This window comes from Balaenoptera musculus, chromosome 7 (assembly GCF_009873245.2).
Source record: "Balaenoptera musculus isolate JJ_BM4_2016_0621 chromosome 7, mBalMus1.pri.v3, whole genome shotgun sequence".
NCBI lineage: Eukaryota > Metazoa > Chordata > Mammalia > Artiodactyla > Balaenopteridae > Balaenoptera > Balaenoptera musculus.
The window spans coordinates 83787532-83931710 of NC_045791.1; the positions used below are offsets into that span (position 1 = coordinate 83787532).

Consider the following 144179-nt stretch of genomic DNA (forward strand, 5'->3'; position numbering starts at 1 on the left):
CTTGGGGAAGCAGTTTAGTCAAACATTCTGTAGAGGTTATTCAGCAGTTTTGGAAGAAGGAAAAGTTGAGTACTAACAGATTTCCAGATGTGGCATTCCTATGGAGAGTGGATGTCTTGTTCTGACTGTCCAGCAACTACACACAAAACTGATATCGAGGTTGCACTGTTTTTAAGGGCTCACAGAAGTGCATTCATTAGTAATAGAGATGCTGCATAATTTAAGACTACTCCTACATCTCTGTTTCAAATGGCTATTTCAGTATTGATTTCGTGTGTGGGAGAGACAAGTAAAACTTCTGGGTGCTGTTGAGAACAAGGGTTACCACAGAGATTAAGAAACAGTATGAAGAACTCCACATCCCAGGGAACAGCCACCTTACTAACCATCCCAGATAAGAGTGACATAGGGATGGAATCTAATTCATTTGATTATTAATTCTTTTAGAAATACAGAGGTACGGTTACAGATTTTTTAAAGGCATCAAATATAATACAAGTCTTCAAAAGGATAATAGTTTGTTATGAATGCACATTTCCTCTTAAGTTCTAAGTATAATCTGAAAATGTATTTTTTAAAGTTCAAATTAAAAATAAATCTGTTGTAATCCTAACAGGCTTTTACTTTTTTTTCTAGTTACCATCTTTTTTTTTTTTAATTTATTTATTTTTGGCTGTGTTGGGTCTTCGTTGCTGCACGCGGGCTTTCTCTAGTTGCGGCGAGCAGGAGCTACTCTTCATTGCAGTGTGCAGGCTTTTCATTGCAGTGGCTTCTCTTGTTGCAGAGCACGGGCTCTAGGTGCACGGGCTTCAGTAGTTGTGGCTCACCGGCTCTAGAGCGCACGCTCAGTAGTTGTGGCACACGGGCTTAGTTGCTCCGCAGCATGTGGGATCTTCCTGGACCAGGGCTCGAACCCGTGTCCCCTGCATTGGCAGGCAGATTCTTAACCACTGTGTCACCAGGGAAGTCCTAGGCTTTTATTTTTAAAAAATGAGGTCATATCAACCAAATGTATTAGAACTTTACCATCAATGTCTTCAGGTGGCTGGAGACATGTCTTTCAAAAGGGCTGGAACCCAAAGCACAGGTATATTACTCCATGAGCAGTACCTGGAGAGCCAGAATATCTGGGTCCATGCTCCCAATTGATGCTCCTAAAACAATTATGATAAGTGGTCACTAATCCACTCCAGAATGTGCCATGAGAAAAATCAGTATGATCTCCAACGACAACCAATTTATCCCTTTTTTTTTGAAAAGTATTAGTATCACACTACTGGTTTCTTAAAAACAGAAACTTGGGACATTTTTAAAAATGAAAGTTGATTAGTAATGGGGCAAGAATGGGATCAAGTGGAGGGAGGAAAATGTATCACTTGTTTTTCTCTATATGAATTTTGTTGATATTCTGGGAGCAGATAAGACAATGTAGGAAGAGAGAAAGTCTATCTCACAGGAAATCTGTATCTGTTTGAGTGCTACAGACTCAAAGTTGAGAACATATTTAGAAGTTTTGTATTTCATTATATCTGCATCAAGACATAACATAATATCTGAGGTATTGGCAATAGAGGGAGGTTAGAATGTTTTCCTGAATGCTGCCATGTTGAGATTTGAGCATATCTCTGGCATTGATTAATTACATGGATCAAAAACTTTGCATCAAAAAAAAAAAGTTGTCTGAAGTTCCAGGCAAAATGATATAATTAAGTAGACAAATGTTTAAGTACATGAGAGTGAACTAGGGGATGTTGGAAAGTAATTTAAGCAAATGGGCAATTGATAGTCCTGAGCTCTCAGCCTGGCTGATTTTGGACAGCTGAGATGAAAGATCGAGGACAGTTTTGGTTTCACTTACTTCTGTTAACTGGAAATTTTTAATTACTGTTGCACCTCCTGTTTCAAGCTCAGATAGACTTAATCACATTAAGACTTTCTTTTCTTTATCGTAATATGTTTTGGGTTATAAATCAAAGCAAGTTATTACAATTTTACAATATTATAGGTAACTGACAAGGGGACATTTTTTACTAGTATGGCAGTAGTTTCTGTAAATCAAAATTTTGTAATTGGCACTACCTTTACCTTCTGAAACGGAGTAGCTCCACCCTGAGGAAGCAGGTGAGAAGAGGGTTCAATCTCCCTGTACAATCACAACTTGCTCTGGTTTAGACAGACTCCACACCAACCAGAAACTGGGTGACTGTTCCTTATCGTGCATCGGTACTGTTTTTTGAGGCAGCCGTTTTCTGTTCAGTATCTGATAGCTCTTTACACATGCATCTGAAGACTCTTAAGTTCCAAGAGAGAAAGAAGAGCCTTGACACATTATACCCTAAAATGTCTAGGTAGTTCCTTACATAAATTACAGGATAATTTTATATACATATTTACATACATGATGAACAATTTTAACAAATCAAGTTACTAAAATTGACTCAAGAAGAAATAGAGAAAAGAGAACCTTTGTGAACTGTTGGTGGGAACGTAAATTTGTACTGCTGTTATGGAAAACAATATGGAGATTGATCAAAAATTTAAAAATAGAACTATCATGTCATCCAGCAATCCTACTGCTGGCCATATAGCCAAAGGAAATAAAATCAGTATCTCAAAGATATATCTGCACTCCTATGTTCATTCCAACATTATTCACAGTAGTCAAGATATGGAAGCAACCTAAATGTCTGACAGTGGATGAATGGATAAAGAAAATGTGATGTATATATATAATGGAATATTACTCAGCCTTACAAAAGAAGGAAATCCTGCCATTTGTGACAATATGGATGAGCCTGGAGGATATTATGCTAATTTGAAATAAGCCAGACACAGAAAGACAAATAGCACATGATCTCACTTACACATGGAATTCAAAAAGAAAAGAAAAAAAAAGTCTACCTCAAAGCAACAGAGAGTAGAATGGTCGTTCCCCGTTACCAGAGGCAGAGGAGGGTGAAGGACATGCAGGGAAGGGGGTAGACATTGATCTAAGGGTACAAACTCATTCTTCAGGCTTCCCTGAGGTCTTCCAAGACCACCCTATCTGAAGTAGCTTCAACACATAACTCCATTTTATTCATAACTATTAGCACAACCTGTGGTCATCTTGGTTCTTTATTTGTTTACTGATCTATCATTGTTTTCTCTACTAGAAAGCAAGCTCCTCAGGGGCAGGAATAAGAGCTCTTTTGTCTTGTTTGTTCATGTGTGATACTGTGATTCGTAATAAGAAATATATATTTGGATTTTGTCCCTTTGTCCCCTTTCTGGCACTGAGCTCCTAAAACCCTTGGGATCTCCTAAGGGATGAAAGTGATAAATTGTCTTTTATTATGTTAATGAGGTGACTTTTGGAAGCACTTAAGGATGGGGGGCTGGTTACCAGAGGAACCAACCACCTGTTTAGCGTGTTAGAACTTTAAGTCTCACCCCTTTGACCTCTGGGGAGGGGAGAGGGACTGGAGGTTGAATCAATTGCCAATGGCCAATGATTTAGTCAGTCATTCCTACAATGAAGTTTCCATAAAACCCCAAAAGGATGGGGTTCAGAGAGCTTCCAGGTTGGTGAACACATGGAGATTTGGGAAGAGTGGCATGCTGGGGAGGGCATGGAAGTTTTGCAACATTTCCCCATATATTGCCCTGTGCTTCTCTTCCATCTGGCCCTTGAGTTATATCCTTTTTAAAACAAACTGTTAATTTGTTAAGTAAAATGCTTCCCTGAGTTCTGTCAGTTGCCCTAGGAAATTAATCTAACCCAGGGAGGGGATCTGATCTATAGCCATTGGTCAGAAGCACAGGTGACAACCTGGCCTTTTGATTGGTATCTGAAGTAGTGTGTGTGTGTGTGTGTGTGTGTGTGTGTGTGCGTATGTGTGCGTATGTGTACTGGGGGGCAGTCTTATAGGACTGAGCTCTTAGCCTGTGGGATCTGACCCTATCTCCAGGTAGGTTGTATTAGAATTGAATTGGATTGCAGGACATGCAGCTGATGTCAGAAAATTGTTTAGTGGTGGGAATGACCCCTACACTTCAGAAGTAGGAGCAGAACTATACTCTGTATCCTCAGTGTTTGCTTCCCATACTGTATGAGTCATTGTAAGTATCCAAGAAATGTGTTGAATAAAATCAATCAGGAGAGACTCGTTAGCATTGTGCATGGAGAGAGTGCCCTGCCTATGATCTATGTTGCATATTGCTTTCCTGTGGAGATGAAAGTTAATTATAGTCTGAGGCTCTCAGATTTCCAAATTATTTAAATACTTCTCCTTGTTCTGACTCCAAACCTTCTGATTATAATCTGTGCCTCCACGTAGCTTGCACAGGAAGTGAAGTCACTCTCAGGGCTGTGGACATCTGCTCTCCTTGGTAGGTTCTATTTTAAATCTAAGACATAAATTGGCATTCTTGTTCTATCATTAGTCTTGGTTGGTTTTGTGAGGATCATTAATAGTGCCCACACACTATACTTCTGATTGTGCAAGGATGAAGAATAGGCTTTGGTGGTGGATTCTACCAAGGTAATATCACTCTTGAGGAGATAAGCTACTCACTTCCTTGGAGACTTACTGGTTTTCCTTTTTTATAGATACTTCAAAAAATAATAATGAGTATTGTCAGAATTTAGAAGAGAGGGACAAAAACATACATTGATCGATCGCAATTATGTGTCAGGCATTATTCCAGGTGCTTAGAAAACATTAGAGAATAGATGACGATCCTGCCATTTTAGTATGGGAGACGGACAATATGATAATAACATATGAACAAACAATAATATTGATTATTGTAAGTGCTATGGAATAAACTGAAAAGTAGAGCAGGGTAAGGGGGTTTAGATATTGCTGAATATTACAGTCTTACATAGTGTGGCATGTGTAGACTCCATTAGGAAAGTGAAATTTGATCAAAGATGTGAAGGAAGTGAAGGTGTTCGCTAAGTACCATTTAGAGAAAGAGTGCTCCAGGTAGAGGCTCTGAGGTGGGAGTCTGCCTGGCAGATGTGAGTTGTAGCTAAGAGGCCAGTGTGGCCAGAGCAGAGTGGGATGAGCAGGGAGGACAGGAGTAGGAAAGATCAGAGGGATGTAAAGGTGGGGTGGGAACAGGCCAATGTAAGGACTTGACCTTTACCCCGTAGTCAACTGAGAGCCTCTACAGGCTTTTAAACATAGATGAGATACTATCTGATTTACAGGAGAATATTTTGAAGTTAGCGCCAACAGGACTTCCTAAGAGATTGGGTGTAGAATGTGAGGGAAAGAAAAGTAAAGGGCGACTCCAAGGGTTTTGGGCAGTTGGGAGGATGAAGTTCCCCTTCACTGAGATTTTGTGGGAGGAACAAGTTTGAGGTGTGAGATGTTGGAATAAAAGGGAAATTTGGGGCTTGTTAACTTATTTGCCTATTTGCAATTTAACTAGGAATCTCAAGTAGAATAGAGGAGTATCAAGTTTGGAAGAGATGACAGCCTGGAGATATAAATTTGGGAGTTACCTACACATAGACGGTATGTAAAGTTATGCAACTAGATGGAATTATTAACAGATGCGTGTAGATAGAGAAGATAACCAAGGATAGACCCTTGGGGCACTCCAAGCTTACGAGAGGACAAGAGGAGGAACCAGCAAAGGAAACAGAGAAAAAGTGGGACACCTCATGGGGATGAATTAGGAAGAAAACCGTGAAAGTTCTGTGCACTGGAAGGTAAGTGTAACCGAGAGAAGGAAATGATCCACCATGTCAAACACTGCTGATAGGTCAAGTCTGTATGAGAACTACGGACACATCCTGGGATTTTTCAGTCATCGCAGTAACTTCTGGGGGCTGTGGGTGTAAACTTGACTTGATGGCATTACTCGAGTGTGACTACTGCGTGCTGTTCTTGGGCAAGAGACACTCGGGCCTGGGGGCCACTTTCCCTGAGATTGAGATAGGTAGTGTACCTACACGGAAGGAGGAAACCGTGGCTCTGCAAAACCCTTGCTTACGGCCCCTTTGTATAGCAACCATGCTTCCTTGGACCAATCAAATGAGAAACTTGTGATTAGAGATCCCTGAGGGCTTATAATTTCTGCCCAGAAGAAATTAATCTAAGGCGCAGAGCAGCTGCTCAGGCTTGGGAGGGTTACGGGTTTTGCTTCCAGCGGCTCAGTTGTAAGCTTGGGTAACCTTTCTGTGTCCTCTGCAGAATGAGTAAGCATGCAGCTATGGGCCAGGACCATTTTAGACATAAAGATGCTCATGTTAAGGCCAAAAAAGGAACAAATGAAGGTTATATACGACATTATTTCCCACCTGGTAGGAGTAGAGGGAGGAAAAGGCTCTTTAACCTATTTCTGTCTGTTGGAATCCCATAATTTTCATCTCTCTGATATAAAAAGAAATGATTTGGCCTACAGAGGGAAGGTCACCCCACTGTGTCAGACCTAAAGTAGCTTCAGTGAGATAAGATTCTAGGTGGGGCAAATGGTCTATGCAAACGTGGTAGGGCAGCAAACCTAAGGCTCACAGGATTGTGGTGAACCAGTTTGGATGACATTAAGAAGTCCTAAAACAACATGCTGGTAAGTGTGGAGAGGAATCCTGCAGTCAGAAAGTGAAATTCAGACTAAAGTACCAATACTGTAGATGTGGATAAAGGGAATTGGGGAGGTAGCTGACTTAGGAGGTGACTGTCCATTGGCTGGAGCAGTGGTTGTGAAAGTGTGGTCCTCAGATCAGCAGTATCAGTGTCCCCGGGGAACTTGTGAAGAATGCAAGTTCTCAGGCCCCACATAAGACCTGCTGGATCAGAAACTCTGGAGATGGGGCACAGCAATCTGTTTTTAACAGGTGATTCCGATTCATGCTAATGCTGAAAACCACTTGTCCATTGAGCTAGGCTGATGACATTTACTCACTGGAATTGAGAATATTAAAAACATGATAGCGTATACACACCATAATACATAAAATAGATAACCAACAAGGACTTAGTGTATAGCACAGGGAACTATACTCAATATTTTGTAATAACCTCTAAGGGAAAAGAATCTGCAAGAGGATATATATATATGCATATATGTATAACTGAATCACTTTGCTGTACACCTGAAACGAACACAACATTGTAAATCAACTCTACTTCAATAAAAAAAATAAAATAAAAAAGAAATTGAAATATAAAAAAATATGAAAGTCAATACAGGTTTTGAACCTGACTGAGTGGGAGAATTGTCTAAATTATCTAAATATATTTCTTATTCATTCCCCTAGAACAAATGACAATAACAAAGTGAAAGATATTTCTCTATCAAGTTATGTAGCTTTTGGCTGTAAGTATATATAGCCATATGTATAAGTATGTATTTGTTGGATGTAAGTAACAGAAACCACAACTCACAGGGGCTTAAACCATAAAGTTATTTGTTGTTTATTCGACAGGAATTCTGAAGTTGGTCCAGGGTTGGCTCAGAGGCTCTTTGAAGTCATTGAGGCCTTGGGCTCAGGCACCAGGCTTTTTCTATCTTTCTACACTGCCACTCTCCTGGTGGGACCCTGCTGGTGATGTCTTGCCTCATGGCCACAAAATGGCTGCCCAAGCTGCAAGCATTAGGCCCTGGTAGAGCAGCATTTTAAGCAGGAAGGAAGTAGGTGGAAGTCAAAGTGCTTTCTCCTTGCATACCATTCATTCATTCATTCATTCATTCATTCCCTCTTTCTCTCTGCCTTCCACACCCTCTCTCTCTCACACATACACACAACCCCGCTGGAAGACGATTTCTCCTTATGTATCACTGTACAAAACTGGGTCACATGCCTGCCGCTAGACCAATCACTGGCAAATGGGACTAGCTAAGATCTATCAAGATTCATGGCCTAGAGTTGGGCCCATTGCCCATCCCAACAAAATCAGAGTTCTGTTAGTCAAGAGAATGGGAGCAGGGCTGTAGGGAGGGCAACTAAGAGTGCCTGCTACAGTTACAGGATATGTACACTTAACCTATATTTCAGTGACCAATAAAGTAATTGCTTTATTCATATAATGCCTTTCTCTGAGTCATATTTTAAAAGTTCTACTGAATTTTCTTCCCTTCTGCCTTTATCATGACAGTTTTAATAACATGGAGAAATTATTTTTTAATAATCTCACATTAAAGTTACTCCTAATGGGAAGACCAGACTTGAGATTTCCCAAGTTGGGTCATTACAAATAATAAGCTACTGTGAGAGCTAGTGCATCAGCTGAAAAATGAACAAACAAAAACAAAATAGTAATTCTCTGAAAGATATTATTTTTGAAATGGCGCCCTCATTATTTTTAAACAAATAGCAAGCACGTATAATTCCATATCTTGTATTAATTTTGGACAAATGTATGGTAGTAGGTATAGTGGTTAAAATCACTTTGTTCTCTTCTCCTATGGGAGTCTATCCTGGACCATCCTGGTCATCCCACAGTGGTTCAAACAAGCGGTTGTTCAGATTCATACTGGGAAGTACAGCCTGCTGGGGATGGGGCTGAATATTTCCTACAGTGTCCCTAGAGAGGAGAAACTCTGCCCATGTCTGTCTCTAACCCCTTCCTAGATGTCCAGCTATTGGAGAAGCAGCTGATTGTCTGATTGGTCAGGGCTTGACACCCACTGGGAAGAGTCTCACTAAACGCAGGGCTACTGGATTGAAAGGTGATTGTGTTCATGGTTGTATTCTCTGTTCTGACTTTTCCTCTTGGTTCTGGCTGATAACTGATGGGCATAGCTGACTCCAGGGGAATGGAACAGGAAGCTTTGCTCGAGTTTCTTAGTCTGAGTCACACGTTCCAATCGAGTTCAGTTTTACCGTGAAGAAGCCGTGTGCTGAGGGGCAGCTGCCACGTGCCCCGCCCTGTGTCGTACAGCACCAGGGGATTTCCCCTCCAGTTACTGTTCTTTGTGGTCTCACCCCTTTGGTTGAGAACCCCACAGGAAGGGGCAGAGGAAGTGGTAGGATTAGGGCACACAACCTCACCTGAAGTCCTTAAGTCCTTAAGTTTTCTTCATAATAAATGAAGTGCTGACTTCGGAAATAAGCCAAAGTTAGTCATGGTTTTAAAATCATCCATTTTATTATGATGGTATAGAAGCAGTGCAGAAGCATCTGAAAGCTCCCTGAATTTTCAGAAAGTAACTTGTACCTGAAGCACCATTTAAAACTACAGAGAGGGGCTCCCCGGGGCTCCCCTGGTGGCCCAGTGGTTGAGAATCCGCCTGCCAATGCAGGGGACAAGGGTTTGAGCCCTGGTCCGGGAAGATCTCACATGTTGCGTAGCGACTAGGCCCGTGAGCCACAACTACTGAGCCTGCGCGTCTGGAGCCTGTGCTCCGCGATACAAGAGAGGCCGCGATAGTGAGAGGCCCGTGCAGCGTGATGAACAGTGGCCCGCGCTTGCTGCAACTGGAGAAAGCCCTCACACAGAAACGAAGACCCAACACAGCCATAAATAAATAAATAAAATAAAGAATTATTAAAAAGAAAAACAAAAAAAAACACAAAAAACTACAGAGAAAGCACAGGTATCAGCAATTTTTAACCTCACTCCTGGTCTTTCAAAAGTTCCTAACTGGCCTTTGTAAATGGTCTTATTAGCTCGAAATATATGAGCAGATGGGTGTGACTCCTACTACTTTAATAAAATACTGTAATTTTCTTCTTAAACCATGCAATTATAAGGTAAAATGTTACGCTTTTCTTTTAAAATTCCATTTACTCAGGCTACATATGGTGTCAAGAAACAGAAATCTAATCAATATAGACTAAAATAAAAGCAAATGCAAGGAAAAACAATACACAGCCGGTTCTTATGAAGGCGGTAAACCTGACGGGCTCTGAAGACCTCACAGGCAGAACTTGGTGGCCTTCTCTTGTTCACTACCATTACCATCACTCAGACACCAACTTACTCATTTTTTCTCAGTTCAAATTTTTTGAGAGAGCAAGAGAAAACTCTGATTGGTTCTCCTTGAGTCAGGTGTATCCATTCTGGCCCTATCAGCTGAGGCCAAGGTGGTAAGGACATCTGAGCAAACATGGCCGCCTAGTCCCATGTCTTAGGTATGGCCTGCGGGAGAAACAGGTTCTCTCAGAAGGATGTGTGGGCAAGGATGCAACGACTGACAATTCTATTTTAGTGTAGTTTAAAAAACAGCAGTTGACACCAAACTATTTAGACAAAGTGCAATAATAAGCAAACATATAAATGGATACAAGTAACATAAAATGACTGAACTCTTTTTGTGTGTGTGCTGTCACTGTTATTTAATTGTCTCACATAATATTAGCCAAGACTGAAGTAAATCTTTCGAATTATTCTTCTCTAAATACAGACATTCATGGGTCTTTCCATATTTATTACACTACCAAATAATTTTATAGTTGATCTAATTTGATCTGCTACTCTTCCATAGTTTCGCCTTCAGAATCTGTAAAGGGAAGGAAATGAAACGATGTAACTATTTTAAAAATATGTTAGTAACATGTTTTTATTAGTTTTTCTTTGGCTGCCCTTTTCCTTCTGTTTACTGGATTCCTGTATTCAATCTGATTCAATAGCTGAGGGAGTGCATGTGTGAGAAGGATCCTATGAGGGGAATCAAACCACATGATCATCATTTGACAGTTTCATATCGAAACTAAATTCTGGCCACTTTCCTGACGTTAATCTATTTCTATGTGCCGTCTCTCTTGGCTCCTTTGCTTCTCATTTTGAATTTTTTTAGCAGCTCTATTGTCAGTTCCGTTTCCTCTTTTGGCCCTGCTTTTCCTCTATGCACCAATTCTAATTCCCCATAGCTAGCCCCACGCCAAAGCTCATCACACTGCACATTTTCCGATTGGAAGGTGCAATGGATCTATTAATCTTATTGGATATTTAAATGCAAGTGTGGAGCCATGGGTGAATATCCTGACTGGTCAACCACAAAGAAACCTACATCTGCCTTGTTTGCATAAAATATCATGACAACTCAGTTACAATCTTTGAAAATCTGGACCTGCGGATATATTTGTGTCCATTTCCTCACTTACTCATTCTGAGGGAAGGATTCGGTTGTCACTGTCATAGCCCTGGTTATAAAAGTAGGAAGCTAGGCTCTAGAGAATCAGCAAACATGGCTGAACTTCTGGGGATGTGGGAACGCAGAGGGTTTGAGAAGAACCATATCACAGGGACACTTGACCTCTTCTACCCATTTCCATTTATAAAAGGAAAGACCACCTTTTAACATTAATGTTTGTCTACCACCTACCATGTGTGTTCTTGACTGTGTGGCTTTTCAGAGCTGGTTTGAGGAATCAGATCTAAAAAATCTACTGCAGTATATAGAGAATTAAAAGAACGGAGTTTTTTAGTATTTAAAGGACATTGAGTTTTGCAGTTATTCTCATTTTCTCCTTTTTCCTTCTACTCCAAGTTTCTCTGAATGCCTTGCCCTCTTTGAAAGTTGCAAGATGCCAGATCACTTCTATATGGCATCATGGATAAGCCACTGTCGGGGCAAACGGGTGTCTAGCCAAACAGCTCAGTGTAGCATCTTTCTACCAACTTCTCTGTGAAACCTTGGTCCCCACAAAATAAATCACTGGCAATGTTTCAGTGTTTGCCAGCTCCCTCCTGTACACAGAGTTTTAAGTAAAGAAGTAGTAAAGATGGAAACAGACTAGATTATTATTATCTTCTGGATATACAACGCATATAGGCAGATTTAGAAAATATATAAGCCTCTATACAAATATATACAAGATACATATATGTATGCATGTATAAAAATTCCCAGGTTATCCCTGTTAAAGAGAATTCTAACTTGGACTTGTCAGGGTCTTCCTTTCACCCACATTCTGAGGAGGATCCTGACTTGCCATGTCAGCTGTTTTGAGCTTTGTAATGAAGAATTGAGAAGAAAAGGTGAGAAGGATGAGACACAGAGGCTGGAGCTGAAGTCAGAGTATTTGGGGAGAGTTTGAGGTGAGTATGACATGGAAGCAATTTCAGCATTAAAAAAAAATTTGCTTCCATCTTTTATCCCTCCTTCAAAGTGTTTATGAATCAAAGAAACAGAGTTATTTCAAAATTACTTCGGTTGCTGGACTGTGTTCTCTGACCACAGGATCATTCTCTAAGGCTGGACAACGTGTGTCATGACCATTAGCACCACGCAGATTGCTTATCACTTGACAGACTTACCATCTGACAAAATCAGATCTTTTTCATCATCTGGCATTAGATCAGAAAACAAATCTTTATATTCTGAAACCAATATTAGATAAAACATGGTGGTTTAGAATATAACTAACAGCCCGTGAGATGTTCTTTGTGAGTGCTTTTCAAACTTTGTTGACCAAAACCCAGTGTAAAAAAAAAATACATTTTACATTCCAGTCCAGTACCTTCACTTGTGTGCATATAATGAAACAAAAAGTTACATGAAAAAAATACTCACCCTTTTCTAATCTATTCTTATCCTTCTCTTATCTTTTCTAATACTTATCTTTTTCTTTCTATCCTATTCTAATTCATTGGCAAAAAATTCTGCTCTCCTTACTTACCCTTTTAGCATCAATTTTATTCTAGTTCAAGGAAAAACGCCAGTTATTAAATCCATTTCATGACCCACTAAATTTTTTTCACAACTCACCTAACCCACAATATGGAAAGCACTGTATCTCGTTATATTTGATTCCAATGCTCATTGAATAAACAGCCCTCCCAACAACCTGAAATCAACCCCATTTTCTTCACTTAATTACCACTAAAGTTCTTTAAGATTATGAATTAGTTAAGCCTAAGAGCCTTAAAATTTGAATGACCAACTTAAATCGTTCTGATGCAAAGACTTGGGAATACATACTCGACCATTTGGCTTTTCTTCCTCCATCCTGGGAAGCTGCCGGTCATCCCCTTCATGAGAGACCGTATAGCTTTTTCTCAGTTCTCTCACGGGGGCCATAGTGCCCTCCCTCCTTTCCATGAGTGTTGCTTATCACCAGCTGGGCCGACTAGAATAATAGTGCTGCCACCCAGGTACCCAGACACACTGTCTGACTGGGCTTCTTAAAGATATGTATTCTGGCTGGAACTGAATTCACCACGCTCCTCTGGATAGTGATTTGGGCTGCTTGAGCATCTTGCAGAGGGTCAGTGATGAAGCTAGATTCGTTCTCTAAGCATGCCCCCATCGATTTCATGTTTTGTCCAGCCGCCAGCTATGTTGCTGAGCCCTCCACCAACTATTCAGCCAAACAACAGATGGCCTCTACCTACCTTTTCCAGCTTTCTTCATCCTTTTTGGATCCCCTACTCTAGCCCAGCTGCCCGACTTATCATCTTCTGAATATAATTTGATGCTGCCTCTGGTTCACACTTCTGGCCATGCCTTGATCCCCTGAAATGCCTGCTTTGCCCCTGTTTTTCCTTCTGGTGGGACACCTTTCACAACCTCTTCCCTACCCGCCCCTCTACTTGCACACCTCCTCTTCACCAAATTACATGAGTAATTTCTACTCCTCCTAGACTCAGCTTCCATTTCATCTCTTCCCGAAAGCCTTTCCTAACACTCTCTATGTCAGGAGACCCCCTATGTGGTCCCACTATACCCTCTATCATAACACTTACCTCTCCATAAGGTAGTTTTCGCTTTGCTTTGCAGTCACCCACGCTAGATGGTGAGCACTTTGAGGGCAAAGGCAACGTTCAATGTATGTTTATGTCCCTAGTACCTCTCACAGTTTCTTCTTTCAATGGTGGTAAAAACATATAACATGAAATCTACCTTCTTCACAAAATTTTACATCTACAGTACAGAACTGTTAACCATATGCACATCATTGTACAGCAGATCTCTAGAATTTTTTCATCTTGTGTGACTGAACCAGGACAGCTTCTGAATAAATAAATACATGCTATTGGATTATTTTTTTTAATTGGATTATTTTTAGCCATTTTAAGTCTCAAGTAGATTTCAAGATATTACTAAATTTTTCCCTTCATACATTACAAGGATCTTTTCTTTCCTTGTGAGTTTCTAGATTATATACTTTCTTTCCTTGTGTACTACCTTGCCCTGTTTTATCAAGCTTTTTAATTCATTGTGTGTCTTCGCATTTACTTTCTCATATTCTCATGGCTCCTTTCCCCCAGATGTAATTGTGTGGCCACAACTCCCTTATTGTGGGCCCCGGTGTCTCTCACAGTGACCAGCATCTAGAAGGTGCTCAGTGAATGTCTGGTACCTTCCTTCAAAGATTTCAATAGATTTTTAACAATGATTTTTCTTTTTTGATTATAGGATGAAGGTGATAAAAGACTTAACTCTCATTTTTTATGGCTAATAAATGATCAAACTCCTTTCTTTGAAATTTAGTGTTAAGCCTTGGATAAAAAGGGTACTTTTTTTTCAAGTGATATACCTACCATCTGAGACTTTCCAATGTTCCTGGTTGTCATTTGTGGTGGGTAAGGTGGTCTTTTCATCTTCTTTGGCTAAGTCGGTTTCTTAAAGTCAGGAAATTAAGTATTAAATTAATTGAAAAGATTAAACAAACCTCATACATGAATCATCTCATTGATATGATAATAAGCAGAGATCTCCAAACTCTACAAAGTTCTGAATATTTTCAATGCTCTGAGCTTGGAATCTCTGGAACAGTGTTTTGGGTGAGGTCCAATGGTCCAAAGGTGACAGAGTTAAGATCAACTGAATGAACATATATATATATATATATATATATATATATGCCTTGACTTTTGTTAATAAAAACACAGCATAAAATCAGGTCATTTTCTTTCACAAAACCATCTACAGTGCAAGTGTTATGGGAAATTTAGGACTACCTACCAGTCAATGGAGTCAAATTTAGAGTGACTGCCTTATAGCTCATTATTGTAAGAGGAATTTGCAACTCTAGTCTGCCAGGCAGGAGGAGAGAGCCTTAAATTCTGAGAATAAAAGAGTCTGAGGTAAAACCAACTGGTCATTGGACTTCTGTGCCCACCCCCTCCACCTCCATGCTGCCTTGGGGCTTTGTTTGGTTTGGCCCACTCCTGGTGACTTGACCACCAGCCGTAACCAGCTCTCAATTCCCAAACCCCACGCTCTGCCCATAACCTCTTTTCCTCGTGGTCTCTCTGCCTTTCCTCCCACTGCTGGTACTGTGACCTCACTAAAGCCTCTTGGGTCTGACCAAGGGCAGTCCTCTGTCCCCTGCCAGCTTCTTTTTAGTTAATCCATTCTGAGAGGCAGCAACTGCTTTAATTGGTTGTAATCTGCGCCATACTGATTGTTAAATATTTTCAATATCACCCCTGCCTGGAGCTTTTAAATTTTATTTCTATTTATTACGTCTTTCTTTGTCCAGTGGAGACCCCTGTAGTCCATCACTTCATCGACTTTCTTTCAATTATCCTCATCTTCATTGCCTCACCTGCTTCCTTCCCAAATGCTAAGTAAAAAAAACTGCACTCATTTTCCATTCCCATATTCAAAGCCAATGAGCAAATCACCCGAGCACTCACTTAGGGCACCAGTAAAACAAGGACACAAAAAAAATGAGAAAAATAAAAACTTTGGGAAAATAATTTGATATTCCAAATGAAGTCGTCATGGAAATGCTCAGAATTTTGTTGGAATACTGTACAGTGTTAGTTTTATTCTAATTGCAGGGGTGGCAGTACTCTCTAATATTTCAGGGCTTACTACAAATCATACATCTCGGTTTCCTCTCCTGCATCCAGGCAGCCGAGCACCTTTGCAGGGAATCACGGAACTGTACATTGGAGTTACTACAAATTTCACGGTCTCTAAATTCCACTGAGCCCTCAGCTCTGAAAAAAAAATCTGACTTTTTCCATTGTTCTTCTTTCCTTTCCTCTTAACAAATTATTTCAAATCTTCACCTCTTTCCTTATAACCCTAGCCCTTCCCCTAGTTTTTAATCTTTGGGACCTGGCCTTGCTGCCCATTTTGTTCTGAATCCCCCCATCCTACATAGTTCCCTGCATCCCATCCATCACCTCGTCCCTTCTCTTAGGTCTCAGCAGCAGAGATGCTTCCTGTGGGAACCTGACCCTGTGCTCTGAAGCTTGCTTTCTATTGCTGTCTTGATGATCTTTCTCCTCCCGCCCCTCCATCTTCACCCTCTCACCCTCCAATGGTAGTTAAATGTTAACACCCATCCATCCAGATATCTATCTCTCCACTTATTTATATTTTTGAATGTGTCAAACATGCACCTGGAACGAAATTCAAAAGCTATGAGAGACCATGCAGTGAAGAAGTCTTCCTTCCCCAGCCACTCAGGCCCTTCCCCACAGGACCACCATGGTTATCAGCTTCTTCTAAAAACTACCACCTAGTTGCTGATGACTCCGTAGCCTCATCTCCAGCCCAAATCTCTCTGCTGGCTTCCAGAGATATGTGTCCCTCACCCACTGGACATAGATGCCTCTTAAAAATCTGCTCCTTCTATATTCCTTACCTTGCCCACAGCTTCCCAATCATTTTCATGACTTAGCACACACAGCAAATGTCAAGGACAATAGAGGGAACCAGCCTGGGGACTCCAGCTGCCCCATACTCAGTCTGTGGAGCTAAGGGGACCATTAGCTCCACACCCCCAACCCATTTGTGGCTGATGGTTTGGGAACTGCTGTCTAAGGGAATGACACCACCACATGTCGAGATGCCAAAAACACTGGGACATTCTTGACCCCCCGGAGCTCTCTCTTAGCCTCTATCTCAGATTGGTCAAGTTCTGTCAACTTTATATCTTCAAATCTAGCCCCTTCTCTACATCTTCATGGCCACTTCTTGGTTAGGGCCCTCATCATTTCTCTACCTGCAAAAAGACTGGTCTTACTACTTTTGGTGTCTCCCATCCAATTCATTCTTCTCATTAAGAACAGAATGATCATTTCCAAATTTGAACTTGCTCCCGTCCCTCCCCTGCCTAAAATCCTTCATTGGTTTTAACAAGATAAGTAACCTCTCCACCTCCTGACATTTCTCACTTCAAATTTTATTTTCCAGATAAAATGAATTGGCGGTTCACAGAAAGTTCTGCCTTATGTCTTTACCTTTGTACACCTTGTTGCTCCCTCTGAATGAACCAACCCTCCCATTTATCCCCACCTTAGCTAATGCCTTCTTTCCTCTCATGACTTGGTTTAGATGTCACCTCCTTCAGAAAGCCCTTCTATTGTGTGAAAATCCTGATGGGGGCCCTTCCCACTGTTCTCAGCACCCAGCATGTTCCTCAGGCCCGCAGCATTAAGCACCCCAGCTCCACAGGGAGCTGGGGTCCTCCCCTCCCACTCTGGTCTCACTTCTGCCTCCCTCATTCCACAAAATTGCTCTAATCAAAGTCACAAATGACCTCTGTGTCCTACATCCATTGGGTACTTTTCAGGCCTCATTTTATTTGACCCCCTAGCAGCATCTGACAGTGTAGACCAGCCCTCATTCCTGAAACACTCCGCCTTTAGGTCTCCCATGGTGTCAGATTTCAGGGGCTGTCCTGACTGATCACCCCTTTTTCACAATCCTCTGTCAGCTGTTCCTGTTATACTTAACCATTAAAGGCTAAGTTCCTCCAGGCACCCCCGCTCTCTCCAATCTCCATCATGCTCATGGCCTCATTCCTATTTATGGGCAACAACTCCCAATTTGATAACTGCAGTCCAGATCTTGCTGAGCTCCAGAAAGTATGCAGTTCTCTATGTAATGTATCCATTTGAGATACCCCGTAGGTATTTCAGAATCAAAATGTAAGAAACTAAACTCATCCTTCCTCTACTCTGGCACTGCACCCATCCTCTGCCACCCAACAGACACACGCATAGGCAAACACATGCACTTTCTCTCTCTCTCTGTCTTTCTCAGATAATTTCCTCTACCACTTTTTCCCATATTGGTAAACCCACCCCATTGCTCAAGCAAACGAAGTCTGAGTCCTCTGACATTCCCCAGAGCCAGTCCGTCATCAAGTCTTTGATAATTCCACCTCCTAAATATCTCTCAAAATTCTACAGCCTCCAGCCTCAGCTGTAACCACCGCTTCCTTGTGTCACTCTGCTACTCTCCTGATACTGGTCTCCCTGCAAACAGTCTAGCCTTGTTCCAATTTGTTTTCCAAACTAATCACAACCCGATTGGGTCATTCTCCATCCAGAAGCCTCTGCAACTCTCATCTACCCTTCATGGCTCTCTCAGCTTCATCTCATTAGGCTTTGGCCACACAAGCTATTTTTGGTGGTTTTTCAAACAAGGTGACATGATTTCCTGCCTCAAGTTCTTTGCTCACATCCCCAGGTATAAGCTCTCATAGCACAGCACCCTATACTTCTCACGCCTAAGACTCACCACAGCTGCAGACATTTGTGTAAATTACGATCCCCTGATGGACTGTAGGTTTCAAAAGGCAAGAACAGGTCTATCTTCTCCATCCCCATATTTCTAGCTCTTAGCACTGGCTTACAGTTGACACTCCATAAACACTGGTACATGGAAGGGATGCTGGGCTCTCAAAAGGCACTTGAGTGCCTTTCTGTAAGTGAATTAATTCATTTATGTTTGTATTTTCATATTTCAGATGAGATTTTCTTTAAGGTGAAAGAAAGAAAGATGAGACCACTTCCTTGTAAGTTTACAATTAGAGAAAATACCAATAGGAAAAATAAGCTTATTGAAATTTATTTTTTTAAAGTTACCTAAAAGTAACTGTAGTGTTGTGGGTTGTATTGTGTCCCCAAAAAGATACGTTGAAGTCCTGCTCCCTGGTACCAGTAAATGTGACCTTACTTGAAATTAGTTTTAGCAGATATAATCAAGTTAGGATGGGGTCAGACTGGATTAAGGTGGGCCCCCAATGCAATCACTGGTGTCCTTATAAAGAGAGAGAGATTTGGCAACAGAGACACACACAGAGGGAAGACAGACTTGCGAAGACCATGGCTGAGATTGGAATGAAGCAGCTACAAGCCAAGAATGCCAATCACTGCCACCAGAAGCTAGAAGAGGCAGGGAAGGATTCTTCCCTAGAGCCTTCAGAGGGAGCATGGCCTTGGTGACACCTTGATTTAGGTCTTCTGGTCTCCAGGACTATGAGACAATAAATTTCTGTTGTTTTAAGCCACCCAATTTGTGGTAATTTGTTATGGCAGCCCTAGGAAACTAATACATATGGTATACATAAACTTTATAAGGCAATAGTGCCTTTAAGATGTGATTTCTTTAGCATTCTTTTAAGAAACTTTATTTCAAAGGACACACTAAACCTGGTAGTTTATTTTGTCAATAATTTACCTTAAAAGTGATGAAATATGAATTATACTTATTTATATTAAATAGTGATTCCGTTTTAACACATATTTTAATACTCTTTTAATAGCAGCCCAGTAAAACATCATATCTAAAAGATTACCTGATTGATATGGCTGAAAATGTATCAACTCGCCAAGTGCAACAAGTTTCTCCTATGGAAAAATTTTGTAATCAGAGAGTTAAATGACCACAACTACTAACAATCATTCTTTAATAGAAGAACACTTTGATTCTTGATGTTTAAGTAACCAACAACTGTTTTTAACATACTAGAAATTACATAACCAAATGAGTAGTGTTCTTCTGCTGATTTCTTCAAACCTTTATTGCCTCCTTATTGTTCTTAGGAATAAGATGCAAATCGAACCCACAGAAAACCAGTGTATGCCTTGATCTAGGGGAATCGGTTTCAGGCTATTACTGAAGTCAGTTCCCTTAGGGCTATTCTGACATTACCTGAATTAGATCATTTGTCATTCTGGTCATTATTTGTTCACTTATTTCAATATCTTCGAGATCTGTAAGAACCACCCAAGTTCCATTCTCAAATTTCACAGGCATAGAAAAGACAATCCCTTCAGGAATACCAAACTGGCCTGCAGGGAGCAAACACAAAGCAAAGCAAAACAAAAGCACTCAGATAAATAAACCTTCCTGGTAACACTGTAGAAAAGGACAGACATAGTACATGCTTTTTAATGATAATGGTGGATCTAATGGTGGATTTAATGATAATGGAGGAATTTCTGTGAATTCCTCCCCAGGGAAGATCAAAACACTTACTCCGAGAAGTATTTATTGAGCACCTCTGCAAGTTCTGACAACTCACCCTTCTGTGTTTCTCTCAGAAGGAAGAACCATTGTTCCCTCTTTATCCCTTTTGTCCCTGCTGGGTTCAGATGCCCTGCCTCTGCCTTGGGAACTAATGCAGTCCTTCTCTTCCACCTTTTCTGGATTCCTTTTGTCTGCTTCCTTGGCTTTTCCTTGCCCCCCTAGGTAGCCCCTGAGCCCGAGCACTCGTCCAATCTTGCCTTTGCTCTTCCAGCTTACTACTGCAGTCACAGAGCCAAGGGGCAAGCACTGGGAAGGGAAAGTCGGTGATCTCCTCACAGTTCCTAGTTCCCAGTTTAAATGTGCTCCAAATAAAAAAAATTGATAATGCTTATTACTAACTGAGCAACCTTCAGATAAAATGCCTCCCGTTTTTTGTGTCTCAATCAAATAAGAAAATTATTCTTGCCATTCTAGTCATCAAAAATGTTGTCAGTATGGAGGTTCCTTAAAAAACAAAAAATAGTTACCATATGATCCTGCAATCCCACTCCTGGGCATACATCTGAAGAAAATTCTAATTTGAAAAGATACACGCACCCCAATATTCACTGTAGCACTATTTACAATAGCCAAGACGTGGAAGCAACCTAAATGTCCATTGACAGATGAACGGATAAAGAACATGTGTTACTTTTATACAATGGAATATTACTCAGCCATAAAAAAGAATGAAATAATGCCACTTGCAGCAACATGGATGGACCTAGAGATTATCATACTAAGTGAAATAAGGCAAAGACAAATACCATATGATATCACTTATATGTGGAATCTGAAAAAAAAAAGATACAGATGAACTTATTTATGAAACAGAAATAGATGCACAGACATAGAAAACAAACTCATGGTTACCAAAGGGAAAGGGGGGGTGGTAAATTAGGAGGATGGGATTAACATATATACTCTAAAGTATGTAAAATAGATAACCAACAAGGACCTACTGTATAACACAGGGAACTATACTTAATATTTTGTAATAACCTATAAGGGAAAAGAATCTGAAAAAGAATATATATATATAACTGAGTCACTGAACTGTACACCTGAAACTAACATGACAATGTAAATCAACTATACTTCAATTAAAAAAAAAATGTTGTCACTAGGGCAAAATATTGAGGAGAGTCAGGAAACCAGGATCTAAAAGACTCTTCCGTAGAGGATGCCCCAGGCCCTCTGTTCACTCTCTATTTGAGAGCCAGCCTTATGAGCTAACAACAGATGAGGGTTTACACATGTGGTACCATTTCAGGGACACAATGATCACTTGCTCTTCACCTCACTTGCCCCCAACACTGAACTGCTTATTGATGAATTCCTAGAGATTAATTCAACTTTTTTTTAGGCTGTGCCGCGTGGCTTGCAGGATCTTAGTTCCCTGACCAGGGATCGAACAGTAGAAGTGGGGAACACTAACCACTGGACTGCCAGGGAATTCCCTAATTAAACTTTTACAGATAAAGATGAGGTTTTAAATGTCTATTTCACTAAAAAGGTATCACAGTGATTTGAATTCACACGATGCGTATGTTCCTGCACATTAACCTTAATTGAACAAGACGCATTGAGAGTCTACCCATGAAGGAGCAACAAGAAAACCCAGCCAAAGCCCTGCCCTCAGGGTGGGTGAACTCTAATGCAGAGGGCATATGCAACTAACCACCCCATCCATAAAGGCAGGCTGTGATATGCTCTCTGATAGAGGAACAAATGCTATGTGAGTACAGAGGAGAGACAGAGATTAATTCTGACCTGGGGGATTTGGGGAGATTTCCGTGAGCTGCACCATAGTCACTGAAACAATGGGAAGGATCGTGGTTCCATTAATAACATAAAGGATACAAGAGGTGGCTCAGACTGGGGAGGACGACAACAGGTTCAGTTTGGTGTGTGTGGGTTTGAAGTGACAGCATGACATCCAGGTGGCAATGTCTGACAAGGTAGGGCTCAGCAGCAAGGCCCAGGCCTGGAGCTTTGGGAATGGATGGGCTTGTTCAGGGAGAATGTAAAGCACAAAGGGAAGACATGCTCTAGGTAGAACCTACAGTGCACAGACCATCAGCTATTCTCTCTTTCCTATTTTTCAAAAAACAGTAGAAGTGCTCTGAATAGTTTTTAGCAGATTAAAATAGTAAGGATATAAAAATATATCCACAGTATTTGTGGACGGAGAGCAAGCTTTCCACATTCCGGCTGTTGCCTGGTACTCTGAGATCTGGGTCTTGCTGTGCCTTTTGTATCGTGTGTCTGTGTCTTTGCTCCTGCATCTCCTGTGCCCAGATGTTCTACCCATACTTGTCTGTCAGGTAAACAACTACTCAAACTTGCAGGTGACACTTCCTGAAGTGTCACCTCCTTTATGGTGTCGGTCCTGATTCTTCCTGCTGCCTGCTGAAAATCGACCTTGTTTCCCCTTCCTCAGTAGGGATACAGTGAGAAAAACTTAACAGAATTATCTCATTTATGTATGTGGCTCTCCTTTACTCTGCTGTGAGCTTCCTGAAAGGCAAAAGCCAGGCCTACTCCCTATGTGTGTTCCCAGTGCATGCACACAAAATACTGTTGCACTGCTGAATGGATAACTGAAGGAATGCATGCATGAATGAATGATTATGGAATTGTGAAAATCCAGAGAGCTTACAGAGTCTTTAAAGAGGTAGGAGCCTGTCTAGGTAAGGACACAAAAGTAGGAGCACAGGGGGCATACGTGGAGGTTTTAAAATATCATAAGACAAGAAAAACCCAGATTTACCTTCACTCAGTACCCCTAAAGACACAATCTCCCCAGGGGGTGAGCCATGGTACCAGTATTTCAACGTAGTGGCTATACTGTGTGCAGCTAAGATGCCTCCAAATTGTCTTCCTGTGGCGGTGAACTTTTTAAGACTTACCACAAATTCTCTGTTTACCCACTCACTGTAAGGAGAGAAAGAAACAATTTTACAATGGAGGAAGGAATACGAATGAATAAGAATGTTCCCTGGGTCAATGGATCTAAGTACAAGAAATCACCTCCACAAAATAGAAATATGACTTCCTGCGCCCCTTCTTCAAGCTCCTTTAAGCCCATAAAGAGTCAACTGAAAAGTAATGAAACAGAGCAGAAAGGAGTCCTAAAGTTTCAAACTAAAAACTTGATACCATAAATATGGAACACAGAAAAGTGGCCAAAGGCTGCAAGAACAATTAATTTCATCACAAAGAATTTATTCTATATAGAGGCTATCTTGGAACCAGTGGTAGCCTTCATTTTAAATAAAATAGTATCATGAAATGTTGAATTATTCACATTGAGAACTAAGGAAATAATTAAGTTTTCTAATGTGAAGTTTAAACTCGGGGAACAGTCCAGTCGGACTAGAACAGGCATGAAACGGCTGCCCTTGCTAAGCCGGCACGATACAGCCCCAGGAGATGCTGCCCGCGCCCACGCAGCAATGCAGGGGAACCGCGCTCCAAGACAACGAGTCCAGGGACACAATTTCTAGGCGTGGGTAAAGGAAGGGAAGGGAAGAAAGGGTTGATGGAAAGGACATGCTACTACTGGGAAAGTGCTGCAAAGTTTAGAAACTTGTTCCAAAGGCGTTCCTCCCCCTTCCTCCTTCCACGCCCTTTTCGTCATGGTGGTGTTGACTGTGACAGGCACAGTTTCTAAGTGCTTTGCCTGTCTTAACCCATTTCATCTTCCCAGTGACCCTATAAGACCCGTACTCTGTTACCATTTCCACTTGGCAGATGGGAAAACCGAGGCACAGAGACGTTAAGCAACTTCTCTAAAGTCACACAGCTAATGAGTGGCTGAATGAGAATTCCAACCCAGGCGGCTTGGCTCCAGAGGTGGTGCTCCTTACCACGTCTCAATTCTGCCTTTCCTGGGACCCAACACCCAGCATGGCCTGGGCCTGCTCACCATCGTAATTCCTTATTCTCGAAGCTTTTTCAATTAATTTCAACTTGGACAGAGGTCTTTACATTAAATAAGACTCACTTTACATATGTTTGCTTTAGTGATAACATTAATGGAATCTGTGAGCCACTTTAAGGATAATCTGAAATATAAAAATTCAAAATTCCAAAATCAAATAAATTGGGGGTGGGGACTGACTAGTTGAAATTCTGTGGAATTCTCTACATTTCTTCAATAGAAAGCATAAATGAGGATGAGTGTGAACAAAGTTACTTCTGCCCACAGATTTCTAAGATGATTTTTAAATGATTATAATAACATTACACGTTTATTCAATATTGTTAGACTACTTCACTTAAAAAGATACTGTACCTATCAAAAATCAGGCTTAAAACAGGGCGTGAATAGTGAGGAGGTCCCCAAACAGCACTCTCATATCTGTAAACCTTGGCTTTTCTCAGATCGACGTAGTTATTTCCACTAATATTACCCCAAATTATCACATCTTTGATGCCTGTGAAGAAAAGAAATTTAAAAAAATATTGTAATATAAAAAATTGCCTGTAGTCTACTTTCTATTCGTGTGTTTGTTTTACTATTGGTCCTTTTGCTATAAAACAGACTTAAGTTTATGCTCCCTAAAAATGTGCAAACAATGTGGATCATCTCCTTAATCATCGGAGTCTGGCCATTCCTAATAATGCACGTGGATGGTGTGAGCATAGGACTGAATTCAGGGAACATTGAAATGCTCCCTGAAAGAAATTGCTACTGAAAGTTATACCCCCGCTCTGGTCCTAACTTCACCACTCTGCTTGCCATGAAGAGGATTTTTTATCTGCTTTGATTCTGACAGAGAGTCCCTGATTTTAGACTGGAATAGAAATTTGGGCAAGTCACTTGACTCCCTGGGTGGCTTTCGTTTCCTGCAGAATGGAGATGCTGGAATAAGAGGATCCCGAGGAACATCTTAATCAACAAAGAGATATTGAATTAGCTTGTATGTGTGAGGCACTTTTAGGTGGGAGGCTCAGAAGAAAACAAATCAGCCCAAATCCTTGCAATATTCTGGGGGTAGAGGGGAGTGGGTGAGAAAACAACTACTATACAACGTGATACATACTACCAAGAAAAAGAAGAGGATGGAGGTAGAGAGAAATAGGAATTGGTATTTCATATGATTCTAGTATATGAAATTCTCTCTAATAATTCTCTCTAATAATTGTGGATTTTCTGGGAATGTATCTGAAGTGAAAATAGGGGATTTTATTGATTTATTTATAAACTTATTTGTTTAAAAACTTAATTCTCTTAAAAGGTCACACCACTTTCTATTACGGAGATTAAATTCTTTCCTGTTCTGTATGAGATAAGATTGCTGTTGGCTTCAAGTAACAGAATATCCTTCTGACTTTGCTGAACTAGAAGGAGTTTACTTTTCTCAGATAACAAGTCGAGGTAGGCAGTGACACTGGTGCTTGTTAAGTAGCTCAAAGATGTTACTCTCTTGGCTTTCCCCTCATGGTCCTAAAATGACCGCAGCAGCTCCAAGTATCACACTCTTACAGAGTTGTGTTCAAAGGCAGGCAGGAGGGAAAAGAATTTTTCTTAAAGCTTTAAGGCCCTTTATAGCTCTAAATGCCTTAAATCAAGCTAGAGAAAATTATAGCAGACATCTGCTTTTTTTTTTTGTCCTAACATCTCTTCCTACTTTTTTTCTTTAACAGCATACTGGTTTTTCTTTCAATAGGTACCCTTCCCCAATTTCAGTCCATTTGGTTTGGGTGAAGCTGTCCTCACCTCTCAGGTCTATCAATAGGCATCAGAGCTAGATTCCAGATTTCTGGCCACAATGATTGATTTGGAGAAGGGCATGTGGTCCAAGCCCCGTCAATGAGATATTATTCTGCTACTTTTATACAAAGAATCGAAAGAGAACGCTCTTTTTCTGCTGGGGTAGTTAAGCTATGATGCCCATAGCCATTTTGCCACTTTTTAGGGAAAGCCTATCCGAGAATCAGATCAAAGCTGAGGAAAGCAGAGCTGAGTGACAAGCCACGTGAGAGCACGAACCAGGCTTGACATCATCATTTGAACCCCGGCATCCGGCTATGCCCCAAATAAGAACTACTCCTGCACTCTTCAGTTATGTGGAAAAATAGCTCTGATTTTGGTCGCTTTGAGTGGACTTTCTGTCACTTGTACAGAAAGAGTTCCAACTAAGCCAATGTACATAGTCTGAGAAACAGGTTTATGTGTGAACTGAACTCAAGGGATATCCTGAAAAGGTTTGCTCCCCTCTGGGCATCTGGAATTCTCCTGGAATAATTCTCCCTGATGCTTTTTCTAGTTCATGTTACTTTGTTTAACTCTTTGTCGTTGCCAACTTCCTCCTTACTACTCCACTGACAATTCCACTTTAACAGCCGTCCCTCTAACATTTCCCTTTTTTGTCCCAACTTGTCTCCACTTTTCTTTTCTCTGCTGCTCCTGTGCTTATTGGCTTTGAATACAGCAGGGTTTAGAATTTATGGTACCACCAGGCCCACAAGAGAGCAGCTTTCTGGTTGAAAGTGCCTGCTCTGTTTTAAATTTTGTAACACTGCCTCTTCTTGACACTTTCATCAGTGTATCACAGATCTTTTGTGAGAAATCAGTATCTACACATATACATATAAGGTTGATAACAGAGATAAAATGATTAGGAAATGTTTTCCTATTGAATAATTTTAGTATCCATTTGGCTGAGGTATGCACTGACCCTGGGGGTAAGACACTAATGATTTGTATGCAAGAATACCAGAAGTTATGGTTCTAGGGCTTTGTTGTTAAGAAAAGGACAATACGGCTCTTGCCCTAATGTGTGAGGGGCTCACCAAAGTCCTTTATAGCTCTGACTGAGAGCATTCTAGGCTCACATTTTACTGTCTTCCCAATTTTGCTTGATGTCCTGCCTTGCACTTCCTGGCATTCTCAATAGACTTCGTTGCACCTGCTCCATCTAAGGACACAAATAGCTAAAGTCTGTCAAATATGACAAATATTTTTAGATACAGCACTCCCCCTTTAGATACAAAAATCCATTTTCTGATTCTGTCTCATCCTCCTATGATTTTGACCTCTATAAGTACAAAGATTACTAGGAGCAGAAACTGATCAAATAGCATAATCACCTTAACAACTTTACTATCCTTGCAAATGTTTACCATGTGTCAGGCACTCCTCCAAGCACTTTAGGAATATTATCTCTTTAAATCCTTGCGTCAATTCTAGGATGTAGGTGCTATTTACATCCTCATATTACAGGTGAGGAAGTGAGGCACAGCAAGGTTAAGTGATTTGCCTCAAGTCACACAGGTGGGAAGTGGGGTGGGGTCACTTTAACAGAGCCCTGAGTATTTTTTTAAAAAACACCCATTACGTTGGTTGACTACTATCACGGAAAAAAAAAAGAAAAAAAAAAGGAATATTAAGTTTCAAATTACTACTTGAAAAATAGAAATCTTATTTAAGTATTTGTTTCTTAATTTTTATAATGATGGGAAAAGATCAGCTAGTCATAAAAGCTAGTAGAAAGAAAATGCACAGTAGTGAAATCACACAATCAGAAGTTCTCTGCCTCTGCTTCATACTTTGTAGTCCAGATATCCCGACTGATTTTAGAGGGGACAGTGTTCTTCCTAGCTGCTGTGAAATCACGCTGTTTAAAACCAGACACGGAAACGGGAGCTCACTCACATGAGGGAGTCGTTTTCAGTTTTCTGGCCAGCTCCGCCTTCGCTTTGCCTTCTACGCCCAAGGCCACAGCGACAATATTGTGGGCGAAGTTTGGAGCGTATCTCATAAGCAAAGACGTTTTGAGATTCACAAAGGTTTTTCCTCCCACAATAATTCTGACGGAATCATGAGCATTTTTCTCAATCAGGGATCCGTAGAGGTGGCACAGAGTAGCCCTGCTTCGGATGCAGTCTTCCAAACTGTGCACCTCCTTGTCCACGTGGTCGTCGAGGAAGATGATCACGTGGGCCTGGCGGAAGGCCTCCTCCGCTCGGGTGCAGACGGACACACTCTGCAGGAAGGGCGACGCCAGGTCCTGAGCCTCTTTCACAAGGCTTGTGAGTTTTTCTTCTGCCTGCTTGTTGTCAAATAGGTTTATGCTAATTTCCATATGCGGTCCAAACACTTCACCACTTGTCAAGATGGGAATTAGGTTGTAGCAGGCAGGCGCCGATGCACTAATAAAAATGCAAAGCCGATTACGAATGGTTAAATCTTTTGCTCCTTTTCAGGCTTTATTCTTTTTTTTTTTTAAAGTACCAACCATGTATAGAAGTCTTTCTTTTTTTTAATAAATTTATTTATTTATTTATTTTCGGCTGTGTTGGGTCTTCATTGCCGTGCGCGGGCTTTCTCTAGTTGCGGCAAGTGGGGGCTACTCTTTGTTGTGGTGCGCGGGCTTCTTATTGCGGTGGCTTCTTTTGTTGCGGAGTACGGGCTCGAGGCGAACGGGCTTCAGTAGTTGTGGCACGCGGGCTCAGTAGTTGTGGCTCACGGGCTCTAGAGCGCAGGCTCAGTAGTTGTGCCTCATGGGCTTAGTTGCCCCGCGGCATGTGGGATCTTCCCGGACCAGGGCTTGAACCCGTGTCCCCTGCACTGGCAGGCGGATTCTTAACCACTGTGCCACCAGGGAAGTCCCCAGGCTTTATTCTTAATAGATATAATTCTGCATGTGCATTAATAGGGTGATTTAATATCTTAAATTGGCATACACAGCTGCACAGACATTTTTAAGGCTAGAAAGCAAAAGTAGAACAAAATAATTCTCACTGCTAACTTCTTGCTTTGGCCATCTGAAAACAATACCAAAGTAAGAAATGTACCTGTTTATAAGGCTTTTCAAATTAAATAGAATAGGCAGAAAGCAAAATTTAAAAGAACTGTGTCATATTACTGTAATTACGTGTTTACATTCTTTTTAAAAAAAGATAAGGAAATCAGTTTCATTTAACCATAACTCTTTTCTATGTTGTACCCTTATCTGCAAAGTAATGACATCTTTTAGAAAGGCCTATTTTTCCAAATCCTTATAAAGAAGCCTAGGATCAACACAGGCGAGGTATCATGTATCTGCACCCACAATTCAGCCAGTATTTGAGTACTCTATAGCTTGGCTGATAACTGAGAGCCCTAATGACCACTGAGGGGGAGTTTGGAAATGCATCTGGGCAATTTTTCACAGTGGGTTTGGAGAGAGGCGCAGTGGTGTTTTCAAGAGCATCTGTACCATTTTAATCCTTTAAAAATATCTAGGGACTTCCCTGGTGGTCCAGTGGTTAGGATTCTGTGCTCCCCATGCAGGGGGGCCCGGGTTCGATCCCTGGTCGGGGAGCTGGGTCCCGCAGGCCACAAGGAGGAGCCCGCATGCCGCAGATAAGAGCCCGGATGCTGCAAATAAAGATCCCGCGTGCTGCAGCTAAGACCCAGCGCAGCCAAATAAATAAATAAATATTAAAAAAATCCTAAAGCTGATGTAATATTATTAAATCTGGGTGTAAAGTTCATGGACGGTTATTACATCATTCTCAGTTCTTTTCTGCATTTGAAATCTTTCATAATAACAAAGAATTTTTCAGATGAGCCTGTATATTAGGATACACACATAGGTAGTAAGAAGGGCAGTGTGAGAGACAGATTGAGAGGTGGGGAAAGGAAAGGGGGAGGGAGAGATAGAGCAAGATGGACAGCAGAAGGACAAAGAGGGAGGCAGAGCACAGAGATAGAGAGAAAAAGCAATGACAAACATCGAATGTGTCCACCCACCACTGAGACTGAGAGTGATGAGGGGCAAAAGCAAGTGGGCAAGAGGAAGGGGGCAACAGTCAGGAAGATGGGGGAGGGAAGGGAGGAAACAAGGGAGAGGGAAGGAAGGACAGGGAGGCGAAGAGCAAGATGGTAAGAGCAGCAGACAGCGTGAGACGCACAGAATGAGGGCAGGAGAGCTGGAGACAGTTATGCAAAGTAAGTATCTTTGCTATAAAGTTGCTCTTAGATTTAGTATGTAGGTGTATTATATGCATATTACATACACATTAAACCTATATATAGTCTAACACTCATACATGGGGCTACACTAGGGGATATATATGCATATACATATATTACATATCTATAATATTTGTATACATACATCCAAATCTCACACTTGACACTCAGATATTCTTCCATCATGTAATGAATCCTACATCATTGTCCTTCTAAACATAAAAAGCCAACCTCACGAATCCTGGGATTTGACGGTCCCACCTGGTGATCCAGACCTGCAAGGGGTTGATGAGACCTTTCAGGGCTTCTTTCTCCAGCTCTTTTTCTATGTGTGTCCCCAGGTTCTCTTGAGCAACTGTCTTCATCAGCTCAGTCGTCATGCTAGAGGTGACACCATAGTAAAGCTAAATATTGGGAAAGAAAAAATCAACACCAGAATAGCTGATAATGGCGATAATGGAGAGTTCTTGTTTAAAGCCCAAATAGAGTAAAAAGAGAGCTGAGAGAATACCTTAGAAAGCAAGACATTTGAAAAATATAATAATAGGAGAGAACGATAGTGTTTTAGACAGATAAATCAACTTAATTTGTATACCTGGGCATGTTCTAGGAACTCATTATATCCTCCCAAAAGCAAACCCTTTCCTCCACGATCCAACAGCTCTCTCCAGATGATGGGGGAATTTTTGTGACTCCACGTATTCTTTTTACACAACTCTTTCAGCCACTCCTATTGAAAGATATAGTCCACGAGAAGTCACACATTGAATCTGCCTTGGAATTCAATTCAATACTTTAGAGTTCAAACATTAAAATACTAGTTTTTTTTTTACTACCTCTGTGTATACATAATAAAATTTAGATATCTTTAAACTGTAAAATATAAATATAGAAATAGTGATGAGCTGAGTAACAAATTAATCAAGTAAGAAAGAATATTCTTCGAATTCATCAACCAAATAAAGGTACTGAATGTTGCTCTCTTTCCTGAGTAGACCTGAAGTGCAAGGGTTTGGCTTAAAAAAGAAGCCAAGTTTTCCAACTCAAATGGTTTTCTGTATGAGATGTCTCTGGTTTTAGGGCCATATAAATTTGATATTGCTTTCCAAATATGTGAGTATAGTTTATATTTCTTAGATTGAATTAATGAGCTAAAAATTATCTGGGGATTTCTGATAATATTTAGTAGAAAAAGTTTAAATCATCATTATCTGGTTTGTGTACACCAGGCCTTCCAATGACAATATCTGCATAGAGACAGAATGCAACATTTCTATGGGCAAAGTACATGGCAACATTCTTGTTTTTGGAGGAATGTATAATGAAGCTACCTTACAAATAAAATCTTACAAATGAATTTCCCTTGTTGATGTTTCCACCATGATGATTCCCCCATGGCCCCTCTAGTCACAACGTAGCCTGACCAGTGAAATACTGGGAGTCTAGAAGAAAGAGACTCTACCTCAAAGGACCTTCAGCAGCAAGCAGGGCATGGTGATGTCCTGGCAGGAGCTGGAAGAACATGTACAGGACTGGACCCTGAGGGTGCTGAATCAAGAGTGGAACATAAAGCTGAACAAGAGAGAATTTATCAAAATGAATCACACTTCTGCGATTCAAGAGTGTACACCCCGACAAAGACCTCAGAAGAGAGTGCTAACATGTTGCTAGGATGGCTCTTCAAAGCTTGGAGGAAGGGATGAAATAAAATGGAAATGCCAGAACTGTCATGGAAGACCACGGAAGAAGGGATGAAAAAGCTTAGAAAAAATGGGCTCGCTAGAGTGCATATGCTATGACGGAAGGCTGGAAAACTATTGGTCACCTATGTTCTCTGGAAGGGCCTGGAGGACACTACATTCACCAAAGTGACAAGGAATGCACTGATGAGAGGGGTCTCAGCATCACTGAGAAGCCTGGGCCATGGCTGTTAAATGACATGCTGTTATAGAGCTGGGCCCCATGGCAATTGGGATGATAGAATTCTGAAATTAAAGAGGACAGGGGGCAGTGCCCACCAGAGAACATCTATTATGACAGAAGCACTAAGCAACCCAGCAGTAAGATAACTTAGACAGCTGAAGGCACAATGGGGACATGAAAAAGTTAGAGCTTATGCAGTGGTCTGAGAAAACAAGCTATCACTCATCAAAGCTGATCTAGCCATTGCTGCTGCCATTAACAGAGATCAACGCTGACCTCCTGTTAATGGCACTATCCCTCAAAGACAACAACCAGCCTCTTGGTGGCAATCTGATTACATTGGACCCCTTCTACCCTGGAAAGAGCAGTGATTCACCTTGATTTTAATCAACATATATTCTGGATAAAGAATTGCCTTTATTGTTTGTAGGACTTTGGCCAGCACCCTGTTCAAGACTTTTCAAAATATTTAATCTACCAACATGGGAATCCTGCATAACATCACTTTGAACCAAGAAACCCATTTTAAAGTAAAGGATGTATGACATTGGGCATGAAACCAGGGACCCACTGGCCCTACCATATATGGCAACATCTAGCAGCATGATAGAGGGATGGAACAACACACTGAAGATACAGGCACCAGCTTAGAGACTGATACCTTGCAAGGATGGGGGTACCATCTTTCAGGATGCAATATATACCACAAATCAATAGAGTTTTGCCCCAATAGGTCAAATACATGAATCCAGGAACCAAGAATGGAATTAAGAGTGACCCTGCTTACCATCACTCCCAGTGACCCGCCCAGGGTGAGGGGTGCTTCTATCAGGAAGAGTCCCGTTAAACTTTAATCTATGGCTGCCACATGGTCACTTAGAGCTCCTGTGCCAAGAGATCAGCCAGTAAGGAAAGGAGTTACCATCATGGAAGGAGTAATTGCCCCTGTTGATCAGGAGCATACAGGGCAGCTATTACCCAATGTGGGCAGGAAAGAATGGTTGGCATCTAGGTAATCCATTGGGGCATCCTTGGTAGTGCCTTGCTCAATTTTGACAGCAAATGGACAGGTGCAACAGTCATATCCTGAAAAGGGAATAGAGACGAGGGCTCAGACCCCTAAGGATACAGGTGTAAGTCACCACCACACCTAATAAGTCACCTGAATCTGCAGAGGGTGAGGGGAATCTACAATGGAGAGAAGAGAAGAAAGGTGATGAGTCATTTATGGTGCTGAATGATGTGTAGTGCTGAAATGATGTGCAGCGGAGACTATTGTTCATTTAACTAAACTTCCTCTTATAAAGTTTCCCCGGGGAGAGATGCCAACCAGAATTCTGGAAGAGCTGTTCCCAGATGGTGTGAACATATTACATGCAGCATGGGGATCCAAAAGGCACAACTGGTGAACTAGCAGATCCTGTCACGCGTAGTCCCTATTCCTCCTTCGTGACCAAGGCACTCATTCCCCCTGCCACGAGGTGTATTGGCTGTTGATGACTCAGTGCTGAGTCTCTCTCTGGAAATTGACCTCAACCAAAGGATGTTCCCTTGCCGAAGGTTAAGTCTCTTCCCCAGGGCAGCCCACATCCTATGACTGCTAGCTGTAGGAGAACAAAAGCCTGGCCTCCTTGCCTGTTTGGGGGGGTATCTCCGAAGGGCCATCCCAGCTTCAGAGTTCCCTGTAGGGCTGGCTGAGCCCTTTGTTAGAGCTGGATGGCAGTTCAACTTCTCCCATTGCCCAGTCCTGCTGCCCTCATTCTTTCTAAGGATGTTATTCCCAAGAGCACTCCCCAGTAAAGGAAACTCCTTCACCCAAATTTCCATCTCAGTCCCAAAGAAGGGTGTGTCAAATAAACAAGTCCCTCATGTCATTAGAAATCAATATGAAGGAGAATTGAAAGTTAAAAAGTGCAATATAAGCTATGTGGATTCTTGGGGGGAAAATACCAGCCAAATTTATTCTACTTACAGGTTAGGGCCTCATTTGTTCTATTAGGTACTAGGAAAAAAATATAAGTCATGTTTTGAGGCTGATAAGTCAGGGCTTATTTTACTACTAATAAAATATCAATAGTACACGAACATTCATTACTGGAAAGCTATCTGATACACTAGCTAATATTTAATTAAATCAGAACACATTTTTCTGTGTGTGTGAATTTAACAAACTGTAAAGGCCTCTTACCTCCCAAACATCAGGATGTTGTGTAATTTTATGTATCCGAAAATCAGGAAGATTCTTTTGTAAATAATCTGCCAGAAGTTCTGCTTTAGCATAATATGGGCAATCTGCTCTACCTAAAAAATTCAAATTAGCAATATTTTCTTTCATCACATGGAAATTATCATGTAGTTACAAGTATTTATCATATAATTACAGAATCAATCACACAGTTACAATATAATTTATATAGAGTTATAGCATAAACTGCCATAACATAAACTTTTGATTTTTATTATATTGGCAAAATAAAATGAATTTCATAGGAGATAAGAATCATTAGTAATAAAATGTGGAAAGGAAAAAAGACTATTGAATATTTATTCTCCTCTAGTGCTATATTAGACCTCACTTCCTCTAAGAGGCTGCCAGGCTACTAATTAAGCATGAACTACTCATAATGAACTACTCATTAGTAGCTACTAAAAGGCAAAGTGTGAAGTGAGGAGTGGTGGTAAAATCACATGTGGACTTGATATGTGTGCAGAGAGTATTGGGGGAAGGGGAAGGAGAATTGGCGGGAGAGAGAAGAGTCTGGCTTAACTTCTTTTTTCTGGCGTGGGTAGGTGATCCTGACCTTACTAGAGAGAAATCATGGGTGAGAAGTTTAAATTATAAAGTGCAGCTGGAAGTATCTGTAGTATATCTAAGTGGATATGACCAGCAGGCAGCTGCACCTGCAAATCTGAAGAGCAGGCCTTATGTAATAGCTTAGGATACAGATATTGCAGGCATAAACACAGAGAAAGTGACAGCCACTAAAGTTGGTGGGACTGGATGTCCGGTAGAGTAGGAGGGGCAGGGGCCAAGGGCAGAACCCTCTCTATAGCATTCTTCCCCGATTACTCCCAATCACCAGTTCTTCAACCTCCTGGTGACTTCTAAGTCATCAACCCCTCTCAAACTCCCCCTGGCTATTAGCCTCCCTGTTTAGTTCAAATCCATGGCTCATGAATTCAGACCACTCTTCTGGTTCATGTCTTCAATTCTCTTGCCCCACTGGGCTTCTGGCAAGTAAGCCTGGTAAAAGCCTCTCACCCTGAATGAACCCAGTAAATTGCCTTTTCTGTGCCTGGGTTGCATGTACTTGGCACCCCGGGATAAACATGGTAGAACCAAGCAGAGTGGCATAAATTCATGGTCACCAGTCTCAACTGGCCCTCAACTCTTCCTGGAGATCCCTCTGTTTCCCTTGGCAGCACTCTCTTCTGGTCTCTCTAATTACCATTCCAAACTGTCTACTTCCTTCAAGCCTCTTCCTTCTCGCCAATATTTTTCTGTACTATCAGAAGACAACAGAAAACTCTGCTTTTTACTTTACGCAAACTAAACCAAATCATACAAAAAGGCACCAGTTGGGAAATCCCCCAACCTCCTGCCATCAAACCTACTAGCCTATCTGCATTTGGCCTCATCCTTTCCTTCTTTCTTCTATTCAGTGGGAGAGGGATCCTACCTCGTATCCAGATCCAATCTCACCACTTATGCTCTGAACACCACCCTCTTCCACCTCCATTGGTTATCCCCTTTTTCTAACATCTTAGCTCTGTTTCTAATGGCCTGTTTCTACCATAATTAAAATATACTCATTATATTTAAGTTTCTCCTGTCCTGAGAAACAAACAGCCCATGACCCCCTTCAGTCGTTGCCTTCTACCTGCCCTTTTCTATTAAAACTTGAAATAGTTCTTAAAATAGTTCTCTACACTTGCCATCCCCAGTTCCTCACTTCCATTGATTTCTCATGCCACTGCAATCTGGCTTTTCCCATAATTCTCTAGAAGGTCACCATGGACCTCCATGTCACTAAATCCAATGGATACTTTTTGATCCTTTTCTTGTTGACCCTTGGTAGCATTTGTCTCCCTTCAACTCTTGAAATACCCACTATAGTGGGGGCATTCTTTAGGTTTTCTTCCTACTTCTCTGGCCACTCCTCATTACACTTTTAGGTTCCTATTCCTTTATTAATGCATTAAAAGGTTAGCATTTTACAAGGCATCTTATCTTCATACTCTATGATCCTTCCTGGATAATCTCCTCCACTCCTTTGGTTTCAAGTAGAAATCTGTATTTCCAGTTCAGAACTATCTCCTTATCTAGATGTCTACACCCTCCTGTATTTTTTCAACTCCTTCTAAATGTCTCATAGGCACTCAGCATGTCTATGACAGATTTTGCCACCACTCCCCTACTAAATTTGCTCCTTCTCTTATGTTCTTTATGTTCATCTACCCAGTTATTTAAGAGTATTAACAGTACCCAGAGTATAAAGCCTACTCTTCTGCTGTTTTTCAATGACTTCCCATCTACCCAGTTATGCAAACTACTGCTTGGGAATAATTTTAACTCTTTCTTCTCCCTTCCTTTCTTCCTCCACCTAGGTAAATGTCTAGTTCTATAGATCCTGCTCCCTAACATCTCTCCAATCCATTCACTTCTTTCCATTTCCATTGCCCACCTTCCTAGACCAGGCCACCAGTATTTCCTTCCTGGACTACAGTACCTAACTGGGCTCTGGGCATCCAGTCTTTTTCTTCTCACATTGTAGCAATAACACTCAGATAAAATGCAAATTTGATTATGTATCTCCTTCCAAAAACCTTCCATGTACTTTAGATAAAGTTTAAAATGTTGAGGGCTTCCCTGGTGGCGCAGTGGTTAAGAATCCACCTGCCAGTGCAGGGGACACGGATTCGAGCCCCAGTCCGGGAAGATCCCACATGCCGCGGAGCAACTAAGCCCGTGCACCACAACTACTGAGCCTGCGTGCTGCAACTACTGAAGCCCGCGCGCCTAGAGCCCGTGCTCTGCAACAAGAGAAGACAGCACAATGAGAGGCCCATGCACTGCAATGAAGAGTAGCCCCCACTCGCTGCAACTAGAGAAAGCCCGCGCACAGCAACGAAGACCCAACGCAGCCAAAAATGAATATAAATAAAAATAAATACATCTAAAAAAAATATTGAATGTGGCTCACAAGAATATACGTTATCTAACTCTGGCCTTAACATAGGATAGTCTCTTCCTTGTACTCTATGCTCCAACCCTACTAAATCTTTTTCAATTTTCTGCTTATTGCATACTCTCAAAAATCACCAAACTAGCTCTCCTCATTGCAGCCCCACTCCCTGCTACCCGTGCCTAATTTACTTTCCTCCTCCCTACTTATTTCCTCTCCGATAGGTAACACTCATCTTTCAGGACCCTGATTAAAAAATCACTTCTTCTGGGAAGTCTTTGCCTAAGAAAGGTCCCCTGCCACTGCCACTGCTCCTATAGAACCCAGCCCTGCCACTGCCACAAATGCAACATTCTCAAAAATACTCTTCTGAATGAATAAAGGAGCAAAGGAAATAGGTTTTCAGGCAGATGGGAGATGACAATTGTGTTAAGGCATCAAAGAGGTCAAATAAGACAAGGACCGGACAGCTTCTGTAAAGGCATTGGTGACTTCGGTGAGGGCCATTTCTGAAAGGAGGCAGAAGTAGAAACCAGATTGAGTGGAAGGAGGACCTGGAGATAGAAGAGCAGTCTACCCTTTTGAGAAACTTGCTGAGAGGAAAGGAGGCAGGTACAATAGCCTGCTGCAGTAAAAGCCTCTGTGGTGGTTTTCTGGATGCCAGTGGACATTTCCAGTCCATCCCCTCCATTGCTGACAAGGAGGGTTTCCTAAAATGCAAGCTCATTAAGATACCCTCCTGCTTAAACATTTTAAATGACCCCTCATTGCTTTCAGCATACAGTTCAAACACCTTCGCTTGGTGTTCTTGAAGTGCAAGGATCTGGCTTCTGCTCCCATTCTTGCCCCAGGTCCAGTCACTTCCTCCATATCCAGAGGCCATGACACTTCTAGCCTCTGTGCCTTTTTCTGGAATGTCCTCCCTATTCCAAACCTTCACAAATCAGCTCTTGTAACACCCCCCAGAGCCCTGTGCACATACCCCTCATTGCATTAATCACACTGTATCAAAAGTACTTGTTTACATGCTTCTGTATCCCAGGAGACTGAAAGCTCCTCGAAGGCAGGGATGTGTCTTTCCCCTCACTGTATCCCCTGTGTCCAGCAGTGCTTTGTACACAGTCACTGCCCAACATACATTTTTGAATGAAAGCATAATAAAGCCTGGGTGGTCCATATAGAGGCTGGAGTTGCTAGAACATAAGCCAGTTAAGAAGATCACTGGCAAGCGGTCATAGGAGGAGAGTAGCTGTCGGTGTTTTGCGCGATCTGCGGGCGGACGCGGGGATCACTCACCAGCGAGTACGAATTTGGCCATAGTGAAGCCAGGACCCGGGGCCTTGAACCGCTGCTCCACCGTTTCCAGGCAACCACGCCGCTCAGGACCCGGCGCAGGCGCACTCTGAAGCTGAGCGCGGACTCTGGCGCCCAGCTGGAGAGGTTGCGTGTTAGGGTACACAGTTATACACTGTCATTAAAAGCTCTGTGGTCTCCCCCATTCCTATTCCCTGCAGCTAAGAAAAACTAGTCAGTTTTTCGGTAGGCTTTCTTCACGCCAAGTAAACTATTTCCAACCTCCCGCGAACATAACACTTTTTGACCTATGAAGGATCCGTAAAATCTCGCGATACGCTCAGCCCGCGGGGAAGCTGTTATGGCCGCGCTTCTGTATAACCATGGAGCTCTGAACTAAGGTAAGTGGAGGGCGAGCATAGGTGGAACAGGTGGTCGTACTACGCCTTAGACTTCTTGCCTTTCAGAGAAAGGTCTCAGGAGTTGCCCGGGAAGTAAGTTTAGGGAGGTGGGTTAATACTAAGAGGTCCAGCTCCGGAAGGACGGACCCCTGACACCGGTTCTGAGACCCGGTGAGACTGTCTGGTTGTGTCTCCAGACAAGCGCAGGCCTCGTGCAAGCATCATTTTAGTTTGCTGCTGCTTCTTCTGAGCCGTTCTACTTGTCCAAGTCCTTGTTCTTAACAGTTCGTGTTTAGCTGTAGTTAAATCCTTGTGTTAAAAAGTATCCATCAAGGTTAAACCCTTATTTTTCATTGACGACATCTTCAAGGCAGTGGTAACATAAAATGCCTTACTGCAAAGAAAACTTTGTAGGAAAACTTTGCCGTCAGAAATCCACTTCCTTTTTTATTTTTTTAAAACCTTATTTGTACAACGACTACTTCCAAAGTAACCTTGCACCTTTAAGACTGTGTATATACACATTGCGGTAGAAATGGAGAAAGCCCATATTGCTAACATACCTTTTTAACGGAAATCTTAATGTCTCCCTAGGGTCTCACTTTAGTCTCTGTTAAATGCATTTGATATTTTTAAGTAGAAGTTTTACTCTAATTTTTATCTCTCTTATAACCCCTTCCCCTACAGGAAAGCTACGGCATGTGTTTTCTTTCATATTTAGAAGCGACGTGTGTGTGTGATCTTGACAACTTTAAAGCCATTTGAAAGTGTTTCAGTGGCTAGGAAAATGAAAAACAGAGCAGGTTCCTTTTTATGGAACCTCAGACAATTCAGTACTTTAGTTCCAACAGGCAGAACTGTGAGGCTGTATCCTTCAGGGTTTTGCAGACCAAAAATTGTTTATTCAAACTGGAACCTTTTCCAAAGTTACTTAAGTAACTTTGATAATAGAATGCAGTCATCTATTAGATATCTCTTTCAGGATGCCTTAATTTTTAAATCAGGAGGTGATGGCTTTCAAACAAAGGGCATAAGCACTGTAACAGTCCTTACAGTTGACAGACTACTTTGTTCTAGAAGACTGTCCTTTAACTCAGAACACTTTGTCTCTGATAATGGATTGAAGAAAAACTTTCATCATGAGCCTTCCAATGAAGATGTTCTCACCAAGAGAACAAAACCAACCCCGATCAACTGTAGAAAACTGTCTCAGGAGTGTAATTCCCTGAGTGATGTGTTAGATATATTTTCAAAAGCACCTACATTTCCTAGTAGTAACTATTTCTCAGCCATGTGGACAATTGCCAAACGGATGTCTGACGACCAGAAGCGCTTTGAAAAACAATTGATGTTTAACCACCCTGCGTTTAGCCAGCTGTGTGAACAAATTATGAGAGAAGCCAAGATCATGCACTACGACAACCTGCTGTTTAGTCTTCATGCTATGGTGAAGCTCGGGATTCCTCAGAATACGCTACTCGTACAGACTTTGCTGAGGGTGGTCCAGGTAAAATCAAAAGGAGCCTTAAATATACTTTTACTTGGTTTAGCATATCTTGAAAGAATGATGGGATGTAAACATGTAGTCTCCTTGAAAGAAACTTATCCTTGGAATGGTAGTTTATATTTGTTTCTGCATAGATATTATATGATTTAGAGACCTTAAGTTAGCCAGATCTTTTTTGCTGTAGAAATTTATGAAAGCTTGCCCCATTTTTCTTCTCTGGAGTTGAGTAATAGTGAATAAGCTAAAATGGGAAGAGGTACAAAATATACAAGGAAAGGTTGGGTAGTTGAAAGAAGAAGAGAAGGGAAGGGAACTAGTATTTATTGACTACCTGTACCTTTTTCTTGTGTTGTCTTATTTCATCTTCACAATAGCCCTGTAAGGTTGATGTTACCTCAGTTTAGCAGATGAGGAAAGAGATTTAGTGATGTTAAGCAACTTGGCTAAAGTCACACAGCTACTGGATTGATTTATTCATACAGTAAACATTTATTGGGTGTCAACTATGTATCAGTTACTAGACTTGTCACTGGGGATGTAAAGATATAGAAGACATGATCCCTGCCCTTATAACCTAGAGGGGACAACAGATATTTTGTAGGTAATTACAAAAATAACCAATGTTCATCTGATGAGTCATACATTTACTATGTTGTAGGCATGGTGCTGAGCATAGGGAATACAGTTACAAAATAACGGCCACATAGAGCTTTCAGTGCAATGAAAGAAAATTATAGAGAATGTATTACAAGGGCTTCAAACCTAGTCAGGAGTATGCCTTCATGATGGGAAGAGGTGATGGGGGAGGAGGATACAGGATTACTGTTTGAAGCAGTGATAGGTACAAAGTTTGAAAAGAGGATTGTCTCATGTAATTCTCAGTGTAGTTTTTAAAAGTAGGTATTGTTACTTTCATCTTACCGATTAGGAAATTTAGGCTTAGAGAGGTTAAATAACTTGCCCAAGGTCACATACCTGTTAGTGTCACTATCTGTAGGTACTTGATAAATATTTGCTGCGTGAATGAACAAACACCTAGACATAGTAGAGCTAAAATGCAAGCCCAGTTGGAGATAATGTCTAAGCTGAGTCCAAGAAATGGCCAGCACTTAGAAGATGGATAGCGAAGGGGATGGTGGTTCAAGCAGAGAAGACTATATGTTCAAATCCTGGAGAATAGTTTGCAGAGCTGAAAGTAGTTCATTGTGGCTGGAAGTACAGAATACTGGGGTTGTGAGTTTGAGGGAATGGGGAGGAAATTGTGTCTGTGGTTGTCAAGGAGGAGGGGTTGGGTGTCGTGGCAAGGCATGAGGTTGGGGAAAAAGGGGATGAATCGTGAAGAGCCTTTCTGCCTGGCTAAGGAGTTCAGATTTATCCTGTAGGCAATGGGGATCCAGTGAAATATTTTAAGCAAAGGTCATCAACATGCTCCAATTTGTATTTAGATTACTGTGGGAGTGGGAAATGGAATGGAGGAAGGAGCCACTTTTAGTTTCAAACAAAGGAGTCAGTGTCCTGTTTGATGTCACTGAAATGACACCAGATTGGCTGAGGAAAAGATGAGTTCATTAAAGTAATCATTTACCTTTTAAGAGTGGACTCTTCAGACTTCTGAACTCAATGATCATAATTAAATAATTTTTTTTGAAGACAGGAGTTTCCTGAGGATGATCTGATATATATCCTATTCTACTATAGAATTCAAGAATTGGGTTCATAGGTATATGAGAGTTTTTAACTTTAACTTTTTACATTACTGTGATTTCCATGTTCTTGCCCAGGAACTAATTTGTGTGTTGTGTGTGTGTGTTTAAACCGCAGAATATACGTGTTTTTTGGTGGACTGCGTTTCCTATATAGTTATTTAAAAGTGATTACAGTAAGTCACTCTACCTGGTCAGTGATGCTCTAAATGAATTTTGGACAGGTATTCACATCAGCATAGTATCTGCATTGGTGAGGAATGAACAGTGGATATTTGGGGTCAGATTATCTGTACGTATAATTGTATCTCACTAACATGTTGGAATGTTGCAAAGACATTTTAGCTAGAGATGAAATATGTCATCAGTGAAGTTTGCCCTTCAAACACATAGCCAAGTGGTCTTTTCTTTCACAGTAGATATTGATGGAATGCTATAAATTGTTAATGGAAACCCTCTTATGGGAATGAGACCTTTTTTCCTTCCAGCAGTATCCATTTCTTATCATTATCTGGTTCTGACTTGAGACTTTGTGACTAGTTAGTCATGTATTGTAATTTTAGCAAAAGAGCATACATCTTTCAGATGTGATCACAAGTACTCTTGTGAGGTGTATAAGCTAGTTGTGATTAAATTGTAGAGCACTAGGTAAGCTGTGTTGTTACTATTTGCTTTCTAAATTAGGCCATTTCTAGAACCTAAATTAGTACCCTAATTCAGAGGATTTGAAAGAAGGATCCATGGAGCCTGGGCTCCTCTTGAGATCCAGGTAGTGCTGGTAAAATGTGACAGCAGATGTGAATTAGAAGGTTCACAATTGAGGTTGCAGTTCGATACCCAGGAAAGGATATAGGGAAATTGTAAGCGCAGCTGTGTAAGATTCTTTAGGGGTAGGAAAATTGTCCTGTAGCTCTAGTATTACTGCACTTGTCATCATGATGGCTTTGGGTCTCAAGAAGAGGTAAAAATAATGTTTGATAAAAGTTATTTCAGAAGGGGAGGAAGGTAATCAATATCAAATCATTTTCAGTGATAACGGAGAATGTAAAAAAAAGGTTGATACAAAAAAGAATGTGTATCAATTATTTGGAAAATTCGCTTACATATGACATCTTGTTTTCCAAAGATGCTGTTTATTGTGGACTGACTCTGTGAGTTATTGGTTTGATACTTAATCCTTTAGTTGAAAGCATCAGTTCAGTGGTTTTGCTTGGGTGAGATAGTCTACTATGAGCTCATCACCTGTGGTATTTTTGTAATTATATTTCAATAGGAACGTATCAATGAGTGTGATGAGACATGTCTTTCAGTTTTGTCAACTATCTTAGAGGCAATGGAGCCATGCAAGAATGTGGATGTTCTTCGAGCAGGATTGCGGTGAGAACTCTCTTACGCTTTCTTCAAGTGCCTTTCTCTGTTTCTCTTAAATCAAAAACGAAGATGAAAGTTGAGCTCCCTTTTTTGGAGTGGGGGCATGGAAGACTTTGTTAGTAGTTATGGTCTTTAATACCTTATTAAACTTAAAATAGTGACTCTGGATCAGGTGAAGCTGGAAATAATGCTTCTTTCAGGGTCCACCATAAAATAAAAGGTGTGGGTAACATTAAAATCTAAAATTATCTTAAAACATAGTACTGATGTGGGCTGGGTGATAACTGATATGTACTCAGTTCATAATGGTTAATTGGGTACTATGTGGAGGTCACATGACACTGGCCCAGCTTGAAAAGGAGGTTAAGTTTTACAACTTATAAAACTGATGCACCTAATCTAATGTCATAGGTTGATGAGAATAATTTTTAATTCCCTTTTTCATTGACTATGCATTGAGATGTCTTAATATAGTCTCCTGATATTTGTTCATGCATAAAGACAGCAAAATAATGTGAGAGAAAACAATACTAGGCTGGTCCTGGAGCTTTCACTATTTGCACTCTCTTGGACAGGTAGATCATTTCTTTGGGCTTCATATTCCTTGCCTAGAAGTAGAAGCTGGACCAAATGACTTTTAAGATTTCTCTCCTGGTTTTAAGATCCTAGGACTGTGGTATTTATTGTGTTTGATGACAGGATGCTAGTTGATCAGCAAGCTTGGAAAATAGAACGTGTCTTCACATTACAAACTGTAATGAAGTGTATTGGAAAAGATGCACCGATTGGTCTTAAAAGGAAATTGGAGGTAAATACCTTCTGAATTTTCTCTGTTGTGTAAAATTTGAAAAAAATATTTCTTGTGATTTGCTATCACCTCCTAAAGTCGGTTTATTAGGAGGACATCGTGCTTTTGGATGTAACTTTGCTAAAGTGAAATAATAGAAATAGATTTATTTTTATCTGTATGTATATTTACATATATTTATCTATATATCTGTTTGTCCGAGTCATTTTGCTCAAACTTTATCCTTTTTTATTTAAATATAGGAGTTTAATTTATCTTGCCACAAATGAAAAATTAAATCTAAGTTTACTTTTCTTTAGATGAAAGCCTTGAAAGAATTAGACCAATTTTCTGTTTTGAATAGTCAGCACATGTTTGCAGTACTGGCCGCCATGAATCACCGCTCCATTGTCCTTTTGAATGAGTGCAGTAAGATAGTCACAAGTAAGGGGAATTTTTCTTATATGATTTGTAGCATCCGATCTGTTCTGGACTATATTTGTTTTGTTTGTTTTAACAACTTTGCTGTTATATGAAAAATATCTGATGATATGGTTAGATCTAAATTTTATTTTTGCCTATAGGGGTTTTTTTTTTTTTTTAACAAAATATAGTGCTATTTTTTCTAAAGAAACAAAAGTACTGTGTATATAGTATCTTGGATCTTACAGTCAAAACCATCTGGTAATTCTTGTTTCTTTAACTCATTCTTAAAGGTAATATCCATGGGTGTCCTTTTAAAATATTGATCAGCATATTGCAGTCTTGCAGAGACCTCCAATACGTTAATATAGATCTTTTTAAGGGAATAGCAGATTATGTGGCTACAACTTTTGACATGTGGAAGTTGAGAAAAGTAAGTATGTTAACAGTTTAGAAGAAGCCTCAGAAACTTTCAAGAAACGTATTAATTTATTTAGCATTCGAAATAATTTTTCTATCATTTTAAAGTGGTTTAGATTCCAAAATATTCCAATGCTAAATCGGCTTGAAAAACTAGCTCCTTATAATTTTTGTCTGGGGGTTACCTATTAATATATTATTCAATGTCTGGACCATCTTTCTATCCAAAACAAAAATTATATTGTCCAAAGTTTGTTTTTCTATTTGTTTTTCAAAAGGTTGTATGGTACTTTGGTTGGATACTAAGGATTATTTCTGTCTTTCTACTTTTCCTTTATTAGATTTAGAATAATGGGGATAGGTGATGTGAGAGGCTTAACGCTTTTTGAAGAATAAACTGTCATTACTTAATGGTCATGTCTGTTTTCTATTTATGGAAAGTTTGCTTGTTTCTTCTAGAGTAACAGCCTTTAAATTCAGGGCATGTGTTAATAATTAAACATCTAAATGAAGCAGCTGGTAAAAACTTCTTTTTGTAGTAAAGTAGTGGTAACCATGTTAGGTCACTGGTTTAGTTCACTTGGAGGGTGAGGTTGAGTTTAGTATGGAAATTGATTTTGGAAAGAGAAGTACTTATTGTGAGAAAGACTTAAGAGGGAAATGAGAGGTGAACTGGAACATTTAATCATCGTATTTCAGCTCTATTCTCAGTTATAGAAATTAGTATTGAACATAGAAATTTTTGAGTTATCTCTTATCTGTTAGAATCTAGGAAATGTCTAGGTTTGGAAGGGAGAGCAGTTCAAAATTGGCTTGGTCGTTTTGAAAAACTTCAGAAGAGGTGTATTTAAAGGTAATTTTCAGAGCTGTTGTATGAAAAGCGTATAGGAAAAGATTTATTTTAAATGAGATGGAAATATGGAAACCGTTGTGTGCTCTGGTTCTCAGCTTATAAAAAGAGGTTGCTTGTTAACTCGATACTCTGATTCAAGAATAACTGGAACAGATTTTGTAAGGAAAAGATAATTGTTCCTTTTAAGGGAATATTTGATCAGTCAGGACAGTTCTATTGCGGTTTAAATTTTTGGAGATCTAAAAGATTGCTAATAGCATACTGTAATTCTTAAGAAGTTTTCCCTCAATTCTTTCTTTTTTTAGGTTCTTTTTCTCCTCATCTTATTTGAAAACTTTGGCTTTCGACCTGTTAGTTTGATGGACTTGTTTATGAAGAAAGCAGCAGATGAACCTGGCTTCCTAAACGTGAAAAGCCTTGTCTCTATTCTTCATGTGTATTCTTCTCTCAATCACTTCCACAAATGCTGGACTCACGAGTATGTACTTGTTCTTTTTTTACTTTTTTATTGCCACATATCATATCTATAGAAAAGATTACGAAGCTCAATGAATTCTTACATGCGAACCCATCCATGGCCTTCATCCATGTCCAGAAATTAAACATAATATTCCTTATTTATGAAGTTAAACAGAATTTTATTTTATCTTTGCTAAAGATATGTGCTTTGCTTTTGCCAGTTTCTTTGTTCTTTGCAATATATTTGGTAATTCAGCATAGGAGTTTTCATTTCAAACTCTCCCCCAGCTTATTCCCTCAGCTCCTGAGTTTATAGTTTAGTTTTGACCATAACTCTTCATTTGGTCCCAAACTACTGCTTTCTATTCTTTTCATTTTAACCACAACCGTGCATTTCTACTATTAAACACAGCAATTTCTCAAACATGCTGTGCTCTTTCATCTTCTTTCTACCCAGGACATCTTTCCTTCCTCTCTAGGTCAGTTCTAAGTTTCATTAAGAACCAGAAACGCATATAACATGTCATTTGTCATTTGTTAGAAGAGTGATTAAAAGTGCAGACCCTGGAGACACCTTGCTCAGGTTTGAATCCTAGCTCTGTGATTCATTAGCTACTTAACTTTGGCAAGTTACTTATCTGTGCCTCAGTTTCTTCATCTGTTAAAATGAGGATGAGAAATAAAGACTTATTTCTAATCGTATTGGGTTGTTATGAGGATTAAATGAGTTAACCTGTGTCAGGTTCTTAAGGCAATGCCAGACACACAGTAATTGTTAGATTTAAAAAAAAAACTAGAGTGTCTGTCATAGAGGCCTTGGAGGAATAAACTAGGGCAGTTCTGAGGGTCTCAGTGGCAAGGTTCACTGGCCATCTCTTTGCCATCGAGTAGCTTGACTCCAACAGCTTTTTGTCCCTGTGGTTTTCCCTCAAGATTCAGATTTCCAAAAGAGAAAATCTGATTGAACGAGTTTGGGTCACACGCCCATTTCTTTGGGGCAGGTAATCGAAGAAGTGCTGGGCCAAGAAAAGCAGCTGCCCACTGTGCTCTCCATTGTTGTGAAAGACTCAGTTCATACTGCATGTCATGTGCCTTCCCTTAATTGTCTCCATCAGAGCCCCTGTGCTTGTCATGTCTTATATAACTCTTTGGTGGAGCCTTGACACATAGCTGCAATTATTTGTCAATAAGCCTGTCTCTGCTCCATAATTGAAAAGCGCTCTAGAGCTTTTTAAACCACTTTATCGAGGTATGAATAACAACATGTAAAATGCTGTGCATATTCAATGTATACAACTTGGTGAGTTTTTAGCTCATTATTGTTGATTCTTCCTTTTCCACTAACATTCTCCTCCTCCTCATCTAAGTTTATTTGTTCATTTAGTCGGAAAACTTGTACCAAGCACTCAGGTACTTAAGACAAAAATGAATAAGACATAATCCTTTTTGCAGTTAAATATAGCATGAACATTGGAGTGATAGAGTTTTATACAGTGTATATAGGAATAGAGGAGGGATGTACCAGGATGCTAGCCTGGCGAAGTGGAGGGTCAGAGTGGATGCCAAGCATCCTGCCTGGAGGAGTTGGTACCTGAGCAGATCTTGAAAGATGGATAGATAGGAGTTAACAATGGAGAGACCATTCTGAGTAGAAGGGACTCCATATTCGAGTCAGGAAGGGAAGAAACAGCAGAGTACATGCAGGGAACGACACAGATTTTGGTGTCGCTGAAGATGAGGTAACAGCATAAGAAGTGGGATGCGAGGAGACTGGAGCGGTGATTACCGCTGGGCTCCAGATCAGTCCTCTGCAGCCCCGCTGTTTCTTGCTGCAAACTCCAAACTCCATCAGTTCTCCCTTTCATAAGTGTTGCCCCACTGTTGTCTCTAGGACCTGTTAGCAGTCCCGCTTAGCCTGTCACAGCCTTCCTCACGTGTCCATCTGCTGCTCACGGGACCTCCCAGTTGATCTCAGACATTTCCCTTTACGGCTCACTGGTACTACGGGCTTACTTCCGGGCCTGCTCGCCTTGCTGTGAGCCTCGCTGCCTGTGCCCCAGCCACGCTGGTTACTACAGCGTGCATAGCATGTACTTTCAGGCGTTAGTTTCAAGTGGTCTTCCCTTTTGCCGTCTTTTCCACTTAACTGAAATTCTCCTTATCCCCAAAGCTACCCTATCTACCTTCTTTCCTGTACACTGTCACAGTACTTTGCAAGTATCAATACTTGCTTTTTTCTTATATAATGATATACAGCTTATGCCCTAAGAGTCAAATTGACCTGGGTTTAAAGCGTATCTGTGCCGTTTATTAGCAGTGCCACTCTGCACACGTGACCTTACCTAATTTTGATCTTTCCTCTCTTCCTCTGTGCTTAGCTGCTTTGTTATACTGCGTTAACGTTAGCTCGGGTGGTAGGATTAGGCTAGCAGTTCTTTTAACTCAGAGTATTAATAGCTAGAGAATTTTAATTGATTATAAAACTGCAGTGGAGTTCCAGGTCTTAAAGACTTACTCATGGTAAAAAATCTAGCACAATGGTTAAAAGCCTCTGGACCCTGACAACTTGGATTCCAGTGCTGTCTCTGCTACTTCCTGGCTGTGTGTTCTTGGACAAGTTAGTTGACCCTGCTTAGCCTGTTTACTCATCTTTATTATGAAGAAAATAATGATACCTATCCCATAGAGTTTGAATAGGAATTAAATGAGTTAAAGCTTATAAACATTTGCCCTGTGTAAGACATATAGGAGTAGCTAACATTTATTGAGTGTATGTATTTATTATGAGATAGTCACCGACCTGAAAGATGTGTGAAGACTTATTGCAAGCCTGATTGTTTTATCCCCTTAAGGCTGTCAGTTCTCTGACACCTCACTAGCTCTGCCATGACCTTGTCTACTCTTCATATTTGAAAGCTGACTTTCCTTTCTGCCCCTGTAGGTTCCTAGAAGTTATGGCTAGTGCTGTCACTGGTAGTCTTCACCACATCTCTTCTGAAAACCTGTTGAATGCTGTGTGTTCGTTTTGCTTGATGAACCATTTTCCCCTGGCCCCTATTAATCAGCTTCTTCAAAAGGACATCATCCATGATCTGCTGACGTCAGGTAGGATGTCCGTGCACAGTGGTGACTAAAATAAAGCAGTACTGCCAGGCTATCAGGTGATTCTGATTGGGGTCTCAGTTGCAGCAGTGTTAGTTAAAACGTGTGGAGCGGGTGCTCCTGATGAAAGGACCAATGATGGTGAAGTCAAAGGGCCGTGCTTCAAACCAGCAAACCGGTGGAGGCTCCTTTAATGACAGATCCTGCCCATAGACAGCATGAATAAGAAACACAGCGTCATTGTTCTTTTTATTTATACTTCATGCACCTGTGCAAAGGCTAAATGTTCAGGTTGTTCTTTATGCCTTGATCAGAGGTGTTTGTACTTCTAATCCTTATGTGTCACGTTTGAAGCCAAGTTAAGTCAACTTTTACAGCTATAAACACTTCGTCACTCGTGGCCTGTAATGAGGGCACAGCTGTTAGATCAAGAAACCAAATAGTTACCAAAGTAGTGAATTTATTTACTCTTGGAACCAAATTAATTGTTGTCTTTCAGTCTTTACTGTTAAATAAGGAAAAGCAGTATCAGGCTAGATGTGTAAAATTTGATGATGTATCTGGGAATAGAGTATTTTAAATCCTTTTAAAAACAACAGTGTGAAATTCCAAAGTTGAAGTGTGGAGAAGGAACACCACGTGCTGATTTTTCAAGCAGTCTAATGTGGAGGAAACAGCCGTGAACCCAGGAGACCTGGAATCTAGTCCCAACTTTGCCTTTAGTTAATCAGGAGGCATTTTAACATTCCTGAGCATTTTCCCATCTGTTCAGTGAAGAGTTGAGGCTAAAGCACCTTGAAAGATATTTTAAAGTTTAAAGCATTATCAGGGCACTGACCTACACACTGTGGGACCTCGGGAGACACAGAGAGATTCCTCCTGATACGAAGCAAGTGATCAGAATTGTAGGTGCATTAATACAATTTCTTAAATGTAGCATTCATATTTTTCTTAACTATATATTTTCGTTCTCTTTTTTTATTAGGTGACGTGGAGAGGAATGTTCACAAGCTTCATGTTTTGGCTGCCTGTCTGAAACTTGAAGCTCCTTGTCACAAGGACACACACTTAGTGCTGCCACAGCTGCCCCCCACGCCATTACATCCACATGCAAAGGTTGCCGAGGTGCTGAGTAGCCTTCTGGGAGAAGGATGCTTCTCAAAAAGTGTATGGTTGCCACATAATTATTATATTGGTATGGGACTTTATATAATTTTCCTCTATTTTACTTTTTTTCTGACAAAAGATAAGGAGTTTACTGCAGCAGTCTAGTGTGGTGCAGCATTGGCTCTGGAGCTGGCCTGCTGGGTGTGGATTTTCACTCTACTACTTACTAGTGCTATGCGTTAGGCACTCAGCAGCCTCTTTCCTTATCTGTAAAATGGCAATAATAATAGTACCCATCTCACAGGGTTCCTGTGACCAACAAATGAGATTATACGTATACAATCCAGACTAGTATTTGGCACATGGTAAATAAGCTCAGTATAGCTTACCTGCTGCCATTATAATTATTGGTAGTAGTAGTATACCTTTTCAAACAAAAAATCACTTTGAGCAATGTTTGAAAAATTAGTATCAATTTTTTTCTTTCAGATTTTGAAATCAGAATGGATGCTAACAGGAGCCAAGTGCTTCCATTTTCTGACGTGGATGCGGTAACTTCTGCTACAAATATTCAAAGGTTGTTTACACATACGCATTTGCTGAACTTTCTAAATTTAAATCTTAATTCTCAAAGACTTCATATTAAATAGCAGTAACAATACAAAGACCTTATATTTGTATAGAGCTTGTAATGCACCGAGGGATGTCTCATCCATTAATCTACCCCTTAGGTGTAAATGTGGGACACTGTGGTTGAAGACAGTGGATTGGAGTTGTCCATTTAATGAAACAGGCAATTTTTTAAAATCAGGTTTTAAAGCTAAACAGTTCAATAAAACAATGCTAATATAATTGAAACCATCAGTGCAGTGTAAATTTTTGACAAGATAATGCAGTAGTGATCATAACGAATGACGGCTTCTACTAAAATCAAATACCCAAAAAATATTTTTCTCTACCACCAAACCTTTCTAAAGGTAGAGAAACTTCAGCTTTTTAATTAAGCTGTATTGTATATGGATCAAACCATACTGAAGTTAATTAGAAGTAGTTTCCTTGACTCACACAGTACAGAGGGTATTTCTGGGAGAAATTGATGCTACTCCCTGAGAGAATATTCTGCCTTGTAAGCATCTGGATCAGGTCATATTGCGCACACCCTGTGTTCAGTCATTCTTTGCAGAAAGGCTCTACTAGGGCCTGTGGGGCACGCAAAGATGAGTCAGACGTGGATCCTGACCCCAAGCGACCTACATCCCCTACTGCTTTGTAGCACATGCACATAAGTATGGTAGAGAGAGGTACAGAAAAAGTCTGTAGGGATTCAAACTCTTATCTCCTCATCCCTCTCCACTCATACACAGCTCTGTAACTTTTGCGCCTGTCTAAATCCATCTAGCTTGTTTCTTGGCCATCTTTTTCAGCCACTATCTTCCTTCTACATATTACCCATCTTCCCTCAAAAAGAGGATTTCTCTCTGACCAAGTTGAAAGATCATTTTTCTTTTTCAGGTATTCATCTGTTCTGGCATAATAATATAATGTAGTAGTTCTCAGCCTAAAGTACCGAGAAAAAGTGAGGAATCAGTGTTCCTTTAAAGATATGAAATTTCTCTTACTTTATCTCAGATAACAGCCGGAGTATAACAGAAGACAGTAAGGATACAAATGTATTTTTCTCCCCCAATGAACTTAATCTTTCCAAAAGTCCATGAACAATGAAAAACAAATTACACCTTCCACATTTCTGTTACACGTATACATTTTGTCTTTTCAACAGTCTTGCCTATCTCTTAGTGTTTTCTTTTTTGTATTTGGTCTCCCCATTCTGGTTTTTAAATGTGTCTGTCTCTGGGAGACAATATATACAAGCAGAGCATTTTCCATTTGGTATTATCTACATCAGTGCTTCTAGTAGCATAAATAATTATGTTTAGATCAGAGATTAGCTCTGCACAGGAAAGCCCTAAAATGGGTGCTTTCATATCTGAAAATTTTCCTCATCGAAGAATGTAGCCATTCTTAAAGATGGTTAAGGGATACTGTTTGTATAAAGCATTTTTATAAGCTTGTGGTTCCTAAGATAGTCTTCATATACTGGAATATCTACATAGTGTAGGTAATGAGGAAGTGAAGGACTAACACCGGAGGGAATGGTGAGGAATGTGGTAAGTGGAGAGCTCAGCTTTGAAATCTCCAAAGAACGAGGATGCAGCAAGATTGTACATGGTCATCTCGTTAGTAACTGGTCTCACGTTTTGTGTTTTTGTTTTCAGAGTAGCTGTACTCTGTGTTCCTAGATCTACGTACTGTTTGGATTCAACCCACCCCAGAGGATTCCTTGCTATGAAAATGCGGCATTTGAAAGTAATGGGTTTTCATGTGATCTTGGTAAGAAAAAAATGCAAATGAAATAGTCTTCAATTACTGCTGTTCATTCTGCTGGGAATGTTGTGGTTGAAGTTGGTTACTAGGACTAGATGAATTGTCAGCAGTATTGGAAAAAGTGTTTTAGTTATTGTTTTCTTTGAAAACATTTCTGGTACATGATTTGGCTCCTACTCAGCTGATTACTGTTATTTACTTGGGGTTTTATAAGTGCTACATTTAGTCAACTTTAATCATTTTTGTTAAGTGAAAAATGTAAATAATATGTGTACTTCTTTAATTTAAGACACATGAAACCATATTCAGGTTCTAGGTTATCTTGAACAGGAGAAGAAAAGATGTTAATTAAAGCTTTGTTTTCATGGGCCATTGTGAGGCTGTTAAGGATGTTTGTCACTAGAAAATGCTGGATGATTGTAAGAGGATGCTTCTTCCTCTTCCCTCCTTAGGCTTTGTTTGATTCTGAGCACAACTTTTCTTGAACAGCCTCTCTAGATGTTTCTGTATGGAGCAAGAACCATACGAATAAATGTATATTTATGTTAATGTTGGGATCTATCTAAATGCCACTCATTTGGTCCTGCATATAATGTGAAATGTAAATATTTGAATCTTCATTATGGTACTTTAGTATCCAAAACTGGATCATGCCCGGATTACCAAGGTTAAGATGGCCCATTTCTCTTAATGGGCTAATCTGTAACACTTTTTTTTTTTCATATTGGCTATTGTTTATATTCTAAGGAAGATTATCCCAAGAAAGGAATTTTTGCACCCTTTAGAGGACCTTTAAAGTTTTTTTATAATTTTCACTGTGAGAGCTTTCTTCAACCGTAGCACATAGTCTTACTAAACTTCTAAAATGTGCGTAACTATAAGTGGTTGGCTGATGTTATTTTAATATCCTTGGATCTCAAAACTAGCTTTTATTTTATACGTCGTCATCTTCTTGCAAACTGATTATTTTCCTCTTTCTTTGGTAAGGTCAATAATTGGGAGGTGGAAAAACTAGAGATGAAGGATGCAGTCACATTTTTGAAGACTAAAATCTATTCACCGGAAGCACTTTCTACTGCTGATATAGATTTACAAAGCACATGTTAAAGTAAAAAGCAACCTTTTAATGTTATTAGACATAAATTTATAAAAATAACTTTAATAAAGACTACAGTTCAGTTGTCGATGGAACTTACCTGACTGCTCACCATAATAAAAAGTGTTATTTCAGTTCACTGCTAAAATTAAAGTTGAGAATGAAAGAAATATTGTTACTGGCACTTTAGAATATGCTGAGAAAATTCCAGAAGGGTCATTTTTGCAGTCATACCTGTTCCTTCCAGTGCCCAGATACTTCATAAACTCATGAGCTGTAGGTTTTACTGTTTCTCATTAGCTTTGATGCATTCAAAACTGGTTTCTTAGTTGTGATGGGTTGCAGGTAAGTTGATGTGGGCAGTCCTCAGGTTTGGAATCTAAGCTGTTTTAGGACTCAGGTATGGACCACATTCAAGCACTGGCCACAAAGCAATTGGGCTAGGGTCTCAAATTGTAGAATGTATAAGAATTAATGAGGTAGCGTGTTAAAAATGGGTGAGGATCAGGCATCTGCAGTTGTAACAAGCATTCTAGGTGGAAGTGGTTTGTGGCCCTTACTAAGAGAAACACAGATGAGATAGTACAGAGGTGGCAAGGAGTCCTAATTTCTTAAGATTGATAGGTTGTGGGTTGCTAACACCACAGTTCTTGCCATTGGTGAGGTCATTCCTCTCTCCCTCTTCCCCTTTCCCCTCCCACCATTTCACAAAGTCTTTTAAAGTAAATATATAGCTGAACTGTTTTGTGAGCCAGACCTGAGGGCTATTTTTCAGTTACGTTTGTTCATCCTTTTGTGGAAGTACTTGTTCAAGTTTGTCATACGCCTGTCTACCTAATATTTGACTCGTTGGGGATACAGCAGGTTTCACTTGTGAAACGTGAGTGCCACGTAAGTTGGTATTATTTTAGCCCCGTGTAAAAGACCGAGTGTTTGTGCCGCCACCTCCACCCCATCCCAAGTCCTGAGTTGAAACCTAACCCCTAGTGTGATGGTATTTGGAGGCGGAGCTTTGGGAGATGATTAGGTCATGAGGGTGGAGGCCTCATGCATTGGATTAGCGCTCTTATAAAAGAGGCCTCAGAGAGCTCCCTTGTCACTTCTCCATGTGAGGACAGTGAGAAGATGACCATCTCTGAACCAGGAAGGGGGCCCTCACCAGACACAGAATCTGCCAGAGACTTGATCTTGGACTTCTGAGCCTCTCCCACAGTTATTTGTGAGAAGTAAATTTCTGTTGTTTATAAGCTACCCAATCTATGGTATTCTGTTAACATCAGCCTGGATGGACTAAGGTACCCCAAATACGCAGACGTGCAATTACTGGACATCTTACTCTATGCCAGGCACTGCTAAGTATTGGGATGTATTCTCTCTTTTCATTATCTTAACTCTTTGAGGTGTAGCTGCTATTAATCTCTTGGGACCCTTGTTTCCTTTTATCTAATAAGAGGATAAACTATCAAAGCTACATAAATAGGATAGGGCTAGAGTTTGAACCTGAGCTGACATGGACTTACAAAAAAAGTAGTCGAGAAACCCCAGGTTGGCAATAAAAGGTCTCTAGCAATATGACTGCATGTGTCACAGGTTTTATCAACTTATCTCGCCTACATTTAGAGAAGGTTAGAGCTGAAAGGAAGTGTATCGGTCATTTAATCCACCTCCCTCATTTTATGGATGAGGAAGTAAAAGTTCAAAGAATTGGATTTTTCTGGACCCTCAGCCACATCATTGATTTCCACGTTATCTCCACATTATCTTCCACGTTATTTCCACGTTTCATCTCCTGCTGCTCTTCAGCTTGTACCTCAGGAAATCTGGACTTTTGTTCCAGATTGGACATCATCTAGTTTTGCGTACTTGACCAAATGATTTAACCTTATAAGGCTTCAGAACAAGAGTTGAAAATAGTCTATTAAGGAAACTAAAATTTTCATTCTTTAAATGGTAAGTGCATATCTGTCTCTTGTGGTGGCTAATTATGACTCATTTTCAAAGGATTGAACACATTTATGAATACTTGTAACCTCCTTTTGGAGGAACTAGTTTTCTTGAATTTGTACCAATTGGCATGACAGGTAAAGAAGCATTCCTCTTTTACCAGTATTACTAGTATTAGCATTCTTCATTGCTGTGTTGTCTAAAAAAATCTTGTGAGACTCAGGTATAGAGTGAAGGGAAACAGTTTAAAAATATGTCTTCTCAGGATTGTTAATATAAAGATTTACTCCCCTCTCCAGGAGAATATGTAAATACTCTCCTTTTCTGGTATTTACTCAGTTGATTCAAAACAAACAAAAACCACTCAACCCCAGGTTGATTTCATGGACCCATTTCTAACACAATTAGGATCAATAAATAAAAAGTGGAAGTTTATAAATCCAAATTCTGACTATTCCTGATTAAATCACAAAATATGTTATACCTCAGTACCAAACTCTTCATTTTAAAGAGGATAAAACTAACCCACTTTACTGTATTAACCAACTAAAAGAGTGAATATGACAGGTATAAGGTTGATATGTTTATGTATATGGCTTGCTTCTGATGTAGTTTTATGCTAATAAGTCAGCCACCTTGTGGAAGAAATAGGTGTTGTAAAAGATTTTTGATTTTTTTTATGTTTAATTCTATGTCCTGACAGCTTTTTTTGTTTGTGTTTTGAGCAGTGTTAAGATTGGCTTTTGTTTTTGTTTTTTTGATTCTTGAACTTATTTAAAATGTCTTTATGTTATAATTACATCACATACACAAATGTAAACATCTAGCCAAGAGAAAAAAAATAGGTGATGTATTTATGACACATATCTAAATAAAGAGCTCCTATGAGTTGATTAAACACACATTACAAAAGAAAAACGAGTGAAGAGCTGATCAACATGAAAAAATTTCAGTCTACTAGTAGTCAAAGACACACACATTCAAACAAGTGAGAGATTTTGCCTTTCTAAATTAGCATCATGGGTTTTTTTTCTTTAAGAATTATAGTGCTGACAAAGGAAATGAGGCAGGCACTTGCATATGCTGCTGGTGGGATGTAAATTAATACAACCTTTCTGGAACACATTTTGTGGCTTTTTTCCCCATATTTTAAAAAATAGGTTTATTGAGGTATAATTGACAACAAACTCTATATATTTAAAGTGTGCAATTTGATAAGCTTTAACAGATTATATATATAATATATATATAAATATATATATATATAAAATATCCATGAAAACATCACCACAATCAAGGTAATGAACATCCACCACCCCTGAAAGTTTCCTCCCTTTTTGCCTTTCCCTTTGTTCCCTAGAAACCACTGATGGGCTTTCTGTCACTGGAATGCCCTTCAGCTGTATGCATGCAGAGTCTTGAAAATATTGATATCTATTGACATTGACCAGGAGTTAGAATTTTAATTATCTTTGCGCCTGTATGCACCCTTAGTATACACTTGATAAATATTTGTATTATTCCCACAATATGTGTAAGGATTCTTATCACTCCATTGATTTGATATTTCACCGTGTATGAGCCAGACACTGGAAACTATTTAAGCATTCATCATTAATGGAATATATATCTTCTAAGCACTTGCTACTCAGAATGTGGTCCACAGACTAGCAGTATCAGCATCATCTGGGAGGTTGTTAGGAATGCAGACTCTTGGAACCCATCTCAGACCCACTGAACCAGAATCTGTATTTTAACAATATCCCAGGTGATTTGTATGCTCATGAAAATTTGAGAAGTGCTGTTCTAAGACATCATTTTAATATTTGTAAAATATTATCTGGACGTGCCATAAGTTACTTAATGATGTGGGGAAAACTTTACGATTCTATTAAATGGAGAAACAAACACTCTATATACGAGGATTCAAATTTTGTTTTAAATAATGGCAAGAGGTGCATAAAAGGAAGAAAAGGGATAAAAATGTAGAAAGTGGTATTTCTGAATAGTATTGATAGAATTGTAATTTTCATTTTCTTTATACTTTATTTTTCATACTTCAAGAATGAATGTGTATTATACTTAAAATCAGAAAGCAAATCATTAGCTGATCTCAATCCATTTCTATTGTTTGATTTCCCAAACAGCATTTTAGAAATTAATGATAACCACTAAGAGCTTAATATATGCCCAGAACTATGGGGGAGATAAATTAACACAGAGATCCTGTCAAGTTGTTTATAAGACACCATTATTGTATGTTGAAAGATAATCTGATGTATGACAAAGCAGAAGATAAGAGGAAGTCAGAGGGGAAAGGGGTCACTGGGTTGGGTTTTCAGAGCTGTACAGAGCTGAACAGAGGAGGGTGAACAAGATTTGGCAACATACAAAGGGAGACCATATATGATGTGAAAATTGTTTCTCCCAGGTTTTTTGAGATGGAATGAATGATATAGATGGAGGTACATGTGATAAATTTTGATATCTGAATTTTAAAAGGGAAAACAGCCAGGAGAATTATCCTTTGCTGAGAATGTTAATGTTGCAAGTAAATAACTTTCTTACATCTACTGTGAAATCTTGTGTATGTGACACTGTGGCATATATTGCAGATTGGCTCGTTCTACTCCATTCCAAGCCTTATCTTTTTTATGTCATGGTGCACAAAGAAAATGACAGCTTTCATAGCACTAAGTGGGAGTGTATTTTGGTGTTTATTTGGAGCTTAGTAGAAAAAAATATATTTTCTTTATATGATGTAGTAAGAACTAAAATCCGTAAACTTCTAAGTATTAAGGAAGATTTTAAATATTGACTTTGTGTTAAATTCCCAAACACATTAATATTTCAAAATTCCTTAATGAGAAGCGTGATCTTGCTTTCTAGACATAACCATTAAATATCAAGTTGTATGCTTGAAATGGCTATATGCAATTCTTGATCAAAGTATTTTATCAAATTCTTTGTTGTCATTGGCAGGAAGCTTTACATAAGTAACTGATGGAACAATTTAAAACTATTTTTAAAACCATTCAAAAATTAAAAATTATGTTTAGATCCCAACAGCTTTCTTGTTCTGTCATTGACAAATGTGATGTTGATATTTTTTGTGATAATACAAGTGGATCTGAAATGCAATTGAATTTTTTCATATCAAGTATTTACAAATAACAGGGAAGTCCTAATTTATAGAGTGTGTGTGTGTGCGCGTGTGTCTGTTGATAGAGCAGTCACCCTGCAACTAGCAAATAGACATAAGTAAGCAAATAGACATAAGTAAACATAAGACAGAGATTTGGGGCATCTACCTGGAGCTGTACTCATGAGGAGCTGGCCTTTCCCAAGCCCTGACTGCACCTTACCATGAAATGACCCAGCAGCTAGCGTGTTTCTTGTCCAGGATGGTCAGTGGCTTGCTCAGCAGCAGGCTTCTTAGAAGCTGTCTGGGTGACTGGATGCATTCTCGGCTTCACGCAGCATCACAGCAGAGCAGCGAGGGCCTGATACCTCCCATATTATTTATCCGTAGGAGCTGAGGAGTGAACCATCAGACCCCACGCTGTTCAGGCTACCTTCTAGGGAGCATTAGGTGAGGAGGTTACTGGCCAAGAGGCCTTTGGCTGTCCAGCCCTCTGTGGCTACCCAGGAGGCTGAGGAAATAGATACCTCTTGTTACAAGACACACTTGTAACCCATTTGTGGCACATGTGTGTGCTAGGCTCACTGGTGGGCCCAGAAAACTAAAATCTATACATTTCCCAAATCCCCTTACAGCTTGAATTCCAGATGTGACCTAACTTCCTCCAAACAGATGTGCCTGCTTGAGATTAAGAAAGCCAGATGAGATGGAGGTCGTATTTCTGCTAACAGTCAGGGACGTTGGATTTTTCTGGAATAGCAATAGCAGAGATCCCAGGGTTTGGTGCAGCAGGATATGGGGCTTCTATTTTGCCGGGGGCAGTGTCGCTAAGGTATCTAGATCTAGAGCTAGCAACGAGGCAGCATGGTCCTGATTGCCTAACTTCTGGGCTTCGAGCAGAGATAGCAGCTCTTCTGGACAGCCAGTTCTGTGGTGGTGTTCTCAGAGGGATTCCTGGAAGTCACATTAAAGGCTGCTGCTTCAGCCCTTCCAGTCGTCTTGTACGCAGAAGGGGGCTTCTGTGAATGCCCAGAAGTTGTCAACTAAGTACACTGTGTTTGAACTAGAGAGGTTTCTGTTATCAGCAATAAACACTGATAAAGATACCATAATATATTACAGTATATACATATATACATTCTATATATACATACCCATATATACTACAGTATACAACAGTATATATGTGTGTGTGTGTATAGAATGTGTATGTATGTATTATAGTATATGTACACACACGTAATAGGATACCTTTCTTTAAAACTACCTGAATAAAGAATTTCACTCAAGGTAAGACCCATATATCACGTGACTAAGACCCACTAGGAATATTCACATATACTGTCAGTTGGTTTTTTTTTAATATAAATTTATTTATTTATTTATTTTTGGCTGTGTTGGGTCTTCGTTTCTGTGCGAGGGCTTTCTCTAGTTGCGGCAAACGGGGGCCACTCTTCATCGCGGTGCGCGGGCCTCTCACTATCGCGGCCTCTCTTGTTGCGGAGCACAGGCTCCAGACGCGCAGGCTCAGTAGTTGTGGCTCACGGGCCTAGCTGCTCTGCGGCATGTGGGATCTTCCCAGACCAGGGCTCGAACCCGTGTCCCGTGCATTGGCAGGCGGACTCTCAACCACTGCACCACCAGGGAAGCCCTGTCAGTTGGTTTTATGTGTACCTCACCCTCAGGAGGTTTCTCTAGGCAGCAATAAAATTTCACTGGCAGGTGAACGGCAAAATCAGCCCACCTGCCTTTATTTTCTACTTTTTCTCCTTGTACCCAATTTTCCCCATACTTCCTGATTTTGCAACTCTGCAAATCTGCTAGTTTCATCTTGGGCAATTTCTTTACATTAGGACCCACAATCCTGAAAAAGGGAAAGGAGAATAGCATGAAACTTGTGCCCAATTGTCTCAGGAAATTCCTTCCTATTTTTACTAAAAAAAATGCAGTAGAAGTAGAGGAGAAGACATGGAATTTACTAAATATAAAGACTTTTGTCATAACTTTTAAATTAGACAAAAAAGCCAATACTATCATATTTTAGGACCTTTGAAGTGCTTCAGTGTCACAATCATCAAAACATATTCCATCTACCTTATTAAATGCTAGTCTGGAAGAAAATCAATTAAAGATAATTGAAATGGAAGGGCAATGCCCTCTTCGCCAGCTTGAGGTTCACATAAAGTTGCATCCACTGCTGTCGCTCCCGCTGCTGCTGCAGGCGGTAGTTAAAACGGGGTCCTGCCCGGTCCAGTCCACAGGCTGTGCCCCTGCTGTACCTGCTCTGTACTCTGCTGCCCCCGTGCAGAACTCCACACAGGCCACCGTGTTTTAAGAGCTCACGATCCGCTTCCCAAGTTTTCCTTAGGGTGCGCTATGATCCACAGCCATTTTTCTCAAAGCACTCTCCCAGGCTGGGGCAGTAAAATCAGAACAAGTTTTCCAGTCTTAGCCTCCTATTTTGCCCAATAATATATCTTGGGTGATCTTGGGTAAACATGTAGCTTTAAGGAAAAACAGAGGCAACCAAAGAAGTGCTGGTCACACTTTTGAGAATTTACTTGCCCATTTAAAAAAAGGTTGTACTATATGCTTTTCTAAGCCACAGTATCTCACATGGCAGTCTTTGTCTTAGAAATACAAACCAAGCAAGACATTTCTCAGACTCATGTTAACTGTGACTTTAATATCAATCTGGGTATTTTAATTTTTTAAAAAATTGTGGTAAAATACACATAAAATTTACCATCTGTCAACCATTTTTAAGTGTACAGCTCAATGGCATTGTCTATTCATATTATTCTGCAGTCATCACCACCATTCATCTCTAGAACTCCATTCACCTTGTAAAACTGAAACTGTACCTATTAAACAGTAACTCACATTGCCCCCTTCTCTAGCCACTGGCAATCACCATTTACTTTGTCTCTATGCATTTGATTACTCTAGGTACCTCCTGTAAGTGGAATCATACAATATTTGTCCTTTTGTGTGATGGCTTATTTCATTTAGCATAATGTCCACCGTGTTCATTCATGTTGTAGCATGTATCAGAATCTCCTTCCTCTTTAAGGCTAAATAATATCTTATTGTATGTATATACCACATTTTGTTTATTCATCCATCCATGAACACTTAGGTTGCTTCTACTTTTTGTATCAATGTGTTGTGTTTTTTTCCCCCCAAGAAACTTGTTATTCTCTTGAGTGTTAAACTGTTTTAAATGTTGGTTTCTTATTTCTAGAGCATTTTCTTATCCTAAAGATTACACATCTCTGTATCTATCTATCTATTATCTACCATCTCTCCTAAGAATCTTTTGTTGTTTATTTTTAAATTAAGTACATGTTACTGTGTTATAGTTTGTGCATCTTCATATTCTTTTACCGGGGACTTAATTTTTGGAAATAGTACAAAGCCACAGAGGACAAATTTGATGAATTGAGGGTGGGTGATTAGGTAACAATAGTAATGACTACTATATGCCAGGCACTGTACTAGCATTTCACACCCATAGTCTCATTCAGTCCTTATCACCACCCTGTTTGATGGCTATTAATAAATATTAATATCCATTTTATAGATGAGGAAACTGATGCTCAGGGGCTTTAGCTTTTAAATGCCTTTCCCAGGAGTGCACAATGAGAAAAAAGACAGAGCTGGATCTGCAACCCAAGTCCTTCTGAACCCAAAGCTCATACGTGTATCATTACACTATTATTTTCTAAAACTTTCCTGATGATTACAATCACTGGCATACTTGATGAAAATACAAATTCCTGGACCCTAGCCCAGATATACCTAATCAAAATCTGCAGAGGAGGGGCCTGAAAAAAATCACACCGCTTGACCATGGTATCTCCACCGTATTTTTGTTAAACATGTGATAAACATTTAAGGCAAAGAGATTCTGTCATGCAGCTCACAGCTCTGAGGCACTTCCCACAACAGGTACTCAAAATGTTATGACCGTTAGTTATTGGAATGATAGTACAGGCTTCAAAGTGACTTCTTTGGAAAGCATATTTGAATGTTCTGCTTTATTGTCACTAGAATGAACAGCGTCACTGCTGTGTAGGCACAACTCACGGTATTTTATAGTGGAAAGAGTAAGACAGCCCTGATCTGGGATTCTGGGTCTTTTACTTCTCAGAGCCTTGGTTTCTTCATCTGTAAAATGGGGATGCTAATACCCAGTTTGAAGGACTATTGTATATATTAGAAATAAATATATATATATACCCTGTCATGTAGCAGATGCTTAATTTGTGGTTCTTATAATAATAAATAATATTTATTTAATTATATTATAATATAAAATATTAACTATATTTTATAATATGAATCGATAATATTTGTATATAAAATATGTAACAGTTACATATTTTATATATAATAAATATATTACATAATATAAAATATATTCTGTTATATATAATAATATAACATAATATATTATTATATTAATATAATATAGCATTATATTAATAACAGTATTTTAATATAGCAACTTTTCTATAGTGATTGTAAATGTGAACTGCAGCCCTTGGCAGTGATCCTTATGTAATGAGCTAGTCAACCAGGGTTTCCAGTTGAATTAAGTCTGGAGCTGAAATCTTGAAAAATATGTGCAGAGAAGCTTCTATACCTATCTCATGTATATATGGGGGGGGGGCAGGGTGCTGCGATATTTTAGAAGAAATGTTATAGTGGAAATAGTAAGAAATGAATAAAAATGTCCCCTAGGTGGTGCTGCATCATCGTGAAAATGCAAGTGGGAAACGATATTTTTAGAGGTGACTTTCTTCTGGTCTGAATTTCAAATAAGAGCAGGACAGCTCCCTGAGATGTCTGGGAAAAAATGACCAGAAAGAAAGAGTCTTTTTTAGTAGGATTGAGTATACAATACTCTTGCTGGTGAGGCCCCATCAGGTGTTGGGTTTGCTGTAGTTGGAAACAGGAAGCGGGGTCAGGCCAACTTTTATTCATTCGGTGTTGGAGCCGTGGCTGATTTTGACAGATCGAGAACCATTTATAACTCTGCTTTGGGGGATAGTTTAGCCTGGGATGTAGTGCTTGCCCCTCTGGGGACTAAGTTTGGATTTGAGGGATGTGAGGACCCCTGGACTATTCAGATAGAATATGCTAATGAATGTTAACAAGAATAGCCCTTACTGTTTTGTATCACTGTGCATTTCCTCAGCTACACTCGTCCTTTTCCAACCTCAATTTCTGGGCAACCTATTTTTCTTTCGGCATCAGAAGCGATAGCATCTGGGATGTGAATCTGATGAATTCTGTCTGGCAACCAACATCTTTCAGACTGCCAGATCCTGGGGGAGGAAACTGAGGTGCTCAGGGGTTGGTTCAGGGCCAGATATACCTGTCCTTGAGGTCCCAGTGATGGGGGAAGGAGACTGGCCAAATGTGATGCAGAACTTCTGAAACTCCACTTCCTGAGATCATTTCCATTTTGGCAAAATGCGACTTTGTTTTCCAAGGGAAAGAGTTCACATGTATTAAAATGTCTCAGTTGCTGAAGTTGCTTTGTGTCCCCCACTAAAGCCTTCTGCCATCAATCCCCATCTCCCAACACATTTTCAAATGTGGTGTCTTTGGAAGGTAACCATAGCAACTAAACTTATTCAGAAATGACTGAACCTAGGCAATAAAGGGAGAGGTAAGCCCGTGGTATCTTTTACTGGAAACTCACAGGACACGTTGATATCTAATAATTTGTATAGGCTGAGTACTCCCTATACAATGGCGCTGTATGACTGTAAGACACTTGATTCTTGCAAACCACCCTATGTAGTAGTCATCATTACGTTCCTTTTAACAAGTTGAGAGGACTGGATCACAGAGATTTTGATGACTGTCCATGGTTTGTACAGCTAGTTAGATCTGCTGGACCATGAAATCAAAGGACCCTCCTATATGATGTAAATGCACTGCACTTCTAAGGAAAGATAGAGAGGTCTTTTATTGTCCATTTGCAGATGGTAAGAAATGAGTCACAGAGCAATGGAAATTGTTCAAGGCAGCACAGAGCTGCAGGACCTCAGTCCCCATCCCACCAACACCTTCTGTTGTATACAGCTTTAGAGCTCCCCAGGATTCTATCCTCTGATGCCCCCAGTTGGTCTTGTGATTGTTTTAATCTACTTACAGATGAGGGAATGAGACGTTAAAGAGGTTAATTTTAAATGACATTTCCCAAGGTCACAATTATTATATTGAAGAAAAGAAACCAAATCCATCTCTCATTTCATGCTACTTTCCTAGATTTGGTGCTTTAAAAATATTTCATCCATCCACCTATTCATCCATTTCTTAAGAATTTATGAATGTATTAGGCACCATATATTATGTGTGGTTGACAAGGTTTTCAGGATTAAGTTTAATTCATCAGTGATGAATCTTACTATACTATATATAATGGGACCATCTTTGACTTGCGTGTTGTGGAAATACTATTTATGAGTATGAACTTTTATATGCAGGAATTATATATTCTAATTAATCTAAAAAATGCATGCTATATATGCTATAGATATGATATCATAAGTTTAGCTCTATAAATTGCTTAAAATGACCACAGGGAAGGATGTTATGCTTAAAATTTTTAGTTAAGTCAAAGGCTGATATAGTCTCAAAAGCAACATGATCTGTAATCCTAGGTAGAGCTACCTGCCATGCGGGGAGCCCAGAGTGTGGAGAGGAAGCGGGGTCGGGGGGGATGGTCCCTGTCCTGGAGGGCATGTCTGCTGGCTTGGACCCATTGTTTACCCAGTGAGGTAGAGCCATGACTCAGAGAGTGACACTCAGAAACCTTGACTCAGAATTCTTTTGAGAGCTTGATGTGAGTTCTTTGGACATTGTGGGGCTTGGAGATAGGATCCTGACTCTTGCTTGGAACAGCCCAAAGGCAGGAGGTTGCCTGGAGTTGCTTGATGGCAGAGCGAAAGCAGAGGGCAGCAGGAGAGGGCTTTAGGCTTCCAGGTTTCAGTGGGGAGGGGGAAGGCATGGATGCATAACCTTTTCCATGGATTAAACAGATGCCAAGGAAGATGGCAGGACTGAGTCACCCTGAAAAGCATCGCCCTAGAGGACTTCCTGCCAAGGCACAGCAAACCCAGCAAAAACAGGCCGTGTGAGGTCTTCACGGTCAGCTTGAGAGCGCATTGTGAGGGTCAGGGCAGGGACACTGTGGTGTCAGGGGGCTGCAGACAATGGAAAGGGGGGTGTTGGTGGTCGGGTGTCTCTTAAGGACCCCCCAAAGTGGAGGAACCAGCGATTGCACACCTAACACACAAAAAAGGCATCTTCACAGAACACAGGGTCACGGGTTAATATTAAGACTTGCCCCTGTGCCTCTTGTCTCTCCTCTCCGTCCTGACCCTGCAGGAGCCAGAAGCAGCACAGTGAGGGGGGCAGGAGTGAAGGAAAGAACAAATGGACAGACAGCAAAGGAAGAGATGCTGCTCCTTACTGAGCAGGGGGGCGGGAACCTTAAATTGGGTGAGAGATTAGTATTTTGAGAATCAATCAGTAGATGGACTTTTTAATACCTGAAAATGAGACTATTCTAATATTCAAGTGTGGCCCCAAATGCCCCAGTATATGCTTGAGATCTCCGTACTGGGGGAGGAAAGAAACCTGGTAGAGCCGGCATGATGGGCAGGGGATGGGAGAAAATTGAGCTGTATCCAGTCTAAGTACTGATCCAACCCATAGGCTGGTTCACTTCATAAAAGCCTTCCAAGTGCATGAGATATTTTCAAAGGCACCACCGGCTTTCCTTCCCTTGCTCCTTCACCCCCAGCAGCTAGGATCTTTCTAGAATTCACATCTTATGTGTTTTTTTTCTCTTAACTTCTGGTTAAAGAAGCATCCCTCGCCCTCTTCTGCTTGGTTTCACATTTTTAACTTTAGGGTTATTACCAAGGAGAGAAAATACTTTTTCCATAAATTGCAGGCAAGAGCTGCTAACTCCCTCTAGGTGACTTTGTTGGGCCTTCAGGGTGAGGGACTCTGAAGGGAATAAACACTACAATTAGAAAAAATTATTTCTTGCAATAAAATATCCTCTACTATTGCTTATAATAGCATATAACTTTATGCGGTACAAGGCCCAAACAAGAGGAATTCATCTGCAATTATTTATGCTCGCTAGGGAAAGGCTTTTTTTGTTTATTGTTTTATTCATGATTAACCTGCACTGTAATGATAAGGTTATAATGATAACAACATGACAAATGAAAATGTTTGAGGTGTAAATTTCAGGCAAGATGCTAATGCTAGAACCTGAAGGTTTCAGAGGCAGGGAGCTATGTGTGTGTGTGTGTGTGTGTGTGTGTGTGTGTGTGTGTGTGTGTGTGTGTGTTTCTTGGGGGAAAGAGGAGGAAGAAGGGGATAAGATTACCCTGAATACGTGACTATGGATGGGGCAGGAGTGACCCAGGTGCTCCTCTTCTGTCTTCCAAAGGCTGCTTGGCATTCAAGGTCAGGAGTGCCTAGGGCTCCCACAAGCCTTTTCCTTCCTTCAATCCCTCACACAGAATGAGAATTAATTATTACCAGAGCTACAATGATCTTTCCTGCTTGTGAAAATCCACATGTAATTGTTTCAGAGAGACCGTATTTCTCTCTGAGAAGTTCCAGAAAATTCTAGCTTCTCCAGGGCTGACCTTGAGTCATCAACACCCCTGTTCCCACATTCTCGACTCTGGAACAGTGTTTGGTTCCACGACCTATGACTTTCCCAAGGTTTCTGGGCCTGGTCCAGCAAACAGAAAATGTATGACCTCCACTTGAGGAAGCAAATTCCTTTGAATATCTTCAGTCATGGCAAATCTTCAAATCTTAATCCTTTGCATTTGGCTGTGGTTTTCATAAATGGTTAAAAGTGCCTCACAGCTAACATTGGTGAATGAGGTTGGTAAAACTGAGTTAAACTCTTTTTGGTCAAATGTAGGCATAAAGAGATAATATTCTCCTAAGATATAAACTCTAGCTCTGGAAGCAATTCTGAAAGGAAAATGCACCAGATAGTTTGAATGATGTCAGTATCATGGGAATGAGTATAGGGTGAGTCTCCCAGGGAAACTATTTTAAGCCCAGACCCACATATATATCAAGTATAACAATAGCCAATGTCTCTTCACATTTTTCTCAAAGGTTAATTAAATTAAAGCCTCCAGCTTTGAGGTATATATTGTTATGCCCATTTCACAGATGAAGAACCCTAGATTTGATTCCAGAGCCATATATGGCACATTACATAACTTTGTACCAATCAAACAAAAGGCAAGTCATTTTCAAACAAATGTCTCTCATTTTATACTAGGATTTGGAGGTACCAATTCATTATCATGGGGAATTTTTTTTCACTTTTGAATGAATTTCATCACAGTTTGAAAAGACCCTCTCCCCGCCCTTTTTTCCTTTTCTTGTATTTTGAACTGTAGGGAGGCAGGGTGGGAGTGGGAGGAAAGGCCACTGGACTGAGGATCAAGAGGCCTGGGTTCCAGCCTCCAGCTCCATCGTCAGACTTCTCTGGGGCTTGGTTTCCTTGTCTGTATGACAAGGAGGTCAGATAGGACATCTCTAAGACGTGCAGCTCTCTCTTCTTTACAAATCATTAGCATAAGCCCAGATTTCCAGTTCCAGCTTTTGGTCCAAGGTCCTCCCCATTGCCTCCAGCCACGATTTAAGCTCCTAGAAGAACTCGCTGTCATCCAGGACTAAGAATACGCAATGCTTCGTATATCAAATTCAACTTTCAACTGCACTGCAAACAGAAAGTTGTACACAGTTGAAATGTTGGCGAATGGGACTTAATGAGCTCCATGTGCCTGACCTCTGGGAACAAATGGTTTGGGGAACTGTAGCTGGAACTGGAAGAGTCTAAGGGCATCAGCATCTGGTGTGAGTTACTCAGCATGAAGGGAATCGACCACATTTTTGTATGATTGCCAACCTCGGGAAGGTAGAAATACTGTGTAGTCTGTGTGCTCACCTGCTGAGATCACGCTGACAGGTTTCCAAACTTGTCCTCACTTCTCAGGACTTCCTTCCTGCAGCTCTCCCGGGCTTCTCGTGCCCCTGAGGCCCTGGGGGTTTAGGTCTGCCCAGGCTCTCTTGTTGGATAGGTCAGTGACTTTGACTGACCACTTGTACTTGTTTTGGTCGACTCTGCAACTCCTAAAGGGGCTTGCCTAAAACCCAGGTCTGACAGGGTCATTTCTCTCCCTTATTCAAAAAATTCAGGACTCATAGCTTAATGCACGCACTGCGTGCTCTCGAGTTGGGCCTGCACCTACTTTTTGAGATTCCTGGGTCATTATTCTCCATCCTTGGCATCCTGTGCTCTAGCCACATTCCAATCTCATCTCCCTGAGCCTTTCCACCTGCTTTCTCCTCTGCAGCATCCCTCCCACCCCGTCTCTACCTGGAAAGCTCCTGATCCATGCAGTTTGAACAACACATGCCCTGGGATGTCTCTGCTCACTCGTTGCCTCCCCGTTTGTGATTAATCTTTGCCATTTCTGTGTTCCCCTAACCCTTAGATGCAGTTGGGGCGAGAAAGGAGGGGTGTATAATTGCCCCCCATACATTGGAGAGCTCTTCATGAGTGAAAATATATCTGATTAGTCCCTTTATTTTCCAGAGTAGAGTATAATTGGCTCTCAGTAAGTGTTTATTGAGCAAACGAATGAAAGAATGAACAGAAAGTGTTCGGAAACCAAGTGGAGTCTCAGTCTTTTGAAGCTTCTCCACCATATTTCTCTTGATTATCTTGTTTATGATATATTAGGCTTTCATGCCATACTAACATCCTTTTGGAAGGCTACTGTTCCAGGATAGGAAAACAACTAATGCTCCTCTGACCTTGGGAAGTTTCTGTGGAACAGCACAGAAAGGAACAATACCAGTAGACACGCTTGTCTGCACAGAATGCCATTGCTCCCTGAGCTCGTGAAGCATGTGGATGGACACTGGTCTAGAGATGTGCTTTGAATGCAGTCATTTCCTGGGGACAGTCTTGCAAACCAGTGGGTGTTCCAAATTAGAAACTGGCCAGGCAGTCATTTAGGTCTTCCTTTATAAAATAGGATTTAATTCTGATCTTTTTGTTCTTACCTTTGTTTCAATTTTTCTCCTAAATCCCAAGACACCCAAACCATGAATCAGCACCTATCTTCTTAACATCAGATTCTGAAGATAAAGAATATTCATATTTTGGAGATTCCTAACATTGGTCATCTGAAATTAAAATTCAGAAGAATTGATAGTAGTATTTTAATAGGATGTGGTAGCTTTTGAATACTTTTTTTTATATGATCCTTTTTTTTATATGATCGTTGCAACAGTCTTGTGAAACGGACCAGGCAAAAATGAAAATGCGTGTTTTATAGATGTGGAAGCTGAAGCTCAGAAAGCGTGAGTGACTTGTCCAAAGTCACACAGCTGGGAGATTGCCGTGCTAATAGCTGAACCCGCTATGATTATGGGGTAATACTACCTCTCATTACAAGGATTTATAAATGAGAAGGCACACACACTGTAGCACAATATTTTTGGCGACCTTTGTAAGTCTTTAGCCTCCCAAGGCAAATGATCCATGTTGGGTAATGGTTACTCAAGGAGCTTCTCTGAGGCATTTTCATGGTCTAATGAGAGAAGCATCTATGAGAGAAAATGGGGTTGAGAAAGGAAAATAATGAACATTGACCATTCGTTTGGTTAAAGGTTTGACACAATGTAATTGAAATTACCTGGAGGGAAAGACAGATTGTGAGAGTGTGAGTTTTTGTTTTGTATTGTTTTGTTTTTTAAACTAGGAGTATCCCCTTTCTCCATTCTCAGAGAGGTTTAGACAACACTAATGACGATCGGGATTCCATTTATTTGACTAACTCTTAAAGAAAAGATGAGGGTGGTAAAGGTGTTAAGCACTCAGTTAAAAACGACGGACAATTTAAAATTCAGTAAATCAGGTGTTCCCTGTTTAGCCTGCACTTGTTAGAATAATGGAATTTGAGGATTTAAAACATAGCTTGTTTCGAAATGATGCATGAGTTCCCAAAAACCTTGTTTAACATATTGCTGGAAGAGTGCATATGAGATGGTTAAAAATGGAAGTAGAAAAAAAATCCCCAACACCCTTGGAGGAATTTGCAATTCATAAAGTTACTGCCAATTTTGCATTATAGTTGCCATGGTAACCATGCTAGGCTTCTGCTCAAATGTTTCTCAGAAGGGGAAGGAATAGTATATAATAAGCTCTTCAATTGTAATTTTTTTTTATTGTAGTTGAATTAGTGTGTAATTCTTATGTGAGTATTTTAGTCATCCATGAACATGCACTCTAGTTACGGTTCTGATTTCCTATCTCCGTATGTTTAAGCAATGTGTGAAAAGTTGCTGGCTACTAGCGACACTTGGTAATTTATTATTAAAATATTAATGAAAAGCATTATCCACGGTAATTAATTATAAACGTGAAAACAAGAAAGAATTTCAAATCCGACTACAGTAAATTTCCCAGGCCAAAGCATCAGCTTGCTTATTGATTCAAAGTGCCCTCAGCCGCGCTCTTAGGCTACATTCACAAGTCACCCCTTGCCTCCTCTACCCTTTTCCTCAGAGGAGTCCTACATAGTGAATAAATGAGGACCAACTAGACCAAAATAATACTTTCATTTGGCCATTTGGATAGGGAGCTATTTTTAAATGGTAGTTGACTTTCTGTGTGTGTGCTTTGTTCCGCTTCCATGGAGCTCGTCTGACAGCTGAGGCGGAGCAGTGCATGTCTGGACATGGAGCTGAGGTCGTTTAGGGTTTGATTTCACATGGGTTAGTTTCGCATAGAGAAGAACTATGGGCTTTGGAGTCAAACACACCTGGACTGCACTCCAGCTCTGCATTTTACTAGCTGAGGCCTTAGGCAAGTCACTTAACATGTGGAACCTCAGTTTCTTCATTTGTATGAATGGGGTGATCCTGCCTTTTAGAGCGTTTGGAAGAATTAGAGATAATCGGACGTGATACCGTTTGCACAGTGTATTCGTTGCCTTTTGCTGTTGTAACAAACTACCACAAACTTAGTGGCTTAAACCAACATGTATTTATTATCTTATAGTGCTGAAGTTTGTGACAAAAGTCCAAACTAGGTCTTACTAGGATAAAATTAATGTGCCAGCAGGGCTGCCTTCCTTTCTGGGGTCTGTGGAAGAGAATCTGGGTTTTTTTGGTTTGTTTTTTGGTTTTGCTTTTTTCAGCTTCTAGAGGCTGCCTGCATTCCTTGGCTCCTGGCCTCTTCCTCCGTCTTCAAAGCCAGCAATGGTTGGGTGATGCTGCCACTTTTCTACCCTCTTCTTCTACCTCAGGATCTTTGTGATTGCATTGTGCCCACTCAGATAATCTAGGATAATATCCTTATTTTAACATCAGTTGATTAGCAACCTGAATTCCTTCTACAACTTTAATTTTCCCTTGCTGTGTAACATAACATATTTATGATTTCTGAGGATTAGGACATTTTTGGAGGTGGGGTTGGGGATCATTATGCTGCTCACCATACACAATAAGCACAAATAAATGCTAACTATATAATTTTCTATCACTATTATTTGTAGTATTAGTAATAGTAGTACTTACCCCATCTAAAAGAGGGCTCAAACAGGAGTTGATAGAACTGAGAGAGCTATCAAAATCCAGAGCTTCCTGAATCAAATGTTGGGTTGCCTGGAGTTCTTTGTTGCCTCTCTCTTTTCCAACGATCACACTCTAAGGGATTTGGGTGGGTCCTAATAGTTGGAATATCCTGAGAGCCACCACTGGGACTGCGTTTCATTTCCCAAGTGTCTTGCTTTTTTTTTCCCCCATTCTTTTTGTTATTTATTTATTTCATTTATTTATTTTTGGCTTCATTGGGTCTTCATTGCTGCGCGCGGGCTTTCTCTAGTTGCGGCGAGCGGGGGCTACTCTTCGTTGCGGTGCACGGGCTTCTCATTGAGGTGGCTTCTCTTGTTGCGGAGCATGGCCTCTAGGTGCGCAAGCTTCAGTAGTTGTGGCACACAGGCTCAGTAGTTGTGGCTTGCGGGCTCTAGAGCGCAGGCTCAGTAGTTGTGGCGCACGGGCTTAGTTGCTCCACGGCATGTGGGATCTTCCCGGACCAGGGCTCGAATCCGTGTCCCCTGCATTGGCAGGCGGATTCTTAACTACTGTGTCACCAGAGAAGTCCCCAAGTGTCTTGCTTTTAAGTGTTTTTAATTATGAGAAGCTTTATTTCATTAGCATGATTTAAAAAAACTGTCTTCTCAAAATGCACTAATTCCTAAAGCCCAAGAGTTCCTTCTCAGGAGGAAAGGCTTCAAGGATCTGGGTGAATGTGCCCAGAGATGACAATGGGAGTTCTTGGTAGTGGTCTTCCTGAAGATGGTATCTCCACACTATAAAGTAATGCAAGTGCCCATTAACCCTATAAGAAAACAAAGAGGTGAGGGGCTTGTCTGCCCTCTGTCTCCACTGCAAACAGAATAAAAGAGAATAATCTTATGCATAGGGTGTTGATCAGTAAGAAGGAAAGCATTCTGACAAATGTTCCGCCCTGGAACACTGTGACCAAGGAGATGGTGCAGATACATCTCTGGAGGTCTCATCTGCTTGGGATGGTTTAGGTGTGGCTCTGGGTAATGACAGGCAGATGGCTGAGCGTCCACCCAATTCCTTTCTTCCTTTATGAGTCAGTGAGCTTCCTCTCTGGCTCTGGCTCTGTCTCTCTCTGTTTCCTAGATGGGGTTTGCATTATTGCTCCCATAGTTTTCTCCAGAGCAATCAAGCGACTTGAAAACATGTTTTCACTGTCTAAAATTGATTTATCCCCCATGAACCAGAGGTGCTCTGGCTTCGTATTGTAGTTTGGGAAAGCAATTTCTTAATGTCACCAACACTCTTTCTAATTATTCTATAAGGAAAGCCTTATTTCAACTTCTTTCCTTTCACATCTATATGTGTTCATTCTTATTGCTTTTTTCCCCACCCCCTCACTCTTTTTCGGTCTCTGTTCTTATAATTTGGACTGACTTCTACAACTGTCATTTTTCTGGACTGCTTATTTCTTCCTCCTTTGATTTAGTCAATATATTTTCTCAAAATAATTTAATGGCAATTCTTTTATGAGTAAACAACCACTCCTCCAGGTTAATTTTTTTCCAATTTGATTTGCATAAGGAGGAAGTGCTTGAATTCTGCATAAGGCATGTAGCAAAGGACAATCAATGTGATCTAAAAAACCCAGGTGGTTGTCTCTTTTCTCAAGAAATCTACTCATGAGTAAAATAAAAGAACTGTTCTTATTTACATTTTCCTACAATTTTCTTCCTTAGTTCCTCTGCATTTCTGTGCTGCTAATTCCTACTATTGGTGGTGGGGAGGGGAGGGTTGAAAGAAGAAATTTATGATGTTGTTGATTTACACGTTAGCCAAGTTGACCCTCTTTGGAAATACAAACTATCCGTCCTGTTGCTCAATAGGAGATAAGTGTTGTTGGTTTACTGGTAACAAGATAAACAAGAAAGGGGAAGGATATTCCAACTGTAAAGTTGTCCTCTCTTCTCCTTGAGAGCAGGGACAGAACCTTGGTCTCTTCAATGTGCATATTCAATAAGCAGTGGCAGTTCAATAAATACATTGATATTTAAATGTATAAAAAGAATATTTAAATTTCTGTCCAAAGGAGTCATTCCATGGACTTTGCTTTCAAAAGCCTCTATTCCCTCCTCCTTTTCCAGCCATTTGGGCAGTTTGCTTTTTTCCATTCTTCTTGAAATACAGCTAGAATTTACTCAAGTTCTACTTTCTAGTCTTATTACACTTGAGCATCTTCACGCTCCCAGTTTCCGAACTTAAGGTGTCAGAGACTAGAGGAATGGACTTGTGTCCATAATCATTATGGTTGAACTTGTAAGACAGTGAGGATATTAGCGTGAAATTGCTGCCTCTGGTGTCGGACTAACCTACCTTCTAGTCTTAGCTCTGCCATTTATTAGCGATGTGGGCAAGTTTCTTAACAGGGTGACCATAACAATCATCCAAACCAGGGCACTTTTAAGAGTGAAGGAGAGCGTCATCAATAATTATGCCAGGACAACAAGTGTAAATCAAGACAGTCTTGGCCAAACCTGGATGCATAGTCATCCTACTGGTAGCAGTTTAAGCTCTTTCCTCTGTAAAATGTGTAGGAAAAATATAAGAATTTGAAAAATACCCATCTTATAGGATGTTGTAAGGATTCAATGAGACAATGAATGAAGAGTGCTTACACAGAATCTGGAACATACTAAAAGTCAATGAATGTTAGTTATTGAACTAACTATACATATACAAATGTTCATGTTCCTCAGGCAATCTGGAAAGTTAAATACTATCAATGATTAATATTTATCACTTGTTTACCATATGGAACTCACTAAAAGATCTTGGGTTTATTTCTTGGAACAAGGGTGCTCTTTTCCTCTTTCCTTTAAGTACAATATAGAAGTCCCACCATCCTAACCCCTTGACTTGGGTGAATTAATTTTTTATTAAATCCATTTCACTAAAATGCTACTTACTGTTCTTGGATTAGATAAAAGGGATATAGAGGAAGGTATAGCAGTTATGAGTTGCAGTTCAGAATTTTCTACTGCAATATAATCACCAATGGAAAACTTTCTCCTCCATTAAAGTTTCCTGAGTAGAGATCTGCCTAGAAACTCCAGAAAATTTTGCATGGCCTTGTCAGTAGTTAGCTATGGTTCAGGAGTCTTGCAATAAAAGAGCTTATATTTAAGCTCAAAGCTACTTCTCTGATGCTTTAGCTTTGTTTAGCAAGAAAATAAGAATTGATGATATTAGAATGTTTTTAATACAACTATGATAAAAACTCAGATTAGTTGTATGGAAAGCTTTGTGATAACTAAGGAAGGGTAGATGCCTTGGAAAGTACTTCTGGTTCATTAGGGAAAGATTCTGAGAACCCCTCCCCAGAGTTGCTTGATGGACCCAATAAGTGTGTGCTTGTTTCTATTTTTGTAAGATATTATATTGGATCTTGTAGAAATCTCTGGACAAATGTTTTCTTGCTGGCATCATCAAGTTAATAGTTGAATTATTGATGACTAGTCTCTGTTAAGAGCTCCATAAACTAGCTTCATTAATTCATCCATTGATCTGTGCATCTGTACAACAAATATTTATTGAACCTACTATTATGTGCTAGGGTCAAAAGATTTAAGCAAGCAATATTCAGTCTTTACTTTTATGGTAGATTTGCAAAAATGGATCCAATTCTCCACCCTTCCTTCTCAGCTACATAACTTTATAGTTCCTTTTCACATGACTCTGATCCCAGCCATGAAATTTGCTTTGGCCAATGAGTTGTTAGTAAGCATAACATAAGCAAGGACTTGAAAGCACTTGTGCAATCAGGCTTGTCCTCATTCTTACCCTCTTCATCACTGTAATAATGTCTGTGCTAGCCTGTTAGAGACACTTGAGACAGAGATGACTTAGCCCAGTCATTCCAGCCAAGAACATCCTATATTGGCTGAAAGCGAGCTGACCCCCATACAACAGTACATCTCCCTATATCTGTGAGATTGTCCAGCTGACACCAGAAGAGCCACCCAGCCAAGCTCAGCCAAGATTAGTAGAGCTGCCAAATCAACCTTCTCAGAGGCATGAGTAAGAATCGCTTATTGTTGTATGCCATTGAAGTGTGGTGGTTGGTTGTTAGTCAGCATTACTTTGGAAAAGTGAATGACATGGCTTCAAAGACTTTTGTCCTCATATCTTTTCTCCTTGACAACCACACTTCCATTTTCCCTAAGACATGTTGCATATCTGCCCACTTGATGTTCTCACACATTCTACAATAATTTCTTTGCAAGAATGCAATAGCTGTTTTGAGGTATTTGCTTCCGGTGGGTTCATGCTTCTGAAAGACTTGGATTGAAACTGCAAAGATCTTATGAATGTCTGTAAAACAGAGGAGGAGATTCAGTCACTTATTTGTCATTTATCAGATGTTTGGGTGCTGGCCCTATATCAGACATGGTGATGGGCACTGGGGAATGGAAGGGAGAAATGTAAATAAGCCTATTTGTGCAGACCTCTTGCTCTAATGGAAGACACTCTAGATACTAAAATACTATTAGGTTATTCATTCATTCAATAAACACATGTTGAATACCCAGTATAGACAAAACAGTAGGCCAGATGGTGGGAGGTTATAAAAAAGCAAGTTCTTAAAGGGTTTATAATCTAGAACAGGACACCAGTACACAAAATTAATACAAATCAGAAGGAATTAAGGGCTCAAACTGAAGTTCAAAGCATAATTTAAGTGAAGAACAAGGAATAATTAATTCTCATTAGGAAAATCATGGAGTGCCTTAAGGATACCATGGAATTTGAGCTGGACTTCGAAAAACTCTGATTTATATATACCCAATAAAAATACTTCTATAAAATAAAGAATATTGAGGTGTGACAGAGAGCTTAGATCACTGACTGAAAGATTTGGGAAAGAGAAAGCTGAGGGACGCTACAGAAGAAGACAACCTAGAAAAAATTAGAGTCTAGAGGCCTGAGTACTCTCCTGGGCAGTTCAATTCATTGGTTATTGCGTGTCATGTTTAAACTGATACAATTTGAATATTTAATACATTTCAGTTATTCATACATGAATACACTTCAGTCTTAATGTAGCAAACAACATGGTGGAAATTCTATCCTTGGAGTGACAGAATCATTAGTCAAAGTGAAGGCGGGGCAGGGGGAGCTTGTGGAGAGGTTACGTCAGACCAACCTGGGTTCAAAAGCTGGTGCTGTAGCCAGCAATGTAACTCTGCACAAGTCACTTATCTTCTCTCTATCTCAGTGTTCTCATCTACAAAGTGGGAATAATAATTCTGCTTCATAATGTAAGGAGCAAAGAAGGTAATACATTCATCATTGTGGATAATATAGGAGTGAATAAGTGAGATTTCTGGGGGAGGGTATCCCTCCCTATACACAAGAGATGTGTTCCTGAAAGATTGTACATGATTCGAAATTTTTTAGACCTCCTTCATATTTGAAGTGTGCTGTTTTTAAAAGTCCCTGCTGTGGCTCTTTTTGCTAAACAATTGTTTCTTAGATTACATGAAATTTGAATGTATAAAACAGGATAATTATTTTCTTCAGGACTGGATTCCAAAACTAGACTGAATGTGGAATAAACTGCTAGTTGCCTACCCACTGTTCACGTTTTCCTTCTTTCTTAATAAGATGCTATCTGAGACGTCAGTGTGCTACACTGAGAGACGTCATTTCATAATACTTCTTGCATACAGGGGTGGCCAATGTGATATAAGCTGAAGGCAATAGGTAAGGCATCAGGAAGAGTCTGTCTTTACCCTTCACTTTTCCCTTTTTCTTGTTTGGGATGAAGGTTGGGTGTCTAGAGACCCAGAGACATTTTGTGGCTTTGAGAATGGAAGCCATTATGCTAAAGATAGTGGAGCAGCCAGAAGTAGGAGCCGCAGTGCCTGATGACTTTGTGGCACTGCTGCAATCCACCTTGCATTGATTGTCCAGCTTTAAGCCTTCCTTTCTGTGAGAGCACAGTAACCTCCTATTTTGTTTAAGCCCCTGTTTGTTCTGTTCTCTGACATGAGCAGTTGTTTATTGTAGATTCTGAGACACCTAGTAATATCGGTAATGTTGTCAAGTTCAAAGGGCTGAGGGTGGTGATGTCAGAATCAGAAGTGAGTAATAATCATACCTGAGCACCTCCCCACCCCCCCCCCCCGCAAGCTAATCATCTGTGCAAGATCTTAAAAGACTAACCAGTTGATGCAGACAGTGCTATTGCTTGTCAGTAAAACTCAACACTCACTCACTGAGATGCTGGAGAAGCATATAGGAAGGGTACCTAGTCTAGTCTTAAAGGACCAGGAACGTCTTCATTAGGAAGATGATGTGGGTGCTGAAAATGCAAGGAAAGCAGCAGTTAAGTCCTGAGGTTGAGGTGGAAGGGAGTGGGGAGAGGAAAAAGGAACAGTGTTTGCAAAGGCACAGAAGCAGAAGGGAACTTGGTCTATTTGAGGGAACTGCAAGTAGTTAGTATATAAATGAAACATAGTGTCAGAGGTAAGGGACAGGGAGTGGAGGGAGGTAGCAGATGAGGCAGGAAGCTAGGCAGGGGAGCAGATCAGGTGGACATTTAAAACCACATTTAGGCATTTTGCTCTACCCTAAATGGAATGAGCTTCCATTTTTGAAAGACTGTTGTGACACAAAGGAGGGGGGAGGATGGGGCAGGTGTGAGTCTGTTGTTTCAGTGAACCAGGTACGAGATGATAGTTACAGTAAGGGGTGGTATTAAAAATACAGAGAGTAGACAGATTCAGAAAATCACATGGGTTAGAACCAATAGGACCTGATGAATGATTGGCTTGGTGCCAAGGAAGATGCCCAGGTTTCTGGTTCGGGATCTGTGTTAGTGCAGATTTGAAACTCTCATGGATGGCATATTTGCTGCCTCTTATAAGAACCCTAAATGTCTGCTTCCTATTTAAAAATGAGCTTGGTTGCAATTGGCTTAGTGAAAAGTAAATTTTCTTGATAAGAAGGGTAAGCCATCTGGCTGTTCTCGGACTGGTTGATATCTCTGTCCCTGGGTGTAATAAAGATGTAACCTCTTGCCACAGGAAGCTATTACCTGATATTATTTATTTCCTGATAAAAAGGAGCAAATCATGCCTGGACATCTGTGGAAAATGGGTTTCTAATAAAGCTAAGGTCGTTAATGTCTAGATGGGAGTTTCTCCTGTGATGATAAATGTCTACTCGGTTGAAATAGTTTCCATAAAACTCAGTAGGTAAAAAGGTAGAGATATGTGTAATTGTCAATGAGGCAATAAAAGGATGCTTGTTTATGGAGTTTATAACCAAAAATGAACCCTAATTCTTATGAAAATGAAAATGTTTTGGTGTACCAATTCAGCAATGGAAGCTTCTGTTTCAGAAAAAAATTATATTTTAATATGTATTTAGTATAACATTCAATGGATAATAGAAAAAAAAATGTGGAGGACACCACTGGCAAAAATAGCAAACTGTGACCATGTGTGGGAATGCAGTGCTAATAGCTCTCAGAACAAATAATAGCATATTGCTGACCATTCAGTGTACACAAAGGGCTGTTTTTTCTAATTGTTCTGTGAAATTTTTGGTTGTAAAATCCTTCATTGCAAGATTGCTTTCTGTATTGGCGGGCTGCTGGAATGTGGCAGCAATGGGTGAAGTACACTTTTACCTTGTCTACCTGGTTCTTTTTTTGCCTTAAACACCTCAATGAAAAATAATTAACTGATTCTCTGGTATTGGATATAACAGAAACTTACAAGACCAGTATGCTATAGATGGGTATGTCCCACTCAGTGGTTGTTCTTGTCTCAGGTGCTTTCTCTAGACTCAGGTTAGGTCTTGGTGATCCTCTAGAGGTCTTGGTGGTCCCTGGGCTCCAATGGAATATGTGGTTCTCTTCCACTGGCTGTGAGTATGCACCAGCAGGGGTTCCTCTTTTTAGAGATAGTTATCTAGAACCAGGCTGTATTAGTCAGGGTCAGAATAAGCTGCTGTAATAAAAAGACACCAATATACAATGACTCATGTAAGCTAGAAGTTTACTTCTCTTTCACATAACAGTCCAGAGGTGAGGATGAGAAGTCTGGGGTAGGTAGATGATTCTGCTCCACGAGTTATGTAGGGTCTAATTTTTCTTCTAACTTGTTGCTTTGCCTTCCCTTGGACTAATGTCTTCTGCTGCATGGTCAAAGCCAGGCTGTAAGCATCACATCCTCTTTCCAGCCCAAGGGAAGAGGGAAAAAGGGAATTGAGGGCAACCAGCTTCCTTTTAAAAGATATAACCCAGAAGTTGCTCATCCCATTGGTCAGAATATCATCACATGACCACACCTACCTTCAAGGGAATCTGGAAAATAAAGTCTCTAGTTGGGTGGCCAAGTGCTCAGCTAAAACTCAGATTTTTCTAGTACTAAAAGAAAGATGGGGAAAATAGTGATGTTGGAGAGGGCATATGGTAGTCTCGGCCACACAGTCTTTTGGATCTGCTTTAGTGACTGCTCTCTTTCTCTGGAATCAGTTTCATTTTATGGGGTGTTTGGGCAGGGGCCCTTGTATCTTATTGATGATGCCCAGATGGTGACTGTTCATTGCTGAGAGAGAAGCCATTGGAAACTACATATTTCAAATGTCATGTTCAAGCTGATACAATTTGAATATTTCATACATTTCAGTTATTCGTACCTGAATACACTTCATTCTTAATGTAGCAAGCTCAACATGGTGGTAATTACTTTGTCTATCATATTTACCATGCTCTTTCAAACTAAATCCAAGGGAAGCCTGAATATATGTTGAGGATTTTCCTGTATTGTTCCACAAACCTGTCACTGGAACATGGCACTTAAGATTTGCTACCAAGAAATAAATGGCAACATTTGAAATTGAATGGGGTGCTTTGTTTACTTACTATCTAAAGAAAATATACTAGGAGTATATTCCTATTTCAAAATAGGAAGGTTTGTTTCTATTTTGTGAAATACACCTGAGAGAATTTGGGTTTTTGTTTTCTTCTGCAATGTTAAAATGGCATTTTTCTGTTGGACTAGCATGATGATCCTTGATGAGTTGGGGCTGATGAATTGAGAGGGCCTAGTCTTGGGAAGTTTAGGAGGATTTCTTATCTGAGAGTCCAAAAAGAACCATTTGGGGTTATTCAGACTTTTACCACAGCACTGACAATATTATCCACTTTATGGTATTGTTACCTATCTTTTTCTCCAGTAGACTCTGAACTCCTTGGGGGAAGAACGTTATCTTCTCCAACTTTGTGTCTCCTGAGCCTAGTGCATACTTGGCCCAAAGTAGGGGCTGTTTGAAAGGTAGAGTGAAGATGAGGGAGAAGGCAAGTGGGGCAACAGCCCTAAACAGGAGTTGGAAAACCTCTTTCAGCACATCCGGGCGAAGGGAGGAGAAGATGGGCCTGGATACAAAAAGTCCAGGGAGCTCCTGTCTGAAGGCTCTGTCTTCTCTATGAATTCGGAGAAGCTATCTATCTTCAGTTGATAGTGGCTGGGGGCAGGGAGGTCAAGCGTTCTGGGAGAGTAGGAAACTGTGAAATGGTTACTTGGAAAACATGAGAGATGGTTTATGGGGAAGTAGAAGGGGTTGCCTGTCAGCATTTAGAATCTCTTTCACTTTCAGTCCCATCTTCTGTTTATTACCCTCTATCCCCTATTGTCTCTTCCCCTTCACTGTTTAGAGATGCCCACATGCCTGCATCTTAAACATACAGAACCCTCCCACAACCCCAAATCCCTCTCCAACAATTGCCTTCCTTCCACTCCCTTCAAGGACAAACTCCTAGGTGAGGTGCTGCCCTCACTTCTCTACTCTACCCCCAGCCCACCACCTCCCTTTTACCCACTCCTACTGACTCCTTTCCATTTCCTTCACTGGAATCATTCTCAGGTAGTCCTAGAGATACCCTTGTTGCTAAATGCAATGCAGACTTGAGGTCCTTATCTCACTTGATTTCAGAGCAGCTTTTAACCACTCCTTCCTTCTTGAAATATTCCCCTTTCTTGGCTTTTAAAACGTTTCTGTGTCTCCTATTTTTCTAGCCACTCCTTTCCAATGTTCTTTGTAGCCACTCCTTTCCAGTATCCTCTTCTTCTACCTGTTAATAAGTATTGGTGTTCCTCTCCCAAGGGTTTTGTCCTGGGCCTTCTATTCTTTACCTTACCTTGTTGTTTAATCTTACTTCCATGTCTTCATTACATCTTTATGCTGATGACTACCTAACCCACATCTTCAACTCACATATATCCCCTTAGCTCCAGACCCATATATCCCCAGATACTTCCTGGACTCTACATTTGCTTGTCCTATGGAAACCTAAACTCATCATGTCCACAACTCAACTCATCGCTATTCCCTTGATACCTGCTCCTTCCCCCACGTTCCCTAGTTTAGTCAATGGCATCTCTACACATTTGGCAGACAAGTCAGATATCAGGACATCATTTCTACCTGCTAGCTCTCCATCACCATCGTTTTACCTCTTAAAAGTCTCTCTCAAAATACTGCTATACACTACCTCTACCCTAGGCTAGCCACCAAGACCTCTTGCCTAGATTACTTCAGCATACTCTAAACTGGTCTCTTTATTTGCAGTTCATCACCTCTCCAACCCAAACCTCCAAATTGCAGCCAGAGTGTCCTTTCTGAATGCAATTTTTTATCATTTTCTCCCCTGCCTAAAATTTTAAAAAGATGTACCCTTTTCCTTCTCCATGAAGTTCACACTTTTACCAGGCTTATAATCGTACATGACTACTGACTGGTATTCTCTCCCACTTTGTTTTTAACCATCCCCCTCTGGCTCTCTAGGCCACATCCAGGCTGACCTCTTTTTAGTTTCTTTAATATTTGATGTTCTCTTTCATCTCAATGTGATGCTTTTTCTGTCTGGAACTCTCTGCTCTCCTTCTTTGCCTGGATAACATTCATTCAATCATTCACTTAACACACACTTTGTTAATGCGGTATAGTATTGGTGAGGTACTGTACTAGGCACTAATGGTATGACAGTGAATAAAATACAGAAGTCCCTTTTCACTGACAACAGGACTGGTGCTGTTCTAATCAGGGTTTTTTTTTTTTTTTGTCATCTATCATGGCAGGCATCCAACTAGAGCTCATTTGTGGAATCTTCAGGGACCCCCAAGGGAAACTTTCCACTGCGTTTTTCCCTAGGGAAGGATACTGGGTGGCTCACCAAACTAAAAGAAAAGCTAAATGATGAGGCTTCAGAGGAACAATGCCAAGAGAGCTCTAGAATCTCAGCTTCAGGAACCCTTGTGGTGCCTCCTGATGGTGCTAGTATTGTTGTGACTCATTTCCAACTAGCTTCCTAAAATAGGAATATGACAGAGGGTGACTTCTGTGTATCCTCCTGATTAAGATTCAAATTCCTGGGGGAGGAATCTGATTGACCTAGCTATGGTCAAGTATCTACACCTACAGACTAGATACTGTGTCTGGCAACCAGAGGTACTATAACCACTGTTAGGGTATTCTAGACAGGAGATGATGGTAATTTGGATTATGATAGCAGTGAAAATGGAGAAAAATGGATAGATTCAGGATATGTTGATAGGCAGAGACTGATGTTTTGTGAACTGGTTGTCAAGGTGGAGGGAAAAAGAATCATAGATGATGCATAGATTTTTAGGTTTAAGCATCTAATGGAAGGTGGTGCTGAGACTGGAAGACAGGAGGAGGGAGGAGATTTGGGTTGGTAGGGTCTGGAGTTAGAGAGGAAATCATGAGTCTATTTTGGTCATGATAAGTTTGAGATGCTTAATCAGCCATTGGATATGAAACTGAAGCTCGGTGGAGCAGTCAGATCTAAAGATAAAAATATGGGAGTCTTCATCATGTAGATGCTATTGAAAGTCGTGAGTCTAGATGTGATAACTTACGGATAGATGGCAGGTAGAGATGAGTGAAGGCCCCAGGACTGAGCCCTGTGGCACAGCTGTGCTTAGAGTTTGTAATAGAGGAGGAAGAGCCAGCAAGGAGGCTGAGAAGGGAGGCCAGCAAAGGAGGATGAGAAGGGAGGCCAGTAAGGTAAATGGAAAAATGGAATTTTCCGCCATTCTCACAGAAGCCAGATCTTATGGTCAGTAACAGGTCTTCTCCTGTATGGATGTCTGTTTATTCTTGAAATGCATAATCTGCTTTAGTCACCCCCCAGTTGGATTCACTCATGCTTTCCCAACATATCCTAATATACCCAATTTAACCCATCACTATTACAAATTTTATGGACAGATCACCCAGACCAGATGGTCTGTGTGGCATCACTAACAGCCTCGACCACATGCTGTCTCTCTGCTTCAAGGCCCTTATTTCTTATTTTCTTTTACAGGCTATAACCTGTCCAGTTAATACAGCTCTTCTGTGTTTATGGGAGAATTTCCTACATCTTATTCCCGTTGTGGGCATGTGCTTTCCACTGTTGACTGCTCACGTCTATACTCTGGTTAGGACTTTTTATAGGTCAATAGAGTATTAGAGCTAGATGGATGCTAAGCAATACTACAATACCAACCCTTTTTTTAAAACATAATATCACGACTTATTTATCAGTTACCCTGTTAATGAACATTTGTGTTGTTCTGACTTTTCCATTACTACTGGCAATGCTTTCATAGGCATCTTTGTTCATATTCCTTTGTGCACATGTCTGAGAGTTTCCCAAGGGTATATATTTTATTTCTTTTTAATTTATTTTATTCAAGTGTAGTTAATTTACAATGTTGTGTTAATTCAAAGTGATTCAGCAAAGTGATTCAGTTATACATATATATGCATTCATTTTTTAATATTCTTTTCCATTATGGTTTATCACAGGATATTGAATATAGTTCCCTGTGCTATACAGTAGGACCTTGTTGTTTATCCATTCTATATATAATAGTTTGCATCTGCTGATCCCAAACTCCCAATCCATCCCTCCCCCAACGCCCCCCTCCTTGGCAACCACAAGTCTGTTCTCTATGTCTGTGAGTCTGTTTCGTAAATAAGTTCATTTGTGTCGTATTTTAGATTCCACCTAAAAGTGATATCATATGCCAACCCCTTATTTTTAAGATGAGGAAGCTGAGGCCTTGAAGTGGTCATCCTATCCAAAAGGATGTGAAGACGATATTTTAGCAACCCTACTAGCCTGATCAATAAAACTAGTTAATTATTTTGTGTATCTTAAATATAAATCCGTAAATATCAGAGCACAAGAAGCACTAGTGTCCAGGGGTTGAGGCAAGGAAGGTGGTCGTGTAAAGAGAATGACAGCACCAGTTCCGCCTCCTTCACAGTTTTATCATTAGACCCCATGAATGATATTGTGAAAGTTTGTTATGAGCAATAACATGCCACATGAAGGTGAGGCTATATTTTTTTCTCCAGATTAACCAGGTAAATATTGGCCAATATTCTCAAAAATTGTTTGTGCTTAAGGAAGGAGTTTATCCTGTGCCCTAATACTCCTCTGGGTTCCGATTTCTCAGCTCTTGCAATCTGACTAGGGTAGCACTAACATACAGTCAAGCCCTTTTGTGGGCTTAAACAAGAAGCCTTGAGGTTCTGCCCCGCACTTTGGTATGGACCACAGGGCCCACGCTTGCTTCCCTGCCATAGGCAGATGTCTCTAAAGTACCAGAGGGCACCCGAGGGTGGGAAGCCAGGTTGAATGATAAGCTTAGTCCAGAGAAAGCTCTAAAATGAAGCTGGGCCATTGCAAATCTTCTAGGAGGCACAAGAATATTAGGTAAGCCCAGCCAAAGACCAATAGAACATACCATTAAATAAATAGAGGTGAATAACACATACTCTTGAAATGAAGATAAATGCATTTTAGCTTGATTTTATTTTCTCATTTTTCCTTAGTGGGTCAAGTGGCCCAGGAGTCCCATCAGTGGAATTGCTATTAATCATGATCATTTACCTTCCAGAGAGGAAAAAATAAAGTTCAACCTGTGCAAGCTGTATTTCTAAAATTCTGATACATTTGGAAACCGTGGCTTTATTCTTCCAAGTAATTACCAACTACAGAAGAAGAGAAAAAACTTATAATCAGGGATGTAATGTCAGACTTTTTGGCACTTTCATTTAGGACATTTATTCAGCCTTAAAAAAAAACATGATTAGGTTTCCATTCCAGATTTGTTCCAGAGAAAGCTTTTCACTTTCCCTCCCATGACACGGAATCTTAATATAAAACACACAGGGGCTACTGGGTAGAAAAAGAGCAGAATTGGATGGGAATTTAGGGATCTACAATTACAATAAATATCACTCTGTGGACAAGACAAGGATGACTTCTAAACATATCCCTCAGCCCTGCCCTTGCCACCGTCTCCACCCTACTGGCTGCCTGTGTACAGATGTTGTAATGTCCTGGGTCTGAAGGACCGATGCCAGGCAGGGGGGACCTGGTCACGCCTGAGGACAATCAGTGAAACTCAAACCTTCAGTTAGGGCAACGAGTACACACCAACCGAGGTCCTCCCATCCCTCCTCACCCTTTCACCTTGGTATACATATTGCAGATGTAACTGTCCAATGTTAAGAAAAACGCTCAGTGGTAAATTCTCATTCTAAAATAACAGTCTGGTAAAAGCAGCTCGTGATAATCTATAATAATTCAAGTCCTGTACATACACTAGTGCCTCTGCTCGTAGCACGAACTTGATCCTTTTTCTCTTTCTCCCCCATTTAATCGATTCTCCACTTGTTCCTCACAAGAGCCAAAAATGGGTTTTAGGTTGCCAACAGTAATTTGTGAAATGTAAACTATGACAAGAAATAGAGGAGGAAATTGGGGTGAAAGGGAAATTGGATTGCAAAAATGAGAGGCAGCCAGGGATGAAGTTAACATTTGGAAACACAAATGAGAAGGTTCTCTTAAAAGCCAGAGGTTGGCTACAAACCCTGCTTTAGCTTTCTGAGTAAAGGAGGAAATGTGATGAGTTGCAATAGTCACAGTGTCCAATAGTCAAAAACATACTAGCTGCTCCTGAGAACTGACATTAGCTTCCCATGTTTTATTTAGCTGGTACCCAACTTTTGACCATTGTCGCTTCTCCATTCTGTAGTATGCTGGAACAGGAAGATGAGGTAAGATATACATCACGGGCTGATTTGAGTCTGACTTCTTGATGTAGTAGTCATTCCCAAATTAAGCTACAAAACAGAATTCATCTAGAGAGCTTTAAAAAATACACACTCTTGGGACCCATCCATGAAGACTGTGATCTTGTAGGTATGGGGTCGAAATTGAGAAATATACTTTTTTTTTTTCCTCAAGGTGTTTCTGCTCCAGCAAGTCCAAAGACATATATTTAGAAAGTGCTGATGTCAGTTGTGGTGAGGGGGGAGTGTGGCATGTCAGGCTCTCCATGAAGCAGACTTGGAGCAGAGATTTGCGTGCAGAAAACTTACTGGGGGATGCTCTTGGGATCAGCATCTGTGATGGGTGAAAGAGGAAAGATACGGCAGAGAGAAAATTTGGGCTGTGAGACAGTCACAAAAAAAAGGCCTCGGATGATTCCAAGGAGAGATTTGGATCTAGAATAGCTCTGCATATTTGTCCCAATTAGGGTAAAGAAGATGGGCCTTTCTATTTCCTCACTGACCAGTCATGGAATGTGGCTGCACCCGGGGTCAGGGCGGGGTGTGAAGTTGGGTGCGGTGGCTCTCTCCGAAGAGGACAGTCTCTAGGCAGGGACTCAGTTATGAGCTGTCAGTGGCCAACGCTCTTAGCAGCTGCGGGAGTGAGTACTTCAGTCCTGAAAACGAGGAGCTGGGGGGCACCACACAGCATCTACTGCAGTCTTCCTCTCCAGACATTCAGATCTACCTGCTTCATATATGTCCTGGGAGCAGCTCATTTGATGTTCTAGTGGCCCTTTTTCTCCAGGAGACAATTATAAGGGGAAGTTTAGTGGAGTAAATTGTGGCCCCTACTTCTGTCTGTCATCTCTAGGGATGTCTTATTCTTCTAAGCATCCTTACAGCTTTCCAAGGGCCAGCCCCCCTTGGCTGCCACTCTGTCCTTGCTGCTCATTGCAATAATTGCACCCACTTTGCTTCAGATGACTAAGTGCCACTTGCTCCCTCATCTTTATTTTTGGGGGATCCAATGATCCCCCTAGCTACCAGGGAGCTCAATTTTGTGATGATATCCCCTACAGTCAGGTAGGATCTACAGAGGTTGGCCCCATAGCTACCAGGGAGCTCAATTTTGTGATGATATCCCCTACAGTCAAGTAGGATCTACAGAGGTTTGGCCCCATAGCTACCAGGGACCTCAATTTTGTGATGATATCCCCTACAGTCAGGTAGGATCTACAGAGGTTGGCCGCCGCATAGAGTCTCAACAATACTGTAGCCCTTTGCACCAGTGAATTCCTTCTTGTTTTGTTAAGTAGTATGCTTTCTGGGCCTTCCTGTGGATCAGAGTCATCTGGTGGGTTTTCCAAGTTTACCTGGTATACCCATTATTGCTTACTTTTCTGATGCTCTTAATCCTTCCTTCCACCATATGGCCCAGTATTTCTACATTGCTTCGTGTGGGCCATTGCTTTCTCTAAGCTCCTGAGAACCCTCCTAGTAACATATTATCTCTGTCCAGTTGGGTCCTTGCCCAGTGTTAAATTCTATACTACTCTTGTACCTATAAATTCTCCCTTATCTGCCTTTATATTCCACCCACCCCCTTAATCCTTAGCATTCATTCTCACACCTACTCTCCTGGTCCCTGTCAGTACACATTGTCCCGGCACCGTAGCTCCTTTGGCCTATGACCCCATCCCTCCCTTAACATGCCCAGCTCTTCCCAGGCCAAATTTTGTTGTGACTTAATTCTAGTTATTTGAGTGCCCAGAAGGGGAGGTCAGGGAAGATGCTGAATAGAGTCCACATTGTCTTGCAAGGGCAGGTTCCCTCTGCTTTGTCTTCCATCAGGAGGGGACATAAGCCTTTAACAGGGAGGAGCTGGTCACTTCCACAGAGGGGTTCAGGGCATCTGGGGACTCAAGATTGTTGAGTGCATCAACTCTGATATCTCCATCTCAAGTCTCAAGGTCCCATCGTTTGCTAATCAGAGTCTTGATCTTGGTGAATCAGAGCCACAAGAGATATTGAATTATTGGGAGTTAATGCTACTCTTGTTCTTATAGGTCTTGGGCTTCATTCTCAGCTTTGTCTGTCCTCCAGTGGCAGGAGATTAGAGTCACTTTGCAAAGCAGGCTTTGGCTTTCACACTTAGTCTTTAATTGGTGATGAATTACCCTTATTATTACTCTTTCCTCTGTGTTTGGCAAATGCCTCATTTACTAGACAGGCTCAACATTCCATTTTGCTAGCATGCCATCCCAGTTCACCACCAGCGGAAGTTTTGCCACATGCTAGGTTGTATCCACGCTTTACCTACCATCAATGACAGGGGTTATTATTATTAACTGGTTCATGGATGGTCCAGCTCCAAAATCTTATCTTTGACTCACTTTTCTGGACCACTCCTAATGCACCAACTGTCACAGATCAGGTTCCTTGGGTGATAGTAATCTCTGGATAGACTCTTGTGGGAAAGAGAAGGAATCAGGAGTGAGTAGAGGAAGAAATTGAACTGTGATGCATTTATGACCAAGACCCCAGCCAATCCCATGGCTTGCTCTGGAGTTGGGGTGCTTCTGCAGTATGGTCCCAAATTAGGGCAGGGGGCATGGCCTTTATATCTCTGACAGTCATTCGATGTGGGCTGCTCCCAGGAAGGTGATGCAAATTTAGGTTAAGCAGTTTTCTTTAACAAAAACCAATCTCTGCAGCAGGATTCAATATGGAGTTGGCAGCAACCAACACTCCTAGCATCTGGGATATAAGTACTTCAGTCCTGAGATTGTGGAGGCCTCTGGGTGGTTCAGCACAATGTCTATTAGAGAAAGAAAAGCAAGTTGGGGCTTTGAATTTTGTCACTTTCATAAAATAGGTGAAGTCTGATTTGTTTGCTGCCGTATAGACTAATACAATATCATAGAATCATTTGAGATTGAGACTTAGAACACTAATGTAAATTTGGAGAGATGAAGGAGAAATTGTTGGCTAGGACTCCAATTATATAAATCCAAAAATTCCTCCTGATGGTGGTCACCTCTTTAAAATTCTCCTCTTAGTCTAAGAGAGCCTGAGGTTATTAATTTCAGTTCCCCCAGGTCACTATCCTGTAAGCACTGTATATTCTCAGAGAATACAAGAATCAACAGATGTGCTACCTGTCCTCCAGGTAAATAGATTGTAAGGCTATTGCCAGGCTTGATCCATTGTAAATCGTTCCACTGATTTAATGAGAGCTGATTGGAGGGTGCAGGAAGGAAAGAGGAAGGGAAAACAGCACCACATTAAATACGTACAGATTATGAGGCATCTCAATGTCAGAAATGTCAAAATATGCATAATTATGACGTCCCTCAGTGAGGAGACAATACAGTATGAGGCGTGGTGAGTGCTATAATAAAATGACACAATTATGGAAAAAGCCAGGGAAGGAGAGACCATTCTAGGAATAACAGGAAAAGCCTCAGGGGAGAGGTAAAATTTGAATAAGGCCTTGAAGAAAAAAGTATAGCACACTTAAGAATGCCTGTGATTCTATGGTTGTTGACTTTTAAAACATGTGTATTTATCTATTCATCCTGGTCTAATCTAGTAGATGAAATCACACTTTGCTGTTCCACTCTTATTTTAGCTGAATCTTATAGTATATTAAATTTGTGGGGATCTAATTATTGATCCACTTGCATTATATTGTTATTTGCTATTTAAGTGATATTTACATATCTATCATGTTATGGTGTCAAGAGACCTTACAGCAAAGGAAGCTTATTAAGATATCAGCAGAGCAAATGGTTTTACATTTGCTTTGCTACTTGTTAACATTTGCCATAGTGTTGTAATCTCCTAGTAACAACAGGGGCAAAATAATGAATTTGTAGCTAGTATGACATAGTTTCCTAAAATTTGCAGCAAAGCAGTGGATATAAAGGAATTCCCAGTTACTATCACATTGCCTCTGTGAGTGACAGAACCAGATAAGGAAGAAATAAAATTATATGATGAAACCACAATATTTTGGCAAATCCTAAAACATTCTTGAATTGAAGTGCCTCTTTATTCTACTTATAGAATTAATATGTGCTTCTTATTAAAAAATGTAGAAAATAAGGAGAAGTGAAAATTAGGATGAATTATTCACCATAATTCTTGGTAAGGTAGGAACAGCAATATGGCAATTGAAAATAGAAATAATGCCTTACAAAGTGACGTTTGAATGTTATTATGGAAAACCAAGTCTCAGATTAAAACACACACACACACACACACACACATTGTATTCTACAGCTCAAGTCTTCTGGAAAATAAGACTCACTCCCCCCTCCCCCTTTCTTTTTTGTTTTTTTTCAACAAACTAACCCCTTGTGAATAACATGATAATCCACTTTTACTAGGCTTATAGAACAAGGAGCAAGAAAGGCTGCTATACCAACATGTGTGAAGCAGTTTTGAATGTAACAGGAAATTCAAGATGTTTCAAAGCTGGTCTCACGGCACTATCCTGAGAACTATTGTTCTTCCCCAGAAGAAATGTCTGACATGGGCCCTGAACTTCAGAGTTGTTTCAGAGCCCTGGTCTTAGTTGTCATTGTTATTGTGGTGTATAACGTATAATAAGATTTGTTGATTTAGGAAAACCACATCACATATAAAAACATCCATTTGAACTATTTGACCAGTCTGTCTTTAAAGGGATTTGATTACATCCCCTAAATCTCTCTAAAACTAAATCTCCCTTGTGTTAGTTGTGGGTCTGCTCTGTAAATCTTAATGGAAGGAGTTAAGATACAAATGATCAGAGAATAGAAGCGGAACTTTGGGTAATATACCTATGCAGTGAATACTGATGATATGACAGAACAAGAGCCACGTCCTGAAAGCGAGCTATATTATGGAGGCAGATGGTCAAACAAATATACATCATTCACCATAACTTGGTCTAAACTAATTACCTAATGCAGGAGACAGATGTCCGGGTAGCTTCATAAATGATTTATGGGTGACTTTACAGTGTAACCAAAATTATGGCAGCTATTAAAATGCCACTGATTCCAAAATTAGGGGAAAAAAGTATGGTAAATAATATTTTATAATCATTTTTTCCCCTCAGGAATTCAAAGCATCTTATCAGCAGTAACATGACACGTGCCTATTAGTAACCATAAAATAGGACTATTTGTGAGATTGCTTACTCTGCATAGGTCATTGGGGTGCCTTTATTTAAATTATTGCTTCTGTGGACTAAATTGTATCCCTGTGGCCTGCAAACATAAATGCACCTCTGAAGGTTTCCAGCGCCCAGGCAGGATCTGTTCTGATAAACACTGCAATGTTTACTGTATCCTTAAAAGGAAGCCAGTGGGAAAAGTAAGACCTGGTCTCAGAGAGGTGAACTCAGGCTTCTTAACTCCAATTAGTTTGGTCTCTGATGGATGAATATAGTGTCGTGAAAACCTATGCATAAGTGTCTGTGCATTCGTTCTGACTAATGAGGGACCTCTGTTTTGATCACATAGAGTACATTTAACAAATCAGGTCTTCTAAGTGCTTTCTGCTTTCCTTTATTTTCCCTTATTATTAAGAAATGTATCTGACATACAGGAAAGTATAGAGAGCAATACAACAAACACTGCTACCAACTACCATGATTTAATAAACGCTGGTATTTTGTCATGTTTACTTCAGATTTTTTATGGGGAAGTGACGGTAAGAACAAAACACTCTAAACAGAGTTGGGAAGGATTTTTCCAAGCCCATTCCTCTCCCCCCTCAAAGGAAACCCCTATCTTGAAGTTCATGTGTGTTCTTCCTTTTCATGATTTTGTATTCAACTAAGTGCAAGTATATGCGTGAACAATCCACAGAATAGGTACATAGAGCTCTTCAGAATGTACAGAATAAATGGCATCATTACTATACATGTTCTACAACTTGCTTTTTTATTCAACATTATGTTTTCTAACCCCTTTCCATATTCATATGAGTGGATCTAGATTTTAATTTTAACTCTGGTTTAGAATTTCATTGTATGAGATATACCGTACTTTATTTATCCATTTCTCTATCCTTGAACATTTTTGTTGTTTCTAATTTTTCTTTAATACCAACAATACTCTGGTATTCATCTTTGCACCTAGAAGTAGAATTGTCCTTCCATATAATTCATCTTTTTTTTAAATTTAAAAAATTTTATTTTTCATACTTATTTGAGGGAGTTACTTAAATTTCTTAATACAATCTGTTGTTATTTTTATATAGGGCAAATATCTCCTTAAAGTATACAGTTTATTTTTAAACATTGTGCTTTCTTTTGTTCCTAGTCAAATTTATCAATCCTTTCCTTTATAATTGGTGCTTTTTGTCTTGTTAAAGAAATCCTTTCTTATTAGATTTAGTAAAGATAGTAACTTCTAATTTCTACTAAAACTTTTAGAGTTTTGTTTTTCCAATTTAAATCTTCAATTCATTTGGTATGCTTGGGCATAGTGTGAGATAGGAATCTAATTTAATATTTTTTTCTATATGAAAACCAATTTACCCATTACCAGTTTTTGCTATTCCATTTTTTCTTACTGATCTGTAATGTCACCTTTTTCATATGCAAGTTCCTGTATAAGGTAGACATTACTAGCACTCACCAATATGTGGTTATCCTGTCCTTCCTGGATACTCCAAAGACACAACCTCCCAGCTGCTCTCCAGCTCTGCAGGGCCATGTAACTAGCAATGACCAATGACCTGTGAGCAGTGTCCTGTGTCAATTCTGGGATGAGACTGAAAATTCATTGATCAATCTCTCAGCTTCCCTGAAGAATATTGAGATGGCAGAGCCACAAGACAGAGCTGCCTGGATTGTTAAATCACCTCGTGGTCATCTGTACTAACAGTGGCCTCTGTATGAGCAAGAAGTAAACTGTAAGTGCTAAACCTCTGAGATTTCAGGGCGTATTTGTTATTAGCTTATCCTGATTAATACACCATGGTTCAGATTTTGGGTTCTCTACTTTCTTCCATTGGTCCCTCTGTCTGTCTAAGCACCCATACCACACTGTCTTTATTATTTTGACTTTATGGGAAGTCTTGGTTTCTAATAGAGCAAGTTTCCATCACCCTTCTCTTTCTTACCTTCTTTGGCTTTTTACTTTTCCAAATGAATTTTGGAATTATTATCAAAGGTAATGAAATTGCTGCTGAGGCTAAGATGAGAATTTTATTAAATTTGTGCTTTAAGTTGGGAAGAAATGACATCCTCATTATATTGAGTCTCCTATCCAAAGGCATGATAAATCTTCTCCATTCATTAGAGTTAACTGTATTAAAATGCCATTTTTGTAGATCAAAAATGTTCAAAAAACAAAAGTAGACTTGAGCAAATGGAATGATGTCTCTTGGTTTGCTTAGATCATCTCAACATAATCAAGATGTTACTTGTCCCTAAATTAATTTATAAATTTAATGCAATCCTAATAAAAACACCAATACCAACAAGCTCTTTTTCACAGTTGGGTAAGTTTCTAAACTTAATAGGAGAAAATAAACACATAAGAGTATTTAGAAAAACACTGAAACAGAAGAAATATGAGAGAAGACTAACTCTACCAGATAACAGAGCACACTCCAAAGCCTCTATGATTAAAGTAGTATGGTACTGGTGCATGAATAGACAGAACAATGGAACAGAATAGAAAGTTCATACATAAACCACCTACATGGAGAATTCTAGTACATGACAAAGGTATCTCAAGTTATTGGGGCAAAGATTGGCTTCTTTTTTAACCAAATGGTGTTGAGCCATGGCAACTGGATAACCACTTGGAAAAAGATAAAATTAGATTCATTGCTCACACTACATACAAGAATAAATTCCACATTAATTGAAGATCTAAACATAAAAATTTTTCAAACTGAAAATATGTAATAAAGAAAAACTGAGAATTTTCTGTTTAATAATTGGTCAATATTCTTTTTTGTATCTTATTTTATTTACTTTTGGTTGCGTTGGGTCTTTGTTGCTGCGCGAGGACTTTCTCCAGTTGTGGCGAGCAGGGGCTACTCTTTGTGGCAGTGCATGGGCTTCTCGTTGCGGTGACCTCTCTTGTTACGGAGCACGGGCTCTAGGTGCGCGGGCTTCAGTAATTGCGGTGCTCGGGCTTCAGTAGCTGTGGCTTGCGGGCTTAGTTGCTCCGCACGGGGCATGTGGGATCCTCCTGGACCAGGGCTTGAACCCGTGTCTCCTGCATTGGCAGGTGGATTCTTAACCACTGCACCACCAGGGAAGTCTGGCCAATATTCTTTAAAAATGTCAATATCATGAAAGAAAAAAAGGAAAAAGTTGAGAAATTTTTACAAATTAAAGGAGAGTAAAGCAACGTGATAACTAAGTGTAGTGCATGATTACTGGATTGGATCCTGTACTGGAGGATAAAGATACATTATTGAAACATAAGAAGATTGTTGACTATGGATTTTTATTGACTAAGATTATTGACTATGGATGGAAAATTAGGTAAAAATACTGTATCCTTGTTAAATTTCCTGATGCTGATAACGGTGCTATACAGTGGTTATAAGAGAACGGGGACATATGTATGCATGTGGCTGATTCACTTTGGTGTACAACAGAAACTAACACAGTATTGTGAAGCAATTATACTCCAATAAAGATCTATTTTTTAAAAAAAAGAGCAAGGAATTAGAAATCACCTTCTATAGAAAAAATTTTCTGTACCACAAAATAAATTAAATTTTTAAAATTTTTTTAATTTTTTGGCTGTGTTGGGTCTTCGTTTCTGTGCAAGGGCTTTCTCTAGTTGCGGCAAGCGGGGGCCACTCTTCATCGCGGTGCGCGGGCCTCTCACTATCGCGGCCTCTCTTGTTGTGGAGCACAGGCTCCAGATGCGCAGGCTCAGTAATTGTGGCTCACGGGCCTAGTTGCTCCGTGGCACGCGGGATCCTCCCAGACCAGGGCTTGAACCCGTGTCCCCTGCATTGGCAGGCAGATTCTCAACCACTGCACCACCAGGGAAGCCCTGTTATTTTTTTTGAAAAAAAAAAAAGAGAAAAGCTTTCATAGGAAATACAAACTAAAATATTAAGGGGCATATCTATCTATCTATCTACCTATCTATCTATCATCTATCTAGATATAGATATTTATTCAGTGTCATTATGACCATTTAGGTTGTTTCCAGTTGTCTGCTATTATGAACAACACTGTACGGATGTTCCTGCATGTCTCTTTTGGTGCACACATGAAAACTTTTCTTTATGGTATTTGTTTGAAAGTAAACTGCTGAACCTCAGGGTATGTGAATTTTTTCACTTTATTGGAAAATGTGGATGAGCCAGTTCCCATCAGTGTGTGTTAGGTGTTGCTGCTCCACATCCTTGCCAACACGTGGGACTGTATGACTTTACATTTTCTGTCAATCTGGTGAGTATAAATGGCATCTATTTGTGGTTTCAATCTGTATTTCCTTGATTTCTTATAAGGGAACAACATGTTCATATGTTTTTGACTCTTTGTTTTCCTCTTCAGTGAAATGTTTGTTCGTGCCCTTGCCCATCAACTTAGCTGCCTTTTTTACTTTGAGGAGTTCAAAGTATTCTGCATACTAAGCCTCTGTTTACTATATGTATTGCCAATCTCTTCTACCAATGAGTGGATTATTTTCACCTGTTAAATGAGGTCCTTTAAAGTACAGATGTTTTAAACTTTGGTGTACTCAAAAATATCAAGATTTTCCCTTATAGTTTGTTTGTTTATTTGGTCATATTGAAGTAAGTTCTTTACTTAGCCTAAGTTTATCAAGAAAAGTTTTATTTGAAATTTTAAGATTTTTTGGCTGTTTTGTGAGGGATTTAGCTATATTTTCAATATACATAGCCAATTGTCCAAGCACAAGTTATTTAAAAATCTATCCTTTCTTCACTAATATGCAAAGTCCCTTCTATGATATATCAATATATGTGTGGTTCAGTTTCTGGACTACTTTGTTTATTTATTTATTTTTCCCACACCAATAACATACTATCATGTTATTTTCATAACCAGAACTTAACATCTGCCAGGACAAGTCACCCAACCTTTTTTGTCTTTTTATATAGATTGTTTTTGTTTTCTACTCTTGGCAATTTTGGTCTTCAATACAAATTTTAGAATCAAGATACATAAAAATCTGATTGAGATTTTGATTGGAGTTACATTGACTCTATACATAGATTTGGAAAAAACTGATATCTTTAATAGTTTTTCCACCCAGGACTGTAGTACATCTCTCCATTTATGCATTTTATTTTTCTTATGTGTCCTAGCAATGCATTAAAATTCCTTGTATCCAGTGATCCTACATTTGCAGTGGGAGGGCCTTGTTCCACATCAGTTCCTCCGGCCATATCTACTGGTACTATCTTCAAACTCTGGCAAGCCATAAATCAGATCAGTATTTTTAAACAGGTTCTTCAAAATTTAATGCCCCAGTGATCAAGGCTGATAGTTATAGCTGTACATAGAAAATAGTAAATAAAGAAAATCTGTAAGAAGTTTCAGTTTACTTGAAATTAAAATGGGTTAAGAAAATTATAATCCTAACCCAAGGCATTCCTTTTTTGTTATCCTCTTCCCCAATCTTATTTCTAGAACAACTCTGAAACTTCTATTCCATTGGAATCTTCTAATATTAGCTTCTGTTCAAGAATATCCAAGTAAATTCTGCTTTTCCCCCTGGACTTTAAAATGACGTTAATACTTTCTTTTCCAATACCCCAAATGCCCAAAAGCAAGGAGGCTTCCCCTCCTAATTTTTATTATAAAAATTTCAAACAGAAAATTTGCAAGAATAATAAAGTAGCAACCACATACCCACAACCTAGTTTCTTCAGTTATTAATATTTCCCCATATTTAATCTCTCTCTCTCTACCTATTTATCTATCTATCATCTATCTATCCACCCCATCTATCTTACACAGCTAGAACTGCCATGACGAAATACTGTAAAATGGGTGGCTTAAACAAAAGAATTTTATTTTCTCCAATTGTGAAGTTTATTGCCATCCAGTTGTGTCCTCACATGATCTTTTCTCTGTGTATGTGTACTCCTCCTGTCTCCTTCTCTGCCCGTAAGGACACCAGTCTTATATGATAAAGACCCTACCCTTGTGACATTATCTAACCTTAGTTGCTTCTTTAAAAGCCATCTCCGAATACAGTCACACTGGTGATTAGGGTTTCAACATATGAATTTGAGGGGGGGGCGGAATCACAATTCAGTCCATAAATGTATGTATGTTTGTATGTATGTATCTGTCTATCCATCTATCTATCATCTGTTTATCTTGTTGAAGCTTTTCAATGTAAATTCAAGTCTTCATGACCCTTTATCCTTAAATATTTTAACGAACATCTCCTAAAAATAAGAGCATTCTCCTGAATAACAAATACCATTATATCATCTAAGAAAAGAAACAATAATATACTAAAATCATCTAGTATCAACTCCATATTCAAATTTTCTCAGCGGTGAGTTTTCTACTTCTCCCTTCTATACCTATTAGTATTCATCTTTTAAGATGGGCTTTTAGCATCAACTAGGGATAAACTTTAGTTACTTCTAAACAGTCAAGTTAAATTAAAGCACAGATTCTTATGCTGGGATTCCTAGTGATCCAAGGATACACTTCAGGAGTTTTGTGAATCTCTTGAAATTGTCTACAAGTACATTTTTCTTGGGAGGCGGTCCTTAGTATACTCAGATTCTCAAAGGTATCTGTCATACCTCAAAAAATTAAGAACTATTCTCCTAAATTTTCTTGGTTATCCAGTGTCACATATGGAGTTCTCTGTGTTGACTTAGACCTAAGAATGATACCATCTTAGAAATATTGATATGTTTGGTTTAAGAATGTATATTGCTATTTAAAGGCCAAATAGGAACTATAATATTTGGAAAAGCGAAGGGAAATAAATGCAACTATTAATTAGGATCCAGTTAATGGTGCTATTGTGAAGGATAATAACTTCTTAGCTTAAATAATTTTCAGTATCTTGATCATGAGTACCATTAGGGAAATTAGTGACTGAGCTGGGTTCTTTGTTAGTCTGTAAAATTGAAACATACCCTAAAAATTACAGCATCATCTTTGGCAGACAGGCACTAATGACTCTGGGGCTGACACGTTAGTTTAGTTCAAGCATCTCATAGATGATTAAAGTTAATGAGTGATGTGTAAGCAGGACTCTACTTAATGAATGTGCTAATTGTTTTTCTTGTTGCAAATATTAGTGCTGCTTTTAACCACAATATACAGATTAGCAGCCAATTCATTATGCTTTGTTTAATGAGTTTATATTTATACAATATAATGGCATTGTTAAATTCACATTGTATCCTTCTTAATATTCAAAGCACTTTATGAGAGCATACTATTTTAAGCTCAAAGCCATCCTTTGTCAGGAGGGAGGGCAGGAATAGTATACCTATTTTAGCATGGTGGTTATGAACCCAGACGCTGAATTCCTGCGGCCTGGGTCTGAGTCCTGGACACTTACCAGCTGTCCGATCTCAGAAGATTTATTGATCGCTCTGAATCTCAGTTGTCTCGTTCAAAAAGTGGAGTTGAGTGAGTGATATAGTATCTACCTCATGGGGTGTTACAGGATTTGGTAATAGCTTACAAAGGGTTTAAAGCAGTGCTGAGTACACTGTAAGCCTCATAAGTATGTTATTAAAAATAGCAAAGGATATCACTTATATGTGGAATCTAAAAATATGATACAAATGAACTTATTTACAAAACAGAAACAGACTCACAGACATAGAAAACAAACTTACAGTTATCAAAAAGGAAAGAGGGGGAGGGAAGGATAAACTGGGAATTTCAGATTAACGGACACACACCACTATATACAAAATAGATAAACAACAAGGACCTACTGTATAGCACAGGGAACTATATTCAATATCTTGTAATAACCTATAATGGAAAAGAATCCGAAAAAGAATATATGTATGTGTATATATATAACTGAATCACTTTGGTGTATACCTGAAACATTGTAAATCAACTATACTTCAATAAAACAAAGTTCAAAATAAGCAATTAAATATTTAAACAAAAATTATCAGTTACATCTCTACCCTCATGATCCGTTCTCTGCAGAGCATCCAGAGAGATCTTTTAAAACCAAGAATCCCTTCATGCCACCTGCCTGCTTCAAATACTCTGAGGACTGCCCATTGCAAGAGGAATGAAATGCAAACCATCCACCGTGGCCATGTACAGTATGGCTCGTGCCTCATTCTGAACTCTTATCCTTCTCTCCGCATCCCAGCTCTGTGCTCTGTGCTGGTCTCCTTTCTGTTTCTCAAATACACCAAGTTCTTTTCTGCTTTAAGGTCTTTGCCTGGACCGCCCTCCTCACAGATCCATAGACACCTCCTGACTCACATCTCAACTCAGAGCAAATTCAGGAGCACAGGATGCCTTCTCTGACCAACCTACCTCAATTACACTCGGCCAAGGCCACTGCCTTGTTTAATGAATAAATGAATAGATTTTGGGGAACCTCGGGGTTCATAGCACACTATCATCATTGGTCCCTGTTTTATCCTATTTTCTTTATAGCACTTCTCACATGAACAGTGCATAAGGATACATGTATAGATATAGATACAGGATATTTACTTATCTGATAAATTTGTAGTGGCACGTAAGTCCTTTAGAACTCAGACTCTCACTGACTCAAACTAGAATTCTTTTCATATGCTCTCTTAGACAGGGTTCTCAAAGTTCAGTGTGTGCTGTGCCCACTGTCGATGAAAATGAATAAATAGTCAATGTACAAAAGAAATGGAAATTTTTTTTTTTTTTTAGCATTTTTTAACCTTTATTTATTTATTTATTTATTTATTTATGGCTGTGTTGGGTCTTCATTTCTGCGCAAGGGCTTTCTCCAGTTGTGGCAAGTGGGGGCCACTCTTCATCGCGGTGCGCGGGCCTCTCATTATCTCGGCCTCTCTTGTTGCGGAGCACAGGCTCCAGATGCGCAGGCTCAGTAATTGTGGCTCACGGGCCCAGTTGCTCCGCGGCATGTGGGATCTTCCCAGACCAGGGCTTGAACCCGTGTCCCCTGCATTGGCAGGCAGATTCTCAACCACTGCGCCACCAGGGAAGCCAGAAATGGAAATTTTATGTGAGCCAAATTTGAGGATTATAACCCAGGAAGAGCAACTCAGAAAGCTCAGAGAACTGTTCTGCCTGTTAGAAGTCAAGACACAGTTATATAAGCTTCTTTGAGACAGAGGACTGTACATCAAATGACTTATTATTGACAGTTTACATAATCCGGATCTGAGTGCCATGCCACCCCTTATCAAGAAGGAATGTTATCTTTAAGGAGTTGTCTTAAGAGAAGTTGCTCTTTATGGGTGAGAAGGAATTTCTGCTGGTGAGGAAGGTTTGGTCAATGCCTAATGCAGATACACAGTACATAGTAGGGGGGAGAGAGGAGGCCAAAGGGCAGAGAAAATTTTTTTATGTTTAAATTTTTCTTGTCTTGCCAGAAAACATGAATTTCATTTCACACCATCCTCAGAGTTGCTGATTCAGTTGGTCAGGGGAGATCTCTTTGGGGAGGTGACATTCAAGTTGGGACATAAAGGATTCAATCCCCTGGGAGCTGAAGGAAGAGTTCCAGGTAGAGGGAACAGCAGGTACAAATACTCTGAGCTGAGGAAAGAGCTTTAATGTTTGAGTGACAGAAGGGAGGCTGGTATGGCTGAAGGGTGGTGAGTGAGTGGAAAAGAATTCCAGGCCAATGTTGAAGAGGAAGCAGGGACTGGGTCAGGCAGCTCCTGAGTGGCCTTGCGGAGGAGAGTAGATTTATTCTGAGTGCAGTGGGAAAGCTTTGGGACGCTTTAAACAGGGGAGAAACCTGACCCGGTTCACATAGTTTTAAACCAACACTCCGAGAATCTCGGAAGGGGGTAAAAAAATGCATTCTTCCTCTTCCTCTGAAGCAATCATTGCCCCTATACTGTCCTCCTGCAGCATTTTTTGGACTCTAAAGCTGCCATAGAACTACTTTAAGGTGGGTTGTTGCCATTGTGGAAAACAGATAGATATATGTCTGCCTCAATCCCAAATCTGGAGGGAAATCTCAAGCTCACAGGCCCTGCTTAGGGAACAGAACAGCCCAGGAAATTCCTCATGTGGAGGAATCATATTCTGCCTCACCCATCCTATTGCCCTGGCCCCAGTGACTGGACCAGGAGAGACACCAGCGAAGCCAAAATACAGGCTGGTTAACACTTTGGGAAGCGGCCCACCTAGCACAGCAAGGTCAGGGTTAGCGAGCAAACCACTCCAAAGGCACTGTGTTTTGTAGCAGAAACAGCAGCAGATGGTAGCGGGAGGAGGAGCTCACATACAGAGCAACGCCGTGAGTGCAGTTAGAAATGAGCAGAAATTATTGGTAAGCACATTAAAGGCCGAGGAAGATGCCCAGAGCAGTGGGGGAGTCAAGGCAAAAAGATGCTGATCTTTATCAATGGAGTCAATTAATTTGTGCCGCTGGGAAGTGGAATAGATGGAAACAAAAAGGACCTGGTTTCTACGGGAGAGCAGGGTCCACCAGGGTAATCCATTTCAGGAAGGCCTGGATGCAGGGCTCTTCCTGGGTTCTCTGCCTTGATGGGCTCATTTCTACATTTGTCCCACCCATCTCCACCATACAGAGCGGTGCCTCCCCCATCCACCTCCATTATACAAGCCCTTTGCCAGAATGAAGGCTGACAGTCACACTGCACTTAGGAATATCATGTTTACTGAATTCCCTTACACCCTTCAGATGTAGAACTCTATCATAATTTAGGCCAGAATAAATATGTCTTCATTTTCAGTTGAAACTTTAGTTTTAGATTTAGACTTGCCTTCAGAGGAAGAAGGAAACTCCTATAGTGCCAAATTAGGAGATAACAGCCAAAATGACTGTAAATTACTATAGAATAACAAAGCCCCCTCCTAAGATATAATTTCTAAATTATCGAGCTGCACACTTATGGTTTATACATTTATACGTATATAGACATTCTAAAAGTTAGATGTAACATAGAGTAACATTTTCTTATGGATGCAAAAGAGATATATCACTCCTCTGTTTAGAATCCTTTTTTAGTAACCCCATAACCTTTAGGACATAATCCCAAATCTTTAGAAGGGCACATGAAGCCCATCTCTATGGGCTGGTTTTTCCTTCTTCTTTGTCTCCTAAAATTTAAAGTTTCTGCTCCAACTGTATGGAACCACCTACAATATCCCAAACGGTTGTGCTCTCTCATGCCTTGTACTGTGTTTACACATGGTTGCTCTGGGAAGCCTCGTTCCAACTGCTACCTCTCTAGTTTGAGCGAGTCCCCTCCTCTGTGCCTTCATCTCGCTTTGAGCTCACTTCCTCCTTCATGTTGTCATATGTTCCACTGGACTCTTCTGTTTTTACTCTTCTATTCTAGGCTTGGCTCTGAGCTTCCAGAAGGCAGGGACTCTATCTTTCTCCAGTGCCAATCATAGCACCAGGCATACATAATGTATGGCCCACAATAAATGTTTATTTAATGAATCTACAAAGTCTAGCGTTGCTGTCTGAAACAGAGGTATAACTTGGGGTTTCCTCGGAAAGACAGATTCTCTACTCTCAACGTTTATGCTATAGAAAAGGCATAAGATCATTCTTCACACGTGATTCTTAGATAGTGCTGTACAAGGATGGCAAGCTCCATGAAGGTGTTTTCTCTCTCAGGAGAGCATGTCCACTCCTTTGTGTCATCCAGCACAGTTTTTACTTACATACTTATTTCTTTTCTACCTTTCTGCAAGCTGGATGTGAGATGGTCTCTTTCTCTTCACTAGGCACAATGCAGTATGGCACTTCGTTGGCACTTGGTGACCAGTTGGCAGGATGTGTTTGAGATGAATCACCCTCTGAATAAGTGTCATGCTTTTAATTGCTGTGCCCAACTCTGAAAAAAAGTCACATAATTTAATTCTCAAAAAACAAACTGAGAGGTAGGAATTGCTATGACTATTTTACTGGTAAGAAAATAGCCCAAAGAAAGATTGACTTGACAAGATAACAGTCAATGGTAGGAATAAAGGCTTGGACCCAAGGTATTCTGACAGGAAGTCAATTTTTTACCTCTACAATTATCTTTAGAGAAAATTTCAGGAGTGCTAAAATATGGATGGCTGTTCTAAAGTTCACCCCGGTGGAAATTGTCCCTGTGGTCAATACACACTAGGAAAGAGAAAGAAAATCAACAAGGACACAATGAAATGATGGTAGAAATGATCCAAAGGGCCTATTGAACATGCTACTTATGTTTACCTTCAAGTCACTATAGTGATCTAATTTATCGTAATACATTGAAACCTAAATCCCTAATTTACACCAAAAAAATAAACTCCCTGTAGTCTCACTTATACGTCATGTCATCTTCAGGAAGCTTTTTATGAGCTGAGTTGGTGTTGACATTGAAGTCTTATCAGTCCAACAAGAGTGAAGAAAACTCAAATGCAGAATTCATTTCTGTCAAGATTTTTTATTGGGTGACAACCAATCAAAATGAGGCTCTGAGTTTATTATTCTAGTTTTTAGAACGCCTGCTCAAAATAAACACTACAAAATATTTTGTTTTCATAACATAATGTTTTGTACATGTTAGTGTAAAGCGCCATGACTCAGAAATTGTAGTTACCATGTCTACACATTATGGCAAAACCTGCTGTAAGAGCACATGAAGACAGTATAAGCTTCTGTGACTTATGATGACCAAATGGCATTGATTCTTATCTCTGTGAATTAAAAGCTTGGGAAATGTCTATGGACCTTCCTCTTTGATGTCATATTGTCTGCTAATCTATAGAAATAACTTCTTGTCTAGTCCCATAATAAATTCAGATGTTTTAATACAGAATTCCTCAAATGATTTTAGCCACAATCTACAGTGAAAGAAAGAGTTATTACTTCTGCCTGTGGCAGGAACGGGGGAGACTACTCAAAGGGTGAGGCATTTGGGGTGGATCTTGGAGGATGAAGAGGAACTTGCTGGATGGATGAGGAGACTAACGCTTCCCTGGTCAGGGGACAGCATGAACAAAGACTTAAAGGTAAGATGCATCTGCAGTGGGTACTGAGAGTTTACAGAATTCCTGTGAGCATGGAGGACAAAGAGAGAAGGGAGGAAGGCAAGGATGGGGAAATAAGACTGGGGAGGTAAGTTGAAGCCAAGTCAAGAAGAGCCTTATAACATATTCAGTCATTTAGGCTTTATGCTGAAAGCAATTGGGAATTATTTCATCATATGAAATGGTGCTTAAGAAATTAAAGACAAAGGTCCACATATAAAGAATGAATCAGGGTAATTTGTTCAAGATGGTGGAGTCAAAGGATGTGCGCTCACTCCCTCTTGTGAGAGCACTGGAATCACCACTAAGAGCTGAACAATCATTGTCAGGAAGACACTGGAACTCACCAAAAAAGATACCCCACATCCAAAGACAAAGGAGAAGCTGCAATGAGATGGTAGGAGGGGCACAGTCACAATAAAATCAAATCCCATAACTGGTGGGTGGGTGACTCACAGACTGGAGAACACTTATACCACAGAAGTCCAAACACTGGAGTGAAGGTTCTGGGCCCCACATCAGGCTTCCCAATCTGGGGGTCCGGCAACGGGAGGAGGAATTCCCAGAGAATCAGACTTTGAAAGCTAGCAGGATTTGATTGCAGGACTTTGACAGGACTGGGGGAAACAGAGACTCCACTCTTGGAGGGCACACACAAAGTAGTGTGCACATCAGGACCAGGGGGAAGGAGCAGTGACCCCATAGGAGACTTAACCAGACCTACCAGCTAGTGTAGGAGAGTCTCCTGCAGAGGCGGGGGGTGGCTGTGTCTCCCGTGGGGACAAGGACACTGGCAGCAGAAGCTCTGGGAAGTAATCCTTGGCGTGAGCCTTCCCGGAGTCCACCATTAGACCCACCAAAGAGCCTGTAGCCTCCAGTGCTGAGTTGCCTCAGGCCAAACAACCAACAGGGAGGGAACTCAGCCCCACCCATCAGCAAACAAGTGGATTAAAGTTTTACTGAGTTCTGCCCACCAGAGCAACACCAAGTTCTACCCACCACCAGTCCCTCCCATCAGAAAACTTGCACAAGCCTCTTAGATAGCCTCATCCACCAGAGGGAAGGCAGCAGAAGCAAGAAGATCTACAATCCTGCAGCCTGTGGAACAAAAACCACATTCACAGAAAGAAAAACAAAATGAAAAGGCAGAGGAATAAGTAACAGATGAAGGAACAAGATAAAACCCCAGAAAAACAACTAAATGAAGTGGAGATAGGCAACATTCCAGAAAAAGAATTCAGAATAATGCTAGTGAAGATGATCCATGACCTTGGAAAAAGAATGGAGGCAAAGATGGAGAAGATGCAAGAAATGTTTAACAAAGACCTAGAAGAATTAAAGAACAAACACCTAGAAGGATTAAAGAACAAACAAACAGGGATGAACAATACAATAACTGAAATGAAAAATACACTAGAAGGAATCAATAGCAGAATAACTGAGGCAGAAGAACGGATGAGTGACCTGGAAGACAGAATGGTGGAATTCACTGCTATGGAACAGAATAAAGAAAAAAGAATGAAAAGAAATGAAGACAGTTTAAGAGACCACTGGGACAACATTAAATGCACCAACATTCGCATTACAGGGGTCCCAGAAGGAGAAGAGAGAAAGGACCTGAGGAAATATTTGAAGAGATTATAGTTGAAACTTCCCTAACATGGGAAAGGAAATAGCCACCCAAGTCCAGGAAGTGCAGAGAGTCGCAGGCAGGCTAAACCCAAGGAGAAACCTGCCAAGACACATAGTAATCAAATTGACAAAAATTAAAGACAAAGAAAAATTATTAAAAGCAACAAGGGAAAAATGACAAATAACCTAAAAGGGAACTCGCATAAGGTTAACAGCTGATTTCTCAGCAGAAACTCTACAAGCCAGAAGGGAGTGGCACGATATATTTAAAGTGATGAAATGGAAGAACCTACAACCAAGATTACTCTACCCGGCAAGGGTCTCATTCAGATTCGACAGAGAAATCAAAAGCTCTACAGAAAAGCAAAAGCTAAGAGAATTCAGCACCACCAAACCAGCTCTACAACAAATGTTAAAGGAACTTCTCTAAGTGGGAAACAGAAGAGAAGAAAAAGACCTACAAAAACAAACCCAAAACAATTAAGAGAGTGGTAATAGGAACATACATATCAATAATTACTTAAATGTGAATGGATTAAATGCTCCAACCAAAAGACACAGGCTTGGGACTTCCCTGGTGGCACAGTGATTAAGAATCAGCCTGAAAATGCAGGGACACAGGTTTGAGCCCTGGTCCGGGAAGATCCCACATGCCACGGAGCAACTAAGCCCATGTGCCACAACTACTGAGCCTGCGCTCTAGAGCCCGTGAGCCACAACTACTGAGCCCGCATGCCACAACTACTGCAGCCCTCGTGCCTAGAGCCTGTGCTCCACAACAAAGAGAAGCCACCACAATGAGAAGCCAGCACACCGCAACAAAGAGTAACCTCCACTCGCTGCAACTAGAGAAAGCCTGTGCACAGCAATGAAGACCCAACAAAGCCAAAAAATAAATAAATAAAGATATTTGTTAAAAAAAAAAAAAGACACAGGCTTGCTGAGTGGATACAAAAACAAGACCTGTATATATGCTGTCTACAAGAGACCCACTTCAGACCTAGGGACACATACAGACTGAAAGTGAGGGGATCGAAAAAGATATTCCATGAAAATGGAAATCAAAAGAAAGCTGGAGTAGCAATTCTCATATCAGAAAAAATAGACTTTAAAACAAAGAATGTTACAAGAGACAAGGAAGGACACTACATAATGATGAAGGGATCAATCCAAGAAGAAGATATAACAATTATAAATATATATGCACCCAACATAAGAGCACCTCAATACATAAGGCAAATGCTAACAGCTATAAAAGAGGAAATCGACAGTAACACAATAATAGTGGGAGACTCTAACACCTCACTTGCACCAATGGACAGATCATCCAGACAGAAAATTAATAAGGAAACACAAGCTTTAAATGACACAATAGACCAGATAGATTGAATTGATATTTATAGGACATTCCATCTGAAAACAGCAGATTACACTTTCTTCTTAAGTGCACATGGAATATTCTCCAGGATAGATCACATCTTGGGTCACAAATCAAGCCTCGGTAAATTTAAGAAAATTGAAATCATATCAAGCATCTTTTCCGACCACAACGCTATGAGATTAGAAATCAATTACAGGGGGAAAAAAAACGTAAAAAACACAAACACATGGAGGCTAAACAATACACTACTAAATAACCAAGAGATCACTGAAGAAATCAAAAAGGAAATCAAAAAATACCTAGAGACAAATGAAAACACGATGATCCAAAACCTATGGGATGCAGCAAAAGCAGTTCTAGGAGAGAAGCTTATAGCAATACAATCTTACCTCAAGAAACAAGAAAAATCTCAAATAAACAATCTAACCTTACACCTAAAGGAACTTGAGAAAGAAGAACAAATAAAACTCAAAGTTAGTAGAAGGAAAGAAATCATAAAGATCAGAGTAGAAATAAATAGGAACAAAGAAAACAATAGCAAAGATCAATAAAACTAAAAGTTGGTTCCTTGAGAAGATAAACAAAATCGATAAACCTTTAGCCAGACTCATCAAGAAAAAGAGGGAGAGGACTCAATTCAATAAAATTAGAAATGAAAAAGGAGAAGTCACAACGGACACCACAGAAATATAAAGCACCATAAGAGACTACTACAAGCAACTCTATGCCAGTAAAATGGACAACCTGGAAGAAATGGACATTCTTAGAAAAGTATGACCTTCCAAGACTGAACCAGGAAGAAACAGAAAATATGAACAGACCGATCACAAGTAATGAAAATGAACCTGTGATTAAAAATTTTCCAACAAACAAAAGTCCAGGACCAGATGGCTTCACAGGTGAATTCTATCAAACATTTAGAAAAGAGCTAACACCCATCCTTCTCAAACTCTTCCAAAAAATTGCAGAGGAAGGAACACTCCCAAACTCATTCTACGAGGCCACCATCACCCTGATACCAAAACCAGACAAAGATACTGCAAAAAAAGAAAATTACAGACCAATATCACTGATGAATATAGATGCAAAAATCCTTAACAAAATACTAGCAAACAGAATCCAACAACACATTAAAAGGATCATACACCATGATCAAGTGGGATTTATCCCAGGGATGCAAGTATTCTTCAATATATGCCAATCAATCAATGTGATACACCATATTAACAAATTGAAGAATAAAAACCATATGATGATCTCAATAGATGCAGAAAATCTTTTGACAAAATTCCACACCCATTTATGATAAAAACTCTCCAGAAAGTGGGCATACAGGGAACCTACCTCAACATAATAAAAGCCATATATGACAAACCCACAGCAAACATTATTCTCACTGGTGAAAACCTGAAATCATTTCTTCTAAGGTCAGGGACAAGACAAGGATGTCCACTCTTGCCACTGTTATTCAACATAGTTCTGGAAGTCCTAGCCACAGCTATCAGAGAAGAAAAAGAAATAAAAGGAATACAAATTGGCAAAGAAGAAGTAAAACTGTCACTGTAGATGACATGATACTATACATAGATAATCCTAAAGATGCCACCAGAAAACTACTAGAGCTAATCAATGAATTTGGTAAAGTTACAGGATACAAAATTATTGCACAGAAATCTCTTGCATTCCTATACACTAACAACTAAAGATCAGAAAGAGAAATTAAGGAAACAATCCCATTCACCATTGCAACAAAAAGAATAAAATACCTAGGAATAAACCTACCTAAGTATGTAAAAGACCCTTACTCAGAAAACTATAAGACACTGATGAAAGAAATCAAAGATGACACAAACAGATGGAGAGATATACCATGTTCTTGGATTGTAAGAATCAATATTGTGAAAATGACTATACTACCCAAAGCAATCTACAGGTTCAGTGCAATCCCTATCAAATTACCAATGGCATTTTTTACACGATGAGAATAAAATATCTTAAAATTTGCTTGGAGACAAAAAAAGACCCCAAATAGCCAAAGCAATATTGAGGGAAAAAAATGGAGCTGGAGGAATCAGACTCCCTGACTTCAGACTATACTACAAAGCTACAGTAATCAAATTTCTGGCACAAAAACAGAAATTTAGATCAATGGAACAAGATGGAAAACCCAGAGATAAATCCACGCACCTATGGTCAACTAATCTATGATAAAGGAGGCAAGGATATACAATGGAGAAAAGACAGACTCTTCAATAAGTGGTGCTGGGAAAACTGGACAGCTACATGTAAAAGAAAGAAATTAGAACATTCCCTAACACCATACACAAAAGTAAACTCAAAATGGATTAAAGACCTAAGTGTAAGAGCGGACACTATAAAACTCTTAGAGGAAAACACAGGAAGAACACTCTTTTACATAAATCACAGCAAGATCTTTTTTGACCCACCTCCTAGAGTAATGGGAATAAAAACAAAAATAAACAAATGGGACCTGATGAAACTTAAAGTCTTTTACACAGCAAAGGAAACTATAAACAAGATGAAAAGACAACCCTCAGAATGGGAGAAAATATTTGTAAATGAATCAGCAGACAAGGATTAATCTCCAAAATATATAAACAGCTCATGCAGCTCAATATTAAAAAAACAAACAACCCAATCAAAAAATAGGCAGAAGACCTAAATAGACATTTCTCCAAGAAGACATACAGATGGCCAAGAGGCACATGAAAAGCTGCTCATCATCACTAATTATTAGAGAAATGCAAATCAAAACTACAGTGAGGTATCACCAGTTAGAATGGGCATCATCAGAAAATCTGCAAACAACAAATGCTGGAGAAGGTGTGGAGAAAAGGGAACCCTCTTGCACTGTTGGTGGGAATGTAAACTGATACAACCACTATGAAGAACAGTACGGAGGTTCCTTAAAAAACTAAAAATAGAATTACCATATGACCCAGCAATCCCACTGCTGGACATATACGTAGAGAAAACTATAATTCAAAAAGACACATGCACCCCAATGTTCATTGCAGCACTGTTTACAATAGCCAGGGCATAGAAGCAAACTAAATGCCCATCGAGAGATGAATGGATAAAGTTGTGGTACATATACACAATGGAATATTACTCAGCCATAAAAAGGAACGAAACTGGGTCATTTGTAGAGATGTGGATGGACCTAGAGACTGTCATACAGAGTGAAGTAAGTCAGAAAGAGAAGAACAAATATCGTGTATTAACGCATATATGTGGAATCTAGAAAAATGGTACAGATGAACTGGTTTGCAAGGCAGAAACAGAGACATAGATGTAGAGAACAAACATAAGGACACGAAGGGGGGAAAGCGGGGGTGGTGGTGGTGGGATGAATTGGGAGACTGAGATAGACATATATACACTAATATGTATAAAATGGATAACTAGTAAGAACCTGCTGTATAAAAAAAAAGACAAAGTAAAATTTTTAAAAAGCCAAAAAAAAAAGATATGAACCAACGCGACCCTCACAAAGAAGTTAACAACTAAGCATACATCTCTTCTTTTCCCCTAGCATTCAGCAGAGGAATTTAAGAACAGAGACAGACTTTTTTGCACTATTAATGTGATGCAGTGATGGTTTTAGTTCATGATGTACAGCTGGAAGGTAAGCCACTGTGCTTTAACCCAGGAATACACTGGGATATGGTTTAGGAACTCAGGGTGGCCTTTTGGGACAGCTGGATTTCTTTTAGTGACTCTATGCTTTGTGATCTCCAGTCTGACAGTATGCTTATTGGGCCTTGGTCTTCTCAACTATAAATGAGGAAGTGAAATTAGATCAATGATTTATATCAGCTGTTGGCAAATTTTTTTCTCTAAAGGGCTATATCATAAATATTTAGGACTTGAGGGCTATGCAGTCTCTATCACAACTGTTCAGCTCTGCCACTGTAGCTCAAAAGCAGCCACAGACAATACATAAATGAGTGGGTGTGGCTGTGTCCCAATAAAACTTTATTTATGAACACTGAAATTTGAATTTTGTATAATTTTCATATGTCATGACGTTTTAGACTTCTTATGATTTTTTCAACCATTAAAAAAATATGAAACCCATTCTTAGTTTGCAGGCCATAAAAAAACTAGACAGTGGGTTGAATTTTGGCCCATGGGCCATTGTTAGCCAACTCCTCTTTCTATATGCCTTATTTACTTATAGGAAAAATGTAATACTTCTTCAAGTTCAACAATACTATATGTGCCAATTTTTTCTATATTTAGTAACTTATTTTAAAATATAGCCAATCTGTATTAACAAAACTTATGCTGGTTATAAGGGTGTTTGCTTTACAATGATAAAGATTTACTGAAGAACACTCTATAGGACCAAAATAAAATAACTTTCTTGATATTCCCACCATGATCACAGAATAGTTTAAAGAGAAACTAACTTATCGATCAATATATTGTCAGTCTGAGGGATAAGAAGATGTTTTAAAAATACAGCATAATATTTTTAAGACATTGTTTTTAAAAATGAAAAAGGGTTGAACAGATATTTATACACTGATGTTCACAGCAGCATTATTCACAGTAGCCAAAAGGTGGAAATAACCCAAGTATCCATCAATGGATGAATGGATAGACAAAATGTGATATACACATTCAATGGAATATTATTCAGTCTTTAAAAAGGATAGAAATTACAATACATGCTACAACATGGATAAACCTTGAAGACATTATACTAAGTGAAATATGCTGGGCACAAAACGACCAATATTGTATACTTCTATTTATATGTGGTACCTAGAACAGTCTCATTCATAGAGACATAAAGTAGAATAGTGGTTGCTAGGGGTTGGAAGAAGAGGGGAATGGGAAGTTAATGTTGAATGGGTATGGAGTTTCAGTTTGGGAAGATGAAAGTTTCTGGAGATGGATGGTGGTGATGGTTGCATTATCAATGTGAATGTACTTAATGCCACTGAACTATGCACTTAAATATAGTAAAAATGGTAAATTTTATGTTAGGTGTATTTTACCACAACAACAACAAAAAAGTGAGGAAGAGAACAATGAAATGGCTAACCAAGTATCACACATCACAAAAGGAAGAATCGAGGACAGGCTACAGGACTAGAGCCTAGTATGGTAGTACAGAATGCTGTGAACCCAAAATGACCTTGTCAACTTTAATGTCTGTCTTTTGAGCACTCTATTACCAATGTCTTTTCCTGTGTACTCTATTTCAGAGCAGGTTGTATGAGAGAATCTTCTCTACTGACATTTTAAAGAGGAGGAAACAGAGGTTTGGAGAGGTTCATTGTCAAGGAGCCAGCAGGCGGGGTTGAGAAGCAAACCCAGGACTGCACCTCCAAAGCCTCTGTGCTAAACCACCTTGGGACACTGCCTCCCTGAAATTCTGAATCTGCCCATTTTAGGGTTTTGAAATCCTCTGCCATTGAATGCAGGCTTTTCAGTGTAATTTATGCAGCCATTGCTCCCTTTGAAGGAGAGAGGACTTGAGTAACTGCATTTCCTGAGAGTCTGGGTCTGCAGCACAGGACCTGTGTGTTACTGGTTTATGGAAAGGCCAGAAGGCTGATGCCATGCGCTGGCTGATGACACCGTGGGCCAGGTTGATTTGTGTCTTCACTCTCTGTGGAATGACTAATATAGCCTTTTAGCCCACAGATTTCCACCTCAGACGTTTACATGACACCACTAAATAATAAATATGTGCATGTCTTATCTCCCCCGCTTGACTGTAAGATAAGGGCAGGAGTTGAGCCTGTTTAATATTTATATCCTCCATAGGATCGCCCCGTGCAGGGCTTTGCACCAAATAGGCACTCAGCAAATATTTGTTGAGTGAATGCATAAATGAATGTTAAATAATCTGCCTCCAGATTTTCCTTTTGTTTCAAATTGTCTTCTCCATCTGACACATGTGAGTGCCTTCCGTGTCCCTTTCATGGGTATTTCAGATGCCCTCAACCGTTTCTTGTGTTCTGGACAGCTTTTTCTAATCACTGTGGCAACAGGCTGGGGGCCAAAAATAGAAGCTCCTTGACAACTTCCCAGAGGACTTCCATCTCCGATTCCTGAGGTGGCAATACCAACTCTGTTAGAGCAGAATGGGAGTTTCATGACTGCCACAGTCTTGGTTGTTTTGCCACCGTCTGACGTTTAAAAGGGATAAAAGTTTTCCCTACATGGTGCTTAATACAAACTGCAATCACCCTTGGAAGGTGGGGTTTGACACAGATAGAGGAAATGTCATCAAATAGATGAATATCCCAGTTTCTCTTCAGGATGTTTAAAGGTGCTCCGAAAAGAGACAGAGTTTCTCTTTGTCTTTACCTCCCTCTCTTCCTCCCTCCTCCACTCCTGCCTCCTTTCTTGTTCTCTGTCTTTCTCTTTTTCCTTCTTTCCCTCTCTGGTTTATGGCAGGGTCAGTGACTCATCCATGTTTTCAAGCCAGCACATATTATGACAAGACAAGAATGCGTGTAAGCACATGCTCCTCCATGCTGCTGGCCCCTTTGGATTAAACTGGGGAAAACCCACAGCCACTGCCACTCTTTCAATCTAGAATTATCACTACTCCATGTACACTGGCACATAGGTTCCCAGCATTGTGCTATGAGGCATTAGATAAGAGACTGGCTCCTTCTCCAGGGACACTGTAAGACGGTAGGAAGATGGGACAGATACAGAGCTAAGGGAACATCTAAGTGTTAAGTGGTGGATAATAAAATCTACATAGACACTTAGTAGTTATAATTTCCATTTACAAAGTGTTTGCTCTGTGCCGGGGACCATGCTAAGGATGTCATCAATCCTAACTACAACTCACAAGTGCACAGGTGTGGGGAGACGGTGTGTCCAGCCTCCGCTACCAGCCATAGGACTTTTGAGCATTGATGATCCTCCCTTTGTTTCCATTTCCTCATCTATGAAATAAGGATCATCACGGAGTGCTTGCTTCGGCAGCACATATACTAAAATTGGAACGTTACGGAAGAGATTAGCATGGCCCCTGCGCAAGGATGACACGCAAATTCATGAAGCGTTCCATGTTTTTTCCTTGTATGTACTCAGTGAATTTTTGCATTTTTAACAAATTAAAAAGTCAAGTAATCTTTGAGATGCTGGCTTATTTTCACTCCAGTATATTAGCCTTTTTCCATATGTCTATAAATTCAAAGATTCAGTATTAAATTAAAAATCTTTTTTTATTCAGAAAAAAAGAATCATCATGGAAAAACTTACCGGATAGAGTTGATATTAAATGAGAAAATGTAAGTATCGTGCTTGAAACAGTGCCTGATGTGGAGTCAATGGTCTATGAATATTAGGTTTTATGACCCTGAGGCTCTGAGAGGTTAAATAACTTGCCAGCATTCACTCAATAAATTTATATCAGGATGAGAATTCAAACTCAAACCTGACTGATCCCAAGACCCGCAGATCTTAACCACTCCAGCATAATGGTAGTTCAGAGAGCAGTAAATCATTATGGATTAGTGTGAAAAGGGGGAAGATTTACAGAGAATGTGAGAGCATCTGAAGGATGGAGAAGAAATTATTGTAAAAGAAATAGAGACTCTTGGCTTTGATGGAGGAAGATCTCTTAAGTTAACAAAATGTCCCTCTTTACCAAATCCCACCTCTGGATTTTCTTTCTTGTCAGCCAGACTCACCCTCCTTCCACTGAAGAAGACATGGCAGCTGAAATACCCATCACTAAAGATGCTCTGAAGGTCAGAAACGTTCCCTGCCCCTCCATGAATCTCCTATAGTACCCTGGGTCTTGGTTTCTTTGACTCTATTTTACTTAAAATTTTTTTTCTGATTATATGCATATATATTTATTGAAGTATAATTGATTTACAATATTGTGTTAGTTTCAGGTGTACAGCATAGCGATTCTTTTTTTTTTCAGATTTCTTTTGCTCTATTTTAGATTTTACCTGTTAATGTGCATCTGACTTTAAGAAAGAAAATTTGACATGCTAGCACTTAATTATGTAAATATTTTATTTAAGTTAGAACAGTATTTATCAATGTGGAAGGAAGGGTGTACTACCTCTATTTTCCTTGGGAGAACTGGGATCCTTTCAAAGTTAAGGGAATAGAGTGACTGTATGTACATGTATATGTGTAACAATTTCTATATCTATATCTGTATCTATATCTATATCTATATTGAAATGTAATGGTAGTTTGGGAAGCACTCTTTAGCATTATGAGTTACAGGAGACTAGTTAGCAGGAGTTTAATCTTTGTAGTTCACTGAGTGTCTAATTATAGTTCACATTTCTAATCTTAGGCTCACCTACAATGATGGGCTCCCTCTCCTTTTCCTTCTCTATCCTCAAGTAATACACAGAGGACTAGGGACATGGTGAAGGGGAGGCGAGGGAAGCAGGCATGAGCAAGGTCGAGGGACCGTGGGAGAGAGAGTGCAGGCATGGGGTAGGCTATGGGTAGGCACTTGGTGCACCTGGAGCAGGGCAGAGGACAGCCACTCCTGTGAACTCAGGGGCGCCTTAAATAGACTTGGGAAGCCACTCACCAAAGCACGTTATTCCCTGGTTCTGCTTGGAGAACGTTTTTCGCATCTGAGGCAGAGAAGCGACTAAACCTGTTTGGGATTCCCGGTCCGTGTTGGATACTTTTTGGTTGTTCCCTTCCCCAATTATCAGCCGTCAGCTGGATTCCGCCAATAATGAAGCCTGGGTCATCAAGACCGACCTAAATGGACCCCTCTAACCCATTGATCATAAGGCCATGTGGCCCCTCCTGCTACGGTAAGGGGCTACGGAAATGTGCACTATGCATTTCTCCCTCCTCACCCAGCACAATCTTAGACCTCTAGAACATTTTCCTACCTTGCAAAATGGCCCTGAAGTACATTTGACAATCTTGTAGTGATTACATTTTGTTTCTGATCTCTGTTATGCCTTTGTTCAAGGTTTCATCATCTCTCACCTGCACCACTGCAGTAAACACCTTATTAATCTCTATGTCTTCCCCTCTATTTTGTAACTGATGCTAGAATTGTCTTTCTCAATCACACATCTACAATCATCCTTGTCACCTGCTTTTTTGGGTATGCTTTGACTTCTTTTTTCCCCCAAAGGAAAGGTAATATGGAATGTTACATAAAACATTGAAGCAGACCTGCCCTGTGGAAGTGGGTTTGGGTGCAGGCAGAGTCCTTGCACGCTCAGCCTGTCTCATCACGTCTTTTGCCCCCTTAACCTTGACCAGTCCTGGTCCTCTCAGTGGCATCCACAGAATCCTTTAGAACCCATTTTGAGCACGAGCATCCTAAAGCGTATGGCCCAGCTTCTCCAGCCTCCTCCTCAGTTCTCCTTCCATGCAGCTTCAACTCCAGAGCACTTACTGTGCTCTCCACCTTTGCACAGGCTGCCTCTTCTTTCTGGAATGCTCTCCTCCTCTTCTCTATCCAATGATCTCCTCTGATCCTTTGAGAAGGAGCTCAGATGTCACCTCCTCTTAGAACCATCCGCAACATCCCTGGGGAGAGTTGGTCACCCTCTGTGTCCATGGCTCTCCCTGCCCATCTCTAACTTACCATTTACTACATTGTTTTACAATGTTTTTTATTTTTATTTTTTATTTTTTTTGGCTGCATTGGGTCTTCGTTGCTGCGCATGGGCTTTCTCTAGTTGCGGCTAGTGGGGCTATTCTCTTCGTTGCGGTGTGTGGGCTTCTCATTGCGGTGGCTTCTCTTGTTGCGGAGCACAGGCTCTAGGCGCTTGGGCTTCAGTAGTTGTGGCGCTCGGGTTCATGTTGCTCTGCAGCATGTGGGATCTTCCCGACCAGGGATCAAACCTGTGTCCCCTGCACTGGCAGGCGGAGTCTTAACCACTGCGCCACCAGAGAAGCCCTTACAGTTTTTAATTTGCATGTGTATCATCCCTCACTCAGCTATCGGAAAGACCATGTCTTATAGTGTATGTTCCCTCATGTCTGTTTCTATCTCCTAGCCCAGTGCTTGTCCTTGGCAGGTTGTAAATGATCATCATTGATTAAATGGGAAAAATTAGTGCACTGAGCCCAAGTCAGAATCAAAGAGTATCTTGAGTCACTGATAGTTTAGCAAATTTGGTGAAATTTTTTTTGGTGAACGTTTTCTTTATTCTTTGTGGAGTAAACTAACATTGTGGTTTTGTCCTTTAAACTACATCGAGACAAAATGGACTTTTTTAGGGTATATTTTCAGTCAAGATGTCCAGAGTCAAATGAAACAGAAGAAAATGGTTCCCTAGCATTTCTGGGAAATGATCCTACTTCTGTTTCAAGGCCCAACTCATACGTTATCTTCTCCCTAGGGCTTTTGTTGGCTTCTCATTCCCATGTTTGTCTCTTTATTTAACTCTTCTAATGACGATTGGCTCTACTGTAGAATCCATTCTTTAATTCCTTACCCTGGACTCAATCAGTATTTTGAGTTGAAATATGTTGATCCAGGGTAGCAAAAGCTGGGTCTTGTGGTTTTTTTCACTCTGTCTTCTCTGTTAAACAACAAAGGACTTGAATCTCCAAGGACTTTTTTTCAGCCTCAGCCAAAAAAAAAAAAAAAAAAAAAAAAAAAAAAAAAAAATTCAGAGGAAGAAGGCTTGCTAGAACATATGCCATTTGTTAATTTGAGCACGTGGGTCTTCTTTAGAAGTCTTACAGGAAGGTTAAGATTACTATCCAAAAAAAGGAAGATTACTTAGCATTTTCCACATTTCAAGGATGTAACAGAATTTAATGAAGGGCAAAATATGTCTTTGTTGCGAGAGTCAAATAATGGGCATCATTAGGTGTGCAAAAGAAAGCACCAGGTGAGATGAGCCAGGTGGTCTGTAACAGGAATGCTCAGTTTTCTCTGCAGAGTACTGGGAGCTGGAAGAGAAGGAGAGTTGGATAATGGGAATCTTGATAGGGATGGTGTGCCCCAGCGATTTGGGGGCAGGCCGAGCCCCAAGACAAGAAAGTGCTGGTAAAAAATTTCCCCTGGGGGGATGGCTGAGGCACTGCAAGTACACTATCCTCTTGCATTCAATATTCAGTTGTTTATTATCCCACGAGATGCTAGTCCCTCTTCATTCTTTCCAAACAATCAGATAAGTCTGTTGAGCACAATGGCTTTTTTGTTGGTGGTGTATTTTGGAAGAAATGAAGACAAAGGTGGTTGCACATAGTATGGGAAGAGGAGAGTAGTCACAGGAGAAGGACAAGTAAGCAGGGATCAAGAATTCAGAAGGGGCTTCCCTGGTAGTGCAGTGGTTAAGAATCTGCCTGCCCTATCAGGGGACACGGGTTTGATCCCTGGTCCGGGAAGATCCCACATGCTGTGGAGCAACTAAACCTGTGTGCCACAACTACTGAAGGTGTGTGCCACAACTACTGAGCCTGTGCTCTAGAGCCCACGAGCCACAACTACTGAAGGCCGTGTGCCGCAACTACTGAAGCCTGCGCACCTAGAGCCCATGCTCTGCAACAGGAGAAGCCACAGCAAAGAGAAGCCTGCACACCACAACAAAGAGTAGCCCCCGCTCACTGCAATTAGAGAAAGCCCACGTGCAGCAACGAAGACCCAACGCAGCCAAAAATAAATAAATAAAATAAATTTTTAAAAAAAAGAATTCAGAAGAAGCAGGAAGTCTGGGCAAGAGGTAACTAGGATGTCAACAGACCTCTGGGAGATAACATGGAATCTTGAGAAGTGTGCTGTACATCTCCCAGTTCATGGATTGGAGACTCCAACCTTTTAATTTGGTTATTAAAGGAAAGGGCTCCTCTTTCCTTTTGGGCTACAAAAGGAGTGTATAGCAGAAGAGTGTGGGTGATTTCTTACTAGCAGGAGATGCTTCTCCCCACTAGTAGGGCTATTTTAGGACCTCTCTAAGACCTGGGCATCTTGATTTTAGAGGGCTCATGTCACATTTGTCACATTAAATACAACACAGTATTTTGTTGTACAAAGGTGAAGTCATCTTTGTAACATTGCTTTTGATATTATTATATATTCTTGATATAATTATTACTTTCCATTTTAGAGTGTTTTATTTTGGACCCAACACATTTTCTAAGAGCAGATTTTAAACATTTTCATGTACCTCTGCAAGGCTTGTGAGCCTTTAGCCCTGTGCTTAATATAGCTAATAGATAAAATGTTCATACATGAAAGTAAGCTCTTTCTTGAAGACGTAAAGCCAATTCCCAAAGAAGTGTTATCAGCTTCCCCTGACAAACACAGATATTTAACTCACACCCACAAATGACTTAGACCCTGATTTTCCAAATTGGATTTCAGTAGGTTAATTAAAATAGCATAGAAATAATTTTTAGTGTAGGTCTTTATCTATAAGCCTTTTGGTTATCCATTAGGGTCTTGTTTCTAATTAAAAAATAAAACAAAACAATGCACACAGTAATTAATAAATGAAAACCTTCAAAGTAAACCTCAAGGCCTGATAAGATCTCTAATTTTTGTAAAAACATTTTCGTGTCAAGAGACTATTCAAAGTACAGGTTTTATAGATATTTTCCTTTTAAAGAGAGTTCTCTTAGCTAATCAGATGCCGAGTGGTGTTGCCTTTAATTTTATCTGGCCAAGCTTCCCTCCATCTGTTTTCCCATAATGCTCTCATTCTCTCCTCCAGATGTTTGGCACAGCATCTCAACTTGATGTCGATTTCTTCTCATTCTCCTTCACCTCACATGAACCTTCCAAATCATAATTCTTTAGAAACAGACACAAGGAATTTTATTTCAAATCACCATTTTTACTTAAGGAGTTCCATCTCCAAGGTCAGTGGAAGTCAAAACAATTTCTCATTGTAGAATTTCTTGGCTGTGTATATTTTTTAAAAAGGAAAAAAGAAAGAGAGAAAGAAAGAGAAGGAACCAGAAATACAAGATTGTTAAGCAATATCCTCATGTTCACATAAGCCAGGGACTCAGGAATAGGAATTAAACATCAAGAATTCTACTTTTGATTCTTTTTTAACATTTGATTTACTGAAAACTGAAGCTATTCTATCAGTCACTCTGCAGCTTCAACTTTGATCAATGCCTCTATTCAATAGGGGGTCAAATACCTGAAGGGAAATAAAAGAATTCTCTGGAACATATGGCTGGGAAAGGATCATCTGTGTGTGCTTGCTGAAAAGACAAATGATTCTCGTTCCCTGCTCTCTCACTGTGGCCGTGTTCTCTGCCGTTCAGCTGATCATAGACAATCTTGGGCTCCAGCTAATCTGCTGCTTTTCAAAGCAAACTAAATGGAAGTAAAGGTTTAAATATCTGGAAACGAAATCATGATTTAAGAAAGAAAAAAATCTAGCAGTATGAAAAAATTTTCCTGACAAAGTGTACAGCATGTTAGGAAAATTCTTTTCTGAGACCACCTGCTGATATTCTATTTTATAACTGGAGAGAATACAGCCTTATGGCCAAAACTTAGATAGAACTATAGCTTTTTGAAGAGAAAGAAAAAAAAATACCCTAACCCTCATTAAGAAAGTAAGTGATTTTCGTGGAGCAAACAAATCTACAAAATAGAAAAGCTCTCCTTCCTGTCATTTGAAAAACAGTTTCTCCTTAACGTCTCATGTTTACCCTTTGTTCTCCCACCTTTACCGCCAAGATCTGGGTCGGCATTATCAGCTTATGCTGCACCTGGGCCATGGCCTCAGCTCATAACTCCCTGCTTCCAGGCTCACCTCAATCCCATCCATCTATCCTACTAGAACTCCTTCCAAGGAGAACCCTGCATTTGTTTAGGAGAGATATCTCACAAGGTACTGGGGAAGAAGACAAACACCAAGGACCCACCCAAGGGCATGGGTGGAACTTCCATGAGAAAGACAAATAAGAGCAGCTTCTTGCCTGTGTCAGAAAGAAAGGGAGTAGAAAACAAAAACCTGGGAATGGGAAATAGAAGGAATAGGCCCAGGTGATGGCAGAAGGAAGAAATCTCTCTCCTTGACATAATCTTTCCCCTTGACCCCCCCATTCATCTTTAGAAAGAAGTTACCAAGCTCATACAATACTTGAAGGTGGTGGATTTTTGTGGAAACCTAGGATGGAGCTGTGTATCCTATCTACATGGATATGTATGGCACAGGGGCATGGAGATGTTGGGAAATAAACATAAGAAAGCCTGGACAATGTGGGGAGGGCTTTTTAACAGTCTCAGGTTGTGGCACTGGGCTTCTCAAAGCTCTCAGGGCGTGGGTAAGCTGCCTGAGTTTTAGGTTAGACCGTGAATGGTTCACATTACCTGTGGAGTTGACTTTGCACTTGTCAGCCTGACATTCCAGTCCTGGGTGATCTTGCCTTGACTGACTGCATTCCAGCCTCCTTTTCCCAGATCTACTTTCAATTTAGCCCAACTGTGCTGGTCATCTTTCCATGAACGTGAATATTAAATTCCAGTAGTACTACCAGTTACTGCCTGAGTGACGGCGGGGGTATTATTTAGCATTTCAGAATTTCACTCCATTTATCTGGAAATTATCTGGGAATAATCTCATAAGGTTGTGCCAGGAATTAAATGGGATAATATGTTAAAAAAAAATCTGTAACCTGCTTCTCACGCTGTAGACACTCAATGAGTTTCATCTCCAAACCCCCTTATCTCTTGTGAATTTTTGCTTCTACTGGTCCTTTTACCTGACTTGCTCTCCCCTGCCAAGTTCAAAGTCTACCTACTTTGAAATACTACCATACTTTATCACATCTGACCTAACATTCTAGTTATTAATGACTCTCTCATCTCCTCTTGTAGATTGTAAACATCCCAAGAACATGTATCTTTATATCTCTTGTAGCATCTAAAGAGTTTGCAAATAGTGTATGCTCCGTATTTATTGAATAAATTCTCCATTATTTTTTACCAAAACGCTCTACATGCTTTTCAATCATAAACAATTTAAATTTAAATTTATTTCATTAAAGTCTCAAAAATCAGGTGGAATTTCTCTACTAAATATTTCTCAGTTTCCAAGGATCACATCTTAAATAGCAAGACATATTCCCTTGAAGATGTCTATCACTGCCTAGGTCATCACCAGTACAATGTTCGGATGCAAATCAAGTCAATAACATGAGATTGAATAGAACTTATTTCAAGCTTCACACTAATGAAGGAAGGAAGGAAAATAAAAATCATTTGGAAAAGAGCTGCCAAACACTGGACAGTCTGCTAATGTAAAAAAATGAGATGTTTCTTTTCACCATCCCTAAATTATTGAGATGGCAGGTGTGCCTGTTTGACGTTGTTGCTTATGTTTTCAGTTGAGGAGTAAACTTTGCCTGTAGCCAGTTAATCATCTGAGCCTTTCGGAAAACTTAATTGAGAGGCCATTACTTGCTTTGCTTCCTTCTTCCTCCGCATCTCCACAGCATATCAGCAATCACAGTGACGCATCACCCTGCTGGTAATTCATATGGTATATTCTGAACCACAGATCATGGCTGTTTTAGACCTGCCAGATGTTCCTCGTCCCTTGCTGCAATTAAGTTCCAACATAGCCCAATTTGAAAGAGATGGAGACCACGGTTCTAATTAAGATTATTCATGAGTTTGTACCTTGGAAAGCCAGAAATCACATAATGTTCCAGAGTGGACAATATCCTTTCCTTTGAGAAGAGAGGAAAAAAATGCAATTTAAAATAAGTCACCAGACATGCACTCTGGGAAGCTCTGAAGTGAAACATGAGGTGTGGGATTGAATGAACTATTTGAACTCTCAGCCAAACCTGCTTTAATAAGAATTTAAAGGGCTAGGTCAGGGCTCGTAACGCCGGCCATACATTATCATCTAAAAGGCTTAAAAAAGCAATTCACCCTTGCCTGGGTCCATCACAGCACTAGTCTAGATCAAGAAAAAGAAAGAGTGCTGTGGTTGGCATCCTCATGTCCACACAGGAGTCCCCTCTAGACAGTTGCTATGGTAACTGCAAACGTGTTCTTCTTAGATGTTTAAAATGAGAACTCAAAGCATCCTCAGCTGGTAGGAACAGGGGTCATGTGTAGCATGTTCGAAGTAGGCTCAGCCAACCAAATTAGGCAATGCTGAGTCTTTCCACTATACCTACGATAAGTTATCAGAGGTTCCTGATAGCATCTTCAGAAGAAATATAGAAAATGTTCTTCATTATAATACTCAGCTGAAGTGGTAGGGTTCACACTTTGTGAGCCATTTACTGTTGAGTCCATTGTGATCCCTGGAGTTAGAAGCCTTGAAAAGATGTGGAACACAGTACAGCGTGTTAAAGGATCAGGATTCAGTTTCTGTCATTAACTAGCTGTGAGACTTGGGCAAATCACTGGAACTTTCTGGGTAGCAATTTCCTTATCTAATGAAGAAAAAGTTTCAAGAGGCCATTTTAGGGGTTAAAAGGGGACTTAGAGGCAATGTGTTCCGTCCTACCGTGGACATCTGTTGTTTTGGACTTCTAAACTCCATTTCCCCTTTATTGTGTAGCTGACTCTTGGCTTTCCTTTGGAAATCAGTCTTCCCTCACTCTGGGGCTATATATGTACTGACCCCACCTCTGGCTCCAGGGCAGGACATTTTCCCTAGGTCTGGCCAATTGAAACACCGCATTCCCTATTCACACCGTGAGTGGTTTAGGGATGCAACTCAAGTCAATCAAATTCAATGAAATTCAATTCTGGGAATTTATCTGGAACTGCAGTGAAGGACAAACTTTTTTCTCTTGGGCTTTAAGTTTTAGGAAGTAAACCTGGGGCTGCAAGGAGAAATCTTGACATCACAGAGGGAGAACATGCCTGAGGATGAAGCCAACACAATACAAATCAGAGCTAATAGATGGAAAGCTATAGTGCCCTGGTGACATAATTTAAAGCTCCCAGATCCAGCTATGCCTGAAGCTGGTATACCCTTTTCAATTATCTAAATCAGTAAAGCCTCCCCTCCTGTAAATTAAGCCAGTTTGAATTAGATTTCTTTTACTGGCATCCAAAAGAGTTCTGATTAATACCAACCACTCATTTTATAGGCTTTGGAAACTGACACCAAGGGTGGTGACTTGTCCAAACCTAGATAAAGTCAGAGGCAGAACTAGAACCAGCTTCTGAGCTTCCCAGTTCAAAGACTTTCAAAATACATCTAAACCTTGAATTAAAAAAAAAATAAGTTACTGACTTCTTTGAAATTTCCATTTAACTGACTATTTCCTCTGTACCAATAACATCACTCTTCTTGTAATTCTTGAGAGATTTATTTTCTTGCAGCCTTTTGCTGTCTCTAAATTCACTTATTTTGTAACTAATGTGACCTACTTGCCAAGTTAATGAGAAACAAACATAGCAACATTGTATCACTTAAATTAATATTTTGGTGCAGTGTAGAACAAATAAACAATAGGTTGTCTGAGTTTCTTATTTTTCGACAGATTTATTTTTCAAATCTATTTTTCAATACATTGTAGCATCAAGACCTCAACTTCCAAGAGTTTCTTGGCGGTCCTGTAACGGTTAGAACTCAGCATTTTCATTGCCATGGGCCCAAGTTCAATCTCTGGTCAGGGAATAAGTTACCATAAGCAAAAAAAAAAAAAAAAAAAGAACTCAATTTCTGATCAGAGGCAGAAGAGATGGATATCTTAAAAAGGAAGAGCGGGGAATTAGAGCTTAATATTTAGCTAAAAATCAAGCTCCATCAACTGTCTTTTTCAATCTGTAGCTAGTGAATTAAAAGCCAAATAATTAAATGTTTTGCTAAATCTGTCAATCCAGTTTAAGATCGTCATTCTCCATAAACTGTGTATTCCCATCACCCATCATCCATCTCTCTGTTATAGCACTTGTATGCCTATGTATTTGTCTCCACCATTGCACCTTGAGCTTCTGTATGTCAGGGATCTTGTTTTAAACATTTCCAAGTCTCCTGAACACTCAGTCACTATGTACTCTCTATATTCATGGAGTGGAAGCTAGGACACATGGCTGTTTCCAATTTATTACTTAGAGTATTGAATCAACACGTTTCCTGTGACTATCTTCATGATCTGGTATCAAGTTCATTTGTCTGTATGTGTGAGAAGAGTTTTTAATACATTCAAACTAATTTCAGGTTTTGAAAGTTTCTGCATGGACCATTTTTAATCAAGCAGAATCTCATGGGATTTTAGACCCTGAAGTGTCAGATCTAATTGTTATATTTTCTTTTTCACGTCTTCAATAATCATCCAGAAGTGATATTATGGACTGGCACTCAGGGGCTGTGTGAAGTGTGAGAATCTACATTCTCAAATCTTCTCAGATCTTACTTGCTATCCTTCCCATTCGTCTCGCATCATCGGGGGCATAGAAAGTGTGAACCTTTTTCGTTTTACTCACCTTGAGGTACTGAAACCAACCAGAGAGAGACCAGACTAAGGAGCATTATGGAGTTTCATGTTGTCACGGATGCATGAAAATTTATCAAGTTCTACCCCATTCAGAATAGAGAAGTTGGGAATACTTTTTAATCTGGGGTGGCGGGTGATATTAAATTTATCAGTACGTAACTGTTTATCTTTTAAACTACTGAAAGAAATCAGAGCAATGTTTATTTAAAAAAAATAAGAGAACACATCCAAACAGCTTTTACCAGAGATTTCACTGTTCTTTTTCCATTTAAAAGTGAAACATTATTTTAAAATTTGCATATTAATGTCAAAGGAGAGAGAGGCCAGCTCTCCATATAAGATCTCATTCACTCCTCACAACACCCCTAATAGAGTAAATATTATTAATCCACATTTTATCAATGAAAGACCATCTTTAGGGAGGTTAAGTCAATGGTCTGTGGTCATGAAGACAGTGAGCACTGAACTGGATTGGAGGTAAGGTGTGCTTGCCTCTCAGCTTCTGTCCTGACCACTCTACTGCACGGTTTCTCAAAACATGGTCTCAGCAACTTGATAGGACCATTATGTATTACATGCTGGCAGTTAGGCTACATGCTTTACATTGTTATCTCTATTCATGTCCTAACTACTCTGTGACTGGGATATTATTATCTGCACCTTGGAGATCAGGGTAACTTTCCCAAGGTCACAGAGCTCACATGGCAGAGTCATGCTATTAGACACCATTCATTCCTTCAGTTCATGTTTATTAAACACGGCCTCTGTGCTGGGCCAGGGTGAGAAGGAAATACATATTTTCTGTTCTCAGCTACCTTAAATATCAGTAAAATATTTTTTGAATGATGGTGTTGACTCATGCAAAAACTAAAGAACAGACATCAACAAAGCATTAATGTTTCTGATATTTGACTTTAGACTCTCCAAAGGGCCCTTCAGTGCCTCCCTGGAACACTCTTTGAGAATTACTGCCCTGAGTTTAATCCATTTGCTCTGGAGTCTAGGAAGAGCCTGTGCTTTCACCCTGGGGCTGAAAGAAAACACTGGCTTTCTTTCCAGTCTCCTTTGTCCCCACCCTCTCCAGTTCTCTCCTGCAGGGGAGAGGCTTGACCCTCTGATGCCCACCACCCACATGTCCCCAGACCCTCATTCTGATTGTCTCCTTTCTTCTGCTGCCAGGCACCTCCAGGGAGATGCTTATCCCAGCTGCTTCCATTTCCACACCGCCCAATTCTTCCTTAATTCCCTCAACGCACCATTATCCTCACCCCAAACCCTGTAAGTTCAAAGTCACCGATGACCCCCAGTTGCTAGTCTAATTATCCTTTCTTAGTCACCTCCACCAACTCCTGATTACAGGATCAAGTCCAGATCCGACTTCCCTTATTCTCCACCAGCTTTGGGCTTGGACCAAAGTTCTGCTTTCCTCTCTGGTGACTCTGATGTAAACAGCTTTGTTTCAGCAAAACTGGTTGACTCCATGTTTCCTGAAGGCATTTTACACATTTTTGTGTTAGGCAGACATAACAGTTTTCTTATTAGGCAGATGAAGTATGGCTTAGAGTACCAGTATAATAAAGGCCCAAAGGACAGAGAAAAGTGAAGCTTCAATTAAACTATCCAGAATTTTTCTATTAGAAAGTCTAGAAAGAAGCTGTCTTGATTTCAACACACATGAATGATCTGTGCTTTAGAGGTCAGGGTGTGTGAGCATGTTTTCACTATGCAAGGGATGAGTTAGAGGGTGTACTTTTCAGTATATAGTGCTTGAATCCCTTGAATGCCCCTAATTAGATCTAAGACTTTGGGAAGGTTTTCTAACACACTGAGACACAGCTAGCTCATATATAAAATGGAGGTGATTATGGTCCCTGCTTGATAGTATTGTTTGGAGAACGAAAGAAATAATGCACATAAAATGCTTAGCATAGAGGTGTTTGGTAAATGCTAGTTACTATAGCTGCCGCTGTGGCAGCTGCTCATATGCGTGCCTACTGTCCTACCAAATGTATGTCTCCTGTGGCTTTCTGTTGTTTTAAGCGACAACCTTGCTGGCTTAAAACAGCAGAAATGTATTCTCCCACAGTTCTGGAGACCAGAAGTCTGAAGCCAAGGTGAGTCTCCAGAAGAGAAACTGCTCCATGCCTCTTCCAACTTCTGATGTCTGTTGGAATTTCTTCGTGTTCATTGGCTTGTGACCACACCACTTAAATCTCTGCCTCTGTCTTCACATTGCCTTGTTTTCTGTCGAGGTGAGTCAGAGCTCTATCTCTCTCTTATAAGGACACCTGTGATGACATTTAGGGTCCACCCAGTGAATTCAGCCATCTACTCATTTCTAGATCCTTACCGTAATCACATCTGCAAAGACCCTTTTTCTAAATAAAGTGACAGTCACAGGTTCCAAGGCGTAGGATTTGGACATGTCTTTGGGAGCCGCTATCAGCCTATCACACCAAATTAGAGGCTTCTTGAAAGCAGTAATCTGTTTCCTGCATCTCTGTACTGCCCACAACATCTAGAACTGTGAATAGAGGGTGATGGGCTCATGGGGGTTCATAAGTTATTAATAAGTAAGTAAATTACCAAAAAGGTTCATGCTTGGACCAATGATGAAAGTGTGTGTGCCTTAGGTCCAATTAGAAAAAAATCAAAACAGAGGCGGTGTTCAGGTAACATCCATTGAATGAAAAGCCTAATATTAAAGATTTTATAACTAGTCAGTAGTTTGATAAAACTATTAAATTATTAGAAAAATTTAATTTTCAATTAAAAATATTCTAATGTGTACAAAGCTACGTCTGTGCAGTCCAATCCCATCCTGAGTGGTTTCACACTCAAAGAAGCATAGCCCACGAAGGGATTCCAGTGTTTACCCACACTTCTCGCAGACATTCTAAAAAACAATTTTATTGGAGTGTAGTTGATTTACAATGTGGTGTTAGTTTCAAGTGTACAGCAAAGTGAATCTGTTATACATATACATAAATCCACTCTGTTTTAGATTCTTTTCCCATATAGGCCATTACAGAGTATTGTTCTCTCAAACATTTAAAGGTCCAAGCACAAGTGGAGAACAGCTCATTAAATCCCCTATTCTAATCTCTCATCTGTGCTGCAAGCTTCTGAAACAATGGAGCTTCTCATTTTACTGACCCCAAAGAACACTTCCATGCAGGATGTCCCACTGCGTTGGCCCTTTCCACAGTAAAATATGCCACCATCCTCTGCTAATCTTATCTCCCTCTCACCCAGGAGGCTGGGGTAGGGAGGTGAGGGATGTGGCCACTCTTTTAGGACACAGATGGAGGGGGCGCCTCAGAGGACTTGGAATTGATAGCCACTGTTTGGCTGAACCAGCTGGCTTTTACTTCTGGCCTCCTTATAGTGTTCACCAATCACAGGAATATATTAGCTCTCCCCTGGTGATATATACAGTATCTAGAAATCAGATGTTTGGCAAATAGCCCACCTGGGTCCAGTCAAAATAAGATGAATAATTCTTCAACTAGTGTGAGATTAAAAAGACAGAGTCTGTTGGTGTATACAAATCCATTTTCTTTCTTAAAATCTTAGAAATCACAAAACGTGCCCCACAGTAGATTCTGCACTTTTCATTGCCAAAGTGAAAATTCAAAATAAAGGCCCACTACTGAATGGATGGCTCCATCAGAGGAGAGCCATGGCACATTAAATTCAATAAACCACTCAAGCTTCTGATTGAATATATTATGGGAACTCTATCAGCTATAGTTTAAAAGATTAGTCCAGGAAGAAACAATATACTACTGTATTGGCTTTCTTGCTGACAGTCTCAGCTTCAGGCACAAGACGATGCTACCTGATAGTTGCCATGGTAACCATGCAAGTGTTCGGCTGGAGCATTTTCAAACGGAAAAAATGGAGCATCATACACGAGTTTGCTGTTTAAAGAGAAAGAGGATGGGCAGCAGCTTGGAAAATGGGAGTCTGCCAGTATAAATTCTGCAGTGTCAGGCTCCTGAGTCTTCTGATTTTTGTGATGCTGGTTGAAGTTGCCATGGCACGCCTGTTTGTGGGTGTCCAAAATTTGTGGTATCCTGGGTGACTTTCAGGTGAAAAAGTAGGGTAAGAGGTGCATCTGTGATGCCGTGGAGGTTGGAGAGGTCTTTCTGTCCTGCGGAGACTTGGGCTTGCCATCTTCCCCCAACCGTAGCTCTCTAGTGTCTTACTGAATCCTCCAGGTCCTATATTCACAATGGTTATATATCCACTTGGCTTAATGCAACTCTGCTAACTCTGCCTCCATGCCCTGCACACTAATTCTTTGCTGGTGATAGCTTTTGAAAGATTGAGGGATTCATTCAGTGGTCCTTTCGACCTCTCCGAACGTCTCCCTACAAAATGAGGTTCCTGCCTTACTTCTGTCTGCAGCTGCCTGCCCCACAGACACCGTTCCCTCCCTGGCGTTCCCTGCTCTTTACCACCTGCGCCCCTCATTTGCAGCATGGCTGCTTTATTTTCTGAGTTGTCAGCTTCCTGGGCAGAGGTTGCAAATGAGCAACAGATCTAACCTTTTTTTGGACCTACATAATGGTAGCAAAACTAAACCAACATTCAATCAGGGTATTTCACATAACATTCCAGATTCTGGCAACTCTTCACCCACACTCTTGTTACAGCAGCAATTGGCTAGAGCTGTGGAGTAACTGTCCTCTTTAGATCAAGTTCATGTTCCGTCAGTTGCGGCTGCATTACCACAATTACTCACCTGCCTGGCTCCTGCAACATCTGGAAGGACTCCTGTCCTTGAGGAATGGGACAGCATCACATCCTGTCCCTCCCTCCATGTTCCTTCTGTATTTGCTTCTCCCCGGGCCCTCATTTCTTCACCTGATAGGTTCACGATATAGATTTATTGATGAAAATCAAAGGTAATATCATCTATCTGATGAATACTTACTGCTTACTCAGGCTCTTCTCCTCAGATCAAGTGAATCTGAGTTGCTTGCATGCCTGGTGATATACGTGGCCTCATAACAAGAAAACTCTCCCGATGGGATGGGAAGGAGTTTCTGGTAGTGAGAGCTTCACCAGAGGTGTGGCCCCAGCTTGGGTATCCTTCTTTAAATGGATTGAAGGGAAGGCTTGGCAAACCTGGGGGCCTATGCCGTGGCAGCTGCTGCAGGCTGCTCGAGGGAACAATTCTTCTGGTCTTCCACGCATCATCCATGCATCCATCCATTCATTCATTCATTCAGTCAGCCATTCCATCAGGGTTTACTGGGAACATTTCACAACTAGGCACTATGGAGAGTGATAACAGGGAGGGAAAGCGTCCACGTCTCTGTTCTCATGGCATTTTTAATAGTCTAGTGGACACTTTTTAAATTCAACGGATAAAAGCAGCTGCTAAACAAACTTCATGACCAATTTCAGAGAGCTCAAACTGTGCCAGAGACAAGTTAAAAAATGAAGAAGAAGGAAAAAGAAGGGGAAAGAGAGCGCAAGGAGGAGAGATGTAAATGTCCAAAATATAGATGGAAACTGTTTAATTTCTCAACCCACAAAGAAAGAAGATTAAAACAGTAATGATCTATCTTTATAACTACTCAACTTGGCAAAGATTATTTAAAAAGAATCATAATGCCAGTTATGGAGAAGGTGTGAGGTAATGAGCACTCTTTTTTTTTTTAATGGAAAAGTAAGTGGGCACAGTTTTTTAAGAGGGCAATTGGTAATAAATGTGAAAATTCATTAACATTTTTTGATTTAGTCATGCAATTTCTAAGGCTTATTCTCAGGAAATAACTGAGAGTGTCCACAAAAATTTAGCTAAAAAGATTTTTGTAAACCTCCTACATTGTTGGTGGGAACGTAAATTGGTGTAGCCACTATGGAAAACAGTATGGAGGTTCTTCAAAAAACTAAAAATAGAGTTGCCATATGATCCAGCAATCCCACTCCTGGGCATATATCCAGACAAAACTATAATTCAAATGGATACATGCACCCTATGTTCATAGCAGCACTATTCACGATAGTGAAGACATGGAAATGACACTAAATGTCCATTGACAGATGAATGGACAAAGAAGATGTGGTACAAATATACAATGGAATACTACTCAGCCATAAAAAAGAATGAAATAATGCCATTTGCAGCAACATGGATGGACCTAGAGATTATCATACTAAGTGAAGTAAGTCAGAAAAAGAAAGACAAATACCATATGATATCACTTATATATGGAATCTAAAATACAACACGAATATATCTATGAAACAAAAACAGACTTACAGACATAGAGAACAGACTTGTGGTTGCCAAGGGGGAGGTGAGGTGGAGGTGGGAAGGACTGGGAGTTTGGGATGAGCAGATGCAAACTATTATATATAGAATGGATAAACAACAGGTCCTACTGTAGAGCACAGGGAACTATATTCAATATCTGTGATAAACCATAATGGAAAAGAATATGAAAAAGAATATATATATATGTATAACTGAATCACTTTGCTGTACAGCAGAAATTAACACAACATTGTAAATCAACTATATTTCAATAAAAAAAAGATTTTTGTGGAAGAGTTGTTAATAGTAATAACATGCCATACAACTAAATAATAACAACTAAAGCAACTAACATGTGTTGGCTGTGTTCCTTCCACTAAGATACCACACAACCCCTGCAAGGGAGGCATGATGGCTGGTTGAGGAAGTGGCTGAGAGGTTAGTAACTTGTCCATGCTGACACAGCTCTAAGGAAACAGCACTGGCAGGGGGCTGAGCCCATTTAGTTATCACATCATGTTTTTGTTGCTTTTGGTAGTGAAAAAAAATGTCAGAGTCTCACCTTTGGGAACTGGCTTAATAAATTATGTAGTAGCCATGCCACGGAATGCTAGTCAGCCATAAAAAATAACATAAATGAAGATACATCCGCTTGGAAAGATGTCTGAAATATGCTACTAAGCTGGTTATCAAAGAATGTTTATAGCATGGTCCCATGTGTGTAAGAGAGTCACTTTATAAGCACACGTAAGCATAGAAATGTCCAGACGCGTAGATACCAAGGTTTAATCAGTGACTGTCTCTTGGCGATAAGATGATTATTTTGGTTTTTCTCCATCCATTCATTTTTTTTCCCTTATCTATATTTTTAAATTAAAAAATCAACCTGTACTGTTTATGTAAAAATCTTTATATTTACTTTTAAAAAATATTGTAGCATATTGACTTGGCATTAGCATTCCAAGTCAGTATATGACACACTGACTCTTGCTTCCCTGAATTGACATTGCTTCCCTCGGGGTGTTATAAAAATCATCCTGGGCTGAGAGCAGGCAGAGCTGGGTTTCTGGCCAAGCTCATCTACTGACGCGTCCAGGATGTGTCCCGAGGCAAGTCACCAGCTCTCCTGGCCGTAGCACGATGATGGCTGGGCGAGCTGAACTCTGAGGCTCCTGCCAGCTCTAACACACCATGTGCTTTCACGCATTCATTTTCTTCTTTGGAGACAGCCTGTAACCGTATCCAGTCTACAGCAGAAAGACTCGAGAATGCAAAATCATTTTGGTCTATAAAAAAGCGTGGATAAACACCTGCCTAACCCATTTTAAGAAATAATAATATGACGTTTATAAACCACTTTGCACAGTGCTTATGAATTCCCTCCCTGGAGACTTTGACTCTAGTTATTCTGGTTATTTACATGCTTGCATTTGGGTGTAGAGCATTTGCAACGGTGAAAGGGGAAAACACTTCCTCCTGAGACTGCCGTGGATTCAGTGTTGCCTATTGTGTTGCTGGTACAAAGTGTAAGCCCCCTTTCTCTGACACAGAATATGACCCTCCAAAATAAAGTGAGACTTCATTTCAGCCCCATCTTCCCAGCTGTATGTGTGGGCAAATGCTGTTTCTGAAGGTAGCTGAGTTGGGCTGAAATTGTGTACCGAAGTTGCAGCTTTACCCCGTAAGGGCAGCTTAGAGCAGCAGGACCCGCTAGGAGGAGGATCTCTTTTCTCTGGGAATGAAGAATTTGAGTCGGTGCTTGATATCCTTTATTTCCTACCAAATAATTCTAAGGCCACTGAGCTTAGGTGGGTGTTTAAGGGTCCTGGCCCTGAAGTCAGAAAAACCAAAATTTGCATCTTCTCTCTGCTTCCTGTTACTGTGGAGTTTGGAGGGAAATTACTTAACCTGGTCTCAGAAATCTCATCTGTAAAAGGTGGAAACCTGATGCCCACTTCTTTAGGGTTGTTGTGAAGACTAAACAAGAAAAATCTGTCAGGGGCCTGTTGGGTGCCTGACCAACAGTAGGTACTCAATAAATAGACGCCATTAATATTGCTATGACTAAAATAAGGTGTTTAATTCCTTTCAGGTGGCATTCCCATATGCAGCATCAGAGGATGTGAAGCAGGATAACAGAAGATGAGCTGAGGGAAAGAGATTAGAATACAAATTTGTTACAGTGAACATTGCGTACCTTGCCTGTAGTCTGTGATTGTGGAACATTGGGCATAATAAACTGTGGTATCTACAGGATGCTTTTAGAAGACAACCTGAAAAGGGTAAAAGATAATATTATATGGCATGTTTTATGGATTCTTCTCTGTGATATTTCAACTTTTTTGGGTTTGTTTTAGCATTATTATTTTTTTCAGCCGCACACTCTTATTTGGAAAAATCTTATCCGTTGAGCTGATCCTTAGTTTAATCTGCCCTGTTTATTACTTAGTCATTTATTTCTTTAGACTACTAGATTGGATTACTTAATTAACTTAAGTCATTCAGTTTGGTTCATTCTGGTTCAGGCTGAACCCTGACCATGCTCCAGACCCTGTACTAGACTCTCGGTACAGATGTGTTTCCTGTCCTGAAGAAGCTGGCACTCAAATATAGGGAGAAAATGTGTTAACTTCATTTGCAAATTTTTCCTTTCCACCAGCCTAAGGAGGATCAACTGCTGAATTCTCCTTTGTTAAATAAGGTCAAAGTCTAATGAAACATTATAGGTGCTATGGGAGAAGATGTCCCTGGTACAGTGAGGACCTCAAGTGAGAGAAATCAATTCTAGGAAGGGAGGGGCAGAGAAGACTTCAAAGGAAGAAAAATTGTGACAAAGGGCTAGAGAGCCATGTCATATTTGTATTTCTGTTCCTAATTCTCTGCTCCCTGCCCCCAACACCTATTATAGTGTCTTAGACATGTTGCCCATTGGACTTAATTAAATTCTTTTTGGTTCACAGAGGTGTCTCTTCTTTCCTTTTTTAAAAAATTTTTATTGTATTAGAGTTGATTTACAATGTTGTGTTAGCTTCTGCTGCACAGCAAAGTGACTCAGTTACACATATATATGTATCCACTCCATTCTAGATTCTTTTCCCAGATAGGTCACTACAGAGTATTGAGTAGAGTTCCCTGTGCTATGCAGTAGGTCCTTATTAGTTATCTCTTTTATATATAGTAGTGTGTATATGTCAATTCCAACCTCCCAATTTATCCCTCCCTACCCTTTCCCCCCTAGTAACCATAAGGTTGTTTTTTACATCTGTGAGAGATATCTCTTCTTTCAATGGGTGGTGACTTCTTTCTGAGAGGTCCAATAAGATGAGACCAGGAGCTGTGGCTTAAAGAGGACAAGTGTTAAGATCTAACTTCTGAAAAATGAAATGGAAGTGAATTTAGAGTTAAATAGCTTGCTGTGTAAACTTGAATGAGTGACATAAACTCTTTGATTTTAAGTTTATGAATCTTTAAAATAAAAGTAGTGAAACCAATGCCACAATGAGATGAAGAGTACAAAATCAGTTGGCAAAGTGTATGGCATTTGGAAGACTCACATTAAATTGTAGTTTCTTTCCATTGCTTCCAGAAGACAGTCCAGAATATTTTGACCAGTCCGCCTCTCCATCCCTCCACCTGGCTGAGTAGCAGAGGACAATCTATTTCAGATGTTGTCATTTAGAAATTCAGATATTTAAGCCTTGATTAAATGATCCCTTAGTCATAGTTCAATGTTAATACCTTTTAATGATTGTTGCTTTTATCAGCTGGGATTTGATTTGGTTTTAATTTCAGGTCCCAATGACAGTTTTAAGGGTTGCTTTCAGCAAAATATACCACTTGATTATTTAAGGATTGGCACAGCTTTTATCCAAGTGTGATAAGTAGTCGGCTTAAGTCTAGAACAGAGAGTTATCTAAAGTCACAGAAGCTTTTAAATTTGTATCAACAATTAATTCTCTGTAGCTATGTCAGATCTATTGGTGGATACATCAGATACGGGAGAAGAACAGTGAAGTGGTGACACAGCATTCTTCAGCAATGAGCTATGAGATGAGGAAAAGCGCACCCTGAAAGTGAGAAGGGCAAAGACAGAAAAGCGTGTGACAGAAGTGGCTAATCCAGCCTTTCTCAGAATCATAGGAGAAAACTCTTGCGTGTCTAAACTCACTTGGCTTCTTGGCAATGAGTCAGCTTAATAGACTATATACACCTTGAAATTATTTGGTCTGTGTTTAAAGTGGGAAACTGAAGTTTGACAAAGTCATTTGGAGTAGCCCGGATCTCATGCAAAGCAATTGGTTCAGAGCTATTAGCACAGCAGATTTCTCAGTCCATTGAGAGTTTGATATAGTAGGGGAATCTCTTTGTGATTCTTTCCATTTCAAGCTCCAGATAAACTGCCCTTTCTGGGTCTTTAACTTGTTTCTCTGATTACTTTTTAAGTGTCTCTCAGGAAATCTTTTCCTCAATTTGGTGCTCACTGTTCCAAGCCTTTTGCTTCTACCCGTCTCTCCTTGCTCCCTGTTTTTTTTTTTTTTTTAAATACACCGTGTTTGAGAAACCACATCATATGGAGATCTCCTAAATTTACTGTTCTCCACTCTTCACTCTTTCTTGGCTGTCTGCTCAAATTTCTCCCTCATATTCTTGCAGTAATACTTCACATGTTCACTCTTTTCCTCTAGATGGTTGCCAAAACGTGCAGCTGCTCCCTTCTGAATATCGTGAAGATCCACTCTCTTATCTATCGAAAAGGGGGGAAAAAGCCTTTATTTCCAAACCCCAAATTCCAGTTAACCATAGAGGAAATGACTAGAGTCCCTAGACATCTGCTATTTGGTCAGCTGGTTTTTTCCCTCTTGATTTTACTGCCCCGGCTTCTCTTGGCTGGGTCAGCCTAGGCTCAGGCAACCACTAGCACCATTTCCATTGCCTCGGCTCCACTCTGCACTCGGATGCCTTGTCGGAGCAGCTGCAGTGGGCACAGCTAAAAGTAGCACACTCTATACCCACAGCCAGAGCCTCCTTGTTGCCGGGGTCCCTGGGAGGACTGTTTTGGAGGGGGGAACCTATGGAGGAAACCTTCTCTCCCTCCCTCCTTATTCTCCCTGGCCAATAAAATAGACATTTCCAGCCTGTCTGAGGTAAGAGGAAGAAGGTTTTTTTTGTGTGTATTTTTCCCCCCTCTTCTGGCCCCTTCCCACAAAAGGAGGGGTGGTATGTATCTGTGCAGTGTTGCGGTGAGGGTCGGACGCTCCATGGTCTGCTGTTGGGCAGAGTTAATGTGTGAAGGGTTGCATGCACTGATGGCCTCATTTGCTTTGTCTCTGTTAGTAGGACATCTGCATTCAAAGGGGGTGAGGCAGGCCAGGATTTTCTACACAGCTGCAGGTGGGGAGGTGAATGTCTGCTCTGTAGGCCTGAGGTCTTGGGTGTGTGAGTAGGGGAGGGAGGATTATTTGGAAGCCTACATTGGCCTCAAGTCCAAGCTCTATTCTTTAATACAGTTTTACTAATCAGATTTTTTTAACCCTTGTATCAACAGATTGGTTTTAGGCTCAGAGGAGAGAGGGGGGAATGATTATCATCTCAAAGTGTAATAAGACCGGTTGTCTATTTCTTGTTATCTTCTCTGTGCCTCAGGTGGCATCTCTGGCAGTTAGCCATGTATCTTCTCTGGCTCCAGTTAGCACCAGGAAGCCTGTCAAGGTTTCAGTTTCCACTGAGTGATCCCCACCTCTCCCCCTTTCCCCTGCAGCCTAGGGGTAGAAGCAGTTTCTTATTGTTATCAATCTCTGGCTTGTCTCAATGTCCTCTAGTTGACCTCTTGGTCTTTTCTATCAACTGTATAACAATTCTCTTTGTTAAATAATCAGAGTGTTTTCTGCTTCCTGATTAGATCTAGTGATACATCAGTGAAGCCTGGGAAACCTAAAGTTTTAGTCAGCTATTGCCACAACAATGCTGCATAACAAGCTCCAAAACTCAAGAGCTTAACATAACAGATTTTCTTCTGACATTGATGGATGTGCAGGTTGAATGTTACTTGGCTGGGTTAGCCTGAGCTCCTGGCTTCTGGCTGAGTTCAGGTTTGTCCCATGTGTCTCTCCTCTTCCTAGGACCTGTGGCTACTCAAAGAATAGGATAAGAACCATGCCTCTTATTGTGGGGTCAAGGTTGAAAGGGCAGCAGCTACACTGGGGGCATGTTACTCTCATGGTAGATCACCAAAGCACAGAAGCTCAACTATGAAAGTTCATTTCCAGCCTGGTCACATTCCCTAACATCTCACTGATTAAAGCAAGTCACATGTCAGAGCACAAAATCAGGAGCTAGAAGAGTACATTCTGCCCACCATAAAGCCAGGCAGGGATGTGGCTGTATGATTTTATTACACGGGAGGAAACACTAATTAAATAAATCTACCACGTTTGGCTTAAATATTCACCATCTCTAAGAAAATTGAGCTATATCATCATTTATTGGGCCTGTACAAGGGGTGGCTAACTCATAGAATCTGTTGTACTTATAGTTGATGTTTCATTTTTTTCCTGTGCTTTTGGACACTGATGTTGATTTGGAATTCAGAGTTACAGTCTATTTTTCGCTAAAGATTTCCTTTTTTTTTTTTTTAAAAGGACTAGAGGAGTCATCTGTTCTCAACTTTCAACTCGGTCTTCTACATGCTTCTTTCTCATGCTGAGACTCGGACTCTGCAGATCACATTTGTGCTTTGCCCGCTGAGTCCCTGCTTGGCTTTGCCAGTAGGGGATGCTAGAGTGGACTGTAAGGCTAGAGCAGGAAGTATGGACTTTCTTTTTGCTGTTTGCTTCTTGTGGGTTTCCTTTCAGGTCCCCCTCCTGTGAGAGTTACCCAGCAAAGCTTTTTTACCTCAGCGCTAGCAGTTCATTCCAGTAGCTGCAGCTGAATCTAGTTTGTAGTGCTTCCAACACTCCCAGCACTAGCTGAGTAGCACCCCGACCTCAGAAGAGCCCCTGCTCCAAGCACCTACGCTTTAATAATTCCAACCTCTTTCAACTTTAAAATAAAAAAAGTATACTTATGTGTATTTATTTATTTCTTTTTGTCCGCGCTGTGTGGCATGTGGGATCTTAGTTTCCCCACCAGGGATCAAACCGGTGCCCCCTGCCCTGGAAGTGGGGAATCTTAACCACTGGACCACCAGGGAAGTCCCTATTTATGTTTTTTTTTTTTTAAAGTGGGCAAATGATATGAAGAAGTCATTGGTTTTTTGTTTTTTTTTTTAATTGTTGAGTTTTATTTATTTATTTATTTATTTTTTGGGCTGTGTTGGGTCTTTGTTTCTGTGCAAGGGCTTTCTCTAGTTGCGGCAAGCGGGGGCCACTCTTCATTGCGGCGCGCGGGCCTCTCACTATCGCGGCCTCTCTTGTCGCGGAGCACAGGCTCCAGACGCGCAGGCTCAGTAGTTGTGGCTCACGGGCCTAGTTGCTCCGCGGCATGTGGGATCTTCCCAGACCAGGGCTCGAACTCGTGTCCCCTGCATTGGCAGGCAGATTCTCAACCACTGCACCACCAGGGAAGCCCCCTATTTATGTTTATTTTTAAACAAGAAGGAGTGATAGCTGCTTCCTACAGTTGTTACTTTATCTCACCTTTCTGATCTTTCTTTCAGTTAACAATTCTTTATATCTAATGTACAATTGTTAATAGTAAACTCCTTCTTTTAAAATAACTGTTGAGATTGCTGTCTACTAACTGGACCCTACCGATATGAGGAGATACTTTTTCTTAGACTTTACTTTTACCTAATATTATTCACCTTCACTTTTAGGGAAAACACACATTGCCAGAAAGAAGAAGAAACGTAGGAGGAAGAACAGTCCATGGTTGGGGCCAGGTTGGCAGAACTCAGCTGGGTTTTTATTGCAGTTTTCTAGAAATACAGATTAGTTTCCATTAGAAACTCTAAAGACTTGTTAGATGGCCAAGGAGATGGGAAAGTCATGTGGGCTAGAGAGCAAAGAGGTAACAGCCTTCCCTCCAAAATAATAAAATAGCTTTTAATTTCTTCTCTGAGACCTCAAAATTATAAGGTAAGTAGATTTTTTACAAAGTGGGTTTATTATGATGATCAAGTTCTAAACATCTCTCTGTGCATACAATAGGTGTATTGTAGATGGGTTGGAACATGGCCCATCTTGTACTTTAGGGATGCTTATGGAGGCTTCATCCTGTAGGCATGATCCATTATTAACTCAGTCTTTAGCCCCTCTTCCCTCCCCAGAGGTTGGAAGGTGGGGTTGAAAGTTCCAAGCTTCTAGTCATGATTGGTCTTTCTGGTGACAAGCTGCCATCCAGGAGCTTATTAAGAATTGCTCTATTAGAACAAAAGATGCTCCTAGCAGCCGGGAAATTTTTAGGGATTTAGGAGTCCTGTGTAAGATGCTCCTATCACCCCCAATACTTGGGAAATTACTAAGACTTTAGGATTTCTGTGTTAGGAACCAGGGTCAAAGACCAAACATTAGCAAGAACCCGGGGCAGAGACAAATATATTCTTATTATTTCACACCCATCCTCACTCTAGACCTTTATAGTGTTGTTCCCTTGGCCTCAAATGATATTTTCACTCTTGACCTTAAATCCCTGCCTCCTGGCTAATTCCTACTTGTCTTCCCTCACAGCCCTCCCTAGACTAGTTTAGGTGCCCCAATTGTGTCCTATTATACAGGCATATTCTTATTTTTTGAAAACACTCATCACAGAATAGTGAAGTGACTACTTTTCACATCTACCTTCACCACTAAACTTATAAACTCTGAGTGAGGGACATGTGTGTTTTATTCTACTGTGTGTCTAGTACCTGGCACTTAGCAGACATAGTAGGCATTCTGCAAATGTTTAGTGGCAGAACTAACAAAGAGCTAGGTTTGTGGAGGTTGTGATGGCAGTTAATCACACATAGATTTCCCACCTGTCTGTTATTCTTTGCATTCTGCATATCTAAACCAGTGCTCCCAGGTGATTTTGACAGCATTTGCTAAAGGACCACACTTTGAGAAGCAAGGCTAGACATTTGAACAATGTACAAAAAATGGAGCACTGCAGCTAAAGCCCTGAGTAGGGTAGAAGTGAAATGAGGCTTACATGGCCCCATTCTTCCAGAACTGCCTGCTTTTCTTCCCACCCTTTAGATTCCGGGCTCTTCATCTTCCCCTAACCAAAATCGTTCTCGGAAAGCATTCACACTCCTGGGCTAAATGATAGAAATGTTTAAATGACCATATTACTTGCTAAACATTGCTAGCATTTTTTTTTTTTAACAAGGAACATATCCTCTGTTTATTTTTAATTTTTATTTTTATTTTTCCTCTGTTTATTTTGAATCAAAAGAACAGAACTCTAATTGTGTGATGCCAGGTTTAAGAAACTAGTAGGGAAAAAGGAGACCATAGCTGGATGTGACCACAGACTTGACTCACTTAGGAAGTGCAGCATCAAGAATGGTGCCCAGCACAGGGTAGGTACACAGACGTGTTTGTTGAATGAATGAAGTCAGAACAGTATATCCCTCAGTGAAAAGAAAGAATATAAATTGCATGTGCACAGAAAATCTGTGCCATTGTGAACCTTCTGGAATTGTCTGGGAGACTCATTTGAGAAACTTTAAAAAAGCACATCCTACTGACAGGGTGCTCGCTCACTCTCTGTGAAAAAAACTGAAAATAAAATGTTGTTAAAATAGATGTCACTCTGGCTGAAAATGTGCACATTGGGGCGAGCCATCAACTATTGATCAAATGCTTAGAATTGAAAGTAGGGAGGATTATGAATTTCTGTGCCCAATTCCTTGCATTCTCCCACCATTATGAAAGATTCTGTCATTTCAAAATGTAGAGATTTATAGTCTTTGATTTAGGGGAACTTCTCTTGAATCTGTTGGTGCTTTCAGAAATGATTGGTCTGTAACACTAGGTAGGGGAGACTTGTATTGTGGAAGGTAAGAGCTGTCATAGGCTTTGTAGAGAACAGAGATGACAACATGCCATGTTCTTGAGCATTCATGACTTCAGTGAGGACACTGTAATTCCTTATGGTTACCTGATGAGCCGCCAAGCAATGCTGATGACCTGAGAGGCCCACACCCTGACTCCAGCACTCCATCAAGGTTAGAGATGCTCTACTTTGCTGCCTTTTTGGTGGTTTCATGCTTGCTCCACTCTTTTCCTGTCTTTTGTACATGCCTCTGTGTGACACTTACTGATATCGCTGTTGCTGAGTTTGGGCATGCTTCCAAAGAGGCTCGGTTTTGC

At 40.2% G+C, this 144179-nt stretch overlaps 2 protein-coding genes and 1 non-coding gene across 6 annotated transcripts; 2 read left to right on the plus strand and 1 right to left on the minus strand.

Moving 5' to 3' along the window:
- Positions 1-18561: 18561 nt before the first annotated feature.
- MDH1B (malate dehydrogenase 1B) lies at positions 18562-38545 on the minus strand. Its single transcript, XM_036858449.1, has 10 exons — positions 38521-38545; positions 34227-34339; positions 30711-30845; positions 30377-30519; positions 27812-28308; positions 24446-24587; positions 22919-23082; positions 19789-19928; positions 19433-19484; positions 18562-18611 (listed from the first exon to the last, which is right to left on the minus strand). The coding sequence occupies exons 1-10, from the start codon at positions 38540-38542 to the stop codon at positions 18598-18600; spliced, it is 1422 nt and encodes a 473-aa protein (XP_036714344.1). The 5' UTR covers positions 38543-38545; the 3' UTR covers positions 18562-18597.
- A 106-nt stretch (positions 38546-38651) lies between these two features.
- Positions 38652-101787, plus strand: FASTKD2 (FAST kinase domains 2). 4 transcript variants are annotated; one of them, XM_036858599.1, is made up of 12 exons: positions 38652-38918; positions 39606-40425; positions 43402-43505; positions 44199-44307; positions 44607-44730; positions 45003-45142; positions 46288-46460; positions 49383-49546; positions 50529-50738; positions 51140-51227; positions 52927-53041; positions 101177-101787. In XM_036858599.1, exons 2-12 carry the CDS (start codon positions 39706-39708, stop codon positions 101507-101509), a joined length of 2280 nt encoding a protein of 759 aa, XP_036714494.1. In that variant the 5' UTR covers positions 38652-38918; positions 39606-39705; the 3' UTR covers positions 101510-101787. The 4 variants fall into 4 exon arrangements, with proteins under 4 accessions (XP_036714494.1, XP_036714495.1, XP_036714497.1 ...); XM_036858601.1 differs by lacking the exon at positions 101177-101787 and adding an exon at positions 54023-54223 and having other exon boundaries at positions 38655-38918; XM_036858600.1 differs by lacking the exon at positions 50529-50738.
- Positions 101788-116179: 14392 nt separating this feature from the next.
- On the plus strand, positions 116180-116286 carry LOC118898630. Its single transcript, XR_005020773.1, has one exon. It is a non-coding gene; the product is annotated as a U6 spliceosomal RNA (small nuclear RNA).
- The last annotated feature ends 27893 nt before the right edge of the window (positions 116287-144179 follow it).

Bases quoted from the DNA above. Each gene is read 5' to 3' on its own strand.
- MDH1B (XM_036858449.1), bottom strand. From the start codon at position 38,542: ATGGCCAAATTCGTACTCGCTG. The intron at 23,083-24,445 runs GTACAGTATCTT...CTCTCCTTACAG, and splicing joins TTAAGCCTGATTTTTGATAG to TGAGTGGGTAAACAGAGAAT. The intron at 19,485-19,788 runs GTAATGTCAGAA...ATTTTTCCATAG, and splicing joins TGACAAATGATCTAATTCAG to GAGAAACTTGTTGCACTTGG.
- FASTKD2 (XM_036858599.1), top strand. From the start codon at position 39,706: ATGAAAAACAGAGCAGGTTCCTTTTTATGGAACCTCAGACAATTCAGT. The intron at 49,547-50,528 runs GTAGGATGTCCG...TTTTTTTATTAG, and splicing joins CCATGATCTGCTGACGTCAG to GTGACGTGGAGAGGAATGTT. The intron at 53,042-101,176 runs GTAAGAAAAAAA...CGTTCTCTGCAG, and splicing joins TGGGTTTTCATGTGATCTTG to AGCATCCAGAGAGATCTTTT.